This window comes from Ranitomeya imitator, chromosome 3, assembly GCF_032444005.1.
Source record: "Ranitomeya imitator isolate aRanImi1 chromosome 3, aRanImi1.pri, whole genome shotgun sequence".
In the NCBI taxonomy this organism is placed as follows: Eukaryota; Metazoa; Chordata; class Amphibia; order Anura; family Dendrobatidae; genus Ranitomeya; species Ranitomeya imitator.
In genome coordinates this window covers 416,089,719-416,233,897 of record NC_091284.1, presented here as the reverse complement: position 1 = coordinate 416,233,897, position 144,179 = coordinate 416,089,719, and the positions used below count along the sequence as shown (strand labels likewise).

The 144,179-nt window shown below is 45.1% G+C and overlaps 1 protein-coding gene across 1 annotated transcript; it reads right to left on the bottom strand.

The window, feature by feature from the left end:
* Positions 1 to 30,045: 30,045 nt before the first annotated feature.
* On the bottom strand, positions 30,046 to 133,890 carry HPCAL4 (hippocalcin like 4). Its single transcript, XM_069757172.1, has 4 exons — positions 133,587 to 133,890; positions 37,122 to 37,290; positions 36,743 to 36,958; positions 30,046 to 32,589 (listed from the first exon to the last, which is right to left on the bottom strand). The coding sequence occupies exons 2-4, from the start codon at positions 37,281 to 37,283 to the stop codon at positions 32,392 to 32,394; spliced, it is 576 nt and encodes a 191-aa protein (XP_069613273.1). The 5' UTR covers positions 37,284 to 37,290; positions 133,587 to 133,890; the 3' UTR covers positions 30,046 to 32,391.
* Between the last annotated feature and the right edge of the window lie 10,289 nt (positions 133,891 to 144,179).

Here is a 144,179-nt window from a genome sequence, read left to right as displayed (position 1 = left end):
ACAGGGCAGTGTGATGTGTATGGGAGAGGGTGGTATGATAATGTAGACAGGAGGCAGAGATTTCATCGAGGCACCTCATGTCTCAAAGCCTGGAAAAAATAATTAACATAAAAGATTAAAGCTCAATTTCTCAACAACTACACCACAGTATACAGCATACAGATAAGACTATTTTAACCATTCTACTACCTGTATGCCCATAGTAACAGCTTAACAGCATTCCAGGGGTGACAGATTCCCTTTAAGCTACAATTAACTGTATGTGCCAGTTGTCCTGTGGCGTGTGGAGCTTTGCAGGGTTATCTGTAGCTTCATTGCATCAGCTGAAGTCAGGAGAGCACCAATCACCTGAGCAGATCCTGACACTTTAGAGGTGATCAGTGCTCTACTGATTTCTGCTGCTGAAATGGAGCTACAGATAATACTGCACAGCACATACTCAGTAGGACAAGAGGCAGGGAGATAAGCACATCAAAATGGAGCTCCCACTAGGACTGTGGGGTACTCGGGCCGGGTCCAGTGGTACGGTTCTTAAAGGGGTGGTAGTAATATTCTTGATGCCACCTGTGGTACTCGGCCAGGGATGGCCGACGCTACTTAAAGGCGTCCACTGGGGCTGATGGTTATGCAGCTTAGATGGTTTCGCTCCCCACTAGGGTTGAGCGAAACGGGTCGTTCATTTTCAAAAGTCGCCGACTTTTGGCAAAGTCGGGTTTCATGAAACCCGATCCGACCCCTGTGCGGGGTCGGCCATGCGGTACGCGACTTTCGCGCCAAAGTCGCGTTTCAATGACGCGAAAAGCGCCATTTCTCAGCCAATGAAGGTAAACGCAGAGTGTGGGCAGCGTGATGACATAGGTCCTGGTCCCCACCATCTTAGAGAAGGGCATTGCAGTGATTGGCTTGCTGTCTGCGGTGTCACAGGGGCTATAAAGGGGCGTTCCCGCCGACCGCCATGTTACTGCTGCTGATCTGAGCTTAGGGAGAGGTTGCTGCCGCTTCGTCAGAAGCAGGGATAGCGTTAGGCAGGGTCCATTAACCACCAAACCGCTTGTGCTGTAGCGATTTCCACTGCCCAACACCACCTTCGGTGTGCAGGGACGGTGGAAGCTACATTTTTTTTTTCCCCCTCAGCGCTGTAGCTCATTGGGCTGCCCTAGAAGGCTCCCTGATAGCTGCATTGCTGTGTGTACGCCGCTGTGCAAACCAACTGCTTTTTTCAAAGCACAAATCCTCTTGTTCCTTCCTTTCTGCACAGCTATCTTTTTGGTTTGTACACACTTTTTATTTAATTTGTGCATCAGTCCACTCCTTATTGCTGCCTGCCATACCTGGCTGAGATTACTGCAGGGAGATAGTAATTGAAGGACACGCCCTGTTTTTTTTTTTTTTTTTTGTGGGAGATTAAGATTGACATTTCTGCTAGAGTGCCATCCCTGTCTGTGTCATCTCGCACTCAGTGGGCCATAGAAAGCCTATTTATTTTTTTGCTTGATTTGGGTTATAAAATCTACCTGAAAAAATCACTACATCAATCAGTGGGAGAAAAATATTGGCCTCAGGGCTTGTGTGCCACTCTTGACTCCTGTGTGCATCATCACTCACTCAGTGGGCCATAGAAAGCCTATTTATTTTTTTGCTTGATTTTGGTTCTAAAATCTACCTGAAAAAAATCACTACATCAATCAGTGGGAGAAAAATATTGGCCTCAGGGCTTGTGTGCCACTCCTGACTCCTGTGTGCATCATCACTCACTCAGTGGGCCATAGAAAGCCCATTTTTTTTTTTTTTTGCTTTATTTGGGTTCTAAATTCTACCTGAAAAAATCAATAAATCAATCAGTGGGAGATTAATATTGGCCTTTGGGCTTGTGTGCCAGTCCTAAGCGTGCCATCTCTCTCTCTCAGATAGTGGGCCATAGAAAGCCTATTTATTTTTTTTTTTTTTTATTGGGTTTATAAATTTTCCCTGGAAAAAAAAAAAAAAGTGGGAGATTAATATTGGCCTCTGGGCTTGTGTGCCAGTCCTGAGCGTGCCATCTTTCTCACAAATAGTGGGCCATAGAAAGCCTATTTATTTTTTTTTTTTTGGTTTTATAAATTCTCCCTTAAAAAAAAAAAGGGAGATTAATATTGGCCTTTGGGCTTGTGTGCCAGTCCTAAGCGTGCCATCTCTCTCTGTCTCTCAGATAGTGGGCCATAGAAAGCCTATTTATTATTTTTTTTATTGGGTTTATAAATTTTCCCTGGAACAAAAAAAAAAAAGTGGGAGATAAATATTGGCCTCTGGGCTTGTGTGCCACTCCTGACTCCTGTGTGCGTCATCTCTCACTCAGTGGGCCATAGAAAGCCTTTTTTTGTTTTATTTGTTTTCTAAATTCTCCCTGAAAAAATCATTTTATTTTCTTTGGTTTCTAAATTCTTCCTGAAAAAATCATTTTATTCTATTTTTTTTTTTCCTAAAGTCTCCCTGAAAAAAAAAAAAAAAAAAAATCAGTGGGAGATTAATATTGCCCTTTCTGCTTGTGTGCCAGTCTTGACTCCTGGGTGTGCCATCTCTCTCTCTCTCTCCAATTGTGGGCCATAGAAAGCCTATTATTTTTTTTAGCTTGATTTGGGTTCCAAAATCTACCTGAAAAAATCACTACATCAATCAGTGGGAGATAAATATTGGCCTCTGGGCTTGTGTGCCACTCCTGACTCCTGTGTGCGTCATCTCTCACTCAGTGGGCCATAGAAAGCCTTTTTTTGTTTTATTTGTTTTCTAAATTCTCCCTGAAAAAATCATTTTATTTTATTTGGTTTCTAAATTCTTCCTGAAAAAATCATTTTATTCTATTTTTTTTTTCCTAAAGTCTCCCTGAAAAAAAACAAAACAAATCAGTGGGAGATTAATATTGCCCTTTCTGCTTGTGTGCCAGTCTTGACTCCTGGGTGTGCCATCTCTCTCTCTCTCTCCAATTGTGGGCCATAGAAAGCCTATTATTTTTTTTAGCTTGATTTGGGTTCCAAAATCTACCTGAAAAAATCACTACATCAATCAGTGGGAGATAAATATTGGCCTCTGGGCTTGTGTGCCACTCCTGACTCCTGTGTGCGTCATCTCTCACTCAGTGGGCCATAGAAAGCCTTTTTTTGTTTTATTTGTTTTCTAAATTCTCCCTGAAAAAATCATTTTATTTTATTTGGTTTCTAAATTCTTCCTGAAAAAATCATTTTATTCTATTTTTTTTTTTCCTAAAGTCTCCCTGAAAAAAAACAAAAAACAACAAATTAGTGGGAGATTAACCCCTTTACCCCCAAGGGTGGTTTGCACGTCAATGACCAGGCCAATTTTTACAATTCTGACCACTGTCCCTTTATGAGGTTATAACTCCGAAACGCTTCAACGGATCCTGGTGATTCTGACATTGTTTTCTCGTGACATATTGTACTTCATGATAGTGGTAAAATTTCTTTGATAGTACCTGCGTTTATTTGTGAAAAAAATGGAAATTTGGCGAAAATTTTGAAAATTTCGCAATTTTCAAACTTTGAATTTTTATGCAATTAAATCACAGAGATATGTCACACAAAATACTTAATAAGTAACATTTCCCACATGTCTCCTTTACATCAGCATAATTTTGGAACCAATTTTTTTTTTTGTTAGGGAGTTATAAGGGTTAAAAGTTGACCAGCAATTTCTCATTTTTACAACACCATTTTTTTTTAGGGACCACGTCTCATTTGAAGTCATTTTGAGGGGTCTATATGATAGAAAATGCCCAAGTGTGACACTATTCTAAAAACTGCACCCCTCAAGGTGCTCAAAACCACATTCAAGAAGTTTATTAACCCTTCAGGTGTTTAATAGGAATTTTTGGAATGTTTAAATAAAAATGAACATTTAACTTTTTTTACACAAAAAATTTACTTCAGCTCCAATTTGTTTTATTTTACCAAGGGTAACAGGAGAAATTGGACCCAAAAAGTTGTTGTCCAATTTGTCCTGAGTACGCTGATACCCCATATGTGGCAGTACACCACTGTTTGGGCGCATGGGAGAGCTCGGAAGGGAAGGAGCGCTATTTGACTTTTCAATGCAAAATTGACAGGAATTGAGATGGGACGCCATGTTGCGTTTGGAGAGCCACTGATGTGCCTAAACATTGAAACCCCCCACAAGTGACACCATTTTGGAAAGTAGACCCCCTAAGGAACTTATCTGGATGTGTGGTGAGCACTTTGACCCACCAAGTGCTTCACAGAAGTTTATAATGCAGAACCGTAAAAATAAAAAATCATATTTTTTCACAAAAATTATATTTTTGCCCCCAATTTTTTATTTTTCCAAGGGTAAGAGAAGAAATTGGACCTCAAAAGTTGTTGTCCAATTTGTCCTGAGTACGCTGATACCCCATATGTGGCAGTAAACCACTGTTTGGGCGCATGGGAGAGCTCGGAAGGGAAGGAGCGCAGTTTGACTTTTCAATGCAAAATTGACAGAAATTGAGATGGGACGCCATGTTGCGTTTGGAGAGCCACTGATGTGCCTAAACATTGAAACCCCCCACAAGTGACACCATTTTGGAAAGTAGACCCCCTAAGGAACTTATCTAGAGGTGTGGTGAGCACTTTGACCCACCAAGTGCTTCACAGAAGTTTATAATGCAGAACCGTAAAAATAAAAAATCATATTTTTTCACAAAAATTATATTTTTGCCCCCAATTTTTTATTTTTCCAAGGGTAAGAGAAGAAATTGGACCTCAAAAGTTGTTGTCCAATTTGTCCCGAGTACGTTGATACCCCATATGTGGCAGTAAACCACTGTTTGGGCGCATGGGAGAGCTCGGAAGGGAAGGAGCGCTGTTTGACTTTTCAATGCAAAATTGACAGGAATTGAGATGGGACGCCATGTTGCGTTTGGAGAGCCACTGATGTGCCTAAACATTGAAACCCCCCACAAGTGACACCATTTTGGAAAGTAGACCCCCTAAGGAACTTATCTGGATGTGTGGTGAGCACTTTGACCCACCAAGGGCTTCACGGACGTTTATAATGCAGAGCCATAAAAATAAAACAAAATTTTTTTCCCACAAAAATTATTTTTTAGCCCCCAGTTTTGTATTTTCCCTAGGGTAACAGGAGAAATTGGACCCCAAAAGTTGTTGTCCAATTTGTCCTGAGTACGCTGATACCCCATATGTGGGGGGAACCACCGTTTGGGCGCATGGGAGGGCTCGGAAGGGAAGGAGCGCCATTTGGAATGCAGACTTAGATGGAATGGTCTGCAGGCGTCACATTGCGTTTGCAGAGCCCCTAATGTACCTAAACAGTAGAAACCCCCCACAAGTGACACCATTTTGGAAAGTAGACCCCCTAAGGAACTCATCTTGATGTGTTGTGAGAGCTTTGAACCCCCAAGTATTTCACTACAGTTTATAACGCAGAGCCATGCAAATAAAAAATTTTTTTTTCCACAAAAATTATATTTTAGCCCCCAGTTTTGTATTTTTCCAAGGTTAGCAGGAGAAATTGGACCCTAAATGTTGTTGTCCAATTTGTCCTGAGTACGCTGATACCCGATATGTGGGGGGGAACCACCGTTTGGGCGCATGGGAGGGCTCGGAAGGGAAGGAGCATCATTTGGAATGCAGACTTAGATGGATTGGTCTGCAGGCGTCACATTGCGTTTGCAGAGCCCTTAATGTACCTAAACAGTAGAAACCCCCCACAAGTGACCCCATATTGGAAACTAGACCCCTCAATGAACTTATCTAGATGTGTTGTGAGAACTTTGAACCCCCAAGTGTTTCACTACAGTTTATAACGCAGAGCCGTGAAAATAAAAAATCTTTTTGTTTTCCCACAAAAATTATTTTTTAGCCCCCAGTTTTGTATTTTCCCAAGGGTAACAGGAGAAATTGGTCCACAAAAGTTGTTGTCCAATTTGTCCTGAGTACGCTGATACCCCATATGTTGGGGTAAACCCCTGTTTGGGCACACAGGAGAGCTCGGAAGGGAAGGAGCACTGTTTTACTTTTTCAACGCAGAATTGGCTGGAATTGAGATCGGACGCCATGTCGTGTTTGGAGAGCCCCTGATGTGCCGAAACAGTGGAAACCCCCCAATTATAACTGAAACCCTAATCTAAACACACCCCTAACCCTAATTCCAACGGTAACCCTAACAACACCTCTAACCCTGACACACCCCTAACCCTAATCCCAACCCTATTCCCAAATGTAAATGTAATCTAAACCCTAACCCTAACTGTAGCCCCAACCCTAACCCTAACCCTAGCCCTAACCCTAGCCCTAACCCTAGCCCTAACCCTAACCCTAGCCCTAACCCTAGCCCTAACCCTAGCCCTAACCCTAGCCCTAACCCTAACCCTAGCCCTAACCCTAGCCCTAGCCCTAACCCTAGCCCTAACCCTAACCCTAGCCCTAACCCTAGCCCTAACCCTAGCCCTAACCCTAGCCCTAACCCTAGCCCTAATGGGAAAATGGAAATAAATACATTTTTTTTTATTTTTCCCTAACTAAGGGGGTGATGAAGGGGGGTTTGATTTACTTTTATAGCGAGTTTTTTAGCGGATTTTTATGATTGGCAGCCGTCACACACTGAAAGACCCTTTTTATTGCAAAAAATATTTTTTGCAATACCACATTTTGAGAGCTATAATTTTTCCATATTTTGGTCCACAGAGTCATGTGAGGTCTTGTTTTTTGCGGGACGAGTTGACGTTTTTATTGAAAACATTTTTGGGCACGTGACATTTTTTGATCGCTTTTTATTCCGATTTTTGTGAGGAAGAATGACCAAAAGCCAGCTATTCATGAATTTCTATTGGGGGAGGCGTTTATACCGTTCCGAGTTTGGTAAAATTGATAAATCAGTTTTATTCTTCGGGTCAGTACGATTACAGCGATACCTCATTTATATCATTTTTTTATGGTTTGGCGCTTTTATACGATAAAAACAATTTTACAGAAAAAATAATTATTTTTGCATCGCTTTATTCTCAGGACTATAACTTTTTTTTTTTTTGCTGATGATGCTGTATGGCGGCTCTTTTTTTGCGGGACAATATGATGCTTTCAGCGGTACCATGGTTATTTATATCTGTCCTTTTGATCGCGTGTTATTCCACTTTTTGTACGGCGGTATGATAATAAAGCGTTGTTTTTTGCCTCGTTTTTTTTTTTTTTTCTTACGGTGTTTACTGAAGGGGTTAACTAGTGGGACAGTTTTATAGGTCGGGTCGTTACGGACGCGGCGATACTAAATATGTGTACTTTTATTGGTTTTTTTTTTTTATTTAGATGAAGAAATGTATTTATGGGAATAATATTTTTTTTTTTTTTCATTATTTTGGAATATTTTTTTGAATTTTTTTTACACATTTGGAAAAATTTTTTTTAACTTTTTTACTTTGTCCCAGGGGGGGACATCACAGATCAGTGATCTGACAGTTTGCACAGCACTCTGTCAGATCACTGATCTGACATGCAGCGCTGCAGGCTTCACAGTGCCTGCTCTGAGCAGGCTCTGTGAAGCCACCTCCCTCCCTGCAGGACCCGGATCCGCGGCCATCTTGGATCCGGGGCTGGAGGGAGCAGGGAGGGAGGTGAGACCCTCGCAGCAATGCGATCACATCGCGTTGCTCCGGGGGTCTCAGGGAAGCCCGCAGGGAGCCCCCTCCCTGCGCGGTGCTTCCCTGCACCGCCGGCACATCGCGATCATCTTTGATCGCGGTGTGCCAGGGGTTAATGTGCCGGGGGCGGTCCGTGACCGCTCCTGGCACATAGTGCCGGATGTCAGCTGCGATAAGCAGCTGACACCCGGCCGCGATCGGCCGCGCTCCCCCCGTGAGCGCGGCCGATCGGCTATGACGTACTATCCCGTCCAGGGTCAGATAAGCCCAGGGCACCTCGACGGGATAGTACGTCTAAGGTCACAGAGGGGTTAATATTGCCCTTTCTGCTTGTGTGCCAGTCTTGACTCCTGGGTGTGCCATCTCTCTCTCCAATTGTGGGCCATAGAAAGCCTATAATTTTTTTTAGCTTGATTTGGGTTCCAAAATCTACCTGAAAAAATCACTACATCAAACAGTGGGAGATAAATATTGGCCTCTGGGCTTGTGTGCCACTCCTGACTCCTGTGTGCGTCATCTCTCACTCAGTGGGCCATAGAAAGCCTTTTTTTGTTTTATTTGTTTTCTAAATTCTCCCTGAAAAAATCATTTTATTTTATTTGGTTTCTAAATTCTTCCTGAAAAAATCATTTTATTCTATTATTTTTTTTCCTAAAGTCTCCCTTAAAAAAAAAAAAAAATCAAATCAGTGGGAGATTAATATTTACATTTGTGCTTCAGTGACAGTCCTGCGTGTGTGGCATCTCTCTCATTTGTTGCCACCAACAACAGAGTGTGTAACATTGTGCCTGATTTTCGTTGTGGTCTCACTCACCTGTAAAGGGGTAGCTAAATCATACTGAAGTTATAGCTCACCGTGTAATTTGTGTGACAGCAACAAATACCGTTAGTTTGCTTACGTTTTTAAAACAATGAGGAAGTATGGTGGAAGAGGTCGTGGCCGGGGGCGTTCATTGTCAGCTGGTAATGAGGGTAGTGGTAGTGGTGGAGCATCAGCTGGTCGTGGGAAAAAAAATATTGCACCTAAGTCTGGAGCTGTGGAGCCAGGTTCGTCGTCTGGCTACACAAGGCCTCGAACGCTCCCTTTTCTGGGAGTAGGAAAACCGCTTTTAAAGCCGGAGCAGCAAGAGCAAGTTTTGGCTTATCTTGCTGACTCAGCCTCTAGCTCTTTTGCCTCCTCTCGTGAAACTGGTAAATGTCAAAGCAGCGCGTCGTTAGTGGATGTTCACGGTCAGGGACAAGTCGCTTCCTTGTCCTCTTCAGCAAAAACAACAACAGAGAAGAATGCAGCAGGCGACACAACGGGTTACTCCATGGAGCTCTTTACACATACCGTCCCTGGCTTAGAAAGTGAAGCAGTTAACAGTCCATGCCCATTACAAGTTGAATCTGACATGGAGTGCACTGATGCACAGCCACAGCCAGACTACTATGCTGGTCCTTTGACTCAGACCACAACATTGCCCTCGCAGGGTGCTGATCAAGAATCAGACCCTGATGAGACTATGTTGCCCCATCACGAACGCTATACCACCGACCGACACGGTGACACAGACGAAGTTGCACACGAGCTACAAGAAGAGGTAATAGATGACCCAGTTCTTGACCCCGATTGGCAGCCATTGGGGGAACAGGGTGCAGGCGGCAGCAGTTCTGAAGCGGAGGAGGAGGGGTCGCAGCAGGCATCAACATCGCAACAGGTTCCATCTGCCGGGCCCGTATCTTGCCCAAAACGCGTGGCAAAGCCAAAACCTGTTGGAGGACAGCGTGGCCATCCGGTTAAAGCTCAGTCTGCAATGCCTGAAAAGGTATCCGATGCTAGAAAGAGTGCAGTCTGGCATTTTTTTAAACAACATCCAATTGATCAGCGCAAAGTCATCTGTCAAAAATGTTCAACTACCTTAAGCAGAGGACAGAATCTGAAAAGTCTCAATACAAGTTGCATGCATAGACATTTAACCACCATGCATTTGCAAGCCTGGACTAACTACCAAACGTCCCTTAAGGTTGTAGCACCCTCGGCCAATGAAGCTAGTCAGCAACGCAACATCCCTTCCGGCAGTGTAGGGCCACCATTTTCCGCACCACCTGCAGTATCTGTGCAGGTTTCTTTGCCAGGCCAAAGCAGTCAGGGTCAGGGAATCACCAGTTACGTAGTAGGAAACACTGCATCTAGGGCACCGGTGGCAACAATACCATCTCCCACCGTCTCTCAGTCTGCCATGTCCACCGGCACCCCCGCTAGTTCCACGATCTCCAGCTCTCCAGTCCAGCTCACCCTACATGAGACTATGGTTAGAAAAAGGAAGTACTTAGCCTCGCATCCGCGTACACAGGGTTTGAACGCACACATAGCTAGACTAATCTCGTTAGAGATGATGCCCTACCGGTTAGTTGAAAGCGAAGCTTTCAAAGCCCTGATGGACTACGCTGTACCACGCTACGAGCTACCCAGTCGACACTTTTTTTCCAGAAAAGCCATCCCAGCCCTCCACCAGCATGTTAAAGAGCGCATCGTCCATGCACTCAGGCAATCTGTGAGCACAAAGGTGCACCTGACAACAGATGCATGGACCAGTAGGCATGGCCAGGGACGTTACGTGTCCATCACGGCACACTGGGTAAATGTGGTGGATGCAGGGTCCACAGGGGACAGCAAGTTTGGGACAGTTCTGCCTAGCCCACGGTCTAGGAAACAATTGGCTGTAGCCGTTCGCACCCCCTCCTCCTCCTCTTCGTCCTCCTGCAGAAGCGAGAGCTCGTCCACAGACCGCAGTCGCACATCCACTCCATCCGCAGCTGCCACTGTTGCACACCAGGTCTCCCATTATGGGGCAGCTACTGGCAAACGTCAGCAGGCTGTATTGGCTATGAAGTGTTTGGGCGACAACAGACACACCGCGGAAGTTCTGTCCGAGTTCTTGCAGAAAGAAACGCAGTCGTGGCTGGGCACTGTAGATCTTGAGGCAGGCAAGGTAGTGAGTGATAACGGAAGGAATTTCATGGCTGCCATCTCCCTTTCCCAACTGAAACACATTCCTTGCCTGGCTCACACCTTAAACCTGGTGGTGCAGTGCTTCCTGAAAAGTTATCCGGGGTTATCCGACCTGCTCCTCAAAGTGCGTGGACTTTGTTCACATATCCGCCGTTCGCCCGTACACTCCAGCCGTATGCAGACCTATCAGCGTTCTTTGAACCTTCCCCAGCATCGCCTAATCATAGACGTTGCAACAAGGTGGAACTCAACACTGCACATGCTTCAGAGACTGTGTGAACAGAGGCGGGCTGTTATGTTTTTGTGGGAGGATACACATACACGGGCAGGCAGTAGGATGGCAGACATGGAGTTGTCAGGTGTGCAGTGGTCGAAGATTCAAGACATGTGTCAAGTCCTTCAGTGTTTTGAGGAATGCACACGGCTGGTTAGTGCAGACAACGCCATAATAAGCATGAGCATCCCCCTAATGCGTCTGCTGATGCAAAGTTTGACGCACATAAAGGATCAGGCGTCTGCAGCTGAGGAAGAGGATAGCCTTGATGACAGTCAGCCATTGTCTGGCCAGGGCAGTGTACAGGACGAGGTAGCGGGCGAAGAGGAGGAGGAGGACGAGGAGGATGATGGGGATGATTATATTTTTAATGAGGAAGCTTTTCCGGGGCCACTGGAAATTGGTGGCGCGGCAAGGCCGGGTTCTGGTTTTTTGAGGGACACAAGTGACGTGGATTTGCCTGAAACTGCCCCTCAACCAAGCACAACCGCAGATTTGAGAACTGGAACTTTGGCCCACATGGCGGATTATGCCTTACGTATCCTCAAAAGGGACACACGCATAACTAAAATGATGAATGATGACGATTACTGGTTGGCCTGCCTCCTTGATCCTCGCTATAAAGGCAAATTGCAAAATATAATGCCACATGAGAACTTGGAACTAATATTAGCAACCAAACAATCAACTCTTGTTGACCGTTTGCTTCTGGCATTCCCTGCACACAGCGCCCGTGATCGTTCTCACACGAGCTGCAGGGGCCAGCAGACCAGAGGAGTTAGAGGGGCAGAAATCAGAAGTGGTGTTGGCCAGAGGGGTTTTCTGACCAGGTTGTGGAGTGATTTTGCTATGACCGCAGACAGGACAGGTACTGCAGCATCAATTCAAAGTGACAGGAGACAACATTTGTCCAGTATGGTTACAAACTATTTTTCATCCCTTATCGATGTTCTCCCTCAACCGTCATTCCCATTTGATTACTGGGCATCAAAATTAGACACCTGGCCAGAATTGGCAGAATATGCATTGCAGGAGCTTGCTTGCCCGGCAGCTAGTGTCCTATCAGAAAGAGTATTCAGTGCTGCAGGTTCAATACTAACAGAAAAAAGGACTCGTCTGGCTACCCAAAATGTAGATGATCTAACCTTCATTAAAATGAACCACAACTGGATTTCGAAATCTTTTGCCCCACCTTGCCCGGCTGACACCTAGCTTTCCTATGAAAAGGTCTTGCCTGTGGACTATTCTGAATGCCTTTTCCAATCTCGTTATTTTCTGCACCTGATTGTCCAGCATACGACATGTTTACACCTCACTAAATGGCCAAACTCCCCACACGGGGCCGTGGTATCGACACTTGGCGACAGCACCCGTGAGAGTGCTGTTTGTCTGAAGAGGTGGGTGTGCCCGCTTTTGGTCGACGGCACTGCCACTGGGTCCCTCCTAGTACAATAAAGTGTCTCTGGCGGTGGTGGTGCGCACCCAACGTCAGACACACCGTTGTAATATGAGGGGCCCTGGGCCTGTACCGCCGGCCACAAGACAGTTTCCCCCCACCCCAGCTCAAACAGTGCTCTACCACTTGCAAAATTATCTCACAGCTCCACCAATGTTTAGTCTATGCGCTGACATCCTTCAATGCCTGCCACTGACAATACCATTGTATTGACATTTTTGTTATGTTAGGCCTTCGATGCCTGTCTGTGGTCACTCCTTCCACTAGGCCTCCACTGACCACACCACTGCTGCCCGTGTACCCCTGGAACCAATTTAAAATTGCCTACAGCCATGTGTTATTATTTTAGGCCTTCGATGCCTGTCTGCGGTCACTCCTTCCACTAGGCCTCCACTGACCACACCACTGCTGCCCGTGTACCCCTGGAACCAATTTAAAATTGCCTACAGCCATGTGTTATTATTTTAGGCCTTCGATGCCTGTCTGCGGTGACTCCTTCCACTAGGCCTCCACTGACCACACCACTGCTGCCCGTGTACCCCTGGAACCAATTTAAAATTGCCTACAGCCATGTGTTATTATTTTAGGCCTTCGATGCCTGTCTGCGGTCACTCCTTCCACTAGGCCTCCACTGACCACACCACTGCTGCCCGTGTACCCCTGGAACCAATTTAAAATTGCCTACAGCCATGTGTTATTATTTTAGGCCTTCGATGCCTGTCTGCGGTGACTCCTTCCACTAGGCCTCCACTGACCACACCACTGCTGCCCGTGTACCCCTGGAACCAATTTAAAATTGCCTACAGCCATGTGTTATTATTTTAGGCCTTCGATGCCTGTCTGCGGTCACTCCTTCCACTAGGCCTCCACTGACCACACCACTGCTGCCCGTGTACCCCTGGAACCAATTTAAAATTGCCTACAGCCATGTGTTATTATTTTAGGCCTTCGATGCCTGTCTGCGGTCACTCCTTCCACTAGGCCTCCACTGACCACACCACTGCTGCCCGTGTACCCCTGGAACCAATTTAAAATTGCCTACAGCCATGTGTTATTATTTTAGGCCTTCGATGCCTGTCTGCGGTCACTCCTTCCACTAGGCCTCCACTGACCACACCACTGCTGCCCGTGTACCCCTGGAACCAATTTAAAATTGCCTACAGCCATGTGTTATTATTTTAGGCCTTCGATGCCTGTCTGCGGTCACTCCTTCCACTAGGCCTCCACTGACCACACCACTGCTGCCCGTGTACCCCTGGAACCAATTTAAAATTGCCTACAGCCATGTGTTATTATTTTAGGCCTTCGATGCCTGTCTGCGGTGACTCCTTCCACTAGGCCTCCACTGACCACACCACTGCTGCCCGTGTACCCCTGGAACCAATTTAAAATTGCCTACAGCCATGTGTTATTATTTTAGGCCTTCGATGCCTGTCTGCGGTCACTCCTTCCACTAGGCCTCCACTGACCACACCACTGCTGCCCGTGTACCCCTGGAACCAATTTAAAATTGCCTACAGCCATGTGTTATTATTTTAGGCCTTCGATGCCTGTCTGCGGTGACTCCTTCCACTAGGCCTCCACTGACCACACCACTGCTGCCCGTGTACCCCTGGAACCAATTTAAAATTGCCTACAGCCATGTGTTATTATTTTAGGCCTTCGATGCCTGTCTGCGGTCACTCCTTCCACTAGGCCTCCACTGACCACACCACTGCTGCCCGTGTACCCCTGGAACCAATTTAAAATTGCCTACAGCCATGTGTTATTATTTTAGGCCTTCGATGCCTGTCTGCGGTGACTCCTTCCACTAGGCCTCCACTGACCACACCACTGCTGCCCGTGTACCCCTGGAACCAATTTAAAATTGCCTACAGCCATGTGTTATTATTTTAGGCCTTCGATGCCTGTCTGCGGTCACTCCTTCCACTAGGCCTCCACTGACCACACCACTGCTGCCCGTGTACCCCTGGAACCAATTTAAAATTGCCTACAGCCATGTGTTATTATTTTAGGCCTTCGATGCCTGTCTGCGGTGACTCCTTCCACTAGGCCTCCACTGACCACACCACTGCTGCCCGTGTACCCCTGGAACCAATTTAAAATTGCCTACAGCCATGTGTTATTATTTTAGGCCTTCGATGCCTGTCTGCGGTCACTCCTTCCACTAGGCCTCCACTGACCACACCACTGCTGCCCGTGTACCCCTGGAACCAATTTAAAATTGCCTACAGCCATGTGTTATTATTTTAGGCCTTCGATGCCTGTCTGCGGTCACTCCTTCCACTAGGCCTCCACTGACCACACCACTGCTGCCCGTGTACCCCTGGAACCAATTTAAAATTGCCTACAGCCATGTGTTATTATTTTAGGCCTTCGATGCCTGTCTGCGGTCACTCCTTCCACTAGGCCTCCACTGACCACACCACTGCTGCCCGTGTACCCCTGGAACCAATTTAAAATTGCCTACAGCCATGTGTTATTATTTTAGGCCTTCGATGCCTGTCTGCGGTCACTCCTTCCACTAGGCCTCCACTGACCACACCACTGCTGCCCGTGTACCCCTGGAACCAATTTAAAATTGCCTACAGCCATGTGTTATTATTTTAGGCCTTCGATGCCTGTCTGCGGTGACTCCTTCCACTAGGCCTCCACTGACCACACCACTGCTGCCCGTGTACCCCTGGAACCAATTTAAAATTGCCTACAGCCATGTGTTATTATTTTAGGCCTTCGATGCCTGTCTGCGGTCACTCCTTCCACTAGGCCTCCACTGACCACACCACTGCTGCCCGTGTACCCCTGGAACCAATTTAAAATTGCCTACAGCCATGTGTTATTATTTTAGGCCTTCGATGCCTGTCTGCGGTGACTCCTTCCACTAGGCCTCCACTGACCACACCACTGCTGCCCGTGTACCCCTGGAACCAATTTAAAATTGCCTACAGCCATGTGTTATTATTTTAGGCCTTCGATGCCTGTCTGCGGTCACTCCTTCCACTAGGCCTCCACTGACCACACCACTGCTGCCCGTGTACCCCTGGAACCAATTTAAAATTGCCTACAGCCATGTGTTATTATTTTAGGCCTTCGATGCATGTCTGCGGTGACTCCTTCCACTAGGCCTCCACTGACCACACCACTGCTGCCCGTGTACCCCTGGAACCAATTTAAAATTGCCTACAGCCATGTGTTATTATTTTAGGCCTTCGATGCCTGTCTGCGGTCACTCCTTCCACTAGGCCTCCACTGACCACACCACTGCTGCCCATGTACCCCTGGAACCAATTTAAAATTGCCTACAGCCATGTGTTATTATTTTAGGCCTTCGATGCCTGTCTGCGGTCACTCCTTCCACTAGGCCTCCACTGACCACACCACTGCTGCCCGTGTACCCCTGGAACCAATTTAAAATTGCCTACAGCCATGTGTTATTATTTTAGGCCTTCGATGCCTGTCTGCGGTGACTCCTTCCACTAGGCCTCCACTGACCACACCACTGCTGCCCGTGTACCCCTGGAACCAATTTAAAATTGCCTACAGCCATGTGTTATTATTTTAGGCCTTCGATGCCTGTCTGCGGTCACTCCTTCCACTAGGCCTCCACTGACCACACCACTGCTGCCCGTGTACCCCTGGAACCAATTTAAAATTGCCTACAGCCATGTGTTATTATTTTAGGCCTTCGATGCCTGTCTGCGGTGACTCCTTCCACTAGGCCTCCACTGACCACACCACTGCTGCCCGTGTACCCCTGGAACCAATTTAAAATTGCCTACAGCCATGTGTTATTATTTTAGGCCTTCGATGCCTGTCTGCGGTCACTCCTTCCACTAGGCCTCCACTGACCACACCACTGCTGCCCGTGTACCCCTGGAACCAATTTAAAATTGCCTACAGCCATGTGTTATTATTTTAGGCCTTCGATGCCTGTCTGCGGTCACTCCTTCCACTAGGCCTCCACTGACCGCACCACTGCTGCCCGTGTACCCCTGGAACCAATTTAAAATTGCCTACAGCCATGTGTTATTATTTTAGGCCTTCGATGCCTGTCTGCGGTGACTCCTTCCACTAGGCCTCCACTGACCACACCACTGCTGCCCGTGTACCCCTGGAACCAATTTAAAATTGCCTACAGCCATGTGTTATTATTTTAGGCCTTCGATGCCTGTCTGCGGTCACTCCTTCCACTAGGCCTCCACTGACCACACCACTGCTGCCCGTGTACCCCTGGAACCAATTTAAAATTGCCTACAGCCATGTGTTATTATTTTAGGCCTTCGATGCCTGTCTGCGGTCACTCCTTCCACTAGGCCTCCACTGACCACACCACTGCTGCCCGTGTACCCCTGGAACCAATTTAAAATTGCCTACAGCCATGTGTTATTATTTTAGGCCTTCGATGCCTGTCTGCGGTCACTCCTTCCACTAGGCCTCCACTGACCACACCACTGCTGCCCGTGTACCCCTGGAACCAATTTAAAATTGCCTACAGCCATGTGTTATTATTTTAGGCCTTCGATGCCTGTCTGCGGTGACTCCTTCCACTAGGCCTCCACTGACCACACCACTGCTGCCCGTGTACCCCTGGAACCAATTTAAAATTGCCTACAGCCATGTGTTATTATTTTAGGCCTTCGATGCCTGTCTGCGGTCACTCCTTCCACTAGGCCTCCACTGACCACACCACTGCTGCCCGTGTACCCCTGGAACCAATTTAAAATTGCCTACAGCCATGTGTTATTATTTTAGGCCTTCGATGCCTGTCTGCGGTCACTCCTTCCACTAGGCCTCCACTGACCACACCACTGCTGCCCGTGTACCCCTGGAACCAATTTAAAATTGCCTACAGCCATGTGTTATTATTTTAGGCCTTCGATGCCTGTCTGCGGTGACTCCTTCCACTAGGCCTCCACTGACCACACCACTGCTGCCCGTGTACCCCTGGAACCATTTTAAAATTGCCTACAGCCATGTGTTATTATTTTCGGCCTTCGATGCCTGTCTGCGGTCACTCCTTCCACTAGGCCTCCACTGACCACACCACTGCTGCCCGTGTACCCCTGGAACCAATTTAAAATTGCCTACAGCCATGTGTTATTATTTTAGGCCTTCGATGCCTGTCTGCGGTCACTCCTTCCACTAGGCCTCCACTGACCACACCACTGCTGCCCGTGTACCCCTGGAACCAATTTAAAATTGCCTACAGCCATGTGTTATTATTTTAGGCCTTCGATGCCTGTCTGCGGTCACTCCTTCCACTAGGCCTCCACTGACCACACCACTGCTGCCCGTGTACCCCTGGAACCAATTTAAAATTGCCTACAGCCATGTGTTATTATTTTAGGCCTTCGATGCCTGTCTGCGGTGACTCCTTCCACTAGGCCTCCACTGACCACACCACTGCTGCCCGTGTACCCCTGGAACCAATTTAAAATTGCCTACAGCCATGTGTTATTATTTTAGGCCTTCGATGCCTGTCTGCGGTCACTCCTTCCACTAGGCCTCCACTGACCGCACCACTGCTGCCCGTGTACCCCTGGAACCAATTTAAAATTGCCTACAGCCATGTGTTATTATTTTAGGCCTTCGATGCCTGTCTGCGGTGACTCCTTCCACTAGGCCTCCACTGACCACACCACTGCTGCCCGTGTACCCCTGGAACCAATTTAAAATTGCCTACAGCCATGTGTTATTATTTTAGGCCTTCGATGCCTGTCTGCGGTCACTCCTTCCACTAGGCCTCCACTGACCACACCACTGCTGCCCGTGTACCCCTGGAACCAATTTAAAATTGCCTACAGCCATGTGTTATTATTTTAGGCCTTCGATGCCTGTCTGCGGTCACTCCTTCCACTAGGCCTCCACTGACCACACCACTGCTGCCCGTGTACCCCTGGAACCAATTTAAAATTGCCTACAGCCATGTGTTATTATTTTAGGCCTTCGATGCCTGTCTGCGGTCACTCCTTCCACTAGGCCTCCACTGACCACACCACTGCTGCCCGTGTACCCCTGGAACCAATTTAAAATTGCCTACAGCCATGTGTTATTATTTTAGGCCTTCGATGCCTGTCTGCGGTGACTCCTTCCACTAGGCCTCCACTGACCACACCACTGCTGCCCGTGTACCCCTGGAACCAATTTAAAATTGCCTACAGCCATGTGTTATTATTTTAGGCCTTCGATGCCTGTCTGCGGTCACTCCTTCCACTAGGCCTCCACTGACCACACCACTGCTGCCCGTGTACCCCTGGAACCAATTTAAAATTGCCTACAGCCATGTGTTATTATTTTAGGCCTTCGATGCCTGTCTGCGGTCACTCCTTCCACTAGGCCTCCACTGACCACACCACTGCTGCCCGTGTACCCCTGGAACCAATTTAAAATTGCCTACAGCTATGTGTTATTATTTTAGGCCTTCGATGCCTGTCTGCGGTGACTCCTTCCACTAGGCCTCCACTGACCACACCACTGCTGCCCGTGTACCCCTGGAACCAATTTAAAATTGCCTACAGCCATGTGTTATTATTTTAGGCCTTCGATGCCTGTCTGCGGTCACTCCTTCCACTAGGCCTCCACTGACCACACCACTGCTGCCCGTGTACCCCTGGAACCAATTTAAAATTGCCTACAGCCATGTGTTATTATTTTAGGCCTTCGATGCCTGTCTGCGGTCACTCCTTCCACTAGGCCTCCACTGACCACACCACTGCTGCCCGTGTACCCCTGGAACCAATTTAAAATTGCCTACAGCCATGTGTTATTATTTTAGGCCTTCGATGCCTGTCTGCGGTCACTCCTTCCACTAGGCCTCCACTGACCACACCACTGCTGCCCGTGTACCCCTGGAACCAACATCAGAAAATATAAAAATAAGTATTTTGCTTATAAAAAAGAAAATACTGGAGAGATATCAAATGCAGACATTTTAACATTAAAAACAAACACATACAACAAAAATCTGGTACAGTACTAAAAATGGCCACCAGCTACAATAACTTTCTCCTGCAAGTAGTTAACTGAAAGGTTTTTTTCAATTTTAAACACAGATATGGCATCCACCGAGTGTTGTCCTGTCGCGTCTTCTTTATATTATTGCCAAGAAGATGCAAAACAATGAAAATAATAAAATCATTATTTACCAAAAAAATAGAGTAAGTCAAAACCACATTGCAAATAAACATTCATTACAAATAAAGAAGCAGGGCGCGTCCGAGGGTGAGTATATACCTAATAAGAATATAATCACCCTCGGACGCGCCCTGCTTCTTTCCGACAGCCTTCCTTCCTAAGAATCAGCCCTTCCGTGGTGTAGAGAGAGGGTTTGTTACACTCCAAGGTGTTCCCCAGGTTGCCTTTCCTGAGCTTCGATCTTCCGGCTCTCGTTTAGTAGTTGTTGGAAACTACGCTGCATTGGGCCTACAAATTGGGTATGGGGTGTAGAGAGATGGTGTGTTCCACTCCAAGGTGTTCCCCAGGTTGCCTTTCCTGAGCTTCGATCTTCCGGCTCTCGTTTAGTAGTTGTTGGAAACTACGCTGCATTAGGCCTACAAATTGGGTATGGGGTGTAGAGAGATGGTGTGTTCCACTGTAGAGAGATGGTGTGTTCCACTCCAAGGTGTTCCCCAGGTTTCCTCGCCAATGCTTCGATCATCATGCTCTCGTTTAGTAGTTGTTGGAAACTACGCTGCATTAGGCCTACAAATTGGGTATGGGGTGTAGAGAGATGGTGTGTTCCACTCCAAGGTGTTCCCCAGGTTTCCTCTCCATTGCTTCGATCTTCATGCTCTCGTTTAGTAGTTGTTGGAAACTACGCTGCATTAGGCCTACAAATTGGGTATGGGGTGTAGAGAGATGGTGTGTTACACTCCAAGGTGTTCCCCAGGTTTCCTCTCCATTGCTTCGATCTTCCGGCTCTCGTTTAGTAGTTGTTAGAAACTACGCTGCATTAGGCCTACAAATTGGGTATGGGGTGTAGAGAGATGGTGTGTTACACTCCAAGGTGTTCCCCAGGTTTCCTCTCCATTGTTTCGATCTTCCGGCTCTCGTTTAGTAGTTGTTGGAAACTACGCTGCATTAGGCCTACAAATTGGGTATGGGGTGTAGAGAGATGGTGTGTTCCACTCCAAGGTGTTCCCCAGGTTGCCTTTCCCGAGCTTCGATCTTCCGGCTCTCGTTTAGTAGTTGTTGGAAACTACGCTGCATTAGGCCTACAAATTGGGTATGGGGTGTAGAGAGATGGTGTGTTACACTCCAAGGTGTTCCCCAGGTTTCCTCTCCATTGCTTCGATCTTCCGGCTCTCGTTTAGTAGTTGTTGGAAACTACGCTGCATTGGGCCTACAAATTGGGTATGGGGTGTAGAGAGATGGTGTGTTCCACTCCAAGGTGTTCTCCAGGTTGCCTTTCCTGAGCTTCGATCTTCCGGCTCTCGTTTAGTAGTTGTTGGAAACTACGCTGCATTAGGCCTACAAATTGGGTATGGGGTGTAGAGAGATGGTGTGTTCCACTGTAGAGAGATGGTGTGTTCCACTCCAAGGTGTTCCCCAGGTTTCCTCGCCAATGCTTCGATCATCATGCTCTCGTTTAGTAGTTGTTGGAAACTACGCTGCATTAGGCCTACAAATTGGGTATGGGGTGTAGAGAGATGGTGTGTTCCACTCCAAGGTGTTCTCCAGGTTGCCTTTCCTGAACTTCTATCTTCAGGCTCTCATTAAATTGTGGTTAAACGGAACAACTGCATTTGGCGTACTAGTTGGTTTGGGGCCTACTATCGGTGTCTGCCGCTCCTTGCTGTTCTCCTGGTTTCCTGTCCTGAAATTCCGTTTTCAGGCGCTCGTTAAGTAGTTGTTAATGTTAGACTGCATTTGGCCTACTAGTTTGGTTGGGGCCTACTATCGGTGTCTGCCACTCCTTGCTGTTCTCCTCCACTGAACAAAGCTGTGCCGCCTGTTTACTACTGTTGCCAATTTTGAACTGCATTTCGACTACTTACTGATTTGGGCCTACTCTCTGTGTCAGCCTCTCATTCCAGTTGTCCTCCACTGCAATGCCCCCTGATTAGTCCTGTGTTACCAATTTTGAACTGCATTTAGCCCACTTTATTCTTTGGGCCTATATCTGTGTTTCCTCCTCATCCTGCCCATTGCCCAGCCAGTGATAGATGAGTCTGCTGGTACATTGACCCATAACGCAACATTCCCCGTGCATGCTACACAACAACATTGTGACCCTGCTGAAAGTCAGGTTGCTCTTCCCGCATACCATACCACCTTACACGGGGACAAACAGGAAGGTGCAGATGAAAGTGCAGGTTCCTTCATCAGGTGGGGGGAGGAATACTAGTTGGCGACGTCACTGGCACAGGGCCTCTCATGGTACGCAAAAGTGTTGCTGCCGGTGGGAGGCGCCCCCGCTGTGCAAACACACCGCTGTACTTTGAGGGGCCCTGTGCCAGTGCCAATGCCAACGAGTGGGCCCCCCCTGCTTGCTCAGGTTCACAGCACTTGCAAAGTTGAAATACTTACCTCTCCCTGCTCCACTGCCGTGACGTGGTCCAGATTTCCTGGGCCCACTAATTACTTGAACCAGCCCTACCCACCACAACTTTAGCCAAATGACCCCCAATTTCAAATGCCTTCCAATTATTATAAGGTAAATTACGCTTGACAAGCTTCATTAAGAAGAATGGATGGTTTTGACATTAAAATGGGCACTCTAGGTGTTTTCCTGGCCCCCACTCACTGCCGACTATGCTGCCCCATTGACTTGCATTGGGTTTCGTGTTTCGGTCGATCCCGACTTTACGTCATAATCGGCCGATTTCACTCGACCCGACTTTTGAGATAGTCGGGTTTCGCGAAACCCGGCTCGACTCTAAAAAGGTCAAGGTCGCTCAACTCTACTCCCCACAGGTGGAGCCGAGGCCCCAGGGCTACCAGGACAGTCTATGAGGGGTTGTAGATGTTGGGGTGCAGGAAATAATTGGAGGACACAGGATTTGCAGTCTCTTTACCTTTTACTGGTGAAATTGCAGTCCAGGGCACAGGTTACAAGTGATCTTTGAAATCCGGGCAGCCTGGAAGTGGTTCAGAATCCCCCTTGTCAGGTGGGGTTGGAAGCCTTCCTTTCTGCGCTGATTTCTAGGTTCTTGGTGCATTAGCTTTCCTCAAGTCCCTCCCTCAATCTGTCTTTTTGGTGGAACAATGCCCGCATGGCTCGCAGCTCGAGCCTTTTTACAGGTGTCCCTTTCTCATGGTGACTCCGGGCTCTAATCTGCTGCTGTGCCTTTGGGTGTCAGTTGTGGCTAGAAGACCTGCAATCTCCTGCCCTCCGGCTTCTGCTGTGGGGCATACAGTTCCCACACAACCTCGGACCCCAGTGTCCGGCTTCTTGCGCTCAAACCTGGAGTGAGCCCAATCGCAGCTCTGCTCCAGTTTCTCCTGTCCTCACATGCTTCCTCTTCCTCAGACTAGCTCTGACTGATTAACTCCTCCTCCAGACCGGAACTTATAGGGAAGCTACCCTGAAACTGGGTGTAGAGTTCCCCCTTCTGGCCTGGAGTCAGGAAAGTGTTGTATGCTAGTGTTACCTGCTAAGGGAATTCCTTCTCGCTTCCAGGCATGGCATCACGCTCCCTGAGAGGCAGGCAATACCACTATTACAACCGGATTCCTGGGGTGTCACATTAACCCCTTCTCTTCTGCATGCTCATGCATTTGTTCTGCTCTTTCCTGTGTTATATGTAGCTCCATTGCAGCGGTGGAGTTTGGGAGCACACTGAGGACTTACGCTTAACATCATCTGTCTACTCCCCTGCTGCCCCCAGTAACAGTGCATGCATCACAGCACACCTGGAGTTCCAGCAGACGGCCCTCTGTGGATAGGGAATGTAGGCAAGTGCCTTGTCTGCCTACCCCTAATGCTGGCACTGGCACCCAATAGTCACGCACATGCCATTGGAGTTGGTTGCATTGGATCATGTGAAACTACAGCCTAGTGCAGCAGGAGGCTTCTACGCCCTTACTTTCATCTACCACTAGCAAAATTTGCTTTGGCAGTGCTAGTCAAAGACCTTACAGCGAATATGACAGCCAAAATCTTCTGAAAGACTTTTTTCAACATTATGGATATCTGGAATATATATATATATATATATATACAGTGGAGGGAAAAGTATTAAGTCAGCCACCAATTGTGCAAGTTCTCCAACTTAAAAAGATTAGACAGGCCTGTAACTGACATCATAGGTAGACCAGAACTTGCATAATTGGTGGCTGACTAAATACTTTTTTTCCCTCACTGTAGAGATATATATATATATATATAGTTGGAGCGCCCCCAGACACAGGACCGCGGGGTACTCGATCCGGGGTTGTCACGGTGGCTAGACCCGGTCCGTGATCCTGCTAAGGGGCGTCCAATGAAAGGTGATGGTGCGTGGTGCAAGGTGCGAGGAATAACGAGGACACAGGGTTGTAGTCTCTTTACCTTTTTACTGAAGGCTTCGGGGTCCGCAGTCCAGAGCACTGCTAACGGGGCTGGCTGAGACCGGCCGGTCCGAGGGCACATCCAGAGTTCCCTTTGCAGGTGGGAATCAGTGTCTACCTTCTAGCGCCTGTGTGTTGTAGTCCTTCCCTGCTGAGCACCACGGGATAGTCCTCACAACTGTCGTATCTGTTCCTTCTCTCTCTCCGTCCCCCAGATTATATGGCTAGGACGCACCTTTATGACAGGTAGGCCTGGAGTTATTCTGGGACCCTAGAGCCGCCCCTCTCCCACGATTGCCTCCTATGTCTTCTTAGGTGATGTAAGGTAGACAGCCAACCTGTAATTAACTGTCCTGCCGCTGTTTGAAGTAATGCGTGGAGTCTGTTACTTCCTCAGTGCTCCGGCCACCGGCTACGCGCCACAGAAGGATGTTGCCAATCTCGGGGCACGACTCCTTCTGGTTCTATCTCCTTCGTACTATGATCCCACTTTTCACTTCTCCACAATATCCTTCTCTTCATGTCCTTCTTTGAGATACCGCCGCAAGGTAGTGCAGGCGCGGTTCCGTAACAATCTGTCCTTTCTGCTAGGTACCTGCCAGATTCCCAGTTCTGACAGGTCCTCCATGGAGCTCTCCGAGGCTGCGTTCTGACCTAACTTCCTATCCAACCCCCAGTTTTACCAGTGTGAGGAGTAGTGCCTTTTGCTCCCCCTGGTGGCCGGAGTGTGAAGTGTAGTGTGTGGCTGTGATATCTGGTCAAGTGAACTCCTTTAGTGCAATCAGACATAACATCGCTCCCCTCAGTGGCAAAGTGACATTACTGCAACAACCAGGACTCTGGGGCGCCGCATATATATATATATATATATATATATATATATATATATATATATATATATATATATATATATACAGTGGGGCAAAAAAGTATTTAGTCAGTCAGCAATAGTGCAAGTTCCACCACTTAAAAAGATGAGAGGCGTCTGTAATTTACATCATAGGTAGACCTTAACTATGGGAGACAAACTGAGAAAAAAAAATCCAGAAAATCACATTGTCTGTTTTTTTAACAATTTATTTGCATATTATGGTGGAAAATAAGTATTTGGTCAGAAACAAAATTTCATCTCAATACTTTGTAATATATCCTTTGTTGGCAATGACAGAGGTCAAACGTTTTCTGTAAGTCTTCACAAGGTTGCCACACACTGTTGTTGGTATGTTGGCCCATTCCTCTATGCAGATCTCCTCTAGAGCAGTGATGTTTTTGGCTTTTCGCTTGGCAACACGGACTTTCAACTCCCTCCAAAGGTTTTCTATAGGGTTGAGATCTGGAGACTGGCTAGGCCACTCCAGGACCTTGAAATGCTTTTTTACGAAGCCACTCCTTCGTTGCCCTGGCGGTGTGCTTTGGATCATTGTCATGTTGAAAGACCCAGCCACGTTTCATCTTCAATGCCCTTACTGATGGAAGGAGGTTTGCACTCAAAATCTCACGATACATGGCCCCATTCATACTTTCATGTACCCGGATCAGTCGTCCTGGCCCCTTTGCAGAGAAACAGCCCCAAAGCATGATGTTTCCACCACCATGCTTTACAGTAGGTATGGTGTTTGATGGATGCAACTCAGTATTCTTTTTCCTCCAAACACGACAAGTTGTGTTTCTACCAAACAGTTCCAGTTTGGTTTCATCAGACCATAGGACATTCTCCCAAAACTCCTCTGGATCATCCAAATGCTCTCTAGCAAACTTCAGACGGGCCCGAACATGTACTGGCTTAAGCAGTGGGACACGTCTGGCACTACAGTTCATTCACTAGGTCCCCCCGCGTGGTTCTGGGATTTTTGCTCACCGTTCTTGTGATCATTCTGACCCCACGGGGTGGGATTTTGCGTGGAGCCCCAGATCGAGGGAGATTATCAGTGGTCTTGTATGTCTTCCATTTTCTAATTATTGCTCCCACTGTTGATTTCTTCACTCCAAGCTAGTTGGCTATTGCAGATTCAGTCTTTCCAGCCTGGTGCAGGGCTACAATTTTGTTTCTGGTGTCCTTTGACAGCTCTTTGGTCTTCACCATAGTGGAGTTTGGAGTCAGACTGTTTGAGGGTGTGTACAGGTGTCTTTTTATACTGATAACAAGTTTAAACAGGTGCCATTACTACAGGTAATGAGTGGAGGAAAGAGGAGACTCTTAAAGAAGTTACAGGTCTGTGAGAGCCAGAAATCTTGATTGTTTGTTTCTGACCAAATACTTATTTTTCACCATAATATGCAAATAAATTGTTAAAAAAACAGACAATGTGATTTTCTGGATTTTTTTTCTCAGTTTGTCTCCCATAGTTGAGGTCTACCTATGATGTAAATTACAGACACCTCTCATCTTTTTAAGTGGTGGAACTTGCACTATTGCTGACTGACTAAATACTTTTTTGCCCCACTGTATATATATATATATATATACATATATACACTGTTCAAAAAAATAAAGGGAACACTTAAACAACAGAATATAACTCCAGGTAAATCAAACTTCTGTGAAATCAAACTGTGCACTTAGGAAGCAACACTGTTTGACAATCAATTTCACATGCTGTTGTGCAAATGGTATAGACAACAGATGGAAATTATTGGCAATTATCAAGACGCACTCAATAAAGGAGTGGTTCTGCAGGTGGGGGCCACAGACCACATCTCTGTACCAATGCTTTCTAGCTGATGTTTTGGTCACTTTTGAATGTTGATTGTGCTTTCACACTCCTGGTAGCATGAGACGGACTCTACAACCCATACATGTGACTCAGGTAGTGCAGCTCATCCAGGATGGCACACCAATGTGAGCTGTGGCAAGAAGGTTTCTGCCTGTAGGACCTCCCTACAATGCCTGGGCATGCTCCTGATGAGGCGGTGGATGGTCTCCTGAGGGATCTCCTCCCAGGTCTGAGGATCTCGGTACCTAATGGCAGTCAGGCTACCTCTGGCGAGCACATGGAGGTATGGGGCTATGTGGCCCTCTAAAGAAATGCCAACCCACATCATTACTTACCCACTGCCAAGCCGTCATGCTGCATGATGTTGCAGGCAGCAGGATGCCAGTGTCGAATTGGCCAATCCTGGTGTTCTGTGGCAAATGCCAAGCGTCCTGCATGGTGTTGAGCTGTGAACACCACCCCATCTGTGGACGCCGGCCACTCAGACCATCCTCTTGGAATCGGTTTCTAACCATTTGTGCAGACACATGCACATTTGTGGCCTGCTGGAGGTCATTTTGCAGGGCTCTTGCAGTGCTCCTCCTGTTCCTCCTTGCACAAAGGCTGAGGCTGTGGTCCTGCTGCTGGGTTGTTGCCCTCCTATGGCCCCCTCCACATCTCCTGGTGTACTGGCCTGTCTCCTGGTAGTGCCTCCAGCCTCTGGACACTACGCTGACAGACACAGCAAGACTTCTTACCACAGCTCGCATTGATGAGCCATCCTGGATGAGCTGCACTACCTGAGCCACTTGTGTGGGTTGTAGAGTCCGTCTCATGCTACGAGTGTGAAAGCACAACCAATATTCAAAAGTGACCAAAACATCAGCCAGAAAGCATTGGTATTGAGATGTGGTCTGTAGTTCCCACCTGCAGAACCACTCCTTTATTGAGTGTGTCTTGATAATTGCCAATAATTTCCATCTGTTGTCCATTCCATTTGCACAACAGCATGTGAAATTGATTGTCAAACAGTGTTGCTTCCTAAGTGGACTGTTTGATTTCACAGAAGCTTGATTTACTTGGAGTTATATTCTGTTGTTTAAGTGTTCCTTTTATTTTTTTGAGCAGTGTACATATGAATCTGAATTGTTCCAATAACTATGTACCCTCTATGGCTGTAAGAAAGTGCAAACATCTGCATATCATCCACAGTGTAATGGCCTGTTTGAGCAGATCAACCAGACTCTCTTTGACATGTTACGTGTAATGAATGCTCAGCAAAGAACTGACTGGCCAAATCAAATGCCAGAATTGGTCTATCTCTACAATAACAATGTCCATTGTTCCACCAGGTATATCATTATTACCTGATGTTTGGTTGACAAGGAAGACTACCAGCAGATGTTGCCTTGGAAGTGCGAGTTCTAGAGACAGTCAATCCTCTATCACACGCTGATTGGGTCACAGAGCATCAGCAATGACAAAAAGAAGCTAATGTCATTGTGGAAAAGAGAATAGAAGTTGTTCGTTGGAGACAAAAAGAGAAGCACAACTTGAATGCCAAAGTAAAACCCCTGACAGTCGTAAATTGAGTCTGGCTTAAAAAGAATTATCACACCAGCAAGATGCATGAGAAGAGGGAGACTTGCCCATACATTGTTTGAGCTATACCTCTGCCTGGTCTAGAAGTCTACAAAATCTCTAAATAGAATGATGATGATAAGCCAACCAAGGTGGTACACCTTAGCCAGCTGAAGCTTTGCCTGACAGATGATGTCCGAGATCCCTCCAGAGATAACATTGGCAACCATCCACAAGATGACTTCAGAGTTGATCCCAGGAAGAATCCTATGGAGAGTGCCGTTTGACGAGATACCCCCTGATGAAAGGTCAGAGACAGCTCCAGAATGTAAAGGTAATATGTTTCCTGTTGGATGGCCGCTTGGTCCCTGTTTGCAGTCGTCCATCCCACAACCTGTTTATCCATAATATGAACTTGTTGATTCTCAGTCACCCCTCACTTAAGGTATTGACTCTAAATCCCTTGAGAATAAGCCTCCATCAGGTATCCCACGAGAGTGACTAAGGGACATGTGTCAGCAAGATACCTTTAATTACGGAGTTAATCCTTTACTCTATTTACTTTGATTTGGCCTATTAAAAGAGAAAATAGCCCACTACAAGATACTGTGAAACAGCAGCCCTAATGTTCTTCATTTTCTGCAACATTTAAGGGATGTGTCTTCAAAGACATTTGAATGATGTTCTATTTTTTCCAAGTTACAGCATTTATACAGAGACTCGTGGACTCCCGATATTCCACTGCTTGCATTATTGTGTTTTTTTCTTCCTGGTTGTCCTAAACACAGTAAAAGCTCCAGATGCATGGGAACATGCATGTTTTTAAAGTGGGTGAATATGTAATGCCCCAACAGTTGTGGTGTATGTGCCTTTAAGATGTAGCAGGACCTGGCAGCTACCTCATAATGTTTGCACTATGTTTACATTTCCTTTTGCAGATAATGTGCATGAGGATTCAGTACATAGAAGTGGTGTATATCTGCACAAAGTGATGTTCTTACTATGTTCTATTAGGAGGTTGTAAAGATTTAACAAAAAAGCTCTGCTTTCCATATATGGCCACAAGGTCAAATGGTTAGACCATATGACCGGGTCCTGGACTTAGCAGTGAAAGGGACTCTGTCACCTGAATTTGGAGGGAACAATTTCCACTACCTGCCACATATCGCGTCGCGTATGGCACCGCCGCCCCCGGGTCCCAGGTGCATCCGTTTCCGGCACTCATTGTCGGCGTGCGGGGAGGAAATCCTCTGTGACGTCATATCCGCACACCCAACAGTAGATGCACCTGGGACCCGGGGGCGGCGGTGCCATACGCGACGCTGTATTGGCGGTTGTGGCAGGTAGTGGGCCTTATAAACCGGGGGGGGGGGGGGGGGTTTGGAGACATGACACGCACCATTTTTCTTCCCCTTGACAAAGCAAGAACGCGAAATGCGCATCGGGGCTTTTCTGAGATTGAGGGTAGGCGGACCATATGGGTATGTGTTGGTAGCTATGTTAACTCTTTAGGCACTTGCACTTTGCACTTTAGAAAAGATGGTTGATTTGTTATGCATGCCACTATGAGGTTGTTATATATATCAACTTTATCCCATAGCCTGGGTTACTCTTTACCTCAATTTCAAGCTTTGTGCATCTTACTCGGGTATAAATAATCCTTCCTCTTACTTTTTACTGTTTTTTGTTACACTTTTTAGCATTATTGTACCTTAATAAAATGTGTTATCTTTTTATTACTGTCTCCTGAGTGGTGTGTTATGATACTTTGTGTCTGTTGGGTTGGTATATATAGATACTGTATATATATCAGCTATTTGATATATATTTATACTGTGTATGTCTTCTGTCCGGAAGTGTGGCACTGTGAGCAATACTTTCAATTTCTTATTTTAATCAAAATGAAAAATAATGTTTTCATCATTTTAATATATTTTATTTTCAATTAGAAAAATATACCAAGTCAACTTGTACTGTTCAGACTATACACTCACACACAGATCAAGCAAGGGTTTAGGAATCTTCTGCTGGGACAGTCATGGGGACAGTTAAAGGACCGACAGGCCCAAAAGTGCTGACATACAATTTTTCGGCATAATTGCACCATGTTAACCATAGCAACACAAGTAGGGCTGATTTTTTTTTTGCTTCTCATTTTATTTGGCACATAAGCGAATTCATGTTTGTTGAATATTGTTGCCATAGAAGTCTTGTTACAAACAAATTTCTGAGCCTGTCTCTCAAATCACCTAGCAATGTGGTAATAATGCTTCAAATACTGTATGTATCTGCCATGCACTTGGCGGTTTGAGATCTCTATGAAAAAAAGAACAGTTCATCAATCACCTATGTGGTATTTGCCACAAATTCACATTTAACAACACTCAGACACTCTAAGCACTTTACACATAAAAAAATAATGGTAATAAATAGCATGTTTGTATTCTAACTATGTAACATGCAAATTATTCATATGTAAGCAAAATAAAAGCGCATGCCATGCTTCCATAGCCAATCTATTGTGATTTATATGACATAAATGACATTCAGTTCACCGGACATATTTGTAAACGTTGTTGTTTTTACCTCCTATGTTCCCACCCATGTCTAAGGCCATGTTTCCATGTAGCGGAAATGCTGCATTTTTTAACAGTTTCCACAAATGTATGCCGCCTGCTCTGTTTATTGTATTTTTTTTTTTTGTTTTAGACGTGTTTTCCTTTTTTTTATGTAGGCATTTAAGGCGTGGGTTTGTCAAAATATTTTTTACGTGCTTTTAATGCAGAAACACTATGATTATGCACTTAAAAACGCAATTGCGATTTTACGTGCGTTTTAGACTCCTCATAAGTGCATAGGGAAAAAAACCACACCAAAGAAACAGCTACGCTGGGTCTTTAAATGCACAATGGGTATGAGTTATGAAATCACAACCGCTTTGCTTAAACAGTTAAACATAGTGGATTTACTGCACAAAACATGCATTTGAAAAATTGCAGCGGTGCGTGGGAAAATGGCCTAAGTGTGATTTATTTCAAGTATATATTCACTAACTCCAATTGCCTAAATAGCAATATCTCCAGTGTGTATGCACACACATCATGTATAAGAAAATTCCACTGTATCAAATAGTTTGCTACTTCCTTATACACTTTCATGAGCTGATGCTCATGCTCATGATGATTTCATGCTCATGCTACAAGCCGGAGAAATACGGAGTTAGAAGTACTCCCTGCAGGGAATTTGTTCTTCCTACGACTTTTAAGCTTCAGCCCACAATTGCTCCTGCAGCCCCATTTATAGTCTGTTGGACTCCCTGTGACAGCACTCAGCTACATCTGTCACTCTCATAGATTTTGGAGTGATGGTCCCAATGTGCACTGCTGCTTGATTCATTAGCACATGGGTGTTCATATCATTGATGAAGCCTGTGCATCCGCAAAGGGCCCAAAAGGTAAAGAGGGCCCATTTCCACCTCTAAGGCATGTTGAGTTTTGCATTATGATGACCTATTTGGCAACAAAGGGCCCATATATTGTTCTTGCACAGGGGCCCTCTCCTGTTTGTGTCCACCAGTACGTTAACACATAGGCTCTGAAGACCCTTGATCTCATGATTATGTGGGTCCCAGCTATTGGACCCCTAGTGATCAACAATGTAGTGATGCTACATTGATATTGTGGGACATCCCCTCTAAGCAATTCCCCTATTTATTCAGGTAGGGTGGCCAAATATAAGCCCACACTGTAGGCTGGCCGATGGAAAGCATTGCAATTTTTGATAGCAAAATAAATTCTCCTTTCCCAGTGCTTAGCATCAAGCAACTGACAAAATATATAATGTACACTGCTTATATATCAAGCGCCAAAAAAATGTCATGAATTCATCATAGAAACATTTTTACTGTGAAGACCTAGACTGTTCCTGTTGCCTTATGAATTGACAGAGACAGATGGATTTATATGTGTAGTATTAAGCTAATAATATCTAAACTTTAAGCCATAAAAGATTATGAGAGAGCTGAAATCCTTTACACAATGAAATTGTGTACCGATGTGTGTATCTTCCTGTGCGTGTATGTTACTGGTCAGCATTGTCAGTCTCATATCATCACTTGTCGAGAAGTTGATTCACCACCTCCCTCTTTCATGAGAGCAGGACTGTTACTGAATAGGAAGAAAGTCCCAGGAGGATGTGGGATGGGAAAGGTAGTGAGGTGCATGCAGGGTGCTCAACAGAGCGGTGAAGGTGGAGAAGAGGCTATTTTTGCATGTCACATTGCAAAAGAAGCACTATGGAGGGGTCACTCTTTGCTGCCTCTTTAAACTCTTCCAGGGTGATTTGATCATCTCTGTCTTTGTCCATCTTTGTGAAGATTTTGTCAACTCTCTGTTGTGGAGTTAGGCCATCCTGATTCATGCGCATCATAATTACAGTGCCCACCATTTTGTAAATGGCCTAAGGGTTAAATGGGGAGAGAGAAAAGATAACAATTAATAGCCTTTATTAGATGAACTTTCAATAAGAGGTGGATATATTTAAAGGAGTTGCCCTATAAAAAATGTACTACCTATCTATTGAAGAGATGAGTGAGAAATGTTTGTTCACTAGAGGTCAAACAACTAAGACCCCTCCTTGTAAATAGAGAGGTAGTGCCTCTTCCTAATCACTGCTCCATTCACTTTATTGGGTGTAGGGGAGTAGTAGTGTTCATGGTAGTGAGAGGGATCATGCATGCAAAATAATTCTTCACTCCCCTAGGGAACTTTGGAAGCCTCTTTTTTGTAAGTGGTGAGAATTCTGGTAGTAAGGCCAACAATCATACGTTTATGATTAATTATCATGTAGAACAGTGATGTATGTTTCTTATGGGACAACCTCTTTAACCCCTTCATGAGCTTGGGATTTTCCGTCTTTCAGTGTTCGTTTTTCGCTCCCCTCCTTCCCAGAGCCATACGTTTTTTTTATTTTTCCATAAATGTGGCCATGTGAGGGCTTATTTTTGGCAAAATGAGTTGTACTTTTGAACGACATCATTGGTTTTACCATGTCGTGTACTAGAAAAACGGGAAAAAAAATTCCAAGTGCTGTGAAATTGCAAAAAAAAGTGCAATCCCACACTTGTTTTTTGTTTGGCTTTTTTACTAGGTTCACCACATGCTAAAACTGACCTGCCATTATGATTCTCCAGGTCATTACGAGTCATTAAAAATATGTCTAGGTTCTCTTTTATCTAAGTGGTGAAAAAAAATTCCAAACTTTGCTAAAAAAAAACCAAAACATTGCACCATTTTCCGATACCCGTAGCGTCTCAATTTTTTGTGATCTTGGGTCAGTTGAGGGCTTATTTTTTGTGTTCCGAGCTGTCATTTTTAATGATACCACTTTTGTGCAGATACGTTCTTTTGATCGCCCGTTATTGCATTTTTATGCAATGTCGCGGTGACCAAAAAAACGTAATTCTGGCGTTTCGAAGTTTTTTTTTCGCTATGCCATTTAGCGATCAGGTTAATCCTTTTTTTTATTGATAGATCGGGCGATTCTGAACGCGGTGATACTAAATATGTGTAGGTTTGATTTTTTTTATTGTTTTATTTTGAATGGGGCAAAAGGGGGTGATTTAAACTTTTATATTTTTTTCACATTTTTTTAACATTTTTTTTACTTTTACCATGCTTCAATAGCCTCCCATGGAGGCTGAATTCCTGCATTGCTATGAGCACTGACCACAGGGTGGCGCTCATATCAATCCGGTCCTTGAGACCTCTATGGTTATTATGCAGATGCATGGCTGACCCCTGATCATGTGACAGCGTTTGACAGCGGCATTTAACTAGTTAATAGCGGCGGGTGAATCGCGATTCCACCCGTCGCTATTGCGGGCACATGTCAGCTGTTCAAAACAGCTGACATGTCCCGACTTTGATGCGGGCTCACTGCCGGAGCCCACATCAAAGCAGGGGTTCTGACCTCGGACGTACTATCCAGTCCAAGGTCAGAAAGGGGTTAATATATTTAATTCTGTAACAATGCCCTGCCAGAAATGCTCCTTCGGGATTGCCCATAATAGAAGATCTATTCTGCTTCTCTCAGCTATTCTTTTACAGAAGTCGTAGTGTCAGATTCATCTCTTAAAACAGGTGCAGAATGAAAATGGTACCAAACCTATGTGAGGTTGAATTTACACATAACCCATGCTGAACACAGATGTGAACAGAGGCTAAACTAAATAACCAGGATAGTAAATGTTTCCTATAAAACTATTCCCATCCAACCATAATATTGATGTGTGTTTAACAGTAATTGTTCCGCTAATTAATTAGTTGGGTATACTTTTAATTGTAGACACAATCAATAAAGTGGTAGGCAAAGCAAGGTTTCTAAACTGGGTACAGCAATAGATGATGTGTAGTCATCAGATATGTTCTCTAGACTCGAGAAGCTCCAATTGTCTAAACTGTATATTAAACTTCAATTAGCATTCCACAACCATTGATTTTCTTTGTCTCAGATTACTGCGATCAGATATCTAATGTGACACAAATTATTGCGATACCAGGCCTCCTGATGAGCCTAAACAGGCGAAACGCATTGAGGCGCTAATGTTAGTTGGCGAATGGTGAACAACTGATGGTTGAGCAACAGATGAGTATTGATGGTTTCCATATATAACCTTACTTTCCATGTTAATGTGAATCCTTATCGGGGTTATGGTTTCATGGACGAGATACCCCTTGTTGGTTGTTGTGTCTGAATGAGGGACGGGGGGATCCGCGTATTGGAAACATTTAAAAGACACAAATCAAATGTTTAGGGAAATCTAGGTGGACAATTTCATACTGTACATTTAGGTGGAGGTTGGTTATGTAATACTAACCACATCTTTTGGAGGAGTATGGCCCACCGTCAACAGTGATTACCTACCTTAACACCGTGTATCGCCATATCTGTTCATATGCTGTTTTTATATAATTTGGGGGCCTAGTTTATCCTTAGCATAGCATTTTCTATGTCTAGTGGTAGGGGTTCCTCTAGTCCGTGGGTAGAGGCACTCACTAGTGGCTGCAGGGTGTATCAGGGCCTGTAGGGTTAGCCATCGAGGAGCGGGGGCGCCATAACGTTCCCCCCTAGGGCGTCTACCTCTGCAGCCAGATAGGGGCAGTTTCAGGTGCCTCAGCTAGGGATTTCTAGAACCCCCCAATAGGACATTGGTATTTAAGCTTTGAGCATGTTTTTTCTTTTGGTTTGTGTTGGTCACAATAGGTGGTATAGTTTGCCCTGGTTTGAATAATAAAAGTGTTTTTAGTCATAGGGTAGGTATATGATTTTGGTTTTTGTACCCTGAGTTTATATTTTTTTGAGTTTATTATTTCTCAGATTACTGCAGTTAAACATTTTATACACTCCTCAACATGGAAATTCCAACACCAAGAAGGTAAAGTCATGGAATTATTAAAATCAAGGGATTGATGAACATGTTAAAGATATGGAAATGATGACGAATTTGAAAAAAAAATTCAAAATATCTAAATTTAATTCAATATTAGGTATGAGCATCACCCGCAGAAATACGCACACTTACACGTCTTGGCCTGTTGTCAGTGAGGTTATTAATAATTGTCTGAGGAATGTTCTGCCTGCAGCTCATTACAATTGCCAATCATTGACGTCCAGAGATGCTTGATGAGAGACAAGTCTGGAGATGCTGCAGGTCATGGTGGCACGTTTAGCCCATGCAGCCTGCTCACAGTAGCACGAGCAACATGTGGCCTGGTTAGGTAGTGATGAAAAACAACTCTTAGGACACTTCTGTGAAATGGCCATACCACTGGCTCCATGACCAAATCAATGTAACACAAAACTGTTAGGGTACCTGGAAGGAAGATTATTATATATTAAGCCACTCTACACGATAATCCTGTAAGTAGGATCAGTGGGACTTTCATTTAATGACATTGCCTATGTAGTCTCTACATGGAGGCTGGAATGGAGCAATAGAGGCTGAAATGTAAGTCTCTTATGTTCAGTGATGGATTCTTCTTTTTCCATTGATTGAGATTGGTCAGGAGATCACATAGTGGCAGTAATCACCCTAACATTTCTCGACTATTATGTTGACTGTAATTATGAATGAGAAAATAATTTGTGCAGCTATATGCACTACAGAGATTGGAATAACATTTAGATCCCTGTGCTTTAAGACTCCAGAAAGGTTTTTCTGACATATATGAAAGCATCAGTTTAAGAAAACGCACTTAAGGCATTTAAAGTCTTATTTAAAGATTTTAAATTTAGGCCCAAAATTCATTTGCATAAAATATTTTGATTATTGCTGTAACTTGATGAACATTTAACTTGCACAATTTTCAGTTATGCAGTATAATCGTATATATTTATCATTATCGGTCTTGACACTAAAGAGTCTCTTTTTATTTCTACCTTAACAAGATGTGGTGCCATTTCCTATTAAAATCCCTATGATTTCATAATGGCATGTTTTTCTTAGATTTGCTTTAGATAAGATGAAAAATGTATTAAATATCTGTTCATGCATTTACTTTTCCCTTCCCGTATCATTACTCAATACAATCCAGCATTTAATGTTTCATACCTCAATAATCTCAAGCATTTCCAGTCTAGTAATCTTCCCGTCTCCATCTAAATCATACATTTCAAATGCCCAGTTTAGCTTTTGTTCAAAACTCCCACGTGATGTGACACTTAAGGCGCAAATGAATTCCCGGAAATCAATAGTACCATCTCCATTCTTGTCAAAAGTACGAAAGGCATGTTGAGCAAATTTGGAAGCATCACCATATGGGAAAAACTGTAAATATAAGAAGATACTTGGTAAAGGATATACAGTATACTAGTATATATTTTATTTGGTTTCATTTACTTGCTTTCATATAGAATTTTGTGTTGCAGAGAAATCTAAGGTCATGGATATACTTCTATATGCTATAACATGAGTAGCAGGTAATAATTACCTTAATATAGAGCTGCTGGAATTCTTGCAGGTTAAGGATGCCGGATGGACAATCCTTCAGAAATCCTTTATACCAATGCTTTAATTCTTGCTCTGAGAATTCTGTGCTTTGCACTAAATCTTGTAGCATCTCTGGAGCCAGCTTGCTATTTGGTTTTCCCATTTTGGCACTATAAAGGTTTAAAAACAAAAATAATGAGATCATTGAAACAACTTTTTTCTATTTTTATTGTTCAGTATTTGTTCAATTTAACAAATAGAACAACAAATTTTACCACAATTATCAGCAGTGCCTACTTTAAAAGAATACATTCTAGGAAGTGTGGCTAGAGCTGTTTTTATGGCAAATCACCTAGCAGTTTCCAGTATATCATTCAGAATTGTATGGAACTTATTGAAAAAATAGAGACAACATCTCAGTAATACTATATTGATATCAAAATATATGTTTAATTGAAAAAACAGCATTTACAAGACAAAAATATATCATACATATGTAAAAGCATTAGAGAAACTATTGGAATAATGCTTATTATTTTATATATTACAATGACTACTATTTGCTATTGATTAACAGTGCATGAGTTGCTGTCTCCAGCAGTAGTGTTATATTGTCAGAAAAGTACTGTTAAAGAAAAGGAACCAGGAAGTTGCTGCTCACTGTGTGTAGCTGAAACACAGTTTTACTTTCACTTTGCAAGCTGACAAACAAGATGCTAAGATCCTAAGCTATAAGAAATACCAGTTGTAAGCTGTGTTATCTTTGTTCCTGAATGACACGGCTGGACAGTACAGAGACTAATTTGTTACCAACAGGTTATCGCCTCAGAAACCTACAGACCCAAAGAACAGCCCAGAGGAGAGAGAACTACAATCTACTAAGAAGACGAATAAGCAAAGATGGCCACCTGCAACAAGTTCACAGTGCCAAATCTGACTAACAGAACTACCAATCCTGAAAATTCAAGATAAAGATGCTACTGATAAGAGAAGATATGTGGAAATAAACAGGAGTCTAGACCTGGCCCACTTCCAAAAGACTGTGCAGAGAAGGATCAAAAAGCACAAAGCCCTCAGTATAGATGATGATCCGATTGTGCATGTATGTAAATGTGAAACTGCAAAAGAAATGTGGGAACAGCTGTAGAAAGTGCATGAACGGATAAATGTCAGCAATAAGATCTACTTAGTGAGAAAGCTGTATCAGTCTAAGCTAAGTAAGGGCCAAGATATGCAGGAGATTACATAAGAAATACTCTAGAAATTGTGGAAAGCCTATGTGGAATTAGGTAAGCTCTAAAGGAGCACTACTGCACTGCTGCACTACTACTAAGCGGCCTACCAGAAAGCTATGACATACTTGTAACTGCACTAGATGTGGACCCAGATTATGAGCTTATATTTCAGTATATCAGAGGAAAGCTTGTAGATGAGTATAACCATAAGACAGAAAGCAAATGTTTTTGCACCTCTGATCAAAATTGCTGTTACTGTAAACAGTTAAGCAAGTTAACCCCTTCATGACCCAGCCTATTTTGACCTTAAAGACCTTGCCGTTTTTTGCAATTCTGACCAGTGTCCCTTTATGAGGTAATAACTCAGGAACGCTTCAACGGATCCTAGCGGTTCTGAGATTGTTTTTTCGTGACATATTGGGCTTCATGTTAGTGGTAAATTTAGGTCAATAAATTCTGCGTTTATTTGTGATAAAAACGGAAATTTGGCGAAAATTTTGAAAATTTCGCAATTTTCACATTTTGAATTTTTATTCTGTTAAACCAGAGAGTTATGTGACACAAAATAGTTAATAAATAACATTTCCCACATGTATACTTTACATCAGCACAATTTTGGAAACAAAATTTTTTTTTGCTAGGAAGTTATAAGGGTTAAAATTTGACCAGCGATTTCTCATTTTTACAACGAAATTTACAAAACCATTTTTTTAGGGACCACCTCACATTTGAAGTCAGTTTGAGGGGTCTATATGGCTGAAAATACCCAAAAGTGACACCATTCTAAAAACTGCACACCTCAAGGAACTCAAAACCACATTCAAGAAGTTTATTAACCCTTCAGGTGCTTCACAGCAGCAGAAGCAACATGGAAGGAAAAAATGAACATTTAACTTTTTAGTCACAAAAATTATCTTTTAGCAACAATTTTTTTATTTTCCCAATGGTAAAAGGAGAAACTGAACCACGAAAGTTGTTGTCCAATTTGTCCTGAGTACGCTGATACCTCATATGTGGGGGTAAACCACTGTTTGGGCGCACGGCAGGGCTTGGAAGGGAAGGAGCGCCATTTGACTTTTTGAATGAAAAATTGGCTCCACTCTTTAGTGGACACCATGTCACGTTTGGAGAGCCCCCGTGTGCCTAAAAATTGGAGCTCCCCCACAAGTGACCCCATTTTGGAAACTAGAACTTATCTAGATGCATAGTGAGCACTTTGAACCCCCAGGTGCTTCACAAATTGATCCGTAAAAATGAAAAAGTACTTTTTTTCACAAAAAAATTCTTTTAGCCTCAATTTTTTCATTTTCACATGGGCAACAGGATAAAATGGATACTAAAATTTGTTGGGCAATTTCTCCTGAGTACACCAATACCTCACATGTGGCGGTAAACCACTGTTTGGGCACATGGTAAGGCTCGGAAGGGAAGGAGCGCCATTTGACTTTTTGAATGAAAAATTATCTCCATCGTTAGCGGACACCATGTCGCGTTTGGAGAGCTCCTGTGTGCCTAAACATTGGCGCTCCCCCACAAGTGACCCCATTTTGGAAACTAGAGCCCCCAAGGAACTTATCTAGATGCCTAGTGAGCACTTTAAACCCTCAGGTGCTTCACAAATTGATCTGTAAAAATGAAAAAGTACTTTTTTTTCACAAAAAAATTCTTTTCGCCTCAATTTCATTTTCACATGAGCAATAGGATAAAATGGATCATAAAATTTGTTGGGCAATTTCTCCCGAGTACGCCGATACCTCATATGTGGGGGTAAACCACTGTTTGGGCACTCGGCAGGGCTCGGAAGGGAAGGCGCGCCATTTGACTTTTTGAATGGAAAATTAGCTCCAATTGTTAGCGGACACCATGTCGCGTTTGGAGAGCCCCTGTGTGGCCAAACATTGGAGCTCTCCCACAAGTGGCCCCATTTTGGAAACTAGACCCCCCAAGGAACTTATCTAGATGCATATTGAGCACTTTAAACCCCCAGGTGCTTCACAGAAGTTTATAACGCAGAGCCATGAAAATAAAAAATAATTTTTCTTTCCTCAAAAATGATTTTTTAGCCTGGAATTTCCTATTTTGCCAAGGGTAATAGGAGAAATTGGACCCCAAATGTTGTTGTCCAGTTTGTCCTGAGTACGCTGATACCCCATATGTGGGGGTAAACCACTGTTTGGGCGCACGGCAGGGCTCGGAAGGGAAGGCACGCCATTTGGCTTTTTAAATGGAAAATTAGCTCCAATCATTAGCGGACACCATGTCACGTTTGGAGAGCCCCTGTGTGCCTAAACATTGGAGATCCCCCAGAAATGACCCCATTTTGGAAACTAGACCCCCAAAGGAACTAATCTAGATGTGTGGTGAGGACTTTGAACCCCCAAGTGCTTCACAGAAGTTTATAACGCAGAGCCATGAAAATAAAAATAAAAAATTATTTTCTCAAAAAACATCTTTTAGCCTGCAATTTTTTATTTTCCCAAGGGTAACAGGAGAAATTTGACCCCAAAAGTTGTTGTCCAGTTTCTCCTGAGTACGCTGATACCCCATATGTGGGGGTAAACCACTGTTTGGGCACATGCCGGGGCTCGGAAGTGAAGTAGTGACGTTTTGAAATGCAGACTTTGATGGAATGCTCCGTGGGCGTCACGTTGCGTTTGCAGAGCCCCTGATGTGGCTTAACAGTAGAAACCCCCCACAAGTGACCCCATTTTAGAAACTAGACCCCGAAAGGAACTTATCTAGATGTGTGTTGAGCACTTTGAACCCCCAAGTGCTTCAAAGAAGTTTATAATGCAGAGCCGTGAAAATAATAAATACGTTTTCTTTCCTCAAAAATAATTATTTAGCCCAGAATTTTTTAATTTTCCCAAGGATTACAGGAGAAATTTGACCCCAATATTTGTTGTCCAGTTTCTCCTGAGTACGCTGATACTCCATATGTGGGGGTAAACTACTGTTTGGGCACATGCCGGGGCTCGGAAGGGAAGTAGTGACTTTTGAAATGCAGACTTTGATGGAATGGTCTGCGGGCGTCACGTTGCGTTTGCAGAGCCCCTGGTGTGCCTAAACAGTAGAAACCCCCCACAAGTGACCCCATTTTAGAAACTAGACCCCCCAAGGAACTTATCTAGATATGTGGTGAGCACTTTGAACCCCCAAGTGCTTCACAGACGTTTACAACGCAGAGCCGTGAAAATAAAAAATCATTTTTCTTTCCTCAAAAATGATGTTTTAGCAAGCATTTTTTTATTTTCACAAGGGTAACAGGAGAAATTGGACCCCAGTAATTGTTGCGCAGTTTATCCTGAGTATGCTGGTACCCCATATGTGGGGGTAAACCACTGTTTGGGCACACGTCGGGGCTCGGAATTGAGGGAGCACCATTTGACTTTTTGAATACGAGATTGGCTGGAATCAATGGTGGCGCCATGTTGCGTTTGGAGACCCCTGATGTGCCTAAACAGTGGTAACCCCTCAATTCTACCTCCAACACTAACCCCAACACACCCCTAACTCTAATCCCAACTGTAGCCATAACCCTAATCACACCCCTAACCACAACCCTAATTCCAACCCTAACCCTAAGGCTATGTGCCCACGTTGCGGATTCGTGTGAGATTTTTCAGCATCATTTTTGAAAAATCCGCGGGTAAAAGGCACTGCGTTTTACCTGCGGATTTTCCGCGGATTTCCAGTGTTTTTTGTGCGGATTTCACCTGCGGATTCCTATTGAGGAACAGGTGTAAAACGCTGCGGAATCTGCACAAAGAATTGACATGCTGCGGAAAATACAACGCAGCGTTTCCGCGCGGTATTTTCCGCACCATGGGCACAGCGGATTTGGTTTTCCATAGGTTTACATGGTACTGTAAACCTGATGGAACACTGCTGCGAATCTGCAGCGGCCAACCCGCACCGTGTGCACATAGCCTAATTCTAAAGGTATGTGCACACGCTGCGGAAAACGCTGCGGATCCGCAGCAGTTTCCCATGAGTTTACAGTTCAATGTAAACCTATGGGAAACAAAAATCCCTGTACACATGCTGTGGAAAAACTGCACGGAAACGCAGCGGTTTACATTCCGCAGCATGTCACTTCTTTGTGCGGATTCCGCAGCGGTTTTACAACTGCTCAAATAGAAAATCGCAGTTGTAAAACCACAGTGAAATGCGCAGAAAAAACGCGGTAAATCCGCCATAAATCCGCAGCGGTTTAGCACTGCGGATTTATCAAATCCGCAGTGGAAAAATCCGCAGAGGGCCAGAATACGTGTGCACATACCGAAACCCTAACCCTAGCCCTAGCCCTAACCCTACCCCTAACCCTAGCCCTAACCCTAACCCTACCCCTAACCCTACCCCTAACCCTATTCTAACATTAGTGGGAAAAAAAAATCTTTATTTTTTTATTGTCCCTACCTATGGGGGTGACAAAGGGGGGGGGGGGTCATTTATTATTTTTTTTTATTTTGATCACTGAGATATAATCTATCTCAGTGATCAAAATGCACTTTGGAACGAATCTGCCGGCCGGCAGATTCGGCGGGCGCACTGCGCATGCGCCCGCCATTTTGGAAGATGGCGGCGCCCAGGGAGAAGACGGACGGACCCCGGCAAGATCGGTAAGTATGATGGGGTGGGGGGGAGCACGGGGGGGGGGGGGATCGGAGCATGGGGGGGTGGATCGGAGCGCGGGAGGGGTGGAACGGAGCACGGGGGGGTGGATCGGAGTGCAGGGGGGGTGATTGGATCACGGGGAGGGTGATTGGAGCATGGGGGGGAGTGGACAAGAGCACGGGGGGAGCGGAGCACAGGACGGAGGGGAGCCGGAGCAGTGTACCGGACAGATCGGAGGGCTGGGGGGGCAATCGGTGGGGTGGGGTGGGGGCACATTAGTGTTTCCAGCCATGGCCGCTGATATTGCAGCATCGGCCATGGCTGGATTGTAATATTTCACCAGTTATAATAGGTGAAATATTACAAATCGCTCTGATTGGCAGTTTCACTTTCAACAGCCAATCAGAGCGATCGTAGCCACGGGGGGGGGGGGGGGATGAAGCCACCCCCCCTGGGCTAAACTACCACTCCCCCTGTCCCTGCAGATCGGGTGAAATGGGAGTTAACCCTTTCACCCGATCTGCAGGTACGCGATCTTTCCATGACGCCACATAGGCGTCATGGGTCGGATTGGCACCAACTTTCATGACGCCTACGTGGCGTCAAAGGTCGGGAAGGGGTTAAAGATGAAATGATCTCCAGAAGACATAAAGTTAAAGATGACACATTTCCTTTGTACTTTAGGCAAAAAAAATATATAAATGTAGTCATTTTTTACATTTTAAAAATTACAAAAAGGAAAATGTCAGATGCAAATGTTTGGGCACCCTTGGAAATTTGTGTGCTCAGATTACTTTGACCAAGGTTTCAGACTTTAATTAGCCTGTTAGGGTTATGGCTTGTTCACTATTGTGACGCCCAGGAGACCGGGATACCCAGCACCGGACCAATGGGGTCTGTCTCTTGAGGGAGATGTCACGGGTGGCTTGACCCGGTGCTGTGGCCTCAGGCAATGCACAGTGTAAGGGGTATCGTGAGGGGACAGGCACTTACTTGATCAGCAGCAGGTTCTCCCAGCGGCGATGATCCCGATCCTGGATAGATGGCTATTGTCCAAATGAAAGACTGAGGCACTGAAACGTTTAACCAGTTTACTTTAACATAAAAGGATTTACAACCAGTCCTGTCACCGGAGTCTGTATGGGAACTCTGAGTTACTTTGACCCTGCCGGGGTCTTCGCCTCTTATTGTGCGCAATTTCTGTGTGGCCCTGTTGCTGTATGTGAACTGGCTGCCGGCCCAATCTGTCCCCTCCGGGTCCTGGTTCGACGGGCAACCCGAGTCCTTTTATCGGCTTACCCCCTCCGGGAGTACCGCTGAACTCTGTGTCTGTTGCTGCGTCCGGCCCTAGTGAAGATGATATCTGTTGTGAATTCTGTGGCTGAGTTCACTTCTGTGGTCACAAGTGGTATTGCAGTCTCTGGGCTTCCTCCCTCAGGTGTTTTGGTGAGCTCGTTGGCTGCCTTGCTATTTAACTCCACCTGAGTCTGTCTTCCTTGCTCCTTGTCAATGTTCCAGTGTTGGATCTGAGCTACTGCATCTTTCCTTGGGCCTGCTGCTCTGCTAGATAAGTGCTTCTAGTTTGTTTTCTGTTTTTTCTGTCCAGCTTGTTATTTTCTTTTGCTGGAAGCTCTGAGAAGCAAAGGGGTGCACCGCCGTGCTGTTAGTTCGGCACGGTGGGTCTTTTTGCCCCTTTGCGTGGTTTTCGTTTTAGGGTTTTTTGTAGACTGCATAGTTCTCTTTGCTATCCTCGCTCTGTCTAGAATATCGGGCCTCACTTTGCTGAATCTATTTCATTCCTACGTTTGTCTTTTCATCTTGCTAACAGTCATTATATGTGGGGGGCTGCCTATTCCTTTGGGGTATTTCTCTGAGGTAAGTCAGGCTTGTATTTCTATCTTCAGGCTAGTCAGCTCCTCAGGCAGTGCCGAGTTGCATAGGTAGTGGATAGGCGCAATCCACTGCTGCTTCCAGTTGTGTGAGGATAGTTCAGGTACTGCAGTCTACAGAGATTCCACGTCTCAGAGCTCGTCCTATTGTTTTGGGTTATTGCCAGATCTCTGTATGTGCGCTGATTACTGCACGCTGTGTTGCCTGATTGCCAGCCATAACAGTACAAGGAGCCTTTCAATGATTTCCAATAGAGGGAAAAAAGAAATCCTGACATCATTTTTTTTTCTTAGCTCTGTCTTCAGTCTTTTTTTTCCCCTAGACATTAGAGTGCTTCAGGACACAGCTGTGGACATGGATATTCAGGCTCTGTGCTCCTCAATGGATAATCTCGTTGTAAATGTACAAAAGATTCAAGATACTATTGATCAGAAATCGATGCTAGAACCAAGAATTCCGATTCCTGATTTGTTTTTTGGTGACAGAACTAAGTTCCTGAGCTTCAGAAATAATTGTAAGCTATTTTTGGCCTTGAAACCTCATTCTTCTGGTAATCCTATTCAACAGGTTTTGATTATTATTTCTTTTTTGCGCGGCGACCCACAGGACTGGGCGTTTTCTCTTGCACCAGGAGATTCTGCATTGAGTAATGTTGATGCATTTTTCCTGGCGCTGGGATTGCTTTACGATGAGCCTAATTCAGTGGATCAAGCTGAGAAAAATCTGCTGGCTTTATGCCAGGGTCAGGATGATGTAGAAGTATATTGTCAGAAATTTAGAAAATGGTCAGTACTCACTCTGTGGAATGAATCTGCACTAGCGGCTTTGTTCAGAAAGGGTCTCTCTGAAGCTCTTAAGGATGTAATGGTGGGATTTCCTATGCCTGCTGGTTTGAATGAGTCTATGTCCTTGGCCATTCAGATCGGTCGTCGCTTGCGCGAGCGTAAATCTGTGCACCATCTGGCGGTATTGTCTGAGAGTAAACCTGAGCCTATGCAGTGCGACAGGACTATGACTAAAGTAGAACGGCACGAACACAGACGTCTGAACAGACTGTGTTTCTATTGTGGTGATTCTACTCATGCTATTTCTAATTGTCCTAAACGCACTAGGCGGTTCGATAGCTCTGCCGTTATTGGTACTGTACAGTCCAAATTCCTTTTGTCCATTACCTTAATGTGCTCTTTGTCATCATATTCTGTCATGGCGTTTGTGGATTCAGGCGCTGCCCTGAATCTGATGGATTTGGATTATGCTAAACGTTGTGGATTTTTCTTGGAGCCTTTGCGGTGTCCTATTCCGTTGAGAGGAATTGATGCTACACCTCTGGCCAAGAATAAGCCTCAGTACTGGGCCCAGCTGACCATGTGCATGGCTCCTGCACATCAGGAAGTTATTCGCTTTTTGGTACTGCATAATTTGCATGATGTGGTCGTGTTGGGGTTGCCATGGCTACAAACCCATAATCCAGTATTGGATTGGAACTCTATGTCGGTAACCAGCTGGGGTTGTCAGGGAGTACATGGTGATGTTCCATTTTTGTCTATTTCGTCATCCATTCCTTCTGACATCCCAGAGTTCTTGTCGGACTTTCAGGATGTATTTGAAGAGTCCAAGTCTGATGCCCTTCCTCCGCATAGGAATTGTGATTGTGCTATCGATTTGATTCCTGGTAGTAAATTCCCTAAGGGTCGTTTATTTAATTTGTCCGTACCTGAACACACCGCTATGCGCAGTTATGTGAAGGAGTCCCTGGAGAAGGGACATATTCGCCCATCGTCGTCACCATTGGGAGCAGGGTTCTTTTTTGTAGCCAAGAAGGATGGTTCGCTAAGACCGTGTATTGATTACCGCCTTCTTAATAAGATCACTGTTAAGTTTCAGTATCCCTTGCCATTGATTTCTGACTTGTTTGCTCGGATTAAGGGGGCTAGTTGGTTTACTAAGATTGATCTTCGTGGTGCGTATAATCTGGTGAGAATCAGGCAGGGAGATGAATGGAAAACGGCATTTAATACGCCCGAGGGTCATTTTGAGTATCTGGTGATGCCGTTCGGACTTGCCAATGCTCCATCTGTTTTTCAGTCTTTTATGCATGACATTTTCCGTGAGTATCTGGATAAATTCTTGATTGTTTACTTGGATGACATTTTGATCTTCTCAGATGATTGGGAGTCTCATGTGAAGCAAGTCAGAATGGTTTTCCAGGTACTGCGTGCTAATTCCTTGTTCGTGAAGGGATCAAAGTGTCTCTTCGGTGTGCAGAAAGTTTCATTTTTGGGGTTCATCTTTTCCCCTTCTACTATCGAGATGGATCCGGTTAAGGTTCAGGCCATCCAGGATTGGACTCAGCCGACATCTCTAAAAAGTTTGCAGAAATTCCTGGGCTTTGCTAATTTTTATCGTCGCTTCATCTGTAATTTTTCTAGCATTGCCAGACCATTGACCGATTTGACCAAGAAGGGTGCTGATTTGGTTAATTGGTCTTCTGCTGCCGTGGAAGCTTTTCAGGAGTTGAAGCGTCGTTTTTGCTGTGCCCCTGTGTTGTGTCAACCTGATGTTTCTCTTCCGTTCCAGGTCGAGGTTGATGCTTCTGAGATTGGTGCAGGGGCGGTTTTGTCACAGAGAGGTTCTGGTTGCTCAGTGTTCAAACCATGTGCTTTCTTTTCCAGGAAATTTTCTGCTGCTGAGCGTAATTATGATGTGGGCAACCGAGAGTTGCTGGCCATGAAGTGGGCATTCGAGGAGTGGCGTCATTGGCTTGAGGGTGCTAAGCATCGCGTGGTGGTTTTGACTGATCATAAGAACCTTACTTATCTTGAGTCTGCCAAGCGCTTGAATCCTAGACAGGCCCGTTGGTCGTTGTTTTTTGCTCGTTTTGATTTTGTGATTTCATACCTTCCGGGCTCTAAAAATGTGAAGGCGGATGCTCTGTCTAGGAGTTTTGTGCCCGACTCTCCGGGGTTATCTGAGCCGGCGAGTATCCTCAAGGAAGGAGTCATTGTGTCTGCCATCTCCCCTGATTTGCGGAGAGTGTTGCAGAAATTTCAGGCTAATAAACCTGATCGTTGTCCGGCCGAGAAACTGTTCGTCCCTGATAGGTGGACTAGTAAAGTTATCTCTGAACTTCATTGTTCGGTGCTGGCCGGTCATCCAGGAATCTTTGGTACCAGGGAGTTGGTTGCTAGATCCTTCTGGTGGCCATCTCTGTCACGGGATGTGCGTGCTTTTGTGCAGTCCTGTGGAATTTGTGCTAGGGCTAAGCCCTGCTGTTCACGTGCCAGTGGGTTGCTTTTGCCCTTGCCGGTCCCGAAGAGGCCTTGGACACATATTTCGATGGATTTCATTTCTGACCTTCCCGTTTCTCAAAAGATGTCTGTCATTTGGGTGGTTTGTGATCGCTTTTCTAAAATGGTCCATCTGGTGCCCTTGGTTAAATTGCCTTCCTCCTCTGATTTGGTGCCTTTGTTCTTCCAGCATGTGGTTCGTTTACATGGCATTCCTGAGAATATTGTTTCTGACAGAGGTTCCCAGTTTGTCTCGAGGTTCTGGCGAGCCTTTTGTGGTAGGATGGGCATTGACCTATCTTTTTCCTCGGCCTTCCATCCTCAGACTAATGGCCAGACCGAACGAACCAATCAGACCTTGGAAACATATCTGAGATGTTTTGTTTCCGCTGACCAGGATGATTGGGTGTCATTTTTGCCGTTGGCTGAGTTCGCCCTTAATAATCGGGCCAGCTCGGCTACCTTGGTCTCTCCATTTTTCTGCAATTCTGGGTTCCATCCTCGTTTCTCTTCAGGACAGGTTGAGTCTTCGGACTGTCCTGGTGTGGATAATGTGGTGGACAGGTTGCAGCAGATCTGGACTCAGGTAGTGGACAATTTGACCTTGTCCCAGGAGAAGGCTCAGCTTTTCGCTAATCGCAGACGCCGTGTGGGACCCCGACTTCGTGTTGGGGATCTGGTTTGGTTATCTTCTCGTCATATACCTATGAAGGTTTCCTCTCCTAAATTTAAACCTCGTTTTATTGGTCCGTATAGGATTTCTGAGATTCTCAATCCGGTGTCATTTCGTCTGACCCTCCCAGACTCCTTTTCCATACATAATGTATTCCATAGGTCGTTGTTGAGGAGATACGTGGCACCTATGGTTCCATCTGTGGAGCCTCCTGCCCCTGTTTTGGTGGAGGGGGAATTGGAGTATATTGTGGAGAAGATTTTGGATTCTCGTGTCTCTAGACGGAAACTCCAGTATCTGGTCAAATGGAAGGGTTATGCTCAGGAAGATAATTCCTGGGTTTTTGCCTCTGATGTCCATGCCCCAGATCTTGTTCGTGCCTTTCATGTGGCTCATCCTGGTCGGCCTGGGGGTTCTGGTGAGGGTTCGGTGACCCCTCCTCAAGGGGGGGGTACTGTTGTGAATTCTGTGGCTGAGTTCACTTCTGTGGTCACAAGTGGTATTGCAGTCTCTGGGCTTCCTCCCTCAGGTGTTTTGGTGAGCTCGTTGGCTGCCTTGCTATTTAACTCCACCTGAGTCTGTCTTCCTTGCTCCTTGTCAATGTTCCAGTGTTGGATCTGAGCTACTGCATCTTTCCTTGGGCCTGCTGCTCTGCTAGATAAGTGCTTCTAGTTTGTTTTCTGTTTTTTCTGTCCAGCTTGTTATTTTCTTTTGCTGGAAGCTCTGAGAAGCAAAGGGGTGCACCGCCGTGCTGTTAGTTCGGCACGGTGGGTCTTTTTGCCCCTTTGCGTGGTTTTCGTTTTAGGGTTTTTTGTAGACTGCATAGTTCTCTTTGCTATCCTCGCTCTGTCTAGAATATCGGGCCTCACTTTGCTGAATCTATTTCATTCCTACGTTTGTCTTTTCATCTTGCTAACAGTCATTATATGTGGGGGGCTGCCTATTCCTTTGGGGTATTTCTCTGAGGTAAGTCAGGCTTGTATTTCTATCTTCAGGCTAGTCAGCTCCTCAGGCAGTGCCGAGTTGCATAGGTAGTGGATAGGCGCAATCCACTGCTGCTTCCAGTTGTGTGAGGATAGTTCAGGTACTGCAGTCTACAGAGATTCCACGTCTCAGAGCTCGTCCTATTGTTTTGGGTTATTGCCAGATCTCTGTATGTGCGCTGATTACTGCACGCTGTGTTGCCTGATTGCCAGCCATAACAGATATCACCTCACGTTTTTCCGGTTGCTGTATTATATATAATGAATACAGCCACGGATCCGGTATCCGTCTTTGCGCCTGTTCTGGGTAGTGATTAATGCTACCCGGTTCTCACAATGTCCTTTTTCTCTATCCCTCTTCTCCTCAGGCCGGTGATTTTGGCCTGGAAACTGTCACAGGGCTGTTAGAGATTCAACTGTATGACCTCTCACTATCAGCTCCTTAGCCCAACTGCCAGTTCTTCTCTCAGACCAGAATGGATCAAGGGGAGTCTCTGGAGCTCCCCCTTCTGGCCGGAAGTGGTAGTGCAGTTTTGCTATCTTAATATTTGTATTTAGTGTCAGTAACTATTTTTGTGGCAAATACCCCTAGGGGTGCCACATTATCATCGTTAGGAAAGGCCAGATGATGAACATTTTCCAGCTTTATAAAATCCATCCTCCTCTAATTTTGTGCCAAAAAGCAGCAGCCATGGGTTCTTCTAAGCAGCTGCCTAGCACTCTGAAAATGAAAATGATGGAGGCCGTCAAAGCCGGAGAAGGCTACAAGAAGATAGCAAAGTGTTTTCAATTTACCCTTTCCACAGTTCGAAATGTAATTAAGAAATGTCAGTTAACAGGAACAGTGGAGGTCAAGATAAGGTCTGGAAGACAAAGCAAAATTTCAGTAACAGCGGCTTGTAGGATTTCTAGAGAGGCAAATCAGAACCCACAAACTCACTGGAGTTTGCTGAGCAGTTTGTGAAACCCAACGTGGGTCAAAACAAAGCACAGTGGCCATAAACGAAGGAAACAAAGCCTTGAACTCTATCCAAGACAAATAAGTGACGCTGATTAGATACAGAAGAAAGGGCAGAGCAAAGAAATGTAATGCCCATGTGCTGTTGCTCTTTGCCCTTTCCTGCGCATGCTCATTACAGTACTTTGCTCTGTAAAGTTTGAGCACTCCTGATCAAAATAACTGTTATTGTGAACAGTTTAGCAAGTTGAAGATGAAATGATCTCTAAAAAGCCTAAAGTTATAGATGACACATTTCCATTGTATTTTAGGCAAAAAAAATATATTGTGATGAATACCAGTAAGTGAAAATTGCCACTATGTGCATAGATTAGATCCTGATGTCATATAAGACTTGCAACGCACTAACAAACCCAGACCTTTTATGCACATATAATATACTGTAGCTTCTTCAGGATTCTCTATTGTAGTCATTTGGGTAAAAATGCCACAAAAATCCAAATCCAGTAAGTAGTCATAAAGTTTAATTCTCCTGTGACATCTGATCTTTATGGAAACACGATTTAATTGGAGTCTAAACTAAAGAGCACATAACGTTACCCTCACGGCTTGTCTGATTGCTGTTGATGTGAGCATGAATCGAGATACCCTCTGAGATATATTTTGAGGTTTCAAAGTAAATGTAGGTAAAAAGTGGATTTACATGATCACCAGCTATTACAGTTTTCTTTCAATTATCTGTCTCTATAGCTAAAAATGGAAGTATGACCTCTTAATTTTTTTTCCTGCAGGCTGCCCATGTATATATACATACACCTGCAAATATGCATATAAAATGGCTGTCAGTGTTCTCTGACAATCAATATGTAGAAAAATTGGTTGCTGTGGATACTATACTATATACTCCCGAATTATGTTATATATGTGACATTGTGGAAATATGTTGCATTGTGCCTAATATTATTATTAAACCGTAAACGAGAGAAGACGCAAATGCATTATAAAATTAATTTCTGATAATTTTACATCCTCGGTTGCTAATCTCTCATGGAAAAGAGCTTTGCACTAGTATTATATTGTTAGATATCTTGATCCTTTTTGATCCCTAGGAAATCCTAATCCTTTACTAACTACTTCTTCATTCCGTAGAGAATACACTATATTTCTATGGTACATATCAAACAAACCCAATTTATAACATTGACTGAAATGTTTAAAAATAATATAGGGAATGGGCTATGACAAAATTAACTACTTTTTAAATTTCTTTGTTATTTTCCATATTATTGTCTGTTTAGCAAAAAAAATATGGAAACATTAAAATCAAGCAGTTTTCACTATGAGAAATGAGCCTCAAAATACACAGACAGTTAGGGATTATTATTATTATATTTTATTATTATAGCGCCATTTATTCCATGGCGCTTTACATGTGAGGAGGGGTATACATAGTAAAACGAGTACAATAATCTTTAACAATACAAGTCACAACTGGTACAGGAGGAGAGAGGACCCTGCCCGCGAGGGCTCACAATCTACAAGGGATGGGTGAGGATACAGTAGGTGAGGGTAGAGCTGGCCGTGCAGCGGTTTGGTCAATCGGTGGTTACTGCAGGTTAGGGATGGGCAGACCCATGGAAGTTTGGGTCCGTCGGGTTCGGCCACACTTTATAAAAATGTATCGGTTCGGGTACCTGAACAGTACCTGAAATTGACCACTGAGCTTGAGGTCAGCTAACATAACAAAGTTGACATCAACTCCAAAATAATACCCCGCTTTCCAATGTACCAGGACAATAGCCCCTGATGAAGCCGCTAGCAGCTAGCGGCGATACGTGCTGGGGAACTTTCCTATGCCTGTGTTATTTTCAATAGGATCCATAGTTTTGATATCCCTCTCAAAACGTCTTGGTCATACTGGTATTGTAGATCAATTTGAGGAATATATCTGAATGAATTGTACATAGTTCTGCACCATATCATAAATCTGCAAGTGTTTTACATGATTACATCTGCCTATTGTATCTCTACATGGAATGTTCACATAGCAACCATTTTTAGACAAGTTCAGTTATATATAGACTTGTTGAAGATCGGCTCAATGCAAACCTTGCTGTGTATGTCCAATGCATATTAAATATGAGGTTATGGCAATACTGTTTACAATATGTTTAACCCCTTACCGGCATCGGACGTACTATACCGTCCGATGCCGGCTCCCCTGCTTTGATGCAGGGCTCCGCGGTGAGCCCGCACCAAAGCCGGGACATGTCAGCTGTTTTGAACAGCTGACATGTGCCCGTAATAGGCGCGGGCAGAATCGCGATCTGCCCGCACCTATTAACTAGTTAAATGCCGCTGTCAAACGCAGACAGCGGCATTTAACTACCGCTTCCGGCCGGGCGGTAGGAAATGACGTCATCGCCGACCCCGTCACATGATCGGGGGTCGGCGATGCTTGTGAATGGTAACCATAGAGGTCCTTGAGACCTCTATGGTTACTGATTGCCCGTCGCTGTGAGCGCCACCCTGTGGTCGGCGCTCACAGCACACGTGCAATTCTGCTACATAGCAGCGATCAGCAGATCGCTGCTATGTAGCAGAGCCGATCGGCTTGTGCCTGCTTCTAGCCTCTCATGGAGGCTATTGAAGCATGGCAAAAGTTAAAAAAAAAAGTTTAAAAAAATGTGAAAAAAATAAAAAAAACATAAAAGTTTAAATCACCCCCCTTTCGCCCCAATCAAAATAAATCAATAAAAAAAATATCAAATCTACGCATATTTGGTATCGCCGCGCTCAGAATCGCCCAATCTATCAATTAAAAAAAAGTATTAACCTGATCGCTAAACAGCGTAGCGGGAAAAAAACTCGAAACACCAGAATTACGTTTTTTTGGTCGCCGCGACATTGCATTAAAATGCAATAACGGGCGATCAAAAGAACGTATCTGCACCGAAATGCTATCATTAAAAACGTCATCTCGGCACGCAAAAAATAAGCCCTCAACCGACCCCAGATGATGAAAAATGGAGACGCTACGAGTATCGGAAAATGGCGCAATTTTTTTTTTTTTTTTTTTAGCAAAGTTTGGAATTTTTTTTCACCACTTAGATAAAAAATAACCTAGTCATGTTTGGTGTCTATGAACTCGTAATGACCTGGAGAATCATAATGGCAGGTCAGTTTTAGCATTTAGTGAACCTAGCAAAAAAGCCAAACAAAAAACTAATGTGGGATTGCACTTTTTTTGCAATTTCACCGCACTTGGAATTTTTTTCCTGTTTTCTAGTACACGACATGCTAAAACCAATGATGTCGTTCAAAAGTACAACTCGTCCCGCAAAAAATAAGCCCTCACATGGCCAAATTGACGGAAAAATAAAAAAGTTATGGCTCTGGGAAGGAGGGGAGCGAAAAACGAACACGGAAAAACGAAAAATCCCCCGGTCATGAAGGGGTTAATATACATGAGGTTATGGTTGCACAATGCACTTCAGTTTGTGTATCCAATGCACATTATGGTAATATACTAAATTGATTAGCCATGTATTAATACTTTTTTTTATCTGGATCCATGAGATAGGATCACCTGGCCTATATCTAGACCAGATTGACTGTGTACATATGGCCATCTTCTGAGCTTTTCAAATGTTTTTAAAGATTCTTTGTGGCTTCTCTTTCTGGCTACCGTATTTGGTATTGATGATAGATACATAATAAAAATAGTTTGAGGCAATCACTATGGTCTACCTATATCTTTTTTTCTCCTTCTGATACTTAAATTGATATGTAGCAGTTAATCCCTTTTTGTTCACTAGGTGGTGCCCTCCTAAACACGATATATACACATTTTGGAAAACAATGACAGATAAAATCTTTAAAGGGAACCTGTCACCCCCTAAAATCGAAGGTGAGCTAAGCCGACCAGCATCAGGGGCTTATCTACAACATTCTGGAATGCTGTAGATAAGCCCCCGATGTATCCTAAAAGATAAGAAAAAGAGGTTAAGGCCCCTTCACATTAAGCGACGCTGCAGCGATACCAACAACGATCCGGATCGCTGCAGCGTCGCTGTTTGGTCGCTGGAGAGCTGTCACACAGACAGCTCTCCAGCGACCAACGATGCCGGTAACCAGGGTAAACATCAGGTAACTAAGCGCAGGGCCGCGCTTAGTAACCCGATGCTTACCCTGGTTACCATCCTAAAAGTAAAAAAAAACAAACACTAGATACTTACCTACCGCTGTCTGTCCTCCAGCGCTGCGCTCTGCTTCTCTGCTCTCCTCCTGTACTGGCTGGGAGCCGGAAAGCAGAGCGGTGACGTCACCGCTCTGCTTTCCGGCTCACAGCCAGTACAGGAGGAGTGCAGAGCACAGCGCTGGAGGACAGACAGCGTTAGGTAAGAATCTAGTGTTTGTTTTAGCATGGTAACCAGGGTAAACATCGGGTTACTAAGCGCGGCCCTGCGCTTAGTTACCCGATGTTTACCCTGGTTACCAGTGAAGACATCGCTGGATCGGTGTCACACACGCCGATCCAGCGATGTCTCCAGGGAGTCCAGCGATGAAATAAAGTTCTGGACTTTATTCAGCGACCAACGATCTCCCAGCAGGGGCCTGATCGTTGGTCGCTGTCACACATAACGATTTCATTAACGATATCGTTGCTACGTCACAAATAGCAACGATATCGTTAACAATATCGTTATGTGTGAAGGTACCTTTAGATTATACTCACCCAGGGGCAGTCCCGGTCCAATCCGATGGGTGTCGTGGTCCGGTACGGTGCCTCCTATCTTCATCAGATGACAAGGGCAGAGCAAAGTACTGCAGTGCGCAGGCGCCGGGCCTCTATGACCTTTCCCGGCACCTGCGCACTGCTGTACTTTGCTCTGCCCTCAACAGGGCAGACAAAGTACGCCTGTGCCAGAGCCGCAGCGTAAAGACAAGAAGAGCATGTCATCGTAAGAAGATGGGAGGCCCCGGACCGGACCACGACGCCCATCGGATCGGACCGCCCGCCTGGATGAGTATAATCTAACCTTTTTTTCCCATCTTTCAGGATACATCGGGGGCTTATCTACAGCATTCCAGAATGCTGTAGATATGCCCCTGATGCTGGTGGGCTTAGCTCACCTTCGATTTTGGGGGTGACAGGTTTCCTATAAATACCTTAGCACAATAGATATGGAGGATACCCTATCCAGAATAAGTGATTTCAACTCTTCCTCCCTCCCTTGCACAATGACCTCTACCCAAGTCACAGAATACGATTAGAAAACACTTCCACAGTCAATAAACATATTTGGCCTGTAGTAGAGCTGGGAACATTTATTACAGAGGAATTTAATTCTACTCGAATTTTACAAAAATCAACACTCTGGAGATTATAGATTTTTTGTAATTTGCTCTGCTAGAATCCAGCAAAATGGCGGCCTGCTGCGGCTGTCATCTTACCAAGCAGTAGCAGGCTGGCAAAAGTTTTAAAAAAACATACTCTCATCACCGCTTGCCTATTAACCCATCCTTCCTGCTCTCTGCCCACTGTCCAAGCCTCTGTCGCATCGCTGGCTCGTTGTTCACTCTAGGACGGGGCCTCAGGCTGCAAGCAGGCCCTGGAGCATGTGGCGTGAACTCTGGGGCCTACTCGCAGCCGGAAGTCTTGACATAGAGTGAACATAGGTTATTGAAGGCCCAGGTTTTCCGAGCAGGTGACAAGTGAGCAGATCTGAGGTAGCTTCTTCTGACATAGCAAGTGGGGAACAGGTTCGCTCACCATTAGCATACTGTCCCAGGTTACAAAAATTAGGCCTCAGTAATTTGTCCTGGGCAGAGTAGCCATTGATCTGAAATAAAGAGATGACCTGAAGTAAAAAAGCTGACCCAATACCTGCCCATACTCAGGGAACGATGCAAAAAGCAATAGTGTAGATGAGCCACACCGTACAACGCCCTCAGGATAAACAGATAAGATCAGCTATGGAGGGTAACCATTACTAAAACGTAACCTTTAATACTACATATACCTAAAATCATTGGAACCCAACAACAAACACATACAAAATACACAAAAGTACTCAAAATAACCAGTGCTCAAAAGTTAAAAAATTGGAACGGTCTCACCAATCAAGATGGACACATGGATATAGTAGATGTTTTCAGCCTGTCAGGCTTTGAGGAATAATGGTCCATGGGGATAGCAACGGAATGGGGTATATGGGTGCTGTCTACCCTGTAGTCCCTCTGTAACTCCTGTCCTGACAAGGACAGGCCCCAAGTGGACCCTGCTATGGACAACCACCAAATGAATCAGTGTGGATAAACAGAGTTCCTCTTCTCCCTACGCGTTTCATCACCGATGCAGGAGACTCATCAGGGGAGTTCAAACAGATATATGTACCAATAGGCACAGAAAGTCCAAGCAACAAAAGTCCGTATCTCAGTGTGGGTCCCGCAGTGGCTGAGTACCCATAAAGATGATGTGACTGTCTGTGTTTGCAGTCTAAAATGTATCCTCACTCGTACCCAAAGAGGTGTCCTTATATACCGGATATGGGTTACCACCCCCTAAATAACTGCTGTGACATCAGAAAGGTTGCTAAATCACTATATCAAGTTGCCCAGCATGGCGATATAATACCATGCTGTATACTTACAGTGCCGGTGTGTCGTGCCATGTGTGCAGCGTGCACACCGGAAGTACGGCCGCCATGTTGTGTACGTCATATCCGCACATGCGCTGGTAGAGTGCGCTCCAAATGGTGGAACGCACACCATCCAGAAGCATTGTTGCCATGTTGTGGGCGTAGCCCATCACTTATCATAGCGACGCTATGACAACAAGACCTAAGACGCCATGACATTATACAGCCAGCCCGTAATGCCCAGCATGGCGATGTGATACCAAACTGTATACTTACAATCCTGGCATGTCACACATGTGTGTAGCGCATACCGGAAGTACGGCCGCCATGTTGTGTAGGTCATATCCGCATGCATCCTGTATGAGTGCGCTCCAAGCAGTGGAACGCACATAGTCCAGAGGCATCATCGCCATATTGTGGGCGTAGCCCATCGCTTGTCATAGCGGCACCATGGCAACAAGACGTGAATCATCATGGCCCTATACATCTAACCCGTAACGCAACACAAATGCCAAGGTGCTTCAGATAATGTATAAGCGCTTCATGTGGGAAAGGTATATCATGACTAGGTACAGTGTTATGAACATAACTTACTATCCATACTCAGGAGGGCACCACATCTTCCGCTGAAAGGTAATATATTCAGTGGGAAGGAAGATGCCTTGCAAAAATGGTAATCATATATTCCACATCTTAAGTTACTGGAAAAGGGGGGGGAGGGAGATACTATGCCCTCTTCGTAATAAAGCAGGTATCATAAATAAAGGGCGAGAAGGAGAAGGGGGAGAGGGAGGGAAAAGACAAGGGATGACTAATTGGGCCGGAATAGCAAGGAGGACAAAATCAGAGAAAACAACTATAATTCAGTTGATCGTTTAATCCTCTGGGGTCACATGTGTCAAGTAGAAATATCCACTTGGCCTTTCTCTGGAGGAGCATTCTATCCAAATCACCACCCCTCAGTGGTTTTGGAACTTTATCGATTCCCATGAAGGAGAGCCCCTTGGTATTGTCCCCATGTGTACCATTCACGTGTTTCGCAATGGGGATGTCCCTATGATTACGTATATCACCAAGGTGCTCCCCCACGCGTCTCCTGAATTCTCGAATCGTTTTTCCAATGTAGGTCTGACCACATATGCACAGAGCCCTGTAAATCACGCCAGTGGTTTTGCAGTTAATTAATTCTTTCATTTTATACAGTTGTTGGGTATTCTCATTAACGAATTCCTTGCCAGGTCTTAAAAATTCGCATGCCACACAGGTTCCACATCTATAGCACCATGCTGGTCTAACAGGCAACCATGTCTCCTTTTTCGGGGGGCTAAAGTGGCTATGCACAAGCCTGTCCCCCAGAGTCCTACACCTACGATATGTGATGCTAGGTGCACCACCCACACAACTCTTAAGGTCCTCATCCATGCCCAAGATCTGTGATATACGTAATCATAGGGACACCCCCATTGCGAAACACGTGAATAGTACACATGGGGGCAATACCAAGGGGCTCTCCTTCATGGGAATCGATAAAGTTCCAAAACCACCGATGGGTGGTGATTTGGATAGAATGCTCCTCCAGAGAGAGGCCAAGTGGATATTTCTACTTGACACATGTGACCCCAGAGGAATAAACGATCAACGGAATTATAGTTGTTTTCTCTGACTTTGTCCTCCTTGCTATTCCGGCCCAATTAGTCATCCCTTGTCTTTTCCCTCCCTCTACCCCTTCTCCTTCTCGCCCTTTCTCTCTCCCCCCATCTGTTTGTTATTATATGTCATGTGCTATGACTGATACATAGTCTGCCATTGATATACTATAGTCCGTTTCTGGGCTCTAGCGATTTAAGCAGTCAAAGAAAGCAGAATTGCCAATATGTCCACAGTGACCCATAGGGATGTGGCCACTGCTCTCTCCTTCTATTTGGTGACACTCTGTATTTTGACTATGTAGTGTTGTGTATCCCTTGTGGAGGTCACTGGACTACGAACAGGGGTGTAACATCACCATCTTTGGAATCTAATTTTAATTATATCTATACTGTTTCCTCACATATTTATGATACCTGCTTTATTACGAAGAGGGCATAGTATCTCCCCCCCCCCCTTTTCCCGTAACTTTAAGATGTGGAATATATGATTACCATTTTTGCAAGGCATCTTCCTTCTCACTGAATATATTACCTTTCAGCGGATGATGTGGTGCCCTCCTGAGTATGGATAGTAAGTTATGTTCATAACACTGTACCTAGTCATGATATACCTTCAGGGCTGCCACTAGGAATTTCAGGGCCCCATACTGGCAAAATTTTCAGGGCCCCCTTAAGACTCCACCCAGGCTCCACCCCAGCCCCGCCTCCACCCCTTGAACTGTCCACAGCCCCACCGCTGTCTCTTGGCAAAACTCCACTTCTCACAAATCACACATTAACAGTTCCCATCACCAGATCAAACACATAGCCAGCAGCTTTTGTTTTGGCCAAAAGGTTTTTTTAATCTGAGATGACAACAAGGTGGACTCTTTTGGCCGGGCCCTACTCTACTCTGACCTATTAAACATTTGTTAAAATATGCAATACAATTTAGGTATATTTTTATTTATTTTTCAATTTTTCAAATGACCAATAATACCACATACAAGGGACAAATACCACAACAACATGACCAGACACCATATTATCACCACATAGTGACCTATAATACTATCTACATCAGGGGTGTCAAACTGCATTCCTCGAGGGCTGCAAACAGGTCATGTTTTCAGGATTTCCTTGTACTGCACAGGTGATAATTTAATCACCAACTCATTATTTGTGTAGGTGATTAAATTATCACCTGTGCAGTACAAGGAAATCCTGAAAATATGACCTGTTTGCAGCCCTCGAGGAATGCAGTTTGACACCCCTGATCTACAAGGAACAAATACCGCCACACCATGTGCAGACCACATATTACCACCACAGTGACTGAACAATATCACATACAAGGGACAAATACCACCGCAGCATGTCCAGCCAACATATTACCATCACATGGTGACCAACTACATACAAGGAACAAATACCAACACAACATGAACAGACCACATATTACCTCCACACAGTGACCGAATAATAGCACATACAAGGAACAAATACCGCTACACCATGGCCGGACAACATATTACCACCACATTGTAACTGAATAGTACAATACTGATCATTAATTTAAAAAAAATACTATCACCATAAGTGCCATTATACACAGGAGATCTGTACTTAGTATGCAGTGTGTGTACAGGTAATACAGTGGTCACCGATGCCATTATACACAGGAGCTCTTTATATAGTGTCAGTGTACAGGTAATACAGGGATCACCAGTGACATTATACACAGGAGCTCTGTATATAGGGTACAGTGTACATGTAATACAGCGATCACTAGTGACATTATACACAGGAGCTCTGTATATAGTGTATAGTGTACAGATAATATAGTGATCACCAGTGACATTATACACAGGAGCTCCGTATTCAGTATACAGTGTATGGTGTCAGTCTACAGGTAACATACTGACTCATCAGTGACGTCTCTAGCTAAAGTCCTTCATCTTTGTGCTTTTAATCCAGCGCAGACCGCTATCACTTCTTTCTGCCAGGACTCGTCTCTGCATAAAATAGCACAGTTATCTAGAGCAGGGGTCCCCAACTCCAGTCCTCAAGGCCCACCAACATGTCATGTTTTCAGGATTTCCTTAGTCTTGCCCAGGTAATAATTGCATCACCTGTGCAATGCAAAGGAAATCCTGAAAACATGACCTGTTGGTGGGCCTTGAGGACTGGAGTTGGGGGCCCCTGATCTAGAGCACCGCTTCCAGAGCACATTCCCCATTTTTTCCCTTTCTTCTACACTACACATCTGACTACAGACGTTCACCCACCATTAATATATAATTGGTTATTATGCAACCCACCATTCCAAATATAAATTATAATCCGCCACTGTGCCCCCACTATCTGTATATAGCCACTTTCCCCATTTAATATATAAATTAATTAGCACCTGTATTCTTTCTTCCAATTTATTACCAGTCACTTTATCCTCAACGACCCCCACTATTTACCTCCCGCTCTAACCCTTACCCCAATTCATTATAGTTACATGCCCCTTCTGCCTCAATTCATTGCCATGTCTTCTCTCTCTCCCACCCTCTATTCATTATCAATTGCTCTTCCCCACCCTCAAAATTCATTATTTGCTCTCCCCACCTTCAATACACCATTTGCTCTTCCCACCCCCACCTTCAATTCAATTGCTTTACACGTCCCTCACACTCACTTCATGTGCAGTCCCCATCACCCCCACTTCATCATTTAGTCCCCTATCATCATTTAGTCCCCTATCCCGCCGTAACTTCATCTGCAGTCCCCCTTACTTCATTTGCAGCCCCCTATCATTTCATCATGTACAGAACCCCCTCAAACACACTTCATCATCTGCAGTCCCTATCACTCCCACATCATTTCCTGTCCCCATCACCCACACATCATCATTTGCAGTCCCCATCACCCCCACATCATCATTTGCAGTCCCCATTACCCCCACATCATTTGCAGTCCCCATCACCCCACATCATCATTTGCAGTCCCCATCACCCCCACATCATTTGCAGTCCCCATCACCCCCACATCATCATTTGCAGTCCCCCACATCATTTGCAGTCCCCCATCACCCCCACATCATTTGCAGTCCCCATCACCCCCACATCATCATTTGCAGTCCCCCCACATCATTTGCAGTCCCCATCACCCCCACATCATCATTTGCAGTCCCCATCACCCCCACATCATTTGCAGTCCCCATCACCCCCACATCATTTGCAGTCCCCATCACCCCCACATCATTTGCAGTCCCCATCACCCCCGCATCATCATTTGCAGTCCTCCCACATCATTTGCAGTCCCCCCACATCATTTGCAGTCCCCATCACCCCCACATCATTTGCAGTCCCCATCACCCCCACATCATCATTTGCAGTCCACATCACCCCCACATCATCATTTGCAGTCCCCTATCCCCCCTTCACTGCATCTGCAGTCCCCCATACTTCATTTGCAGCCCCCTATCATTTCATCGTGTGCAGAACCCCCTCAAACACACTTCATCATCTGCAGTCCCCATCACCCCCACATCATCATTTGCAGTCCCCATCACCCCCACATCATCATTTGCAGTCCCCATCACCCCCACATCATTTGCAGTCCCCATCACCCCCACATCATCATTTGCAGTCCCCATCACTCCCACATCATTTGCAGTCCCCATCACCCCCACATCATTTGCAGTCCTCATCACCCCCACATCATCATTTGCAGTCCCCCACATCATTTGCAGTCCCCATCACCCCTACATCATCATTTGCAGTCCCCATCACCCCCACATCATTTGCAGTCCCCATCACCCCCACATCATTTGCAGTCCCCATCACCCCCACATCACCATTTGCAGTCCTCCCACATCATTTGCAGTCCCCCTACATCATTTGCAGTCCCCATCACCCCCACATCATTTGCAGTCCCCATCACCCCCACATCATTATTTGCAGTCGACATCACCCCCACATCATCATTTGCAGTCCCCTATCCCCCTTTCACTTCATCTGCAGTCCCGCTTACTTCATTTACAGCCCCCTATCATTTCATCATGTGCAGAACCCCCTCAAACACACTTCATCATCTGCAGTCCCTATCACTCCCACATCATTTCCTGTCCCCCTCACCCCCACATCATCATTTGCAGTCCCCATCACCCCCACATCATTTGCAGTCCCCATCACCCCACATCATCATTTGCAGTCCCCCACATCATTTGCAGTCCCCATCACCCCCACATCATTTGCAGTCCCCATCACCCCCACATCATCATTTGCAGTCTCCCCACATAATTTGCAGTCCCCATCACCCCATCATCATTTGCAGTCCCCATCACCCCCACATCATTTGCAGTCCCCATCACCCCCACATCATTTGCAGTCCCCATCACCCCCACATCATTTGCAGTCCCCATTACCCCCACATCATTTGCAGTCCCCATCACCCCCACATCATTTGCAGTCCCCATCACCCCCACATCATCATTTGCAGTCCCCCACATCATTTGCAGTCCCCATCACCCCCACATCATCATTTGCAGTCCCCATCACCACCACATCATTTGCAGTCCCCATCACCCCCACATCATCATTTGCAGTCCCCCCCACATCATTTGCAGTCCCCATCACCCCCACATCATCATTTGCAGTCCCCATCACCACCACATCATTTGCAGTCCCCATCACCCCCACATCATCATTTGCAGTCCCCATCACCACCACATCATTTGCAGTCCCCATCACCCCCACATCATCATTTGCAGTCCCCCCCACATCATTTGCAGTCCCCATCACCCCCACATCATCATTTGCAGTCCCCATCACCACCACATCATTTGCAGTCCCCATCACCCCCACATCATCATTTGCAGTCCCCATCACCCCCACATCATTTGCAGTCCCCATCACCCCCACATCATTTGCAGTCCCCATCACCCCCACATCATCATTTGCAGTCCCCCACATCATTTGCAGTCTCCATCACCACCACATCATTTGCAGTCCCCATCACCCCCACATCATTTGCAGTCCCCATCACCCCCACATCATCATTTGCAGTCCCCCACATCATTTGCAGTCCCCATCACCACCACATCATTTGCAGTCCCCATCACCCCCACATCATTTGCAGTCCCCATCACCACCACATCATTTGCAGTCCCCCACATCATTTGCAGTCCCCATCACCACCACATCATTTGCAGTCCCCATCACCCCCACATCATCATTTGCAGTCCCCATCACCACCACATCATTTGCAATCCCCATCACCCCCACATCATTTGCAGTCCCCATCACCCCCACATCATCATTTGCAGTCCCCCACATCATTTGCAGTCCCCATCACCACCACATCATTTGCAGTCCCCATCACCCCCACATCATTTGCAGTCCCCATCACCCCCACATCACCATTTGCAGTCCTCCCACATCATTTGCAGTCCCCCTACATCATTTGCAGTCCCCATCACCCCCACATCATTTGCAGTCCCCATCACCCCCACATCATCATTTGCAGTCGACATCACCCCCACATCATCATTTGCAGTCCCCCACATCATTTGCAGTCCCCATCACCACCACATCATTTGCAGTCCCCATCACCCCCACATCATCATTTGCAGTCCCCCCCACATCATTTGCAGTCCCCATCACCCCCACATCATCATTTGCAGTCCCCATCATCCCCACATCATTTGCAGTCCCCATCACCACCACATCATTTGCAGTCCCCATCACCACCACATCATTTGCAGTCCCCATCACCCCCACATCATTTGCAGTCCCCATCACCCCCACATCACCATTTGCAGTCCTCCCACATCATTTGCAGTCCCCCTACATCATTTGCAGTCCCCATCACCCCCACATCATTTGCAGTCCCCATCACCCCCACATCATCATTTGCAGTCGACATCACCCCCACATCATCATTTGCAGTCCCCTATCCCCCTTTCACTTCATCTGCAGTCCCGCTTACTTCATTTGCAGCCCCCTATCATTTCATCATGTGCAGAACCCCCTCAAACACACTTTATCATCTGCAGTCCCTATCACTCCCACATCATTTCCTGTCCCCCTCACCCCCACATCATTTGCAGTCCCCATCACCCCCAGATCATCATTTGCAGTCTCCCCACATAATTTGCAGTCCCCATCACCCCATCATCATTTGCAGTCCCCATCACCCCCACATCATTTGCAGTCCCCATCACCCCCACATCATTTGCAGTCCCCATCACCCCCACATCATTTGCAGTCCCCATTACCCCCACATCATTTGCAGTCCCCATCACCCCCACATCATCATTTGCAGTCCCCCCACATCATTTGCAGTCCCCCCACATCATTTGCAGTCCCCCCACATCATTTGCAGTCCCCATCACCCCCACATCATTTACAGTCCCCATCACCCCCACATCATCATTTACAGTCCCCATCACCCCCACATCATCATTTGCAGTCCCCATCACCCCCACATCATCATTTGCAGTCCCCTATCCCCCCTTCACTTCATCTGCAGTCCCCCTTAATTCATCATTTGCAGCCCCCTATCATTTCATGTGCAGTACCCCCTCAAATACACTTCATCATTTGCAGCCCCCTATTATTTCATCATGTGCAGTACTCCCTAAAACACACCCCATCATCTGCAGTCTCACTCCCCCCTCACCTCACCTCACCTCACCTATTTAAAAATACAAAAATGTTTTTTATACTTACCTCAGTCGTTTCCCGGGCTGGCTAGTGTTGTCAGCAGTGAAGCAGCAGCTAGAATGTATGGGCTGCTGAGAGGACCTGACAGGAGCCCCTACATTCTAGCACATTCACTACTGAGACGGCTAGAATGTATGGGCTGTAGTCAGGACCTGCAGGGAGCCCATACAGTCTAGCTACAGCCGAGCAGGTCAGGAGCTGCGCAGCCGACTAGGTGAGACAGCCGTGCACAGCTCCAAGAAGGCTCCCGGGCCCCAGCGCTGATGTGTGCGCTGCAGTGCACAGTATTTTAGTGCACGATGGGGTCCAATCAGTAGAAGCACAACAGTGGGGCCCCGGATCTGTGGGCCCCTCTGTGTACTGCTGCTGACCGGGCCCCATACAGCAGTAACGGCTGTAATGCCCTGATGGCGGCCCTGTATACCTTTCCCACATGAAGCGCTTATACATTTTCTGAATCGCCTCGGCATTTGTGGTGCGTTACAAGTTAGATGTATAGGGCCATGATGATTCACGTCTTGTTGCCATAGTGCCGCTATGACAAGCGATGGGCTATGCCCACAATATGGCGATGATGCCTCTGAACTATGTGCGTTCCACTGCTTGTAGCGCACTCATACAGGATGCATGCGGACATGACGTACACAACATGGCGGCCGTACTTCCGGTATGCGCTACACACATGTGTGACATGCCAGGATTGTAAGTATACAGTTTGGTATCACATCGCCATGCTGGGCGTTACGGGCTGGCTGTATAATGTCATGGCGTCTTAGGTTTTGTTGTCATAGTGTCGCTATGATAAGTGATGGGCTACGCCCACAATATGGCAACGATGCTTCTGGATGGTGTGCGTTCCACCATTTGGAGCACACTCATCCAGTGCATGTGCGGATATGACGTACACAACATGGCGGCTGTACTTCCGGTGTGCACGCTGCACACATGGTGCGAAACGCTGGGACTGTAAGTATACAGCATGGTATTACATCGCCATGCTGAGCAACCTTTCTGACGTCACAGTGGTTATTTAGGGGGTGGTAACCCATATCCGGTATATAAGGACACCTCTTTGGGTACGAGTGAGGATACATTTTAGACTGCAAACACAGACAGTCACATCGTCTTTATGGGTACTCAGCCACTGCGGGACCCACACTGAGATACGGACTTTTGTTGCTTGGACTTTCTGTGCCTATTGGTACATATATCTGTTTGAACTCCCCTGATGAGTCTCCTGCATCGGTGATGAAACGCGTAGGGAGAAGAGGAACTCTGTTTATCCACACTGATTCATTTGGTGGTTGTCCATAGCAGGGTCCACTTGGGGCCTGTCCTTGTCAGGACAGGAGTTACAGAGGGACTACAGGGTAGACAGCACCCATATACCCCATCCCGTTGCTATCCCCCTAGACCATTATTCCTCAAAGCCTGACAGGCTGAAAACATCTACTATGTCCATGTGTCTGTCTTGATTGATGAGACCGTTCCAATTTTTTAACTTTTGAGCACTGGTTATTTTGAGCACTTTTGTGTATTTTGTATGTGTTTGTTGTTGGGTTCCAATGATTTTAGGTATATGTAGTATTAAAGGTTTCGTTTTAGTAATGTTACCCTCCATAGCTGATTAGGCCCACCTAGCGCAACCCCTGTAATTGTGTCCACTGCTCGCTGACATCAGACAGCGACTCTTCCGGCGTCTCCCGCGCCAGGAGGTTACTCACACGTGAAACCAGTGACTGCTGCGTGTGTGCGGCCTAGCCTTGTACTGGTGACTGAGCCAGGACTACCAACTCCTTCACCGACTGTATTGCAGAGCAGAGCCACAATTCGGTGATACCATATAAAGAACTGAGACCAGTACAAGGAAGCTGTGGGTACGGCAACCCACCTAGTGTACCAAATACTCTCTATCTGCATCGAGGAAATGGACCTCCGTCTATCCAGGTCCACCCAGAGACATCTGTTGTCGGTGCCATCGTTGGAAACCAAGACGCTGCAATCAAGAAGCCGACAGACTGATAAATTGTACTCTTTTTTCCCCCTTTTTGAACATTTTCCAAACACCGGTTTACCCTGTTCTCCCCTCCAGTTCCCATATCATTATATACTTTGCCTCCCATACCCATTTTCTCCCTGCGTGGAGTTCTCATCTGTTAATTAATTTGTTAACTCTTGATCTGCCTCCTGTCCGTGATGACATCCCGATCTCTGCAAGTCTTCACCACTAAGTCAAGACACACAGTTAATGTACAGACAGGGCCGGCGTTAGCGGCAGGCAGACCAGGCAGCTGCTTAGGGCCCCTGCTCCTCCAGGAGCCCCCAGCCAGTTGCCTGCCACCAGTGCCAACTGCCCCCCCCCCACCACCTCATTGAACTATACTGGCGCAATAGACGCCAGTACAGTTCAAAGCAATGATTGAGGAGAGAGCGTCAGCTGACACTCCCTCTCCCATCATTTCCCTCTGCCTCTGACACTGCAGGTGTGTGATGACATCACTTCATCACGTACCTGCTGTGTGCCAGGCAGACTGCAGCCGTTGAGACCGGAGTCGAGCCTAGAGCAGCGCAAGGCAAGAGGAGAGGTGAGGATTTTTTTTTTTTAATATATCAATGAGTGATTACTGGACTGTGCGGCCATTCTCGGGGGAGGGGGGCTGTATTAGATTCTATGGGGAGGGCTGTATTAGATTCTATGGGGGAGGGCTGTATTAGATTCTATGGGGAGGGCTGTATTGGAATCTGTGGGGGAGGGCTGTATTAGATTCTATGGGGGAGGGCTGTATTAGATTCTATGGGGAGGGCTGTATTAGATTCTATGAGGGAGGGCTGTATTAGAGTCTATGGGGGCTATATTAGATTCTATGGGGGCTGTATTATATTCTATGGGGGAGGGCTGTATTAGATTCTATTGGGGAGGGCTGTATTAGATTCTGTGTGGGAGGGCTGTATTAGAATCTATGGGGGAGGGCTGTATTAGATTCTATGGGGAGGGCTGTATTAGATTCTATGGGAGGGCTGTATTAAATTCTATGGGGGAGGGCTGTATTAGATTATTTGGGGAGGGCTGCATTAGATTCTGTGGCGATTTCAAAGGGAAAAAAACTCCAAGTAAATGTGGCGCTAAGCACCTACGGATTTTCTGAATGCATCCACTTCAAGTGAAAAATGTTAAAGGGACACTGTCACCTGAATTTGGAGGGAACAATCTTCAGCCAAAAAAACCAATACAATAAGCACTATAAAATGATGTTACAACCTCCAAGTTCTCTTATTTATGAGGGCTCCTAGAAGGGATTAGCAGGGCGGGACCGGGGATCAGGTTCTCCTATCCTGATAAATAGCTACATGGTAGCCTCTAAAGAGACACATTTTTCTTATATATATGTATATATATATATATATATATATATATATATATATATATATATATATATATATATATATATATATAAAAGAGCAGTTTAGTACTTCTATTCTATCCAAAATGAGCTTTTAAATACATGGTATTACACTGTTACGAACAAACAAAACATTAAAAATATAGGTATATACACAATCATAAATATGATTCACTCCAATACCTCATCAATTCCACTACTATCAATTCATCCCATAAAATACATAAAAAAAAAAAAATTGTGAAAAAAAATATATATTAAAAAAAAATATATATATATATATATAAAAAAAAAAAAAGGAAAACATTTTTTTGTTGTATTGACCTATGCGCAAACGACTGAGCTATTTATGACAAACCCTTACACATTCTCTACTACATCATTAAGTCCATTTGGATAAAGGCTTTGTAACCTATATATCCAATATGACTCCTTGCGGTTTAATAATTTGTTCCTGTTATTAGCCCCTTTTGGTATATGCTCCAACGGTGTGACCGTAATGCAGAAGCATTTATTGTGCTTCAGCAGGAGATGACGGGACAGACTATGTTTAATCTGCCCGTTCTTTGCATTATAGCGGTGATTATTCATCCGGGCACTCAATTCCTGGGAAGTTCGTCCCACGTATTGGAGCCCGCAGGAGAACCTGATCCCCGGTCCCGCCCTGCTAATCCCTTCTAGGAACCCTCATAAATAAGAGAACTTGGAGGTTGTAACATCATTTTATAGTGCTTATTGTATTGTTTTTTTTTTTTTTTTTTTTGCTACCTGATGAAGGCTGCACTGTAAAAATAGCAGCCGAAACGCGTTGTACTGTTTTTTAAAAATATTTTACAAATATATTTTATTTTTTTATTTTGAGAAAATAAATGAATTTTTATTAACATTTTTCACTTGAAGTGGATGCATTCAAAAAATCCGTAGGTGCTTAGCGCCACATTTACTTGGAGTTTTTTTTCTCTTTGAAATCGCCACCTATGTGGATCTGAAGAAGGATCAACACATAGTTCTCCAAAGTGAGCTGCACACCTTATTGGATTATACAACATACGAAGAAGAGTTGCCTAAAGAGTTGATTCCTTGAGAATCTCAACGTGCATTTCTTACCGATAGAAGGTGAGCATAACTACAAATAAAAGAAATGTTTTTAACTTGTTGGTAAAAACGTATTACGCTCAGAGGAAGCGCCGCACTTGTCTCTTTTTTTTTTTCCCCCTCCTTCCCTAAACCAGGGTATTTTTAAAGTTCTTTAGATTCTGTGGGGGAGGGCTGTATTAGATTCTATGGGGGAGGGCTGTATTAGAGTCTATGAGGGAGGGCTGTATTAAGTTCTATGGGGGAGGGCTGTATTAGATTCTATGGGGGAAGGCTGTATTAGATTATATGGGGAGGGCTGTATTATATTCTATGGGGAGGGCTGTATTAAGTTCTATGGGGGAGGGCTGTATTAGATTCTTTGGGGAGGGCTGCATTAGATTCTATGGGGGAGGGCTGTATTAGATTCTATGGGGGAGGGCTGTATTAGATTCTATGGGGGAGGGCTGTATTAGATTCTATGGGGAGGGCAGTATTATATTCTATGGCGGAGGGCTGTATTATATTCTATGGGGGAGGGCTGTATTATATTCTATGGGGTGGGCTGTATTATATTCTGTGAGGGAGGATTGCATCATACTCTTTTATGGGGCTACATTAAATTCTATGGGGAGGTGGGCTGTATTATATTCTATGGGGGCTACATAATATTCTATGTATTAAATTTATTCTATGTATTGAATTTATTATATTCTATGAGGGGTGATTGCATTATACTCTATGAGGGGGCTACATTATATTCTATGGAGGGCTGCATTGTATTCCATGGGGGGCTGCATTATACTATATGAGTGGGCTGCATTATATTCTATGGGGGTTACATTATATTGTATGGCGGGGCTGCATTATACTCAGGGGGCTACATTATATTCTGTGGGGTGGCTGCATTATACTCTGTGGGGTGGCAACATTATACTATATGTGGGCTGCATTATACTGTATTGAGGATTATGGAGAATACGTTATACTATATGAAGAACTATGGGGTGCATTATACTATGGGAAGTGAATTGTACTACATGGATGACTATGGCTGTGCATTATACTATACGGAGCAGTAAAGTAAAGAACTTCATCAGAGCAATGTTTGCTTAGCACTTATTAGTCTCACATCTTCTGAGCTGCCCTGAGAGAATACCCAGCCAGGGCTGGTTTTACATTAGCCCGAAATTACAGCCTACTCACCAACCTAGTCACCTAGTCATCACAGGCTGATCATTTGTTGCATCTTGAAATATGTATGGAGATGTTTCTACAGTTTTTAATCCTTGTACTATTGGAGTTAGAAAGGGCAAAACTTTTGTTCCTTTTTTTAGTTTTAAAGTTGCTTCAATATAAGTTTGTTGAACTCTGTCCAAGCACTCTGCCCACTTTTTGCCTCTAGGTTTACAACATGATGTGGATGGTGCAAGTAGCCACTTCCTGCGGCAGCCAATTTTTATTTTTTGCACTTTTCTTTTGTTTTCTTCTGCCTATCTTCCTAGAGCCATAAATTTAACTTTTTTTGTTGCCACAGCCATATGAGGGCCTTTTTTGCGGGCTGAGTTGTAATTTTAAATTACACTATTAATTTAACTAAACAATGTACAGGAAAAAATATCCAAATCACAGAAAAAAATGCAATTTCTTTATTGTTTTATGGTTTTTGATTTTACGGCAATCATTGTATGGTAAAAAAGACCTGGAAACTTGATTCTTCAGGGAAGTACGATTATGGTGAAACTAAATTTGATTAGTTACATTTTTTATTTTAGTGGTGAAAAATGAACCTGAAATTTGTGGGGGAAAAATGACTGTGATTCACCTTATTCTGAGACCCAGATTTTTTTTTATATGGCCCCTATTCATCAACAATCTTTATGAGAGAGTGAGTGTTGTTGCCAGACACTCTTAAATTATTAAATCAATAACTCTAGGCACTATAATAAGCTACACAAATATGTATTGTCAGACACAGCCATTATATAGTACACAGCAGGCGCACATTTATAACATTATCTCAGCACAGGAACATTTTATTTAACACATCCAATTGCGGAATTTATTATTATTCCAAGATCTTGATTAAAATTTAGTTTTAGGTGGGACAACACCTTTAATGAATCAGGCACATCATAAAGTGTGATGCACATCCATGTGCCTTGCCACAAATCTTACTCCAGTCAGAGACTGTAATAAGATTTCTGGCACAAGACATGCCACACCTTGTAATGAATTTGATGAGCTGTGGCATCATGAACCTCATTCTGTCATGTCCCATCCCATCAATTCCCCTTTTAGCAGAGCTGGGGATACTGGCATGAAAACCCCAAAATTCTCAAGTTGCACAAAACTTGTGTGATTTCTCAAAGTGTTTGATGTCAGATTTCTGCTGAAAACACTTTTGTGAGTCAGAGCCTATGTCCCCAATTTTAAATACAATGGGCCTGATTTATTATTGCATGTGCACATTTTTATCTAGTTTTTCTGGATTTAGCCTGTTTGTGATTTGCATGAAATTTTTATTTTTAATTTGCTTCTTTTTAACCCCTTTACTTCCAAGGGTGGTTTGCATGTTAATGACCCCGTCAATTTGTACAATTCTAACCACTGTCCCTTTATGAAGTTATAACTCTGGAACGCTTCATCGGATCCCAGTTATTCTGACACTGTTTTCTCATGACATACTGTACTTCATGATAGTGGTAAAATTTCTTTGAAATGACTTGTGTTTATTTGTGAAAAAATGGTAATTTTGTGAAAATTTTGAAAATTACACAATTTTCCAACTTTGAATTTTCATTTCCTTAAATCACACAGATATGTCACACAAAATACCTAATAAATAACATTTACCACATGTCTACTTTACATCAGCACAATTTTGGAACCAACATTTTTTTGTTAGGGAGTTATAAGGGTTAAAAGTTGACCAGCGATTTATCATTTTTACAACACCATTTTTTTAGGGACCACATCACATTTGAAGTCACTTAGAGGGGTCTATATGATAGAAAATACCCACAAGTGACACCATTCTAAAAACTGCACCCCTCAAGGTGCTCAAAAACCACATTCAAGAAGTTTATTAACCCTTCTAGTGCTTCACAGGAATTTTTGGAATGTTTAAAAATAAATTAACATTTAACTTTTTTTTCACAAACAAATTACTTCAGATCCAATTTTTTTTAATTTTCCCAAGGGTAACAGGAGAAATTGGACCTCAAAAGTTATTGAGCAATTTGTCCTAAGTACGCTGATATTCTATATGTGGGGGGGAACAACTGCTTGGGCGCATGGCAGAGCTCAGAAGGGAAGGAGCGCCGGTTGACTTTTTCAACGCAAAATTAGCAGGAATTGAGATCAGACGCCATGTCGCGTTTGGAGAGCCCCTGATGTGCCTAAACAGTGGAAACCCCCAAGTGACACCATTTTAGAAACTAGACCCCCCCTAAGGAACTTATCTAGATGTGTGGTGAGACCTTTGAACCCCCCTAGGCTTCACAGAAGTTTATAACGTTGAGCCGTAAAATTTAAAAATCATAATTTTTCCACAAAAATGATCTTTTCACTCCCACTTTTTATTTTCCCAAGGGTAACAGGACCTCAAAAGTTATTGTGAAATTTGTCCCGAGAACGCTGACACCCCACTTGTGAGGGTAAACCACTGTTTGGGCACATGGCAGAGCTCGGAAGAGAAGGAGCACCATTTGATTTTTTCCAAAATTGGCTGGAATTGAGATCGGACGCCATGTCGCATTTGGAGAGCCCCTGATGTGCCTAAATCGTGGAAACCCCCCACAAGTGACCCCGTTTTGGAAAATAGACCCCCAAGGAACTTATCTAGATGTGTGGTGAGAACTTTGAACCCCCAGGTGTTTCACTAAAATTTATAGTGCTCGGGCTTGAAAATAAAAAAATCATATTTTTTCCACAAACATGATCTTTAAGTCCCCAATTTTTTTATTTTTCCAAGGGTAACAGGAGAAATTGGACCCCAAAAGTTGTTGTGCAATTTGTCCTGAGTACGCTGATACCCCACATGTGGGGGTAAACCACGATTTGGGCGCATGGCAAAGATCGGAATGGAGGAGCACTGTTTGATGCAGAATTGGCTGAAATTGAGATCAGATGCCATGTTGCGTTTGGAGAGCCCCTGATGTGCCTAAACAGTGGAAACTCCCCCAATTCTAACTCCAACCCTAACCCCAACACACCCCTAACCCTAATCCCAACCCTAACCATAACCCTAACCACAAACCAAACCCTAACACACCCCTAACCCTAATCCCTAACCCTAATCACAACGCTAACCCTAATCCAAACTGTAACCGTAATCCTAACTTTAGCCCCATCCCTAACCCTGACTTTAGCCCCAACCATAACCCTAACTTTAGCCCCAAACCTAAACTTAACTTTATCCCCAACCCTAGCCCTAACTTTACCCCAAGCCTAACCCTAAATTTAGCCCTAATCCTAACCCTAATGGGAAAATAGAAATAAATAAATTTTTTAAATTGTATTATTTTTCCCTAACTAAGGGGGTTATAAAGGCGGGTTTGATTGACTATTTATAGTGGGTTTTTAAAGCGGGTTTTTATGTTTGGCAGCTGCAGGACCGGCGTCAGCACCCGTCGTACCCGGACAAGTGCCGGGGCCCTGACGAGACAGAGGGGGCCCATAACGGTAAGACACTGCTGCCGACACTAATGCGCATCATGCGCTCCTGGGGGGCCCCTGTTATGACCTGGTGGTTAGGAGCACCCGGAACGACCTGATGGTTAAACTCACACAGGACAAGCTCTGGGAAGTGGTAGCTCTGCTGACCGCAACCCCTAATCCTATCACACAACTAGAAATAGCCGTGGAGCGTACCTAACTCGACCTAGACGCCTCTTCACAGCCTAAGAGCTAACTTGCCCTAAAGATAGAAAATAAAGCCTACCTTGCCTCAGAGAAATTCCCCAAAGAAAAAGGCAGCCCCCGACATATATTGACTGTGAGTTAAGATGAAAGTCACAAACACAGAAATGAAACAGGTTTCAGCAAAGGGAGGCCAGACTTACTAAACAGACTGAGGATAGGAAAGGTATCTTTGCGGTCAGCACAAAAAACTACAAAAAGACCACGCAGAGTGTGCAAAAAGACCTCCGCACCGTGAGTCGGTGCGGAGGTGACACTCTGCATCCCAGAGCTTCCAGCTAGCAAAGCAAAATCATGATAGCCAGCTGGACAAGGAAACCATGAACAAATAATTAACTAACTGGGACTTAGCTTCTGCTGGAGTAGACAGGTCACCAGAAAGATCCAAGAGCGAACTGAACCAGTACAAGAACATTGACAGCTGGCATGGAGTAACGATCTGAGTGGAGTTAAATAGGACAGCCAGCCAAAGAATAAACTACGTCACCTGTGGAAGGAACCTCAGAAGCAGCAGCTCCACTCACAGCCACCAGATGGAGTCCATGGACAGAACTCGCCGAAGTACCATTCATGACCACAGGAGGGAGTTCAATAACAGAATTCACAACTGTACCCCCCCCTTGAGGAGGGGTCACCGAACCCTCACCAGAGCCCCCAGGCCGATCAGGACGAGCCAAATGAAAGGCACGAACTAGATCGGCAGCATGAACATCAGAGGCAAAAACCCAGGAATTATCTTCCTGACCATAACCCTTCCACTTGACCAGGTACTGGAGTTTCCGTCTCGAAATACGAGAATCCAAAATCTTCACCACATACTCCAACTCCCCCTCGACCAACACCGGGGCAGTAGGATCAACGGAGGGAACCATAGGCGCCACGTATCTCCGCAATAACGACCTATGGAACACATTATGGATGGCAAAAGAACCTGGAAGGGCCAAACGAAATGACACAGGATTGAGAACTTCAGAAATCTTATACGGACCAATGAAACGAGGCTTAAACTTAGGAGAGGAAACCTTCATAGGAACATGACGAGATGACAACCAAACCAAATCCCCAACACGAAGTCGGGGACCAACACAGCGCCGGCGGTTAGCGAAACGTTGAGCCTTCTCCTGGGACAATGTCAAATTGTCCACCACATGAGTCCAAATCTGCTGCACCTGTCCACCACCGTATCCACACCAGGACAGTCCGAAGGCTCAACCTGCCCTGAAGAGAAACGAGGATGGAAACCAGAATTACAGAAAAAAGGCGAAACCAAAGTAGCCGAGCTGGCCCGATTATTAAGGGCGAACTCAGCCAAAGGCAAGAAGGACACCCAATTATCCTGATCAAAAGAAACAAAGCATCTCAGATATGTTTCCAAAGTCTGATTAGTTCGTTCGGTTTGGCCATTTGTCTGAGGATGGAAAGCCGAAGAAAAAGACAAATCAATGCCCATCTTAGCACAAAAGGACCGCCAAAACCTCGAAACAAACTGGGAACCTCTGTCCGAGACAATGTTCTCCGGAATGCCATGCAAACGAACCACATGCTGGAAAAACAATGGCACCAAATCAGAGGAGGAAGGCAATTTAGACAAGGGCACCAAATGGACCATCTTAGAGAAGCGATCACAAACCACCCAAATGACCGACATCCTTTGAGAGACAGGGAGATCTGAAATAAAATCCATGGAAATATGCGTCCAGGGCCTCTTCGGGACCGGCAAGGGCAAAAGCAACCCACTGGCACGAGAACAGCAGGGCTTAGCCCGAGCACAAGTCCCACAGGACTGCACAAAAGAACGCACATCCCGTGACAAAGAAGGCCACCAAAAGGATCTAGCCACCAAATCTCTGGTACCAAAAATTCCAGGATGACCCGCCAACACCAAATAATGAACTTCAGAGATAACTCTACTAGTCCATCTATCAGGGACAAACAGTTTCTCCGCTGGACAACGGTCAGGTCTATCAGCCTGAAACTTCTGCAGCACGCGCCGCAAATCAGGGGAGATGGCAGACAAAATTACTCCCTCTTTGAGAATACCCGCCGGCTCAGGAACACCCGGAGAGTCAGGCACAAAAATCCTTGACAGGGCATAAGCCTTCACATTCTTAGAGCCCGGAAGGTACGAAACCACAAAATCAAAACGGGAGAAAAACAGCGACCATCGAGCCTGTCTAGGATTCAACCGTTTGGCAGACTCGAGATAAGTCAAATTCTTGTGATCCATCAAGACCACCACGCGATGCTTGGCTCCTTCAAGCCAATGTCGCCACTCCTCGAATGCCCACTTCATGGCCAACAACTCTCGATTGCCAACATCATAATTGCGCTCAGCAGGCGAGAATTTTCTAGAAAAGAAGGCACATGGTTTCATCACCGAGCCATCAGAACTTCTTTGCGACAAAACAGCCCCTGCTCCAATCTCAGAAGCATCAACCTCGACCTGAAACGGGAGCGAAACAACTGGCTGGCACAACACAGGGGCAGAAGAAAAACGACGCTTCAACTCCTGAAAAGCCTCTACAGCCGCAGAGGACCAATTGACCACATCAGCACCTTTCTTGGTCAAATCAGTCAACGGTTTAGCAACACTAGAAAAATTAGCGATGAAGCGACGGTAAAAATTAGCAAAGCCCAGGAACTTCTGCAGGCTCTTCACAGATGTCGGCTGAGTCCAATCATAAATGGCCTGAACTTTAACAGGGTCCATCTCGATAGTAGAAGGGGAAAAAATGAAACCCAAAAATGAAACCTTCTGAACCCCGAAGAGACATTTCGACCCCTTCACAAACAAGGAATTCGCACGAAGGACCTGGAACACCATTCTGACCTGCTTCACATGAGACTCCCAATCATCCGAAAAGACCAAAATATCATCCAAATATACAATCATGAATCTATCCAGGTACTTTCGGAAGATGTCATGCATAAAGGACTGAAACACAGATGGAGCATTAGAAAGCCCGAATGGCATAACCAGGTACTCAAAATGGCCCTTGGGCGTATTAAATGCTGTTTTCCATTCATCGCCCTGTTTAATTCGCACAAGATTATACGCCCCTCGAAGATCTATCTTGGTGAACCAACTAGCCCCCTTAATCCGAGCAAACAAATCAGACAGCAGCGGCAAAGGGTACTGAAATTTGACTGTGATCTTATTAAGAAGGCGGTAATCAATACAAGGTCTTAAAGAGCCATCCTTCTTGGCCACAAAAAAGAACCCTGCTCCCAACGGTGATGACGACGGGCGAATATGAGCTTTCTCCAAGGATTCCTTTATATAACTCCGCATAGCGGCGTGCTCTGGCACAGATAAATTAAACAGTCGGCCCTTAGGAAACTTACTACCAGGAATCAAATTAATAGCACAATCGCAATCCCTATGAGGAGGTAAGGCACCGGATTTGGGCTCTTCAAATACATCCCGGTAATCTGACAAAAACTCAGGGACTTCAGAAGGAGTGGAAGGCGAAATTGACAGCAATGGAACATCACCATGTACCCCCTGACAACCCCAGCTGGACACAGACATAGATTTCCAATCCAATACTGGATTATGGACCTGTAGCCATGGCAACCCCAAAACGACCACATCATGCAGATTATGCAACACCAAAAAGCGAATATCCTCCTGATGTGCAGGAGCCATGCACATGGTCAATTGAGTCCAGTACTGAGGCTTATTCTTGGCCAAAGGCGTAGCATCAATTCCTCTCAATGGAATAGGATACTGCAAGGGCTCCAAGAAAAAACCACAGCGCCTGGCAAACTCCAAGTCCATCAAATTCTGGGCAGCGCCTGAATCCACAAATGCCATAACAGAATAGGACGACAGAGAGCAAATCAGAGTAACGGACAAAAGAAATTTAGACTGTACCGTACCAATGGTGGCAGACCTAGCGAACCGCTTAGTGCGCTTAGGACAATCGGAGATAGCATGAGTGGAATCACCACAGTAAAAACACAGCCCATTCTTACATCTGTGTTCTTGCCGTTCAGCTCTGGTCAAAGTCCTATCACATTGCATAGGCTCAGGCCTATGCTCAGAGAATACCGCCAAATGGTGCACAGCTTTGCGCTCACGCAAGCGCCGATCGATCTGAATGGCCAAGGACATAGACTCATTCAGGCCAGCAGGCGTGGGAAATCCCACCATGACATCCTTAAGGGCTTCAGAAAGACCCTTTCTGAAAATTGCCGCCAGGGCACACTCATTCCACTGAGTAAGCACAGACCACTTTCTAAACTTCTGACAATACACCTCCGCTTCATCCTGACCCTGACACAAAGCCAGCAAGATTTTATCTGCCTGATCCACTGAATTTGGTTCATCATAAAGCAATCCAAGCGCCAGAAAAAACGCATCTACATCACGCAATGCAGGATCTCCTGGCGCAAGGGAAAATGCCCAGTCTTGAGGGTCACCACGCAACAAAGAAATAATGATTTTTACTTGTTGAACGGGGTCACCAGAGGAGCGGGGTTTCAAAGCTAGAAACAGTTTACAATTATTTTTGAAATTCAGGAACTTAGATCTATCCCCAGAAAACAAATCAGGAATTGGAATTCTAGGCTCTAACATCGGATTCTGAACCACAAAATCTTGAATGTTTTGTACCCTTGCAGTGAGATGATCCACACAAGAGGACAGACCTTGAATGTCCATATCTACACCTGTGTCCTGAACCACCCAGAGGTTAAGGGGAAAAGAAAGACAAAACACACTGCAGAGAAAAAAAAATGGTCTCAGAACTTCTCTTATCCCTCTATTGAGATGCATTTATACTTTGGGCCAGCTGTACTGTTATGACCTGGTGGTTAGGAGCACCCGGAACGACCTGATGGTTAAACTCACACAGGACAAGCTCTGGGAAGTGGGAGCTCTGCTGACCGCAACCCATAATCCTATCACACAACTAGAAATAGCCGTGGAGCGTACCTAACTCGACCTAGACGCCTCTTCACAGCCTAAGAGCTAACTAGCCCTAAAGATAGAAAATAAAGCCTACCTTGCCTCAGAGAAATTCCCCAAAGAAAAAGGCAGCCCCCGACATATATTGACTGTGAGTTAAGATGAAAGTCACAAACACAGAAATGAAACAGGTTTCAGCAAAGGGAGGCCAGACTTACTAAACAGACTGAGGATAGGAAAGGTATCTTTGCGATCAGCACAAAAACTACAAAAAGACCACGCAGAGTGTGCAAAAAGACCTCCGCACCGACTCACGGTGCAGAGGTGCCACTCTGCATCCCAGAGCTTCCAGCTAGCAAAGCAAAATCATGATAGCCAGCTGGACAAGGAAACCATGAACAAATAATTAACTAACAGGGACTTAGCTTCTGCTAGAGTAGACAGGTCACCAGAAAGATCCAAGAGCGAACTGAACCAGTACAAGAACATTGACAGCTGGCATGGAGTAACGATCTGAGTGGAGTTAAATAGGGCAGCCAGCCAAAGAATAAACTACGTCACCTGTGGAAGGAACCTCAGAAGCAGCAGCTCCACTTACAGCCACCAGAGGGAGTCCATGGACAGAACTCGCCGAAGTACCATTCATGACCACAGGAGGGAGTTCGATAACAGAATTCACAACAGGCCCCGAAGCCGGACTTCATCCCTCCCTGCAGGGCTGCACTGGCGTATGGTGCCCGCCCAGTGAGCAGAGAGGGGCCCCGAGCGGCCCCTCATTTCTGCTCTCCTGGTACAGCCGGGGTGCTGGAACACCGGGTATCAGCGCGGCTGCGCACACTCATTCTCTGCTCCTTCCTCTCTGCATAGTGAGGACGAGCAGAGCGCTGGCATTGCGCGCAGCCGTGCAGAGAGTTGCTGGCTGCAGTGTAGCAGGGGCACACAGTCACACACGCTGTGACACTACTCACCGCACCTGCAGTCAGCAGCAAAAACATCGGATCCCTCCCCTCCAGCAGCGTCACAGCGCTCTCACACACTGTGAAGAGCCATGGAGGGGCGGGGCTAAATGTCGGGGGTGGAGCCACAGACAAGCAGGGAGAAGAAGGCAGAAAGGAAATATAAAAATCAGAGCGGGAGAGAGAAAAGATGTAAGAAGAGAGACAGAAAACACAACAGAGAGGCAAGACACAGGTGAGAAGTTTATATATATAATTGCCTAAGGGTTTTTCCGTCTGTCTGTCTTTCTGTCTGTCTGTCCTGGAAATCCCACGTCTCTGATTGATCGAGGCCGCCAGGCCTCGACCAATCAGCGACGGGCACAGCGACGATGATGTCATAAAGGACGTAGAAATCCCACGTTTCTGATTCAGCGACGGGCACAGTATCGACGTAGATGTCATAATGGTTGCCATGGTGACGATGATGTCATAAAGGTTGCCTCGACCAATCAGCGACGGGCACAGTCTGCCGCGAATTCTGGAATCATCATTCTCCATATACTACGGGGACATGCATATTCTAGAATACCCGATGCGTTAGAATCGGGCCACAATCTAGTATATATATATATATATATATATACTATATCATTGTCTAAGGGTCACACTTCCGTCTTTCTGTCTGTCCTTTTGTCTTTCTGTCACGGATATTCATTGGTCGCTGCCTCTGTCGTCGCTGATTGGTCTCGGCAGCTGCCTGTCATGGCTGCCGTGACCAATCAGCGACGGGCACAGTCCGATTAGTCCCTCCCCTGCAGTCAGTGCCCGGCGACCGCACCATACTCCCCACAATCAGTGCCCGCTCCATAATCCACTCCAGTCACCGCTCACACAGGGTTAATGGCAGCGGTAACGGGCCGCGGTGTAACGCACTCTGTTACTGCTGCTATTAACCCTGTGTGTCCCCAACTATTTACTATTGATGCTGCCTATGTAAAAAAATGTAATGTTAAAAATAATAAAATACAAAAAACCTGATATTCTCACCATCCGTCGCCTTTCCTGTTCCTCGCAACGCTCCGGTGACCGCTCCATGCAAGTGTCAGGTTCCGGTGCCAAGGATGGTATGCAAGAAGGACCTGCCATGACGTCACGGTCATGTGACCGCAACGTCATCACAGGTCCTGCGCTCATACCAGCCCTGGGACTGGAAGCTGCCGCGTTCGGTACAGGGCCAGAACTTCAACGGAGGGTGAGTATATGTTTATTTTTTATTTTAAGTCTGTATACTACGTGACTCTGTGCTGTATACTCCATCACTGGGCAATATACTACGTGGCTGTGCAATATACTATGTATACTATGTGGCTGGGCAATATACTACGTGGCTGGGCAATATACTACGTGGCTGTGCAATATACAACGTTGCTGGGCCATATACTATGTGACTGGGCAATATACTAAGTGGCTGGGCAATATACTACGTGGCTGTGCAATATACTACGTGGCTGGCCAATATACTATGTGGCTGGGCAATATGCTATGTGGGCTGTGCAATATACTACATGGCTGTGTTATATACTACGTGGCTGTGTTATATGCTATGTGGGCTGTGCAATATACTACGTGGCTGTGTTATATACTACGTGGCTGTGTTATATACTACATGGCTGTGTTATACGCTACATGGGCTGTATTATATACTGCGTCGGCTGTGTTATACACTACGTGGCTGTGCTATATGCTACGTGGGCTGTGTTATATGCTATGTGGGCTGTGTTAAATGCTATGTGGCTATGCTATATTTCTCTGCTGTTCCTGTGCATCATGAATCGTGCTATGTGTTAAAGGGGGGGCCCACTGAGACTCTTTCGCCCGGGGCCCTCTAAAACCTGGAGCCGGCCCTGGGCAGCTGTCACACACAGCAAAAAAATAGTTTTTGCATCACAACCACATTTTGAGAGCTATAATTTTTCCATATTTTGACGAGGTGAGGTTTTTATTGGGCACATTACATTTTTTGATTGCTTTTTATTCCGATTTTTGTGAGACCGAATGAACAAAAACCAGCAACTCATGAAATTCTTTTTTTTTGGGGGGCGTTTATACCGTTTCACGTGTGGTAAAATTGATAAAGCAGTTTTATTCTTTGGGTCAGTACGATGACAGCGATACCTCATTTATGTCTTTTTTTATGTTTTGGTGCTTTTATACAATAAAACCTATTTTATATAGAAACTAATTATTTTTGCATCGTTTTATTCTGAGAGCTATAACTTTTTTTATTTTTCCAGTGATGGAGCTATATGCTGGCTTGTTTTTTTGCGGTACAAGATGACGTTTTCAGCGGTTCCACGTTCATTTATAGCCGTCTTTTTGATCACGTGTTATTCCACTTTTGGTTCGGCGGCATCATAATAAAGCATTGTTTTTTTGCCTTGTTTTTTTTTTTGTTAGTGGTGTTCACTAAAGGGGTTAACTAGTGGGACAATTTTATAGGTCGGGTTGTTACGGATGCGGTGATACTAAATATATGTACTTTTATTGTTTAGATTTGTTTGTAATTCAAATATTTATTTATTGTTGGAATAAATATTTATTTTTTATTATTTTTTATTTATTTATTTATTTACAATTCTTAAAAAAAATTTTTTTAATTCATTCTTACTTTTACACTGTGTCCCACTATGGGACACTCATTTTGTGCAAGCTGATCACTTCTATAGCAAGCAGATCTGCATGCTATAGAAGTTGTCAGCGCTGCAGCTTCTGTGCACTGACCTTAGAGACTTCCTGACATACACTGCGCATGACAGGAAGTCTCTCAGCTCTGGAGACCCGGATGTCGTCATGACAACATCGGGTCCCCATGGCAGCAATCGGGACCCCGCGGGGTCGGCGGGGTCTCCAATTCAAATACAGAGGGGCTGTCAGCCCCTCTGCTGGCTCCGGAACGCTGCGATCATGTTTGATAGCAGTGTTTCGGGGGTTAAAGTGCCGGGAGTGGTTCGTGACAGCTCCTGGCACTTAGTGGTTTTTGTTTTCCAGATTTGTGGTCAATCGATCAATTGCGACTTTTTAAAAAGTCGCAAAGGTTTTGTGCAAATCACTACAATCCTGGAGTGATTTTACGTACGCCAGCAATTTTTTTTCACAAGTTTGTAGCAATTTATTGGGACATGCAAAATTCATGAACCATGTGCATTATTTTGAAAAATTTGGCCCCCCAAAAAGCACAAAACAAAAAAAGAAGAGATACTTTAAAAATTCCAAACAATGTATTGGCCCAATGCTTATATGTATCCATTATGGTTGCTCACATTGATGTAAGTCCAGATACAATGGCATGTAAAACTTTGGACTCCCCTTGTCAAAATTGGTGTTATGAACAGTTAGGCAAGTTGAAGATGAAATGATCTCTAAAAGTTTTAAAGTTAAAAATTACACATTTGCTTTGTATTTTAGGGAAAATAAAAAAAAATTGGTAAATTCAAAAAAGTTCATTTTTTTCTCATTAATGTACACTCTGCACCCCATCTGGACTAAAAAAAAACAGAAATGTAGAAATTTTTGCAAATTCAATAAAAAAGAAAAACTGAAATATCACATGGTCATAAATATTCAGACACTTTGCTCAGACACTCATATTTAAGTCACATGCTGTCCATTTCCTTGTGATTCTCCTTGACATGGTTCTACTCCTTCATTGGAGTCCAGCTGTGTTTAATTAAACTGATAGGACTTGATTTGGAAAGGCACACACCTGTCTATATATGACCTCACAGCTCACAGTGCATGTCAGACCAAATGAGAATCATGAGGTCAAAGGAACTTGCCAAGGAGCTCAGAGACAGAATTGTGAATTGTGGCAAGGCACAGATCTAGCCAAGGTTACAACAGAATTTCTGCAGTACTCAGGGTTCCTAAGAGCACAGTGGCCTCCATAATCCTTAAATGGAAGAAGTTTGGGACCACCAGAAGTCTTCCTAGACCTGGCCGTCCAGCCAAGCTGAGCAATCATGGGAGAAGAGCCTTGTTGAGAGAGGTAAAGAAGAACCCCAAGTTCACTGTGGCTGAGCTCCAGAGATGCAGTAGGGCGATGGGAGAAAGTTCCACAAAGTCAACTATCACTGCAGCCCTCCACCAGTTGGGCCTTTATGGCAAAGCGGCTCAACGGAAGCCTCTCCACAGTGCAAGACATATGAAAGCCCACATAGAGTTTGCTAAAAAAAAAAAACACATGAAGGACTCCCAGACTATGAGAAATACGATTTTCTGGTCTGATGAGATGAAGATATACCTTTTTGGTGATAATTCTAAGCGGTATGTGTGGAGAAAACCAGGCAGTGCTCATCACCTGCCTATTATAATCCCAACAGTGAAACATGGTGGTGGCAGTATCATGCTATGGGGGTGCTTTTCAGCTGCAGGGACAGGACGACTGGTTATCATTGAAGGAAACATGAATGCAGCCAAGTACAGAGATATCCTGGATGAAAACCTCTTCCAGAGTGCTCTAGACGTCAAACTTGGCCGAAGGTTCACCGTACAACAAGACAATGACCCTAAGCATGCAGCTAAAATAACAAAGGTGTGGCTTCAGAACAACTCTGTGACCATTCTTGACTGACCCAGCCAGAGCCCTGACTTAAACCCAATAGAGTATCTCTGGAGAGATCTGAAAACGGCTGTCCATCAACATTCACCATCCAATCTGAGGGAACTGGAGAGGATCTGCAAGGAAGAATGGCTTAGGATTCCCAAATCTAGGTGTGAAAAACTTGTATCCGTCTCAAGAAGACTCATGGCTGTACTAGCGCAAAATGATGCTTCTACTCAATACCGAGCAAAGGGTCTGAATACTTATGACCATGTGATATTTCAGTTTTTCTTTTTAAATAAATTTGCAAAAATTACTACATTTCTGTTTTTTTTCAGTCAAGATGGGGTGCAGAGCGTACATTAATGAGAAAAAAAAGAACTTTTTTGAATTTACCAAATGGCTACAATGAACCAAAGAGTGAAAAATTTAAAGGGGTCTGAATACTTTCTGTATCCATTGTATATATATTGTAGCATAGCGCCTACTACGTGTCTTGGGGGACACTCGCTTGGCACGGGATTAACGCACTCAGGCACAGATTTCTTATAAAACAGAGTCTTTTAGGTTTATTTCACACGACATAAAGCACATCCTCAGGAACTTGGCAACAGCTTGAACACCATCTGGACATATTCAACTTCACCACAGTTCGTCTCTGACCCCAGTCAGCATAAGACCCGGACCTCGTCTGTTACCTGCTGGCGACCTTCACAGGTTCCTGGACACCTCTTGGCCTCAGAGGTGCTCCATACACAATGTCTCTCTCTTCTAACCCCGGTTAGCATAACACGGATCCCTTTCCGTTACCTGTTGGTGCCGCACAGGTTTCTCAGATACCTCTCCTCCACAGAGGTATCCTTCAGACGTTTCTCACTCTGACCCCGGTCAGTACAACACGGATCTCCATCCGTTCCACACACTGGCATGTGCTAGGTCCAGAGCCCTGCCATGTGCTCTTCAGGAATCCTATTCTCCAGGATTTCCAACACAGGCTTCCAGGACCTTCCGGCATAGACCATTCAGGTCAACACTCCAAGACCATGTGACCAGACCTCAGTCACATTATATAGTACTAATCACTCCCACAGGTGGGAGTGTGGATGTGTGGCTAGTTTGTCCCGCCCATTTCACACAGCTAGCCTAGTAAGTCTCCCTTACAACTACACCATACATATGCACACTCTTGAGGGACTACAGGTCCCATAACAACAATATTGCAACAGACTTACCACGCAGACTCCCTCTGCGACACATATCGGCCATTCACAACACTGCTGGACTTTGTCTCATCAGAATTATGTCTCCAAGTGCATCTTGCAGGGCCCACACAGCACCCCCTGGCTGTACCATTGGTCACTACGCCACAATATATAGAATTATATAAAAGAAGGAAATTTAGAGCAGCACAAAGAAAGAGTCCAGGATCAGAGTCCCCCAGGCAAATACCAAACCTCAATTATAAAAATCCAGAAAAATTGGAGGCAGCCCACCGTTTGTAGTGAAAAGGAGCTATTTAATCAGCCCAGAAGGCGACGTTTCAGTCCCAACAGCTTGAGAAAGGTTCCTGTTGGGACCGAAACTTCGCCTTCTGGGCTGATTAAATAGCTCCTTTTCACTACAAACGGTGTGCTGCCTCCAATTTTTCTGAATTTTTAGAATTATATAAAGTGATAAATGATGATTTCTCAGCAACAACAGCTGATATGAGACATACACGTAGGAATGTTTTTAGCAATCTACAGTGGCATAACTACCACGGTCGCAGCGGTCGCCACTGCGACCGGGCCCGGCAGGTCAGAGGCACCCGACACCATGTTGCAGTATCTAGGGGGAGGGGGCAGCCGGGGTATGTGAGAGTTAGGAACTTGGAAGCAGCTCCAGTCAGCAAGGTGAGACAGAGTCTCCTGCTCTTCAGCCCCGGGACAGAAGGCGAGAGCGGGGGAGGTGCGGGACATGACAGCGCTGTGCAATCAGGAGAAGCTGAGGAGCTGCAGGTTTATATCAGCCTCCCCTTTACCAGAGAGGAGAGTGTGTGTGTGTGTATGAGCTGGTTTGTGTTTGTGTGTTATATCTGTAGTGTGTGTGTGATATCTGTAGTATGTGTGTGATATCTGTAGTGTATGTGTGTGTGTGATATCTGTAGTGTGTGTGTGATATCTGTAGTGTGTGTGTGATATCTGTAGTGTATGTGTGTGTTATATCTGTAGTGTGTGTTTGTGTGTGTGATATCTGTAGTGTGTGTGATATCTGTAGTGTGTGTGTGACATCTGTAGTGTGTGTGTGTGTGTGTGTGATATCTGTAATGTTTGTGAGGCAGGGGCGTAACTACCACAGTTGTAGCGGTCCCTGCTGCAACTGGGTCTGGCAAGTCAGGGGCCCGACAGGTCAGAGGCACCCGACTCCCCCCGTCGCAGCCGCTGCAGTGAACTATACCAGCGTTTATGATGCCGGTACAGTTCAAAGCAATGATGGAGGAGAGAGCGTCAGCTGATGCTCCCTCTCCCATCATTCCCCTCTGCCTCTGACACTGCGGGTGCGTGATGACATCACTTCATCGCGCACCAGCTGTGTGCGGGGCCCAGGAAGTGCAGCATCTGCACAGGTGATGGTGGCCGCCATATTGGCAAAGTCTGTGGCGGCTGCTGGGACCAGGAACAGGCGGCTCCGGAGCTAGTGGGGGCACGTGGACCAAGCCACCCAGGAGGGGGATGCCGCAGCGGCTCAGCCATGTGGAGGATCCGGGGATGAACATGGAGGTGTACGGGACTGGCGGAAGTGAGGTGTGTCTGCTGCCCGCGTGTCGCCGTCTCGGCCCCCAGCGTCCCTGGCCCCCTGTGACACCAGCCCTGTTTCCTCCCTGCTCTCCCATGCCCCATGTCCTAGTAGGTCCCCAGGTTCAGGTCATTATGCTCCTCTGGGCCCCCCTGTACAAACCTTGTTCCTCCTCCCCTGGTCCCCCAATGCTCCCCATCTCCCATGCCCTGAGTCCTCCTGCACCCCCCATGCATTCCCTGCCCCTTGTCCCCATGTGACTCGTCTGCCCTGCTCTCAAGTCTCCCCTTTTCCCTTTCTTACCATGTGTTCCTCATCTACCCTGTCCTCGTAATCCCTGTGCCCCTTTCTTCCCTCCTCCCAAGTCTCCTCCGTCTTCCTCTGTCCCCTTGCAGCCCTTGCGTCCCTATCTACTCTGCCCTCGGAGTCCCCTTGTGTCCTCTTGTGCCTGTCTCCCTTGCACCCTAGTCCCCGTGTGTCCCATTGTGCCCTTCTCCCCTTCCTCCTAGTCCCTATGAGTCCCCTTGTGCTTGTATCCCTTGTACCCGTGTGTAGCCTTGTGTCAATGTCCCTTGCCCACTAGTCCATGTGTGTCCCCTTGCACCTGTCTCCCTTGTCCCCTTATGCTTGTGTCCCTTGTCCCCGTGTGCCAGTCTCCCTTGTCCATTAGTCCCTGTGTGTCCCCTTGTCAGTCTCCCTGGCCAACTAGTCCCCGTGTGCCCCTTGTGTCAGTCTGTCTTGTCCACTAGTCCCCGTGTGTCCCCTTGTCAGTCTCCCTGGCCAACTAGTCCCTGTGTATCCCCTTGTGCCAGTCTCCCTTGTCCCCTTGTCAGTCTCCCTTGCCCACTAGTCCCCTTGTAACCTTCTCCCCTGCCTCCTAGCCCCCATGTGTCCCCTTGTGCCTGTCTTCCTTGCTCCCTAGCCCCCTATGTTACCCTTGTGCCGGTCTCCCCTAGCCCCCTTGTGTCCTTCTCCCCTGCCCCTTAGTCACCATTTGCTCGTGTCTTTCTCACTGCCCCTGTATGGAGGGGCTGCATTACACTATGAGGGGGGCTGCATTATATTCTATGGGGGTTACATTGTATTGTATGGCAGGGCTGCAGTATACTCTGTGGGGTGGCTGCATTATACTATATGTGGGCTGCATTATACTGAATCGAGGACTATGGGGAATATATTATACTATATGAAGAACTAGGGTGCATCATACTATGGGAAGTGAATTGTACGACATGGATGACGATGGCGGTGCATTATACTATATGGAGCACTATGAGGAGTGTATTATACTATATGGAGGACTGAGCAGTGTATTTTAATATATGGAGGACTATGTGGAGTGTATAATACAAAATGGAGGGCTGAGGAGTGTATTATACTATATGGAGGACTATGAGGGGTGTATTATACTATATGGAGGACTGAGCAGTGTATTATACTATATGGAGCACTACAAAGAGTATATTATGCTATATGAAGCACTATAAGGAGTGTATTTTAATATACGGAGGAGTGTATTATACTATATGGAGGACTGAGGTGTGTACAATACTATATGGGGGACTATGGGGAGTGTATTATACTATAAGGAGGACTATGGGGGTGCATTATACTTCTTATATGGATCCCCATGACTTCTATGTTAGCCGCTGATGAGTATAATGGTTTATTTTCTTTTATACATTACATAACAATGGCAGTACGGGGGACAAATATATGCCAGGATGGGGCACTGGATAGTTATACAACTGAGGTCACACTATACAACTTTGCAATAAAGCTATAGTGTGCAAAATTAATATGGAAAATTTGAATTTGGGTGGAAAATATTTTGGCATGGTGGGGGGCCCCATTTGAAAGTTCACACCGGGGCCCATAACTTTGTAATTACGCCACTGGCAATCTATAACCTGTATGCCTATATTAATAGTTTAAATAGGTCAAATGTGATTTCCTTTTTAAATATATTGCTCTTCCACAAATAATAAGTTGTAATAAAAAATCTAAGATAAGCTTCAGCAAAAAATACATTTTGCTCCATATTTTACTTGAGCTATATTCCTGGAATAAACTGAAGTTGAAACAGCTGCATCTAGAACAAAATCTTCTTTAATATTTTCCAAAGGAGTGCTTGGTAAAATAGATTCTAAAAATAAATTCCCTATGTAAATCTCTAAAATACAGTACATGATTCAAACGGAACCCCACAGTGGAAGATTCCCTATAATGCGTCCCTGGCCCCCTGTGACACCAGCCCTGTTTCCTCCCTGCTCTCCCATGCCCCATGTCCTAGTAGGTCCCCAGGTTCAGGTCATTATGCTCCTCTGGGCCCCCCTGTACAAACCTTGTTCCTCCTCCCCTGGTCCCCCAATGCTCCCCATCTCCCATGCCCTGAGTCCTCCTGCACCCCCCATGCATTCCCTGCCCCTTGTCCCCATGTGACTCGTCTGCCCTGCTCTCAAGTCTCCCCTTTTCCCTTTCTTACCATGTGTTCCTCATCTACCCTGTCCTCGTAATCCCTGTGCCCCTTTCTTCCCTCCTCCCAAGTCTCCTCCGTCTTCCTCTGTCCCCTTGCAGCCCTTGCGTCCCTATCTACTCTGCCCTCGGAGTCCCCTTGTGTCCTCTTGTGCCTGTCTCCCTTGCACCCTAGTCCCCGTGTGTCCCATTGTGCCCTTCTCCCCTTCCTCCTAGTCCCTATGAGTCCCCTTGTGCTTGTATCCCTTGTACCCGTGTGTAGCCTTGTGTCAATGTCCCTTGCCCACTAGTCCATGTGTGTCCCCTTGCACCTGTCTCCCTTGTCCCCTTATGCTTGTGTCCCTTGTCCCCGTGTGCCAGTCTCCCTTGTCCATTAGTCCCTGTGTGTCCCCTTGTCAGTCTCCCTGGCCAACTAGTCCCCGTGTGCCCCTTGTGTCAGTCTGTCTTGTCCACTAGTCCCCGTGTGTCCCCTTGTCAGTCTCCCTGGCCAACTAGTCCCTGTGTATCCCCTTGTGCCAGTCTCCCTTGTCCCCTTGTCAGTCTCCCTTGCCCACTAGTCCCCTTGTAACCTTCTCCCCTGCCTCCTAGCCCCCATGTGTCCCCTTGTGCCTGTCTTCCTTGCTCCCTAGCCCCCTATGTTACCCTTGTGCCGGTCTCCCCTAGCCCCCTTGTGTCCTTCTCCCCTGCCCCTTAGTCACCATTTGCTCGTGTCTTTCTCACTGCCCCTGTATGGAGGGGCTGCATTACACTATGAGGGGGGCTGCATTATATTCTATGGGGGTTACATTGTATTGTATGGCAGGGCTGCAGTATACTCTGTGGGGTGGCTGCATTATACTATATGTGGGCTGCATTATACTGAATCGAGGACTATGGGGAATATATTATACTATATGAAGAACTAGGGTGCATCATACTATGGGAAGTGAATTGTACGACATGGATGACGATGGCGGTGCATTATACTATATGGAGCACTATGAGGAGTGTATTATACTATATGGAGGACTGAGCAGTGTATTTTAATATATGGAGGACTATGTGGAGTGTATAATACAAAATGGAGGGCTGAGGAGTGTATTATACTATATGGAGGACTATGAGGGGTGTATTATACTATATGGAGGACTGAGCAGTGTATTATACTATATGGAGCACTACAAAGAGTATATTATGCTATATGAAGCACTATAAGGAGTGTATTTTAATATACGGAGGAGTGTATTATACTATATGGAGGACTGAGGTGTGTACAATACTATATGGGGGACTATGGGGAGTGTATTATACTATAAGGAGGACTATGGGGGTGCATTATACTTCTTATATGGATCCCCATGACTTCTATGTTAGCCGCTGATGAGTATAATGGTTTATTTTCTTTTATACATTACATAACAATGGCAGTACGGGGGACAAATATATGCCAGGATGGGGCACTGGATAGTTATACAACTGAGGTCACACTATACAACTTTGCAATAAAGCTATAGTGTGCAAAATTAATATGGAAAATTTGAATTTGGGTGGAAAATATTTTGGCATGGTGGGGGGCCCCATTTGAAAGTTCACACCGGGGCCCATAACTTTGTAATTACGCCACTGGCAATCTATAACCTGTATGCCTATATTAATAGTTTAAATAGGTCAAATGTGATTTCCTTTTTAAATATATTGCTCTTCCACAAATAATAAGTTGTAATAAAAAATCTAAGATAAGCTTCAGCAAAAAATACATTTTGCTCCATATTTTACTTGAGCTATATTCCTGGAATAAACTGAAGTTGAAACAGCTGCATCTAGAACAAAATCTTCTTTAATATTTTCCAAAGGAGTGCTTGGTAAAATAGATTCTAAAAATAAATTCCCTATGTAAATCTCTAAAATACAGTACATGATTCAAACGGAACCCCACAGTGGAAGATTCCCTATAATGAGGCAGATGGAGTCTCTGTGAACGTTGTCTGACTTGTGATCTGGCAGTGTCCATCTTCTTAGGCGTGCATAAAAGTGCCGTCTGCTACAGTTTTGTGCACTTCTGAAAAGGCCACTGTTGAATAGAGGCCAGACGGAGCCCAGAGTAACTCTAGCTGCCTCATCATAGTGAATGGATCCCTTGGGGGTTTCATCTGAATCATGTCACTAGTAGATTTAGATGTAAATCCCGATATAAGCGCTTAACGTAGAGCGTAGGATAAATGTGATCTTAAATGTTATGTAAGCTTCAACTCAATCCACAAGAAAAGCCCCAACTCAGGTATGTCAACTGTCAATGGAAATATACGGGACTTCCACATTACTTATAGCACAAAGGCTCTGGAAAAGCTAAATGGCTCCTCGCCCGCCAAGAGAAATTCACCAAATGCTGTGCTCCCAAATCCAAATGCCCCCTACCTTCTGTTCCCCAGTGTGCCTAAACCACATTTAGCATTCACATGTTTGGCATTTCTGTAGCTATGAGAGCCTACCTAACTTACGGGTGTATGTCTCCAGAGGCATTGGCTGGGCATAATGTACTGGTCACTACAATGTACTGATCATTACAAGGTACTGGATACTACAACATATTGGGGACTACCACATACTGGGAACTTCAATGGGAGTTTGCAGTTTTCGTTCAACAACATCCACTGCTGCTTGTTTCTGGAAAACACACATGGAGTCAAAATCATCACTACACCTATAGATAAATTACCAAAGGGGTATAATTTCAAAAATGGGGTCACTTGAGGGGGGATTATGGTCTTCTAGCACTTAGGAGCTATATATATGGAGTCCGCAAACTATTATAGGAAAATCTGTGCTCCAGGAGGCAAATAGCGCTCCGTCCCTACCGAGTCTTGCCGTATGGCTAAACAGTACTGTATAGCAACATAAGGGGTATTTCCACGTTCAGCAGAAATTGTCAGACAAACCATGCCAGCAAAATATGAACTCCAATATGGCGCTTCTTCCCTTCTGAGCTTTGCACTGTGCCTCAAAAGCAGTTTTTTTTATCACATATTAGGTAACCGTGTACTCCTGCGAAATTGCATAACAAATTTTGAGGTTCATTTTCTCCTGCTCTCCTTGTGAAAATGAAAAAAAAATTGGGGCTAAAACAACATTTTTTGAGGGAAAAATAATATTTTTTACACAGATAGATGTAAAATTCTGTGAAGCACCTTGGGGTTCAAGGTGTTTACCACAGATATAGATACAAGATTTCTTGTGGGGTCTAGTCTCCAATATAGGGTCACTTGTGGGGAGGTTCCACTTTTTAGGCCATCTCGAGCTATCTAAATGCGACATGACATCCGAAGACCATTCCATAAAAGTCTTGTGTTCCAAAATGTCACTCCTTCCTTTCTGAGCCCTGATGTGCACCCAAATGGTAGTTTTCCCCCACATATGTGGTATCTGCCTACTCAGGAGAAATTGCACAAAACAAATTTTGGGTTAAAATTTCGCCTGTTACCATTGTGAAAAAAAATTGGGGCTAAAATAACATTTTTGTGGGAAAAATGTAGTTTATTATTTTCACATCTCAACGTTATAAACTTCTGTGAAGCACCTGGGGGTTCAAGGTGCACACCACACATCTAAATACATTTTACTTGTGGGGGGTTTCCACTGTTTAGGCACATAAGGGGCTCTCTAAACGGGACATGGCATCCACTAATTATTCCAGCAAATTTTGGGTTAAAAAAATCAAGTGGCACTGTTTCCTTTCTGAGCCCTGCTGTGTAGTTTTCCCTCACATATGGGCTATTGGCGTGCTCAGGAGAAATTGCACAACAATTTTGGTGGTCAATTTTTTCCTGTTACCCTTGTGAAAATAAAAAAACACTTTGTGGAAAAAATATGATTTTTTATTTTCACAGCTCAATGTTATACATTTTTGTGAAGCACTTGGAAGTTCAAGGTGTTCACCACACATCTAGATATATTCCTTGAGGGGTCTAGCTTTCAAAATGGGATCACTTGCAGAAGGTTTCCACTGTGTAAGCACATCAGGGGCTCTCCAAACACGACGTGGCATTTACTGCTTCCCTTCTGAGCCCTGCTGCGCGCCCAAACACAACTTTTAGCCAACATATTGGGTTTCAGCATGCTCAGGAGATATTGCACAACAAATTTTTGGGTCAATTTTCTCCTGTAACCCTTGTCAAAGTAAAGAAATTTTGGTTTACAGCAAAATTCTTGTAAAAAATGTAAATGTTCTTTTTTTTCTTCCACATTGCAAAAATCCCTGTGAAGCAGCTGAAGGGTTAATAATTCTTGAATGTTGTTTTGAGCTCTTTGAGGGGTACAGTTTTTAGAATTGTGTCCATTTGGGGTATTTTCTGACATATAGACCCCTCAAAGTCACTTCAAATGCGATGTGGTCCCTAAAAAAATAGTTTTGTAAATTTTGTTAGAAACCCTTTTTACCCTTTTAACCCTTCTAACAAAAAAAATATACTTTAAAGGGCCACTGTCACCCCCTCCAGTCATTATAAACTAAAAGAGCCACCTTGTGCAGCAGTAATGCTGCATTCTAACAAGGTGGCTCTTTTAGTTTTTGGTTCATGTATTCCCAAAATAAGGCATTTTCAAACTTCTCCAAAATACCTGTCTTTACCAGGGAGGCAGGTCCTCACCCCCCTGCTTGAACCGCCACTCTGCCGTCACTCAAATATTCAGGGGCTCTGGGCGCCGCCCCCACTGCGCTATTTTCGCTTGAAATCCGGCGCCTGCGCTTTGTACTACTGTATGGGGCAGGCGCAAAGAGCTCTGGCCGTGCAGGGACAAATCTGTCACTCTAGGACAGTGATGTCAAACTCAAATACCCAAAAGTGGGCGAAAGTTAAAAACTTAGACAAAGTCGAGGGCCAACCTTGATATCTATTAAAAAAAAGTCTACAATTGAGGACGCTTTTTCCTTATCAAATATAACAATGAAAATTTCATATGGAAACTTAAAGGTATTGTCAAACAAACAAAGTGCCATATTTTTCAGACTCAAAGACGAACCGGACCATAAGATGCACCTAGGTTTTAGAGGAGCAAAATAGGCAAAAAAAATGTGAAGCACAAAATGTTGTAAAATAGTTGATAACTTGTCTGCTGACATTGTTATCGAGGAGATGTGCTGCTGGAGGGCCACAGGTTGTGCAACACTCTTGTATGGGGACAGCAGTTTTGCACAACCTGTGTGGATCTGCAGCTGTTGCCAAACTACAGTTCCCATCATCCCAACCTGTTCAAGCATGATGGGAGTTGTAGTTTTGCAACAGCTGCAGGGCCTCTTTGGTAGGTGGCCTTGCCGTGAAAATTAAAAAAGGAGGATTATACAAATCATGATGACCGAATTGAGCCTTTTGCGGTAGTGCAACCCTTGCCATGGGCGGTGCTTGCACACATTTCTGTCCCGGCATTCTACAGCAAAATGGCACCATGGATGCTCATATTAACCTCCGGCGGTCTCCAGCAAAATGGTGGCTGTGGATGTGACGATTGGCATTTCGGCTCAATAACGAACCGAGATGTCGATATGCGCATGAGCTGCCAGCGGTGCCTTTTTGCTGGAGACTGCCGCCGGCTTCCTGCAGCGGTGACCCTGCTTCTGCTGGGGGCAATGCATGTCCTGATTAACCTTTGGCGCTCTTCAGCAAAATGGCGACTGTGGATGTGTAACTTGGGATTTCTTCTCAATGACAAGCCGAGATCTCGATCTGGGCATGAGCCGCCAGCGGAGCCATTTTGCTTTTGCCCGCCAATGGCTTCTTGCAGCAGCTACCCTGCACCTGCCTCCTGTGACCCCACTCCACTGCCGTTGTCCCCCCAGTGAGCCAGGTAAGCTACATTTGGACTTTAAGACACCCCCCATTTCCCTCCCAAACTTGGGGGGAAAAAGTGCATCCTATAGTCCGAAAACTGTAGTAAATTAATGAATAGTATCCTCGTCAGAAAAAAAGACTGAGGGCACTCACCAATCTTCAAAGGTCACTTCTTTATTGATCACAACTCCAGATAAAATTCATGGCCGGGGGAAAGGGAGCCGAAGCTCGCGTGAGCAGGGGAGGACTGCTCGGCTCCCTCTCCCCCGGCCATGAATTTTATCTGGAGTTGTGATCAATAAAGAAGTGACCTTTGAAGATTGGTGAGTGCCCTCAGTCTTTTTTTCTGATGAGGATACATGGATAGAAGTCTTTTTATTCCTGAAGGAGCACTCGAAATTCTGGGTCAGTGGCATGTGGATTAGTTTCGTCTGGTGGCAGACCCTGTGTGTGATGGTCTCGTGGTATCACTGGATGTGGGATTGTGCCGCTCGCATTTTGTTTCTGTTGCGGTAGTAAATTAATGAATAGATCTTAAAATAAAATAAGCACATAATTACAAATGGGGCATACTGGAATAGTATAATATGCTATGTAAGAGCAGTAAAAAGCATAAGGCCCAATGGACTAATTTAAATATGTAATAACAAAGGATAAAAACACCTTGAATAATACAGATAAGATTTGATGCTAACAAATGTGCCCACCAAACACAGTAAGATACTGCCACAGTAAATTCCTCCTCAGTACCCTCCACAAGCAGGGTATGATGACCCTACTGTATCCCCCTCAACTTCCTCGGTAAAGTATGGTGACCCCTTCACAGTATGATTCCCCAATTGTCATTCTCACATAATCCTCTATACAGTATAATGAGCCTCACATAGGCATCCATACAGTATATGCCCTCCATTGCCTTCCATACAATATAATGGCCCGACATTGCCTTCCATACAGTATAATGGCTCCATATAGTCCACTATACAGCATAATGGGCCCTGTGTAACACTCAGTCCAGGTTTACCTTGGAGGGGTATGACTAAGGGTCTACCAATTCTTCACCAGGCCTCTGATGGTGAGGCTAGGCTGTGCTGCCGGTAGACACCAGGCAGTACTTCGGGGCAGTCCCCGGGACTGCAGCAGCTGAGTGGATTGTTAGAGACTTGAGTACGAGGTACAGGAGAGTAAGACAGAATCGTTGTCAGATGGTCTGTGGTCGGGGCAGTCAGCACGGGTTCACTACTCAAAGACAGAGTCAGGAATGGAGATGTCAAACAAAGCAGGTAAACAGGCTGGGTCAATAACAAGAGACAGAATACAAAGTTACACATGGACCAGATACTAGCAGGCTAGGAACCAACGTTTGGGAGAGGAATGGAGTTTGGAGTCACCTGATATATCTCCTGCTAGCAGGGGATAGGCTGTGGAAGCAAATCTCTGGAGAACAGAGAGGATACAAATTCCAGCAGAGTTCGGCCTCGCCCCATATGACTCACAACTAGCACAGGACAACTCAGAGCAATAGTCAGGTACTGGTGAAGCAGAGTGAAACACATGGTGAGTAGAATGGCACTTAGAAAGCATGAAAGTGGCCATGTAACACCCTGTAATGCCTTCAATACATTATAATGGCCCCACATAGTCCTCAATACAGAATAAAGGGCCCCACATAGTCTTCCGTATAGTATAAAGGGCCCTGCATTGTCTTCCATACAGCATAATGGCCCCACATAGTCCTCCATACAGAATAAAGGGCCCCACAAAGTCCTCCATACAGTATAATGGGCCCTGTATTGCTTTCATACAGCATAATAGCCCCACATAGTCCTCCATACAGAATAATGGGCCTTGCATTGGCCTACATACAAAATAATGGCACCGCTATTCATGGATCAAACAGCATGTCTGAAAAAAACATATACATATTTATCATCACTGTAATAATATTCACCCGGAAATCATTTTGCCAAGTCACAATTCACTAACATTAAAGAGCGCTCCAGCATCAGCACAATGCGATCTTTGGTCATGCAGCCATCCCAATATTATGTGCATCCCTGCAGTATAAAGCATGCAATGCAATTTATGTGCAGCATTTTACTATGAGAGAGTCACTGCAATAAACAGCATTTATCCCTTACATAATTATAAGGCAGGGAAGACAAATCTAGATTAAAAATGACTTCAGTCTGAGGAGGTTAAGTGATTATTTCGGTTCTCCTGAAGTCGGTTTTACACAATTATTTGATTTCCCATGTTGGAGGGGTATTTCTACACAGTTTGATACTGCCCAATCAGTGCTGACGGTCAGTGTCAGGGGGGCAGCATAATGCACAGTTGTAAGTAAAGATCTTCATGTTGCTTTATGAGGAGAGCTGATAGGCCCTTTATAACTATTGGGTTATTTTGTGGTATGCTTTGGCCATTATATATCTCACTGTGAAGCATTGTCCTATTCATTTTGCAATATTTTACTAAATCTGAGAAAAAGTATTGCCCTATACACTTTACAATTCATTCTGCTTCATTTATTCCCAATCAAAAGTCAGTTTACACAAGTGACTCAGTTCTACTGATAGCCATACATGCCCATGCCACCACACACCCTCCATGCTTGACAAATGATGGGGTAAGCTTCTCATGAGGCTTTCCTGTTCTTCTTCATTGTGTTCTCTTCTTAGCAATCTGGTACACATTAAGCTTGCAATCATCTGTCCATAGAATATTGTTCCAGGACTGTGCTGCTCTTTCACATGTTTTTCTAGCTAAGATTAATTTGGCCTTTTTGTTCTTGAACATTATTAGTGGTTTGAATTTTGAGAAAAAATACCTTGATTTACATTCATGAAAGTGTCTCTTGATTATACACTTTAATATACTTCCTTAATATCGATTTCTTTACCAAGAGATTTCTGTGATAATCCAAATTAAAGGAAATCTGTCAGCAGATTTTGCTATATAATTTGACAGCACCACGATGTAGGGACAGATTGAGACCCTGACCCCTGGGATGTATCCCTTAGCTTATTGTCTTCTGTCCTCAGCACTGATGCTGATCTCGTCAGTGCGTTCCTTCTTCATAAGAATGTTCTAAAATTGTTGGACACTGAGGTCAAAAGAGTTTTCTGAGGCATTGAAAAAAAGTATATTATTGAAGCAGAAACCAGATCGGGAAACTCCGTTTTTAGGGAGTTTTTGGAGGAGTTTATTGTTTCCTGAAAGGTTTTGGAAACGTTTTTTTCCTGAAGACTTTTTTGCAGCCTTTTTATTTGACAGTACTTTGTTTGGAGCGGATTCCATCCGGATCTACTACAATGAAGGAACATGCACTTTTTTTTATTCACCTGGCTTTGTTTAAAACCTGTTAAAAAATGCTCCAAAAGCTCCTCATATAAACAGCAAAGTGGATTTCCCATAGAAATAGGAAGCTTCTTCTCAGGATTTATTAAGTAGTTTTTGTGGTAGACTGTAGAGCACATTACCCTTAAAAAAAAACTCCTCAAAAAACTATGTAAACATGGATTTAGTTTCTCTCATACTAAGTAAGGCCGGGTTCACACTGCGTTACAGCAGCCTGTTCAACACATACGTTAAACGGGCTGCTGTAAGGCTAGGTTCACATAGCGTTATGGCGGTACGTTTAACAGACTACGTTACACCGTGGCATAACGCGGTGAACGTAGTCTGTTAAAGCCGCCATTGCTTGTAATGGTGAACGCATCGCTAGCGCACGCCCACATTGTGCGCTAGAGATGTGTCGTCATTTCAGTGATGGACCGCGAACGCTGCTTGATCGGGCATCTGCGCTAGCGGGATCGGCAAACGCGATCCCTTTTGGCACATTGCGTTAGCGCAGTCCGTAGCGCTAAGCGGACTGCCCTAACCCAATGTGAACTTTGGCACATCGCTAGCGCAGCGAGAACATCTGCTAACTCTATCTGCGCTAGCAGTGACGGACCTGGAAACGCTGCAGCCCGCGTCTCAGGGTCCGTCACTCAATGATGGCACATGGCTAGCGATGCGTCCGACATTGCATTCAATGGCGGCGCTAGCGGACTACGTTACACTGCGTTATGCCGCGGTGTAACGTAGTCCGTCTAACGGACGCCAGGAACGCAATGTGAACCCAGCCTAATAGAAAAAGCGGCACTCACCATTCCATAAAAATAAACAGTCCTTTATTCCAATTCACTGGGACATATGGGCAGTGAGCAGGGGGTGTAGAGAGATTGATGGACGATTGACGCTTCACATTGGTTTGACGCTTCTATGGGTCCAGGCTTCTACAGGTCCCAGTGAATTTAAAAAAAAGGAACTGTTTATTTTAACTCTTTAACCCTCGGAGGTATTTTCATTTTTGCATTCTCGTTATTCGCTCCCCTCCTTCCCAGAGCCATAACTTTTTTATTTTTCTGTCAATATGGCCATGTGAGGGCTTATTTTTTGCGGGACAAGTTGTACTTTTGAGCGACACCATTGGTTTTACCATGTCATGTACTAGAAAAAGGGAAACAAATTCCAAGTGCGTTGAAATTGCAAAAAACTACCAATCCCACACTTGTTTTTTGTTTTACTTTTTTACTAGGTTCACTAAATGCTAAAACTGACCTGACATTATGATTCTCCAGGTCAGTGCGAGTTCATAGACACCAAAAAATGTCTAGGTTCTTTTTTATCTAAGTGGTGAAAAAAAATCCAAACTTTGTTAAAAAAAAATTTGCTCCATTTTCTGAGACCAGCAGCATCTCCGTTTTTCGTGATCTCGGGTTGGTTGAGGGCTTATTTTTTGCGTGCTGAGCTGACATTTTTCATGATACTATTTTGGTGCAGATACAATCTTTTGATTGCCTGTGATTGCATTTTAATGCAATGTCATGGTGACCAAAAACGTAATTATGGCGTTTTTACTTTTTTTCTTGCTACGCCGTTTAGTGATCAGGTTCGTCCTTTTTTATTGATATATCGGGGGATTCTGAGTGCGGCGATACCAAATATGTGTATGTTTGATTTTTTTAATTGTTTTATTTTGAATTGGGAGAAGGGGGGTGATTTGAACTTTTATATTTTTTTTTATATTTTTAAAAACATATTTTTTTTACTTTTGGCATGCTTCAATAGTGTCCATGAGAGACTAGAAACTGCCATAACGCGATCGGCTCAGCTACATATAGGGGATGATCAGATTGCCTATACAGTGGGGAAAATAAGTATTTAGTCAGGCACCAACTGTGCAAGTTCTCCCACTTAAAAAGATGAGAGAGACCTGTAATTGACATCATAGGTAGACCACAACTATGAGAGTCAAAATGAGAAAACAAATCCAGAAAATCACCTTGTTTGATTTGGCAAGATGTATTTTGCACATTATGGTGGAAAATAAATATTTGGTCATTAACAAAAGTTCATCTCAATATTTTGTTATACATCCTTTGTTGGCAATGACAGAGGTCAAACAATTTCTGTAAGTAATAATAATAATAATCTTTATTTTTATATAGCGCTAATATATTCCGCAGTGCTTTACACACATTATCACAAGGTTGGCACACACTGTTGTTGGTATGTTGGCCCATTCCTCCATGCAGATCTCCTCTAGAGCAGTGATGTTTTGGACCTGTCGCTGGGCAACATGGACTTTCAACTCCCTCGAAAAGTTTTCTATGGAGTTGAGATCTGGAGATTGTCTAGGCCACTCTAGGACCTTCATATGCTTCTTACGAAGTCACTCCTTCGTTGCCCTGGCGGTGTACTTGGATTCATTATAATGCTGAAAGACCCATCCACGTTTCATCTTCAATGCCCTTGCTGATGGAAGGAGGTTTGCACTCAAAATCTCACAATACATGGCCCCATTCATTCTTTCATGTACACAGATCAGTTGTCCTGGTCCCTTTGCAGAGATACAGCCCCAAAGCATGATGTTGCCACCCCCATGCTTCACAGTAGGTATGGTGCTATTTGGATCCAACTCAGCATTCTGTCTCCTCCTGTGAAGAGTTGAACTAAGAAAAATTAAATAGGCTTCATTTTGTGGTTTTCAACTCTATCTTGCTGTTTTGAGATAAATTTTTGTTACTAGGTAAAGTTCACAGCTGTTATGAGACCTTGATTGTTTCATCCTGGACAGGACATGAGACTGAAGGTGTATTGTTCTACGAGACTTTGACGTACAGACTGTTCCTACATTCTTATAGGTTAAGAACTGTGAGCGTGTTCTTATGCTGGTTGGTTGAAGTAAACCTTCTATGATTATGAAAAGTGGCACACAAAAAACGGGGGCCAGAGATCAGCTTGATCCCCCCAAACAGAGACACGTCTCCGTCTGGTCATTTTCAGTTGCCGGCAATGCTCTGTAGATCAATTTGAAAATCACTGAGTCAACCGTGAAGGGTCACTTCAGATCCTCCCTCAACACCTCCAACACGACGAGCTTTGTTTCTACCAAACAGTTCTACTTTGGTTTCATCAGACCATTTGACATTCTCCCAATACTCTTCTGGATAATCCAAATGCTCTCTAGCAAATTTCAGACGGGCCCGGACATGTAATGGCTTAAGCAAGGGGACACGTCTGGCACTATAGGATAAGTCCCTGGCATTGTAGTTTGTTACTGATGGTAGCCTTTGTTACCATGGTCCCAGCTCTATGCAGATCATACACTAGGTCCCCCCGTGTGGTTCTGGGATTTTTGCTCACCGTTCTTGTGATAATTTTGACCCCACAGGGTGAGAACTTGCATGGTGCCTCAGATCGAGGGAGATTATCAGTGGTCTTGTATGTATTCCATTTTCTTATTATTGCTCCCACAGTTGATTTCATCACACCAAGCTGCTTGCCTATTGCAGATTCAGTTTTCCCAGCCTGGTGCAGGGCTACAATTTTACTTCTGGTGTCCTTCGACAGCTCTTTGGTCTTCACCATAGTGGAGTTTGGAGTGTGACTGTTTGAGGTTGTGGACAGGTGTCTTTTATACTGATAACAAGCTCAAACAGGTGCCATTACTACAGGTAATGAGTGGAGGACAGAGGAGCCTCTTAAAGAAGAAGTTACAGGTCTGTGAAAGCCAGAAATCTTGCATGTTTTTAGGTGACCAAATACTTATTCTACCATAATTTGCTAAATAAGTCTTGCCAAATCAAACAAGGTGATTTTCTGGATTTGTTTTCTCATTTTGACTCTCATAGTTGTGGTCTACCTATGATGTTAATTACATGCCTCTCATCTTTTAAAGTGGGAGAACTTGCACAGTTGGTGGCTGACTAAATACTTTTTTCCCCACTGTATGTAGCTGAATTACTCACTTGCTATGAGCGCCGACCACCGGGCGGTGCTCACAGTAAGCTGGCAGTGACAACCATAGAGGTCTCCAGGAGACCTCTGGCTGTCATGCCAACCCACCGGTGACCTGCGTTCACTGTTGTGAATTCTGTGGCAGAGCTCCCTCCTGTGGTCACAAGTGGTACTTCGGCTGATTCTCTCTATGAGCTTCCGTTGGTGGAGGAGAGTGGTACTGCGGCTTCTGAGTTTCCTTCCTCAGGTGATGTGGTGAAGTCGTTAGGTGCTGCTCTATTTAACTCCACCTAGTGCTTTGATCCTGGCCTCCAGTCAATGTTCTAGTATTGGACTTGCTTCCTCCTGGATCGTTCCTGTGGCCTGCTGCTCTGCATAGCTAAGTTCCGCTTTTGTTATTTTTGTTTGCTGTTTTTTTCTGTCCAGCTTGCTTATTTGGTTTTTCTTGCTTGCTGGAAGCTCTGGAACGCAGAGGGTGTACCTCCGTGCCGTTAGTCGGTACGGAGGGTCTTTTTGCCCCCTTTGCGTGGTTGTTTGTAGGGTTTTGTGTTGACCGCAAAGTTACCTTTCCTATCCTCGCTCTGTTCAGAAAGTCGGGCCTCACTTTGCTAAATCTATTTCATCTCTACGTTTGTCTTTTCATCTTAACTCACAGTCATTATATGTGGGGGCTGCCTTTTCCTTTGGGGTATTTCTCTGAGGCAAGGTAGGCTTATTTTCTATCTTCAGGCTAGCTAGTTTCTCAGGCTGTGCCGAGTTGCATAGGGAGCGTTAGGCGCAATCCACGGCTGCCTCTAGTGTTGTTGGAGAGGATTAGGGATTGCGGTCAGCAGAGTTCCCACGTCTCAGAGCTCGTTCTATGTTTTTGGGTTATTGTCAGGTCACTGTATGTGCTCTGACTTCTATGTCCATTGTGGTACTGAATTACCTAATCATAACAGTACTGGAGGCCCAAAGTACTAATGATTCTCAATAGAGGGAAAAAAGAAGTTCTGAGACCATTTTTTTTTCTCTGCACTGTGTTTTGCCTTTTTTTTCCCCTAGACATTTGGGTAGTTCAGGACACAGGTGTAGCGATGGACATTAAAGGTCTGTCTTCATGTGTGGATCAGCTCACGGCAAGAGTACAAAATATTCAAGACTTTGTGGTTCAGAATTCTATGTTAGAACCAAGAATTCCTATTCCTGATTTGTTTTTTGGAGATAGAACTAAATTTCTGAGTTTCAAAAATAATTGTAAACTATTTCTGGCTTTGAAACCTCGCTCCTCTGGTGACCCAGTTCAACAAGTTAGGATCATTATTTCTTTTTTACGTGGCGACCCTCAGGACTGGGCATTTTCTCTTGCGCCAGGAGATCCTGCATTAAGTAATATTGATGCGTTTTTCCTGGCGCTCGGATTGCTGTACGATGAACCTAATTCAGTGGATCAGGCAGAGAAAAATTTGCTGGCTCTGTGTCAGGGTCAGGATGAGATTGAGGTATATTGTCAGAAATTTAGAAAGTGGTCCGTACTCACTCAATGGAATGAAGGTGCGCTCGCAGCTATTTTCAGAAAGGGTCTCTCTGAAGCCCTTAAGGATGTCATGGTGGGATTTCCTATGCCTGCTGGTCTGAATGAATCTATGTCTTTGGCCATTCAGATCGGTCGACGCTTACGTGAGCGTAAATCTGTGCACCATTTGGCGGTATTATCTGAGCATAAACCTGAGCCTATACAGTGCGATAGGACTTTGACCAGAGTTGAACGGCAAGAACACAGACGTCAGAATGGGCTGTGTTTCTACTGTGGTGATTCCACTCCTGCTATCTCTGATTGTCCTAAGCGCACTAAGCGGTTCGCTAGGTCTGCCACCATTGGTACGGTACAGTCAAAATTTCTTTTGTCCGTTACCTTGATCTGCTCTTTGTCATCTTATTCTGTCATGGCATTTGTGGATTCAGGCGCTGCCCTGAATTTGATGGACTTGGAGTATGCTAGGCGTTGTGGGTTTTTCTTGGAACCCTTGCAGTGTCCTATTCCATTGAGAGGAATTGATGCTACGCCTTTGGCCAAGAATAAACCTCAGTACTGGACCCAGCTGACCATGTGCATGGCTCCTGCACATCAGGAGGTTATTCGCTTTCTGGTGTTGCATAATCTGCATGATGTGGTCGTGTTGGGGTTGCCATTTCTACAAGTCCATAATCCAGTATTAGATTGGAAATCCATGTCTGTGTCCAGCTGGGGTTGTCAGGGGGTACATGGTGATGTCCCATTTCTGTCTATTTCGTCATCCACCCCTTCTGAGGTCCCAGAGTTCTTGTCTGATTACCGGGATGTATTTGATGAGCCCAAGTCTGATACCCTACCTCCGCATAGGGATTGTGATTGTGCTATCGATTTGATTCCTGGTAGTAAATTCCCAAAAGGTCGACTGTTTAATTTATCTGTGCCTGAGCACGCCGCTATGCGGAGTTACGTGAAGGAGTCCTTGGAGAAGGGGCATATTCGCCCGTCATCGTCGCCATTAGGAGCGGGGTTCTTTTTTGTGGCCAAGAAGGATGGTTCGCTGAGACCTTGTATAGATTACCGCCTTCTAAATAAGATCACGGTTAAATTTCAGTACCCCTTGCCGCTGTCATCTGATTTGTTTGCTCGGATTAAGGGGGCTAGTTGGTTCACCAAGATAGATCTTCGTGGTGCGTATAATCTTGTGCGTATTAAGCGAGGCGATGAATGGAAAACTGCATTTAATACGCCCGAGGGCCATTTTGAGTACCTAGTAATGCCATTCGGACTTGCCAATGCTCCATCAGTGTTTCAGTCCTTTATGCATGACATCTTCCGAGAGTACCTGGATAAATTCCTGATTGTATACTTGGATGATATTTTGATCTTCTCGGATGATTGGGAGTCTCATGTGAAGCAGGTCAGAACGGTGTTTCAGGTCCTGCGTGCTAATTCTTTGTTTGTGAAGGGATCAAAGTGTCTCTTTGGTGTTCAGAAGGTTTCATTTTTGGGGTTCATCTTTTCCCCTTCTACTATCGAGATGGACCCTGTTAAGGTCCAAGCCATCCATGATTGGACTCAGCCGACATCTCTGAAAAGTCTGCAAAAGTTCCTGGGCTTTGCTAATTTTTATCGTCGCTTCATCTGCAATTTTTCTAGTATTGCTAAACCATTGACCGATTTGACCAAGAAGGGTGCTGATGTGGTCAATTGGTCTTCTGCTGCTGTGGAAGCTTTTCAAGAGTTGAAGCGTCGTTTTTCTTCTGCCCCTGTGTTGTGTCAACCAGATGTTTCGCTTCCATTCCAGGTCGAGGTTGATGCTTCTGAGATTGGAGCAGGGGCTGTTTTGTCGCAGAGAAGTTCTGATTGCTCGGTGATGAAACCATGCGCCTTCTTTTCCAGGAAGTTTTCGCCTGCTGAGCGAAATTATGATGTTGGCAATCGAGAGTTGCTGGCCATGAAGTGGGCATTCGAGGAGTGGCGTCATTGGCTTGAAGGAGCTAAGCATCGCGTGGTGGTCTTGACTAATCATAAGAACTTGACTTATCTCGAGTCTGCCAAGCGGTTGAATCCTATACAGGCTCGTTGGTCGCTGTTTTTTGCCCGTTTTGACTTTGTGGTTTCGTACCTTCCGGGCTCTAAGAATGTGAAGGCGGATGCCCTGTCTAGGAGTTTTGTGCCCGACTCTCCGGGTTTATCTGAGCCGGCGGGTATTCTCAAAGAGGGAGTAATTGTGTCTGCCATCTCCCCTGATTTGCGGCGGGTGCTGCAAAAATTTCAGGCTAATAAACCTGATCGTTGCCCAGCGGAGAAACTGTTTGTCCCTGATAGGTGGACGAATAAAGTTATCTCTGAGGTTCATTGTTCGGTGTTGGCTGGTCATCCTGGAATCTTTGGTACCAGAGAGTTAGTGGCTAGATCCTTTTGGTGGCCATCTTTGTTTCGCGGGATGTGCGTTCTTTTGTGCAGTCCTGTGGGATTTGTGCTCGGGCTAAGCCCTGCTGTTCTCGTGCCAGTGGGTTGCTTTTGCCCTTGCCGGTCCCGAAGAGGCCTTGGACACATATCTCTATGGATTTTATTTCAGATCTTCCCGTCTCTCAAAAAATGTCAGTCATTTGGGTGGTTTGTGATCGCTTCTCTAAGATGGTCCATTTGGTACCCTTGTCTAAATTACCTTCCTCCTCTGATTTGGTGCCATTGTTCTTCCAGCATGTGGTTCGTTTACATGGCATTCCAGAGAATATCGTTTCTGACAGAGGTTCCCAGTTTGTTTCGAGGTTTTGGCGAGCCTTTTGTGCAAGGATGGGCATTGACTTGTCTTTTTCCTCGGCTTTCCATCCTCAGACTAATGGCCAGACCGAACGAACCAATCAGACCTTGGAAACATATCTGAGATGCTTTGTTTCTGCTGATCAGGATGACTGGGTGTCCTTTTTGCCTTTGGCTGAGTTCGCCCTTAATAATCGGGCCAGCTCGGCTACCTTGGTTTCGCCGTTTTTCTGCAACTCTGGGTTCCATCCTCGTTTCTCTTCAGGGCAGGTTGAGTCTTCGGACTGTCCTGGTGTGGATACTGTGGTGGACAGGTTGCAGCAGATTTGGACTCATGTAGTGGACAATTTGACCTTGTCCCAAGAGAAGGCTCAACGTTTCGCTAATCGCAGACGCTGTGTGGGTCCCCGACTTCGTGTTGGGGATTTGGTTTGGTTGTCTTCTCGTCATATTCCTATGAAGGTTTCCTCTCCTAAGTTTAAACCTCGTTTCATTGGTCCGTATAGGATTTCTGAGGTTCTTAATCCTGTGTCTTTTCGTTTGACCCTTCCAGATTCTTTTTCCATCCATAACGTATTCCATAGGTCATTGTTGTGGAGATACGTGGCACCTATGGTTCCATCTGTTGATCCTCCTGCCCCGGTTTTGGTGGAGGGGGAGTTGGAGTATATTGTGGAGAAGATTTTGGATTCTCGTGTTTCAAGACGGAAACTCCAGTATCTGGTTAAGTGGAAGGGTTATGCTCAGGAAGATAATTCCTGGGTCTTTGCCTCTGATGTCCATGCTCCCGATCTTGTTCGTGCCTTTCATATGGCTCATCCTGGTCGTCCTGGGGGCTCTGTTGACGGTTCGGTGACCCCTCCTCAAGGGGGGGGTACTGTTGTGAATTCTGTGGCAGAGCTCCCTTCTGTGGTCACAAGTGGTACTTCGGCTGATTCTCTCTATGAGCTTCCGTTGGTGGAGGAGAGTGGTACTGCGGCTTCTGAGTTTTCTTCCTCAGGTGATGTGGTGAAGTCGTTAGGTGCTGCTCTATTTAACTCCACCTAGTGCTTTGATCCTGGCCTCCAGTCAATGTTCTAGTATTGGACTTGCTTCCTCCTGGATCGTTCCTGTGGCCTGCTGCTCTGCATAGCTAAGTTCCGCTTTTGTTATTTTTGTTTGCTGTTTTTTTCTGTCCAGCTTGCTTATTTGGTTTTTCTTGCTTGCTGGAAGCTCTGGGACGCAGAGGGTGTACCTCCGTGCCGTTATTCGGTACGGAGGGTCTTTTTGCCCCCTTTGCGTGGTTGTTTGTAGGGTTTTGTGTTGACCGCAAAGTTACCTTTCCTGTCCTCGCTCTGTTCAGAAAGTCGGGCCTCACTTTGCTAAATCTATTTCATCTCTACGTTTGTCTTTTCATCTTAACTCACAGTCATTATATGTGGGGGCTGCCTTTTCCTTTGGGGTATTTCTCTGAGGCAAGGTAGGCTTATTTTCTATCTTCAGGCTAGCTAGTTTCTCAGGCTGTGCCGAGTTGCATAGGGAGCGTTAGGTGCAATCCACGGCTGCCTCTAGTGTTGTTGGAGAGGATTAGGGATTGCGGTCAGCAGAGTTCCCACGTCTCAGAGCTCGTTCTATGTTTTTGGGTTATTGTCAGGTCACTGTATGTGCTCTGACTTCTATGTCCATTGTGGTACTGAATTACCTAATCATAACAGTACTGGAGGCCCAAAGTACTAATGATTCTCAATAGAGGGAAAAAAGAAGTTCTGAGACCATTTTTTTTTCTCTGCACTGTGTTTTGCCTTTTTTTTCCCCTAGACATTTGGGTAGTTCAGGACACAGGTGTAGCGATGGACATTAAAGGTCTGTCTTCATGTGTGGATCAGCTCACGGCAAGAGTACAAAATATTCAAGACTTTGTGGTTCAGAATTCTATGTTAGAACCAAGAATTCCTATTCCTGATTTGTTTTTTGGAGATAGAACTAAATTTCTGAGTTTCAAAAATAATTGTAAACTATTTCTGGCTTTGAAACCTCGCTCCTCTGGTGACCCAGTTCAACAAGTTAGGATCATTATTTCTTTTTTACGTGGCGACCCTCAGGACTGGGCATTTTCTCTTGCGCCAGGAGATCCTGCATTAAGTAATATTGATGCGTTTTTCCTGGCGCTCGGATTGCTGTACGATGAACCTAATTCAGTGGATCAGGCAGAGAAAAATTTGCTGGCTCTGTGTCAGGGTCAGGATGAGATTGAGGTATATTGTCAGAAATTTAGAAAGTGGTCCGTACTCACTCAATGGAATGAAGGTGCGCTCGCAGCTATTTTCAGAAAGGGTCTCTCTGAAGCCCTTAAGGATGTCATGGTGGGATTTCCTATGCCTGCTGGTCTGAATGAATCTATGTCTTTGGCCATTCAGATCGGTCGACGCTTACGTGAGCGTAAATCTGTGCACCATTTGGCGGTATTATCTGAGCATAAACCTGAGCCTATACAGTGCGATAGGACTTTGACCAGAGTTGAACGGCAAGAACACAGACGTCAGAATGGGCTGTGTTTCTACTGTGGTGATTCCACTCCTGCTATATCTGATTGTCCTAAGCGCACTAAGCGGTTCGCTAGGTCTGCCACCATTGGTACGGTACAGTCAAAATTTATTTTGTCCGTTACCTTGATCTGCTCTTTGTCATCTTATTCTGTCATGGCATTTGTGGATTCAGGCGCTGCCCTGAATTTGATGGACTTGGAGTATGCTAGGCGTTGTGGGTTTTTCTTGGAACCCTTGCAGTGTCCTATTCCATTGAGAGGAATTGATGCTACGCCTTTGGCCAAGAATAAACCTCAGTACTGGACCCAGCTGACCATGTGCATGGCTCCTGCACATCAGGAGGTTATTCGCTTTCTGGTGTTGCATAATCTGCATGATGTGGTCGTGTTGGGGTTGCCATTTCTACAAGTCCATAATCCAGTATTAGATTGGAAATCCATGTCTGTGTCCAGCTGGGGTTGTCAGGGGGTACATGGTGATGTCCCATTTCTGTCTATTTCGTCTTCCACCCCTTCTGAGGTCCCAGAGTTCTTGTCTGATTACCGGGATGTATTTGATGAGCCCAAGTCTGATACCCTACCTCCGCATAGGGATTGTGATTGTGCTATCGATTTGATTCCTGGTAGTAAATTCCCAAAAGGTCGACTGTTTAATTTATCTGTGCCTGAGCACGCCGCTATGCGGAGTTACGTGAAGGAGTCCTTGGAGAAGGGGCATATTCGCCCGTCATCGTCGCCATTAGGAGCGGGGTTCTTTTTTGTGGCCAAGAAGGATGGTTCGCTGAGACCTTGTATAGATTACCGCCTTCTAAATAAGATCACGGTTAAATTTCAGTACCCCTTGCCGCTGTCATCTGATTTGTTTGCTCGGATTAAGGGGGCTAGTTGGTTCACCAAGATAGATCTTCGTGGTGCGTATAATCTTGTGCGTATTAAGCGAGGCGATGAATGGAAAACTGCATTTAATACGCCCGAGGGCCATTTTGAGTACCTAGTAATGCCATTCGGACTTGCCAATGCTCCATCAGTGTTTCAGTCCTTTATGCATGACATCTTCCGAGAGTACCTGGATAAATTCCTGATTGTATACTTGGATGATATTTTGATCTTTTCGGATGATTGGGAGTCTCATGTGAAGCAGGTCAGAACGGTGTTTCAGGTCCTGCGTGCTAATTCTTTGTTTGTGAAGGGATCAAAGTGTCTCTTTGGTGTTCAGAAGGTTTCATTTTTGGGGTTCATCTTTTCCCCTTCTACTATCGAGATGGACCCTGTTAAGGTCCAAGCCATCCATGATTGGACTCAGCCGACATCTCTGAAAAGTCTGCAAAAGTTCCTGGGCTTTGCTAATTTTTATCGTCGCTTCATCTGCAATTTTTCTAGTATTGCTAAACCATTGACCGATTTGACCAAGAAGGGTGCTGATGTGGTCAATTGGTCTTCTGCTGCTGTGGAAGCTTTTCAAGAGTTGAAGCGTCGTTTTTCTTCTGCCCCTGTGTTGTGTCAACCAGATGTTTCGCTTCCATTCCAGGTCGAGGTTGATGCTTCTGAGATTGGAGCAGGGGCTGTTTTGTCGCAGAGAAGTTCTGATTGCTCGGTGATGAAACCATGCGCCTTCTTTTCCAGGAAGTTTTCGCCTGCTGAGCGAAATTATGATGTTGGCAATCGAGAGTTGCTGGCCATGAAGTGGGCATTCGAGGAGTGGCGTCATTGGCTTGAAGGAGCTAAGCATCGCGTGGTGGTCTTGACTAATCATAAGAACTTGACTTATCTCGAGTCTGCCAAGCGGTTGAATCCTATACAGGCTCGTTGGTCGCTGTTTTTTGCCCGTTTTGACTTTGTGGTTTCGTACCTTCCGGGCTCTAAGAATGTGAAGGCGGATGCCCTGTCTAGGAGTTTTGTGCCCGACTCTCCGGGTTTATCTGAGCCGGCGGGTATTCTCAAAGAGGGAGTAATTGTGTCTGCCATCTCCCCTGATTTGCGGCGGGTGCTGCAAAAATTTCAGGCTAATAAACCTGATCGTTGCCCAGCGGAGAAACTGTTTGTCCCTGATAGGTGGACGAATAAAGTTATCTCTGAGGTTCATTGTTCGGTGTTGGCTGGTCATCCTGGAATCTTTGGTACCAGAGAGTTAGTGGCTAGATCCTTTTGGTGGCCATCTTTGTCGCGGGATGTGCGTTCTTTTGTGCAGTCCTGTGGGATTTGTGCTCGGGCTAAGCCCTGCTGTTCTCGTGCCAGTGGGTTGCTTTTGCCCTTGCCGGTCCCGAAGAGGCCTTGGACACATATCTCTATGGATTTTATTTCAGATCTTCCCGTCTCTCAAAAAATGTCAGTCATTTGGGTGGTTTGTGATCGCTTCTCTAAGATGGTCCATTTGGTACCCTTGTCTAAATTACCTTCCTCCTCTGATTTGGTGCCATTGTTCTTCCAGCATGTGGTTCGTTTACATGGCATTCCAGAGAATATCGTTTCTGACAGAGGTTCCCAGTTTGTTTCGAGGTTTTGGCGAGCCTTTTGTGCAAGGATGGGCATTGACTTGTCTTTTTCCTCGGCTTTCCATCCTCAGACTAATGGCCAGACCGAACGAACCAATCAGACCTTGGAAACATATCTGAGATGCTTTGTTTCTGCTGATCAGGATGACTGGGTGTCCTTTTTGCCTTTGGCTGAGTCCGCCCTTAATAATCGGGCCAGCTCGGCTACCTTGGTTTCGCCGTTTTTCTGCAACTCTGGGTTCCATCCTCGTTTCTCTTCAGGGCAGGTTGAGTCTTCGGACTGTCCTGGTGTGGATACTGTGGTGGACAGGTTGCAGCAGATTTGGACTCATGTAGTGGACAATTTGACCTGGTCCCAGGAGAAGGCTCAACGTTTCGCTAATCGCAGACGCTGTGTGGGTCCCCGACTTCGTGTTGGGGATTTGGTTTGGTTGTCTTCTCGTCATATTCCTATGAAGGTTTCCTCTCCTAAGTTTAAACCTCGTTTCATTGGTCCGTATAGGATTTCTGAGGTTCTTAATCCTGTGTCTTTTCGTTTGACCCTTCCAGATTCTTTTTCCATCCATAACGTATTCCATAGGTCATTGTTGTGGAGATACGTGGCACCTATGGTTCCATCTGTTGATCCTCCTGCCCCGGTTTTGGTGGAGGGGGAGTTGGAGTATATTGTGGAGAAGATTTTGGATTCTCGTGTTTCAAGACGGAAACTCCAGTATCTGGTTAAGTGGAAGGGTTATGCTCAGGAAGATAATTCTTGGGTCTTTGCCTCTGATGTCCATGCTCCCGATCTTGTTCGTGCCTTTCATATGGCTCATCCTGGTCGTCCTGGGGGCTCTGTTGACGGTTCGGTGACCCCTCCTCAAGGGGGGGGGTACTGTTGTGAATTCTGTGGCAGAGCTCCCTTCTGTGGTCACAAGTGGTACTTCGGCTGATTCTCTCTATGAGCTTCCGTTGGTGGAGGAGAGTGGTACTGCGGCTTCTGAGTTTTCTTCCTCAGGTGATGTGGTGAAGTCGTTAGGTGCTGCTCTATTTAACTCCACCTAGTGCTTTGATCCTGGCCTCCAGTCAATGTTCTAGTATTGGACTTGCTTCCTCCTGGATCGTTCCTGTGGCCTGCTGCTCTGCATAGCTAAGTTCCGCTTTTGTTATTTTTGTTTGCAGTTTTTTTCTGTCCAGCTTGCTTATTTGGTTTTTCTTGCTTGCTGGAAGCTCTGGGACGCAGAGGGTGTACCTCCGTGCCGTTAGTCGGTATGGAGGGTCTTTTTGCCTCCTTTGCCTGGTTGTTTGTAGGGTTTTGTGTTGACCGCAAAGTTACCTTTCCTATCCTCGCTCTGTTCAGAAAGTCGGGCCTCACTTTGCTAAATCTATTTCATCTCTACGTTTGTCTTTTCATCTTAACTCACAGTCATTATATGTGGGGGCTGCCTTTTCCTTTGGGGTATTTCTCTGAGGCAAGGTAGGCTTATTTTCTATCTTCAGGCTAGCTAGTTTCTCAGGCTGTGCCGAGTTGCATAGGGAGCGTTAGGCGCAATCCACGGCTGCCTCTAGTGTTGTTGGAGAGGATTAGGGATTGCGGTCAGCAGAGTTCCCACGTCTCAGAGCTCGTTCTATGTTTTTGGGTTATTGTCAGGTCACTGTATGTGCTCTGACTTCTATGTCCATTGTGGTACTGAATTACCTAATCATAACAGATCACATGATGGGGTCACCGGTGGGCAAATTTCCGGCGCAATTGCCGGAAGTGGTTGTTAAATGCCGCTGTCAGCTTTGACAGTGACATTTAATGGGTTAATAGCCGTGGGTGGATCGCGATTTCACCCGCGGCTGTTCCGGGCACATGTCAGCTATTACTGAGTTGCTTGCTGCAGTTTTGATTAAAAACTATTTCATGTGAAGAGGGTTCAACTTACATTTCACCTGCCAAGATCTGTGGTCTACGGCCAAACCTAATTAACCATGTATTTTATAAACAATGCATGCAGGGTCCTAGATTTGCTAACAGCCATACAGTCTTTGTGTCCTATCAATTTGGAATGGTACTTTCCATGGGTATTGTTGTTCAGACGACAGGAAATAGACAATCAGGGTTCTATTTCTTCACGTGATCTCCTCTCCATCCTTGTGACTTAGTGGCAACAAATGACCCTGCTGAATGAAGAATCTGTATTGGAGTATTGTGTCTGATGTCACACCGGTAGAAACAGGAATAGATACTGCATCACCAAAAAAATGAGCCATTACTAATGTAAATTAAGTTCTATTAAATCTAAAGCTGGCTCAGGGATTTCATCTGAATCACGTCACTCAGAGATTTAGATGGAAACGCCAAAGTAAGTGCTCAGATATTTGTGTTTCCAAACATTATATAAAATATTCCCAATAAAGGTTTCAACTCAATCCACAAAAAAGCAAGCCCTCACTCAGGTCTGTCATCTGTTAACGAAAATATAGGGGGCTTCCACGTTACTGGTAGTACAAATGCTCTGGAAAAGCGAAATGGCTACATAACTCTCCAAAAGAAATTCAGCAAATTCTGTGCTCCCAAATCCAAGTGACCCCCTCCCTTCTGAGTCCCACAGTGTACCTAAACCACATATAGCATCCACATGTTTGGTATTTCTGAAGCGATGAGAGCCCACCTAACTTACAGGTACATGCCCCCAGAAGCATGGGCGTACTTGTCACTACAACGGGAGTTGGCAATTTTCACTCGACAACATTCATTGCTGCTTGTTTCTGTAAAATACCCATGGAGGCAAAATCAGCACTACACCTGTAGATAAATTCCCAAAGGGGTATAAATGGGGTCACTTGAGGGGAGATTCTGCTCTTTTAGCAATTGGGGGCTCTGTATGTGGAGTCTGCAAACTCTTCTAGGAAAATCTGCGCTCCAGGAGCCAAATAGCGCTCCATTCCTCCTGAGTCTCTCCGTGTGGCTAAGAATTACTGTACAGCCACATATGGGGTATTGCCATATTCAGTAGAAATTGTGGGTCACATTTTGGTGCCATCTTTGCACACTTCTTGTGTGAAAATGTAAAATCTGGGGCTAAAACTAAATTTTGATGCTAAAAATGTAGTTATTTTTTCTTCACTGCTCAATGATATAAAATTCTGTGATACACCCGTGGTGTTAATAAGATCACTGCACCCCTAAATGAATTCATTGAGAGGTTTAGTTTGTAAAATTGGGTCACTTATGGGGGGTTCTGCTGTTTTGGCACCTCATGGGCTCTCCCAGTGGGTCATTGCACCTACAAACCATAACTGTAAAATAAGGCACTCATTGCCTTCTGAGCTTGGCACTGTGCCTGAAAAATATTTCCTGATTACATGTAGGGTATCAGCGCACTCAGGAAAAATTGAGGCTAAAACAAGATTTTTGTGAGGAATTGTGATTTTATTATTTTTACGGCTCAGCATTATACAATTCTGTGAAGCACCTGGGGGTTCAAGGTGCTCACCACGCATCTAAATACATTCCTTGAGGGGTTTAGTTTCCAAAATGGGGCTCTCCAAATGGGACATTATGTCCACTAATGATTCCAGGAAATTTTACATTCAAAAAGTCAAATGACACTCCTTCCCTTCTGAGCCCTGCCTTGCGCCCAAACAGTAGTTTTCTCCCTCATACTGGGTGTTGGCATACTCAGGAGAAATTGAACAACAAATTGTATCGTGCAATTTCTCCTGTTACTGTTATGAAAATGCAATATTTTGGGCTACAAACATTTTTGTGGGATTTTTTATATTTTTACGGCTCAACATTCTAAACTTCTGTGAAGCACCTGGGGGTCTAAGGTGCTTACCACACATTTAAATACATTCCTTGAGGGCTTTACTTTCCAAAATGGTGTCACTTGTGGGGGATTTTCACTGTTTAGGCACATCAGAGGCTCTCCAAACGCGACATGGCATCTGCCAATTGTTCCATCAAATTTTGCATTCAAAAAGTCAATTGGTGATTCTTCCATTCCGAACCCCAGCTTGCTCCCAAACAGTGGTTTTCTCCCTCATATGGGGTATAGGAATGCTCAGGAGAAATTAGACAACCAATTTAGGTGTCCAGTTTTTCCTGTTACCCTTGTCAAAATAAAAAAAATTGAATCTGAAGTCAATTTTTCATGAAAAAAAAAAGTTAAATGTTAATTTATTAACATAGCGGGCCCAACTTTTATCAGGGTTTCAGTCTCCTCACATGCCAGTTCCTGTCTCTGCTCCTCCTCCTCATCCTCAGCTGAACTAGCCTCCCCATCACTCCCCAGCTGGGAGCTCTGCAGCACTGCCCACACGCTGGAATTCAACCTTTCATATGTTGACAAGGCTTATTGAGCAGCAGATGGCAGTGTCTGAATTCCAGCTTCTCAATGCCTGTCAGAGTAATAATAATAATAATTTTATTTATATAGCGCCAACTTATTCCGCAGCGCATTTCAATTATAGAGGCGATTTGTGCAGATAATAGACACTACAGCATAACAATAATCACAGTTCAAAACAGATACCAAGAGGAGTGAGGGCTCTGCTCGCAAGCTTACAAATTATGAGGAAAAAGGGGAGACACGAGAGGTGGATGGTAACTATTGCTTTCGTTGTTCGGACCAGCCATAGTGTAAGGATTGGGTGCTCATGTAAAGTTGCATGAACCAGTTAACAGCCTAAATATGTAACAGTACAGACACAGAGGGCTAATTAACTGCATAAAGTGTATGAGAACATGATGCGAGGAACCTGATTATGGTTTAAGTTTTTTGAATGGTCCACCCAGGGATAGTTAGGTTAATGCGTTGAGGTGGTAGGCCAGTCTGAACAAATGCAATTTTAGGGCACGCTTAAAACTGTGAGGATTGGGGATTAATCGTATTAACCTGGGTAATGCATTCCAAAGAATTGGCGCATCACGTGAAAAGTCTTGGAGACGGGAGTGGGAGGTTCTGATTATTGAGGATGTTAACCTCAGGTCATTAGCAGAATGGAGAGCACCGGTAGGGTGGTAGACTGAGACCAGGGAGGAGATGTAGGGTGGTGCTGAGCCATGGAGCGCTTTGTGGATGAGGGTAATAGTTTTGTACTGGATTCTGGAGTGGATGTGTTACCAGTGTAATGACTGGCACAAAGTAGAGGCATCGGTATAACGATTGGTGAGGAATATGATCCTGGCTGTAGCATTCAGGACAGATTGGAGAGGGAATAGTTTGGTTAGAGGGAGGCCGATTAGTAGAGAGTTACAATAGTCCAGACGAGAATGAATAAGTGAAACAGTAAGCGTTTTTGCAGAGTCGAAAGTAAGAAAAGGGCGAATTCTAGAAATGTTTTTGAGATGCAGATAAGAAGAGCGAGCCAGTGTTCGGATGTGGGGGGTGAATGAAAGCTCGGAATCAAGTGTGACCCCAAGGCAGTGGGCATGTTGCTTGGGAGTAATGGTGGAACCACACACTGAGATGGCAATGTCAGGTAAAGGTAGGTTAGTAGAGGGAGAGAACACAAGGAGTTCAGTTTTTGACAGGTTCAGTTTCAGATAGAGGGAGGACATGATGTTAGAGACAGTGGTAAGACAATCACTGGTGTTTTCTAAAAAAGAAGGCGTGACATCGGGAAAAGTGTATAATTGGGTTTCATCAGCATAGAGATGGTACTGGAAACCAAATCTATTGTTTTTCCAAAAGGGGCAGTATACAAAGAGAAGAGCAGGGGGCCTAGGACTGATCATTGAGGAACCTCAACAGTAAGGGGAAGGTGAGAGGAAGAGGAACCAGAGAAAGATACAGTGAAAGAGCAGTCAGAGAGATAGGACGAGAACCAGGAGAGAACAGTGTCCTTGAGGCCAATGGAGTGTAGTAAAGTGAGGAGGAGCTGATGATCCACAGTATCAAATGCTGCGGAGAGATCCAAGAGAATTAGCATGGAGTAGTGACCATTAGATTTAGCTGTTAGTAGATCATTAGAGACTTTACTGAGGGCAGTTTCAGTAGAATGTAAAGAGTGGAAAGCCAGATTGAAGAGGATCGAGAAGAGAGTTATCTGAGAGATAGCGGAGAAGACGGGAGTAGCCAGGCATTCGAGGAGTTTAGAGATGAAGGGAAGATTAGAATAACACTCAGCCCTCACACATAACAACTCCTGAGTGGGTGTGGATCACTTACATATGTGAGGTTCTTCAAAACTTTGAGAACTGTACCAAGATGGAGAGCACTGATGACGTTATTATCAGCGTAACCACACCGCTGCTCTGTCTATCAAAACGTTCGCTGTAGAATCTCAAAGAGGAAGCTTTGAATGCCAAGCAGGTGGCTATGGAGCAAGATTTCACATTGGCTGATACCACACAGCCCAGCCTCAGACAATATTGTCAGACCACATTGGGTGATGACAAGGAACAGGAGGAGGAGGATGCGGAGGAACAGAAGTTTTTGGTCTGCGCTAGAGAGGGGATTCCCAATCCCAGCTTCATGCCTGTACAGCATGGATGGCCTGAAGAGGAGGAGGAGGTGAGGCGTTGTGAGGAGGAGAGGATGGTTAGTGCTCATCCTGGTGGGGACACTGAACGTTTGACTCTTTGTAGTCTGCCACACGTGGCACAGTTCTTGTCCAAGACCCATTGCGTGAAAGACATTTTGTCCACCATGAAATACTGGCTGTGCACCTTTCTTGACCCGTGGTACAGACCCCTTGGGTAATTTTTCGAAACCTGTGTACATTGTGCAATGGTAAAACTTGTACTCCCTATCTCTAGCAATTATAATAACTGCAAATTTTATTGTAAGATTCCCATCACGGTCTCTTTCAGTGTGTATGATACAGACCATTGGGTAATTTTTGGAAACCTTTCTACATTGTGCAATGGTGAAACTTGTACTTCCTATCTCTAGCAATTATAATAACTACAAAATGTATTGTGAGATTCCCGTCACGGTTAGTGATGAGCGAATATACTCATTAGTCGAGATTTCCCGAGCATGCTCGGGTGTCCTCCGAGTATTTTTTAGTGCTCGGAGATTTAGTTTTCATCGCCTCAGCTGAATGATTTACAGCTATTAGCCAGGATAAGTACATGTGGGGGTTGTCTGGTTGCTAGGGAATCCCCACATGTAATCAAGCAGGCTAGTAGCTGTAAATCATCCAGCTGCGGCAAAGAAAACAAAATCTCTGAGCACTAAAAAATACTCGGAGGACATCCGAGCGTGCTCGGGAAATCTCGTGTAACGAGTATATTCGCTCATCACTAGTCACGGTCTCTTTCAGCATATATGATACAGACCCCTTAGGTAATTTTTTTAAACTTTTGTACATTGTTCAATGGTCAAACTTGTACTAGTCCCTATCTCTAGCAATTATAATAACTGCTAATTTATTGTGAGGTTCCCATCACTGTCTCTTTCAGCGTGTAAAATACAGACTCCTTGGATAATTTTTGGAAGCCTTTGTACATTGTGCAACGGTGAAACTTGTATTCCCTATCTCTAACAATTATAATAACTACAAAATTTATTGTGAGGTTCCCATCACGGTCTCTTTCAGTGTATATGATACAGACCCCTTGGGTAATTTTTAGAAACCTTTGTACATTGTGCAACGGTCAAAAGTCTACTCTCAATCTCTATATATTCTATTATTATAACACTTTTTTTATTGTGTTGCTCTTCTCACGGTCTCTTTCAGTGTGTATGCAGGAGCCTGATGTTGATTTTTGGGTCTGCACTTGGACATTGTGGAACATCAATGCATTAATATGCTCCACACACTTCTTCAGATTTCAGCCTTACCTAAAATAATAATATGAGTAATGAAACATGCTCTATATATATGCTGCTAGTTCTAAACTCTTACCTACAGATCCCTTTATAAAGGGAAATTCAACATAATACCTCTTTTAGCATACACCATATACGGGTGACATACGCAGCACCCCAGTAGGTAGGCGGAACGCCTGCGTACAAAATCTGTGTTAGATGGTGAAACCACTGGCCCTTCCTCTGTGTTATGTCCTTCCCAATCTGCTGTCCAGGAAGCAGTTGCACATACAGTTAGAATATTCAGCAACCACGTTCACTTTTTGTTCCCAGCGCAGTGTTCAGTTTTCCGTTGTTAGCAAATATGTTTCTTCTCAAATTGTTGGTTAGATAGCACATACATATTCATTATCACTTTATATTGTCCGATGCTGGCCAAAGGCCAGTCCTGGCTTTTTCAGGCTCATAAATGAGACTTGTGGCTCTTTATTAAACCGTTGCTTCCCTTAAATTTTCTAAATTTTGGATAAAAAAAAGATGGCGAGGTATTGGCCAGTTTCTGTACCTTTAAATCAGATCTTAAGGTACCGTCACACTCAGAAACTTTGCAATGAGAACGACAACGATCCGTGACGTTGCAGCATCCTGGATAGCGATCTCCGTTGTATTTGACACGCAACAGCGATCTGGATCCTGCTGTGCCATCGCTGGTCGGAGCTAGAAGTCCAGAACTTTAATTTCGTCATCAGGTCGGCGTGTATCGTCATGTTTGACATCAAAAGCAATGATGTCAGCAACGTTTTACGTGGAGATAACAACCAGCGAGAACGATAAGTGAGTCGCCGTTACCTCACTGGATCGCTCCTGCATCGTTCTGGAGTTGCTGTGTTTGACGTCTCTACAGCGACCTAAACAGCGACGCTCCAGCGATCGGCTCGTTGTCTATAATCGCTGCAGCGTCGCTGAGTGTGACGGTACCTTAAGAGACTGGGATAATATGCTCCACAGACCTATTCAGGCCGCAGCCTTACACATATTGGAGCATGGTCATTGCCACACTACGGCCTTTACCTGAGCTGTGTAGCACTGCCTAATACCTGAGTACTACACTCCACAAACCTCGTCACTCTCTGGGACATATCCTGTAAAGATCTCATTGTTGCTCCAAACCATGCAAAAGATACATTCTGCCTGGTTGGGTAGATTCCATAAGAAGTGAGTAGGCTTGTACTGATTGGTCAATGCCACTCCTGTCTCTTTCCCTTGAGGAGGCTGTTTCAAAATAAAATGAGAATTGTACATGTTTCTGACATGGGTTTCAGACCTGACAGACTGAGCATATTCACTTTATAGCGGCTTCACCCGCTATGACAGTGGCTCCATTGGAATCCGGTGGCCAAAATGAATTGTGGGGTTCACAAAACTCAGGTTTCACAGCACCTGCTGGCCCTCTGAAAATGTGAAGAGAGGGCCGCATAATGACATGGCGGTGGACATGGGCGAAGCCCAAAATTCAAATGTGCATGTTTTAGCTGGCATTGTAAAGTGCTGGTGAATATGTATTCCACTATCTAGCTAACAATTTTGAATGAGGGAGGGACCTCCCAAATGTAGGAGTGAGGGCTCTCACAAATGTAAAAGGAAAAACTAAAGCCAAAATGCTAAGTGTGAATATGTGCTAAAGGGGAGGTATAATTTTTTTTAATAATTTTTTTTTATTTTGCACTATATACAAGTAATTATGAAGGAAAAAATGTTTCTTAGCATTTTCCCCTGTAAAAAAAAACAATTTAGAAATCCATAAAACCAGCACAATAGTCTGACAACATTATTCCCACAGAGAGTGGGGAAAAAAGTATTTAGTCAGCCACCAATTGTGCAGGTTCTCCCACTTAAAAAGATGACAAAGGCCTGTAATTAACATCTTAGGTAGACCACAACTATGAGAGTCAAAATGAGAAAAACAAATCCAGAAAATCACCTTGTCTGATTTGGCAAGATTTATTTTGCAAATTATGGTAGAAAATAAGTACTTGGTCACCTAAAAACATGCAAGATATCTGGCTCTCACAGACCTGTAACTTCTTCTTTAAGAGGCTCCTCTGTCCTCTACTCATTACCTCTAGTAATGGCACCTGTTTGAACTTGTTATCATTATAAAAGACACCTGTCCACAACCTCAAACAGTCACACTCCAAACTCCACTATGGTGAAGACCAAAGAGCTGTCGAACGACACAAACAAAATTGTAGACCTGCACCAGGCTGGGAAGACTGAAGACTGATAGGCAAGCAGCTTGGTGTCATGAAATCAACTGTGGGAGCAATAATAAGAAAATGGAAGACATACAAGACCACTGATAATCTCCCTCGATCTGGGGCTCCACACAAGATCTCACCCCGTGAGGTCAAAATGATCACAAGAACGGTGAGCAAAAGTCCAAGAACCACACGGGGGACCTAGGGAATGACCTGCATAAAGCTGGGACCACCGTAATAAAGGCTATCATCTGTATCATACTACGCCGCCAGGGACTCAGATCCTGCAGTGCCAGATGTGTCCCCCTGCTTAAGCCAGTACATGTCCGAGCCTGTCTGAAGTTTGCTAGAGAGCATTTAAATTATCCAGAAGAGTATTGGGACAATATCATATGGTCTGATGAAACCAAAGTAGAACTGTTTGGTAGAAACAAAACTCGCCGTGTTTGGAGGAGACAAAATGCTGAGTTGCATCCAAAGAACATCATACCTACTGTGCAGCATGGGGGTGGCAACATCACGCTTTGGGGCTGTATCTCTGCAAAGGGAGAAGGACGACTGATCTGTGTACATGAAAGAATAAATGGGGCCATATATCGTGAGATTTTGAGTGCAAACCTCCATCCATCAGCAAGGGCATTGAAGATGAAACGTGGATGGGTCTTTCAGCATGATAATGATCCCAAGCACACTGCCAGGGCAACAAAGGAGTGGCTTCATAAGAAGCATTTGAAGGTCCTGGAGTGGCCTAGCCAGTCTCCAGATCTCAGCCCCATAGAAAACCTTTGGAGGAAGTTGAAAGTCTGTGTTGCCCAGCGACAGGCCCAAAACATCACTGCTCTAGAAGAGATCTACATGGAGGAATGGGCCAACATACCACCAACAGTATGTGCCAATCTTGTGAAGACTTACAGAAAACGTTTGACCTCTGTCATTGCCAACAAAGGATATATATCAAAGTATTGAGATGAACTTTTGTTAATGACCAAATACTTATTTTCCACCATAATTTGAAAAATAAATCTTGCCAAATCAGAAGGTGATTTTCTGGATTTGTTTTCTCATTTTGACTCTCATGGTTGTGGTCTACCTATGATGTCAATTACAGGCCTCTCATCTTTTTAAGTGGGAGAACTTGCACCATTGGTCGCTGACTACTGTATTTTTCGCTTTGTAAGACGCACTTTTTTCCCCTCATTTTTTTGGGGAAAATGGAGGTGCATCTTACAATGCAGATATACCTTATCTGTGCTGATGCTGCGGGTGTCCGATGCTTGCGGCCGCCGCGCTCTGTCCCCCAGTGCTGCCGGGTGCCGTCATGCTCTGCCCCCGATGCTGCCGGGTGCTGTCACCACGTTCTGTCCCCGATGCTGCTGGGTGCCACCACGCTCTGTCCCGGGTGTTGCCGCTGCGCTCTGTCCCCTGATGCTTGCCGCCGCCGCGTTCTGTCCCATGCTGCGTGGGGGGCTCTGCCGTTCCATTCATGCTTTCCTGTGGTGGATTCCTTCTGGGAAAATGGCCACCGGGAGGCAGCAAATGCACAGGTGGAGATCTTTCACTGAAATCTCGAAAGATGCACCAGGGGACAGAGCATGGCGGCAGCTCCAGGGACAGAGGGTGGCGGCACCCGGCAGCATCAGGGGACAGAGCGCGGTGACAGCAACACCCGGCAACACTGGAGACAGAGCGTAGCGGCAGCATCGGACACCAGCAGCGGCACGCTGCGCATCGGAATACCCCCTCTTCCCAGCCTGCATCCTGCAGCAACGTTCCACTCCTGCCTCCTCCAGCAGCGACCCAGGAACACCGCTTCACAACAGCTACCATCCCCGGTAAGCAATAAGACGCTTGGATTATAAGAAGCACCAACATTTTATTTAAAAAAAAATGTTCTACTGTTCTGCTCAAAATTTGTGGTGTGCGTCTTATAATCCGGAGCGTCTTATAAAGTGAAAAATACAGTAAATACTTTTTTCCCCCGCTATACCATATGTGAGTCAGAAAGGCATGCAGGCATCTTCTCCATGCTGTTCCCATTTAGCTTTAGCTCTTTCCCATTAATTTCAGCTTTTTTCCCATGCCCCCAGACCTGTCTGTTGGGTCCAGCAGAAAAATATTCGGCTTTCCCATTGACTTGCAATGTATTCGTTATTCGGTACAAATACATGGATATTAAAAATTACTTGGGCCGATTGTCCCAAGTCCAAATATTTCACTATTCGATCAACACTAGCAGGCTCGGACTGGCCCACAGGAGAACAGGAGAATCCTCCGGTGGGTCCCCATGCAGGAGTGGGCCACCATCCACTTATATGAGCAGTACTTGCCACAATACACTTGATTCACTATGTACAGATAAAGTCAGCATCTAGGAGTTGATGTTACTGGTGGGCCCCTGGCATCCCAGTCCGACACTGATCACTAGTAACTGTAATATTGGAGTATTGCAATAAGGGTACCGTCACACTATACGATTTACCTACGATCACGACCAGCGATATGACCTGGCCGTGATCGTAGGTAAATCGTAGTGTGGTCGCTGGGGAGCTGTCACACAGACAGCTCTCCAGCGACCACCAATGCCGAGGTCCCTGGGTAACCAGGGTAAACATCGGGTAACTAAGCGCAGGACCGCGCTTAGTTACCCGATGTTTACCCTGGTTACAAGCGTTAAACTAAAAAAAAACAAACAGCACATACTTACATTCTGGTGTCCGTCAGGTCCCTTGCAGTCTGCTTCCCGCATTGTGACTGCCGGCCGTAAAGTGAAAGTGAAAGCACAGCCGCTGTGCTCTGCTTTCACTTTACGGCCGGCAGTCACAGTGCGGGAAGCAGAGACGGCAAGGGACCTGACGGACACCAGATGTAAGTATGTGCTGTTTGTTTTTTTTTAGTTTAACGCTTGTAACCAGGGTAAACATCGGGTAACTAAGCGTGGTCCTGCGCTTAGTTACCCGATGTTTACCCTGGTTACAAGCGAACGCATCGCTGGATCGCATCGCTAGATCGCTAGATCGGTGTCACACACACCGATCTAGCGATGACAGCGGGAGATCCAGCGATGAAAGAAAGTTCTAAACGATCTGCTACGACGTACGATTCTCAGCAGGATCCCTGATCGCTGCTGCGTGTCAGACACAGCGATATCGTAACGATATCGCTGGAACGTCACGAATCGTACCGTCGTAGCGATCGAAATGTTATAGTGTGACGGTACCCTAAGTGTGCAAAAGAATTCAACATTTCTTAAAACACACACACTTTCTGAGATTTAAGTTTCTAGAATGTTGAGATCTTTTTGTTGTCTTAAAAAAATACCTTTACAAAAATAATTCAAGAACATATATCACATATGACCTGTGGCTTATTGCTTATTTCTCAGACACACAAATCTTGTTTTCAATATTTTTCTCCAGTAGGAAAATTAAGACTAAGGGAATTTAAACTGCATCCTTGTTTGTAGTATGTCAAGAATGAAAAAAATGAAAAAATGAAGGTGTTATTACAGTGTTGTACTGCAGTATTTCAAGGATAAATCAATTCACATTCATACTGACTGCAGGTCCGGCACCCCGCTATCACTTGAATCTGTATATTCTTATTCATAGGCTGAGACTACTATCATTTTCTATGTTCTTCAGCGCTGCAGTAGTACACCCCACTCTGATTTAGGACTTTCTACCCCTACCAATAAGCTGTTTGCCCTGACCTCCTATCATTAGGCTGTAAAACTCTAAAATGGCCACTGTTTTTTCTTCCCTCATCTTATATATAGTGCCTGTGTTAGTCCCCTCTAATTGACTGCGAAAGACCATGTGTTGTGATAGCTGCAATGATTACTGGAGAAGCCAGTGCCTGACTTCATGTGAGCCTACTCTCTGGCTGAGGCTGGAGTCACACTTAACATATAAAAAATTGGTCTGATTTTGACGGCTGAGAATCGCACGAGTGTTCTCCGTATGGTCATCCTTGTGTAATCCGAATGCAATGCAATGATGCGATTTCCTCACATCTAGTACCCGTATGACATCCGTATGCAATGCAATTTTAACATGAGCTTTTACATACAGCAGTTCTCTCTATGTAAAAGCTCATGTTAAAATCGATGCGGGTCCCCCTATCTACTATAAAATTGTCTAAGGGTCACTTCCATCTCTCTGTCTGTCTGTCCTTCTGTCTGTCACGGATATTCATTGGTCGCGGCCTCTGTCTGTCATGGAATCCAAGTCGCTGATTGGTCTCGCCAGCTGCCTGTCATGGCTGCTGTGACCAATCAGCGACGGCCACAGTCCGATTAGTCCCTCCCTACTCTCCTGCAGTCAGTGCCCACTCCATACTCCCCGCAGTCACCGCTCACACAGGGTTAATGCCAGCGGTAACGGAACGCGTTATGCCGCGGGTAACTCACTTCGTTACCGCCGCTATTAACCCTGTGTGACCAAGTTTTTACTATTGATGCTGCCTATGCACTGTTATGACCAGGTGGTCAGGACAATAATGGACCTGGTGGTTAAGAGCACACGGAATGACCTGATAGTTACTGATAATATAGGACGAGCTCTGAGACGTGGGAACTCTGCTGACCGCAATCCCTAATCCTATCACACACACTAGAAATAGCCGTGGATTGCTCCTAACGCTCCCTATGCAACTCGACACAGCCTAAGGAACTAGCTAGCCCTAAAGATAGAAAAATAAAGCCTACCTTGCCTCAGAGAAATTCCCCAAAGGAAAAGGCAGCCCCCCACATATAATGACTGTGAGTAAAGATGAAAATTACAAACACAGAGATGAAATAGATTTAGCAAAGTGAGGCCCGACTTACTGAACAGACTGAGGATAGGAAAGGTAGCTTTGCGGTTAGCACAAAAAACTACAAAGGCGCTCCCTCTGCGTCCCAGAGCTTCCAGCAAGCAAGACAACAATCAAAATAGCAAGCTGGACAGAAAAATAGCAAACCAGAGAAAAACAAGCAGGAACTTAGCTTCTGCTGGGAAGACAGGTCACAAGAACGATCCAGGAGTGAACTAGACCAATACTGGAACATTGACAGGTGGCATGGAGCAATGATCTAGGTGGAGTTAAATAGAGCAGCCAGCTAACGAATTAACCTCGTCACCTGTGGAAGGAACCTCAGAAGCCGCAGCCCCACTCACACCCACCAGAGGAAGCCCATGGACAGAACCAGCCGAAGTACCATTCATGACCACAGGAGGGAGCTTGACAACAGAATTCACAACAGAACACAGATGCAGGATTGCAGCCCTCTGAGACAGGAAACACACAACCTGGCAGCTCAGTAGCAAGTGCTAACTGAGGGGAATAGTTTGCACAGGCATCCTCCAATGGGTGAGGATGCCTTAAGTATCAGAGGGCTCAAGGCTGTTGGCCAGGAACACCCAAGGGAGGTGCACACAGTCTCAATAAGAATCCAGAGTGGCTGGCGCCGCCCCCCTATGCACACAGCCAGGAAGTGTACACAGAGCAAGCCGCCATGAAGCACATGGCATGGAACCGGCCAACTACAAGGGGACTGCACAGAACTACAAGGGGCTCTCGGATCGGAAGGTGAGTATATGTTTATTTTTTATTTTTTAACCTGTGACATACGTGGCTGGGCAACATACTACGTAGCTGGGCAATATACTACGTGGCTCTGTGCTGTATACTACGTCACTGTGCAATATACTACGTGGCTCTGTGCTGTATACTATGTCACTGGGCAATATACTACATGGCTGGGCAATATGCTCTATGCTGTATACTACGTGGCTGGGCAATATACTACGTGGCTGGGCAATATACTACGTGACTAGGCAATATACTAAGTGGGCTGTGCAATATACTTCGTGACTGGGCAATATACTACGTGGGCTGTGCAATATACTAAGTGGCTGGGCAATAGAGTACGTGACTGGGCAATATACTACGTGACTGGGCAATATACTACGTGGGCTGTGCAATATACTACGTGGCTGGGCAATATACTACATCACTGGGCAATATACTACGTAGCTGGGCAATATACTACGTGGCTCTGTGCTGTATACTACGTCGCTGGGCAATATACTACGTCGCTGGGCAATATACTACATGGCTGGGCAATATACTACGTGGACATGCATATTCTAGAATACCCGATGCGTTAGAATCGGGCCACCATCTAGTAATTAATAACCGGAAAAGGCTATGCAGACAGCTGCGGGCTGATATTCATAGCCTAGGAAGAGGCCATGAATATTCAGCCCCCCCGCTTCCCTCCCCCGGCTACAAGCACCAGCTCTCAGCTTACTCAGAAACGGCGCAACTCTAAGATGTAGTTTGCAGCTGGGGCAGTCACATATTGCCACCATCCCAGTTGCAATCTGTATTTTCCCCAGATATGGATTACTGCGTGGGACACAACGCCAGACAGGTATGGGTATTTTGTTGCTTTATTATTTTATGTTTATTACAGGAGAATGAGGGCATTGCATGGATTAACTGAATAATAAAGATGGGAAGTTGTATTTAATGTTTATTTCATTAAAATAATTTATTCTGGCTGTGTCTTTATTTAAACCTGTAATAACTATAGGATTAGTAATGAATAGGTGTCTTATTGACACCTCTCCGTTACAAAGCCGGATTGATGTCACCTTACAATACAAAGGTGACATCAACCCCACAACTATTACCCCACTTGCCACCAGTACAGGGCAAGTGGGAAGAGAGAGGCTAAGTGCCGGAATTGGCGCATCTTAGAGATGTGCCATTTCTGGGGTGGCTGGGGGCAGATATTTTTAGCCGGGGGGCAATAACCATGGTCCCTTCCTAGGCTATTAATATCTGCCCCCAGTCGCTGGCTTTCCCTTTTCTGGTTTGAAATATTGGGTGGGAGCCCATGCCAGTTTTTCTCCCCAAAATAATCTTTTATTAATTACATACATGTCCCCTAATTTGCACACACACTGTACTATTCTACATCTATTTACTGTATGTAAACCATGTCTTCTATCCTGTCGGCTCCTGCATTGATTTTACAGAAGCCGACAAATGAATTACCGGCTAATCTTCTATCTTTCTCTCTACAAAATAAAAAGACATATACATATGTGTGTCACTGACATATATATATATACATGCATATATATATATATATATATATATATATATACAGTATATATACCTATTCTATGTGTATATATGTATTCTATCTATTCTATTCTAACATGTCAATGTGATTTTTACAGTAGCTGCATATGAATTGCCGGCTTTTCAAAGGACAGCAGTGCGTAAAAATCGGACAGCACTCGCAAGGTGCGAGTGCTGTGCGATTTTTTTCTCGCACCCATTGACTTGCATTGGCGAGTCTCAGCCAATATACGAGTGAAATCGCAGCATGCTGCGTTTTCTCTCGCACATATAATACGGCAGAGAAAAAAAAACGGTGATGTGAGCTGCCCCATAGATTAATACTGGTCCGAGTGCTATGCGATTTTTTCTCGCATAGCTCTTGTCCGTATTCCTCGCTAGTGTGACTCCGGCCTGAGGCAAACTTCAGTTAAGTGTGAAGTGTCTCCAGGATTTTTTTGGGGGGGACCATCCATGTGTATGGAATTGCAAATTGCTCAAATTCCTAGGACCTGTGAATTTCATGAAAGTCAAATCAAATTCAATTAGCAGCCAATCGATTTAATCATGTGTCTACTTATTAGTCAATTGTTCTATTAGTTTTTAGCTTCCAAGAATAGAAACACTATGAAAAACATTATTACAATTCCTAAATATTTGAAATCCATTGTATTGATATATAATGCTACATTAGGAAAATACTGTCATTGTCCAAATACTTGTGAACCCAAAAGTCTATGTGAATATCTGTGTGAATAAGCAGGCAGTTTAAAAAATGATTTGCCTTGTTTGAAAAATATATCATATGGATGCCCTATCTAGATTTCTATTCTATTTCAGGCAGAGTTTATTGAAAAGAATGGCTCTGATTGAAAAAATGTAAAACGATTTTTAAATCTTGGACAGTACCTGTAAATGGATTGTCTGGGGTGTAACATTTAACAAATTACTCAGAAAGGAGTAAAAATAACAAAACAAACATCAATACTTACTTTAAACCCTTCCACCTCTCCCATCCTAACACTGCCCAATTTCCCTACTAGTCTCTACATCGTCACCGTACTGGCTGCTGTGGTGAACTGCTGCAGCCAATGATTGGCTGAAGCGGTCATATGATTCAATAATTCAATAATAGTGGTATAAACCAGGATGTAACAAATGTTCTCAGTGACAGCAACATGCAGAAAATAAGATATTATTGACGCATATGGCTATGCGCCCACTGACAGTTTTAATCCTGTTATTTTGCACCTCCATAGGAGCACAGCTATTGTAAAAATGACAGTGCTGGACCAAAAACTGATTACGAAAATGGGGAAAACAGAACTAATTAGGAAAATTGATCCTTTCCAAAACGAACACAAACTGAATTAGAAAAGAACTATTGACTATCATGGGGTCCAAGTAGTTTTGCCTGTGTTTTTTAACAGACCATAACGCGCAGCTTGTAGGACTTTTTGTCCTTGTCAAAAAATGGCCACAAAATAGAATCCATCCAGACCCTATTATAGTCTTCTGCTCCAGTTTGGAACTGTCGTCAAAATGGACCCATTCCCCTAACACGTTTTGTTCTGAGTTTTGTAACTCAAAACATTTGTCTGAACAGAGCCCTACAGCTTCATGTATTTGCTTAAGAGGCTATGGCCTGTTAGAATACATGATTCACAACTATATAAGGCCTCTGTGACATCATGAAGTTGTTTGAGGCCTAGTCACTAGGTCTCACGTCACTACAAGATATGCGTTATGACATCATATGGGCCTTCAAAATGCCAAATGCCAGCATTCCAGTGATGGACTAGGTACCAACGAGGAACTCGGACCAGGGTCATGCAAATCTTTTTCCTCTTTTCTACTCAGTTTAATGTTCTTATAACATTCTTGGAAAGAACATATGATTATTTTTTTAAAGCTACCTAATAACTAATTGCCCAAAGCAACCAATCAAGACTCAGGTTTACGTTCTTAAACTGCTGTATAAAGATGAAAGCTGGGCTCTGATTACTTGCTATGGGCAACAAAGTTTTGATAAATGAAGTTGAACATACTGGAATGTTGCATAAGTTTTCATTCTACAAATATGTTTTTTCACGTAGGCATTGGCAACTCTTTTAAAAGGGTTATCTTGCTCGTACACCAAATTTACAGTCAGCGGAGATGTGTGACAAATAACCTCTGAAAATGTATCGCAGTTTGCTTTGGGAGGTCTGCACTGAGACAGGAGGCTATGACGTCCTGATCTTCGGTCACCGGACAGCGGAGGCCTCTAATTGGCCATTAGTGGCATATCCAGTGATACGCCATTTCAGCTGCTGCACCCAATCACAGGCCTTAACAGTCACATGACCAAAGAACAGAATGTCATTCCTCCCTGTCACAGCCTGCCCTGAATCAACCGGGGTGAGAGCAGGAGGGTATGCCTGATTTTATTATTTGGCAACAGTACATTTGTGTAGAAGTGAGACCACCCCATATGTAACATTTTTAGAATGTTTCTGGACGGTGCCATTATTACTCCTGTATTCTGAGCATGCATATGTTAGATACATGCTCCCATTGTGTGATTGCCACTGCTCAAATAAACTAGCTCCTTATGGTCCAATCCGTCTTCTACTTAGTCTCCATCACCCCCATCTTCTGTCCTGTGTAAGTGTGAGCTGGTGCTGAGGTGGTTTCCATGGTAACTGCTGCCTGGTACACACAGAGCTCCCAGAGTGCATTCTGAGGGTGTTTATATGCCTCACTTTCCCCGCAAAGCATTGTCACCCCCACCCCCCCCCTGTGAAATTCACAGAAAACCCACACGGTTATGTCAAGGGAGGATCTAGCCTTATGTTTGTTTATGTATGTGGAGCAAATAATATCACTATTTGTTTCGAAGATGTCTATGCATCAATGGAGACAAATGCATCTTCTTAATCATTCCGATCAATATGCGTAGTATTGTGCTGAAATTAGCCTGTTGGTATTTTTCACACCGGTTGAATAGATGCTCCATTGTTTGATGGGGGGGGGGGGACAATTACGTTTTCTGATTCTGGAAATTCTCATTCCTGTAGAATTATTGAGATGATGTGTCTATTGTAAAGGAAGCGGTTAACCAGTCACACGCCGGATGTATAAAATAATCTGCATTGTGACGGATGAAGGCTGGTGGATAAAAACCATTGCTAAGAGTTCTTGTGCCCAGGTAGCAACCATATGGCACAGTGCACACCCTCTCTTATACAACACTCACATGCAAAGCGTTCAGTAGAAATGGACTCACCTTACAAATTGCTAACCTTCTGTCTTGAATTTCTCCCACACTCCTGCTCTCGTTGTTGGTTCTTGTGTCTGAGATCTCTCTAATGGTCACGATGAGCTGCTTTTGGGGGGCAACAAAACAGAACCTGGATCACGATGTTTCTCAGTCACTCATTTGCATAGTCCCACCTCTTGCACAGATTAGCTTCAGTCATTGGTGGGTCTATCAATCATTCAGGTGTGATGGCTTTGTGGCTCAGTATTACACTTGCAGGGGCAGGTTTGGCTATTGGTAGCTTAGGGGCTTGCAAATGACTGTTTAGTTCAGTAAGGGTATTAGGAGGCTGCACACATTGACTTGTTTCCATGGAAACAGAATCTGTAAGAAAAATGTGCAGCGCTCCAATGGAATGATGCAATTGATATTCACATGGGTACATGTACGGAGATACATGATTTACACATACACCCAGATATAGCAGCTCAGCACACCCCAGTGTAAGCTCCATGTATCTAGTGGTGAGAAGTAATGTCAATGTATACAGTAACAAAAGCATTTCTCTTTTTTTTATGAAACAGACCTCTATGGGGAAGAAGCTTAGCTTCCATATGATGTTATGACGTAAGTCGTAAAGATGGAGCATTGCTGTGTATGAAAATGCAAATATATGGATCTCAAAATACTTCTTGGGTGTAAGGTTCTGGTTATACTAGGATCATGGCTTCCATTTTTATAAGAACCATGACAGATGCGTAGCAGAACAACATGAATCCCAATGGCTTATCATGAGCCTGTCGGATATTACCTGTCAGCTGGATAGAATAGCACAGCATGAATCCACTATTAGAGCTGTAAAAGAACAATGGAAATCTGAAGGAGAATGGAAATGTGCACGTAGATTTAATGTACTCTTTGTGCGTATTGCCCCTGCATAGGTCATTTTCCATTTCATTAACTGGATCTGCTTTTAAAAATCAATTTTTTGGAGAAAAAAACCATACCTGTCAATCACGCAAGGCTTCTAGGATACAGTTGGCAGGCTTTTACACTGACGAATAAGATGCTGCCATTGAGAATTTGCTTTCTGCGAAAGCTCCCAATTTCCAAATCATTACCTGAATTGCTGCTTGATTCTAGTCACTTTTCACCGTACAGCTTGATGATGCATTTGCTTATTCTTGACTTCAATGTATTACCAAATTTGACCTCCCTATTGATAACTGAGGCCTCATTCAAGATTACATATTTCACATACTGTGTTTTTCACAGATAGGACACATACCCATTATATACTGTACATACCCATGATCATTGTCCCCATTGGGGCTCACATTCTAGATTCCCTATCAGCAAGTCTTTGGAGTGTGTGAAAAAACAAACGCAAGCATGGGAAGAACATACAAACGTCTTACAGATATACTCAGGACCTAAACGCTGCAAAGCAACAGTGCTAACCACTGAGCCACCGTACTACCCTGTTTACAAGGTATACTTCATAAGGCTATTCAGTTGTCTCTGCTCTTTTTTGTGGACCAAGTGTCCACAGAAAAGAAAACAATCGATGGAAGTATCTCAAAAACAGACAGTACTAGGGTTCAACTTAGGTGCCATCAATATGCTGTCTGTTTTTCATAAATCCATTGACTTGAATAGGTAAGTTTGATCGCTGAGGGTTTCTTCACAGGAACGTATTTTCAATCTAAGTGTCCATGTAGAAAGCAGACCACGCATGGACGGCACACTTACCAATACTAACCAATACAGTTAGGGCCAGAAATATTTGGACAGTGACACAATTTTCGCGAGTTGGGCTCTGCATGCCACCACATTGGATTTGAAATGAAACCTCTACAACAGAATTCAAGTGCAGATTGTAACGTTTAATTTGAAGGGTTGAACAAAAATATCTGATAGAAAATGAGGAATTGTACACATTTCTTTACAAACACTCCACATTTTAGGAGGTCAAAAGTAATTGGACAAATAAACATAACCCAAACAAAATATTTTTATTTTCAATATTTTGTTGCAAATCCTTTGGAGGCAATCACTGCCTTAAGTCTGGAACCCATGGACATCACCAAACACTGGGTTTCCTCCTTCTTAATGCTTTGCCAGGCCTTTACAGCCGCAGCCTTCAGGTCTTGCTTGTTTGTGGGTCTTTCCGTCTTAAGTCTGGATTTGAGCAAGTGAAATGCATGCTCAATTGGGTTTAGATCTGGAGATTGACTTGGCCATTGCAGAATGTGCCACTTTTTGGCACTCATGAACTCCTGGGTAGCTTTGGCTGTATGCTTGGGGTCATTGTCCATCTGTACTATGAAGCGCCGTCCAATCAACTTTGCAGCATTTGGCTGAATCTGGGCTGAAAGTATATCCCGGTACACTTCAGAATTCATCCGGCTACTCTTGTCTGCTCTTATGTAATCAATAAACACAAGTGACCCAGTGCCATTGAAAGCCATGCATGCCCATGCCATCACGTTGCCTCCACCATGTTTTACAGAGGATGTGGTGTGCCTTGGATCATGTGCCGTTCCCTTTCTTCTCCAAACTTTTTTCTTCCCATCATTCTGGTACAGGTTGATCTTTGTCTCATCTGTCCATAGAATACTTTTCCAGAACTGAGCTGGCTTCTTGAGGTGTTTTTCTGCAAATTTAACTCTGGCCTGTCTATTTTTGGTATTGATGAATGGTTTGCATCTAGATGTGAACCCTTTGTATTTACTGTCATGGAGTCTTCTCTTTACTGTTGACTTAGAGACAGATACACCTACTTCACTGAGAGTGTTCTGGACTTCAGTTGATGTTGTGAACGGGTTCTTCTTCACCAAATTAAGTATGCGGCGATCATCCACCACTGTTGTCATCCGTGGACGCCCAGGCCTTTTTGAGTTCCCAAGCTCACCAGTCAATTCCTTTTTTCTCAGAATGTACCCAACTGTTGATTTTGCTACTCCAAGCATGTCTGCTATCTCTCTGATGGATTTTTTCTTTTTTTCAGCCTCAGGATGTTCTGCTTCACCTCAATTGAGAGTTCCTTTGACCGCATGTTGTCTGCTCACAGCAACAGCTTCCAAATGCAAAACCACACACCTGGAATCCACCCCTGACCTTTTAACTACTTCATTGATTACAGGTTAACGAGGGAGACGCCTTCAGAGTTAATTGCAGCCCTTAGAGTCCATTGTCCAATTACTTTTGGTCCCTTGAAAAAGAGGACGCTATGCATTACAGAGCTATGATTCCTAAACCCTTTCTCCGATTTGGATGTGGAAACTATCATATTGCAGCTGGGAGTGTGCACTTTCAGCCCATATTATATATATAATTGTATTTCTGAACATGTTTTTGTAAACAGCTAAAATAACAAAACTTGTGTCACTGTCCAAATATTTCTGGCCCTAACTGTATGTTAGTTCACATGAACACTTTTCCACATGAACTAACGGTCTTTGTTAAAGAACTCTCAGCATGTGCGGCGCCCCAGGGTCCTAATCGTCGCAGTGGTATTGCTTTCCTCTCAGGGAGAGTGATTCTACGTTTGGAGGCAAAGAAGGATAACTGCAACCAGGTATCACAAACATGCAACACATTTCACACTCCAGGCCACCAGGAGGAGCTCTTGTTCCTATTTATTAGGTCACTACCCACATTGGTAAAACTGGTGACCTGTAGGGAAAGTTAGTCAGTTGCTGGCTGAGCTTCGCTCAGTTAGTTGGTCCCTGGCAGGGGTGGGATCCTGTCAGAGAGCAAAGGAGAAGGACACAGCTGTGCATGCCCTCAGAGCTGCAGCTCTTAGGCTGCCGTCACACTAGCAGTATTTGGTCAGTATTTTACATCAGTATTTATAGGCCAAAACCAGGAGTGGGTGATAAATACAAAAGTGGTGCATGTGTTTCTATTATACATTTCCTCTATTTGTTCCACTCCTGGTTTTGGCTTACAAATACTGATGTAAAATACTGAGCAAATACTGCTAGTGTGACGGCAGCCTTAGAAAGAGACAAGGAAGGCAGAATTGTATTGCAGAGAGCGTGCAAAAGAAGTCGTAGCAAAGGAGTGGATATCAGAAGGGGACCAGCTCTACACAGGCTGCCTCCTTCTGAGGCGCAGAAGCCTGGTAGCCAGAATACCGAGGGAGTAACGACTTTTATGCCTTGCTCCAGAGACCGGCAGGACAGCTAATTTCACATTACCAGTCCGACCTACACCGAGGAGGCACGGTGGCACCCCTTAGAGGCTGGGGCATGATAGAGTCCCTATAAACCGCCTCAAGCCACCAGTCATACGGGTTTGTCCTATCCTATCTGGGGGAAAGAGAGAGAGAGACATAACATCTACAACAGTTGTGAGGACCTTATGAGAAGCTTAGCAGTAAAGGACTACAACACTGCAGCGCTAGAGGAAGGCTACTGATTTCCACCTGGATAAGGGGACTCAGGATTTGCCTTCAGACCGGCCGGACTCTGCCTGCCCTGTGATCTGGTGCTCTGGACTGTGGATGCTGAAGTCTTCAGTAAAGGTAAAGAGACTGCAACCTTGTGTCCTCGTTCTTCTCTGCGCCTCTCACCTTACCACCATCTACACATCGGGAAGCCCTGGGGACATACTTCACCTGTGGGAAGGTATACCATCTAGCTGCCATAACATCACCCCAGCAGACCCCTTAAAGCAGCGTCGGTCACCCTGACCGAATACCACAGGTGGCACCATAAACACAAACTTTATCCTTTTAAAGACCTTTCCCTTTTACACGGATGTCCCAGGGCCACAGACCGGGTCAGCCACCGTGACATCCCCCTGTGAACTGAAGGACCCGGTACCGAGTACCCCCACGGCCCCATGGGGCGCTCCAAACTTTGGCATCACGAACAGGATCTACTAAAGCCTGAAAATCGGGTCATGTGCGCCTAGAGACTGTGCCAGAATTGTGCTTAAACTGATATATTGAAGGACTGTGTATTGCAAAAGACCGCCAAAATTCCCGCCAAAACCGCCACCATTACAGCTCCACGAAGAGCGCAGGAGAAGAAGAAGGGCGTGCCATCGTGGGCGTGAACTAACTAATAGCACGAAAGATAATGGCCGCCCAGTCCAAATACTTCTGTACCTTGAGGACGTGTGCGTCAGCAGCCGAGATCCGCCTCCTGATCCTAAATGGCGGGAGGAGACAAGGAAAAAGAAACCGCCCCCGCAGGAGAGAGCGGGAAAGAGACAAGGAAGGAGCAAGCCACGAGGAGGACGCCATGGCCAGCCGCCCAGAACCAGAGCGTGGGGTGGAAGCGGAGGACTCCCCCAGCCACCTGGGAAGACACCGCGGCCAGGCATCACCCGTGGACCCTGTCTTCCTGCAAGCTGGAGCTCATAGACCAGCTCCTCCAGATGCAGCTGGGCATCAAGGCCACTTGTCAGGTGGCGCCCGCGGAAGGCCCACCAGCACCACTACCAGCACCGCTTTCAGCACCGCTTCCAGCACCGCTTCCAGCACCGCTACCAGCACCGCCCGGCACCGGAGACACTGCTGCAGCAGGTAAGGACGCCGACCCTGCCCCGGTGACCGAGGAACTGTTGGTAGGCCCCGTAGCAGCGCCACCTCCCTGCGGGTCCAGTCGGCTCCAACATCTTGAGCCCTGGGACCAGGCCTCGGGGATGGAGCAGTTCTTAAAGGCCCCAATCCAACCTGCCAGTCTACCTGGAGAGGTGTATGCAGAAAGGATCATTTATCGATGGGACAACCCAGGACCTGATCTCATGGGGTTCCCCGGGACCGCTGAGCAGAAAGGAGAGACTGTGGAGTTCCTGACCTGGGACAAGTATCAAGGACAGCTCGCCTGTAAATGGGAGGAAAAGGAGAAGAAACACCAGGCCCAGCGCAGAGCCTTTGATAAGAGAGATCTGCAGGCCAAGGCCCAGGCCCACAAGGACAGTTCTGTTAACCAGACTCTGCGTAAGTAGGGCATAGTGGTCACAATTAAGTTGCAAGGAGGCTGGGGCTTCATCAAGGAACAGGGACTCTACACGGAGATCTTTGTCAACAGGAGGGATGTGGAGTCTCACTTGTGGGAAGGACACCCGGATAGGGATCTGTATCCAGGAGATTGCGTCACCCTCACCAGGCACTTTGGCGCCAAAGGGCGGTCCGCTCTTAATGTTCACAAACACAAAGACCCAGTCACTAAGCCACCTAGCACTAAGATGCAACCGTACCACCTTGTGCAGTCACAACGCCCCCTTGTGTTAAAGCAGCTGCCACTACCCTTACCAAGACAACAGTGTGCACAATCACCACTACAGAGACTGCAGTAGCCACAGGACCAACTGTCACGTGCACCAAAGCTGCTATTGTGGAACAGAACTCAGTGGGCACTCAGACCCCCGTCTGGAGTGAGGGAGCCCCATATTTAGCACCTGGTATCCGCCAGTACCCTAAAGGGCTACCTCCACCAGTGCTACCTCCAGAACTGCAATAAGGAGGCAAAACTTGAACCATGACTGTACATAGTTTATTTCCATCATTTTTGCTGCTAAAGTTTATTGTACCCGGCCAGGGTTATTCCTTAAAGGGGTCCTCAGTTTTAAGAGGATCCTAAGTTTGCACATGTTTGCACAAGTTATCTTATGGATTAAAGAACTGTGAATCATGAACTGTGCATGATCAAAAACTGTCCATTGTAAATAGTTTGCACCTACTTAAAGGTGCTTCCTGCTGGTATTACAAAGGAAGCTTTTACAGAAACTGTTTCTAATCTTGTTGTGAGAACTGCTTTGTTTTGCAGAGACCTGAAGAAAAACCTGTAGGTGTGGCAGAATTCCAGATTGGGATTCACGCCCTGTATCCCATCCAAAGCCAACATTGGGGGTTGATAACGGGTCCCTCGCCTCGTTCCTGTTGTTACAGTATTAATATTTTGCACTACCTCAGAAAAGAGACTTGAGTTTCTTCTTAAAGGAATGTGAATTATTGCACTTTGCCAGATTAGACTTAAATATAGAATTGTGTTTTACATAGCTGATAGTATGTAGCTGATATTATAGAGCACTTTTGAATAAATTGAAGGAAAAGACAGTATGCCCGTGGGGGTTGATAGACTGTTCTGCGCTTGAATAAAGGAAAATGCTCGATTTGCACTTGAAGTTCTAAGACAGTATACCCGTGAGGGTCATGGTATTTTATAGTTAGTTAACTGTTGCACTGTTCCGTATTGTCTAAAAGTGAGCTCACAATGTAAATATATTTTTGTTATGCAACCTTCAAGAGTCCTCACCTCCCATGAAGGGAAGCATCAGTTTATATTAATTTGTTTTATTGCATTTCAAAAATTTGTATGTCTTTTTGCTAACCTGTACTGTTGTTTTCTTTTCCCAGTCTAGGAGTATTGGATTTAACGGGGGGAGTGCGGCACCCCAGGATCCTGTGGTCGCAGTGGTATCGCTTTCCTCTCGTGGAGAGTGATGCTACGTTTGGAGGCAAAGAAGGTATCACAAACATGCAACACATTTCACACTCCAGGCCACCAGGGGAGCTCTTGTTCATATTTATTAGGTCACTCCCCACATTGGTAAAACTGGTGACGCTGTAGGGAAAGTTAGTCAGTTGCTGGCTGAGCTTCACTCAGTTAGTTGGTCCCTGGCAGGGGTGGGATCCTGTCAGAGAGCAAAGGAGAAGGACACAGCTGTGCATGCCCTCAGAGCTGCAGCTCTTAGAAAGAGACGACGAAGGCAGAATTGTATTGCAGCGAGTGTGCAAAAGAAGTCATAGCAAAGGAGTGGATATCAGAAGGGGACCAGCCCTATGCAGGCTGCCTCCTTCTGAGGCGCAGAAGCCCGGTAGCCGAAACACAGAGGGAGTAACGACCTTTATGCCTTGCTCCAGAGACCGGCAGGACAGCTAATTTCGCGTTACCTGTCAACCCTACACCCAGGAGGCACGGTGGCACCCCTTAGAGGCTGGGGCATGATAGAGTCCCTATAAACCGCCTCAAGCCACCAGTCATACGGGTTTGTCCTATCCTATCTGGGGGACAGAGAGAGAGAGACATAACATCTACAACAGTTGTGAGGACCTTATGAGAAGCTTAGCAGTAAGGGACTAAAACACTGCAGCGCTAGGGGAAGGCTACTGATTTCCACCTAGACAAGGGGACTCTGGACTTGCCTCCAAACCGGCTGGACTCTGCTTACCCTGTGATCTGGTGCCCTGGACTGTGGATGCTGAAGTCTTCAGTAAAGGTAAAGAGACTGCAACCTTGTGTCCTCGTTCTTCTCTGTGCCTCTTACCATACCACCAGCTATACACCGGGAAGCCCTGGGGACATACTTCACCTGTGGGAAGGTATACCATCTAGCTGCCATAACATCACCCCAGCGGACCCCTTAAAGCAGCGTCGGTCACCCTGACCGAATACCACAGGTGGTGTCACGAACACAAACGTTATCCCTTTAAAGACCTTTCCCTTTTACACGGACGTCCCAGGGCCACGGACCGGGTCAGCCACCGTGACATCCCCCTGTGAACCGAAGGGCCCGGTACCGAGTACCCCACGGCCCCATGGGGGTGCTCCACATGCACTAGTCCTATCCATTTTTCTGATGAGCTTCTCCTACACATTTCAGTGAACAATAAAAAGCTACAAACATCATCTGTTAAGGCATCCATTTTTAATAGATCCATTGCAAATATTAACATTGGATTTGGCCTTTTTAATATTCTTTCAATTATTGATGTGTAAAGACAGATGCAATCTGGATGTTAAAAACACACATAGATATGACATACGGGTGACGATGTGCATGAATGATTGTATGTTTTTTCTTCATGAAAAATGGACAATTTTTTACACAGTCGTGTGAAATTAGTCTGAGTAGTATCAAAACTGGAAATATCTCCTTAGTTTTGGCCAGCAAAAAAACTTGAACGAGTGAATAACCCCATAGAGTGGATACATTTCACTTCCATGAAAATAATGGATTGATCAAGCACATGAAAAATAGACATCTGAATGAAGCCTAAAAGAAACTGCAGTTAGTGATTTTACATTTTGGTATAATTCTCCAATGTCATTGAGGGGCCATTCAAAATATGTGCCTGCCTTCATAGTCTATGGCAGGGGTCCCCAACCTGTAACTCGGGAGCAACATGTAGCTCACGGGCCCGTGATGTGTGGCTCGTGGCTGCCTGCCAGCTTGGTCCATTAGCATCAAGTGTAAAGAACTATTAAGAGCAGATGTCTAAATGGTGACTTCTGTGTGTAGCCCTGTATGGAAGAGCATATCTGAATGGGGGTGAAATAGGAAACTGTGGAGCTTGGCATCCTGCCTTGGTGTGATCTCAGTGGAAAAGCTTTGGTTATCATTGTACCGGTAATGGAGGTTCAGTGTCACTACTGTGGGGAGTGGGGAAGGAGCTGGTCGTGGCTCGCGACCCTCTATCAGAGCTGAATGTGGCTTGGACCCTCTATCAGAGCTGAATGTGGCTTGCGACCCTCTTTCATAGCTGGATGTGGCTCTCAAGGTCAGAAAGGTTGGGGACCTCTGGTCTATGGGAAAAGACCAATGCATGCATCATGTATTTTAACTGCATGCAATATCTGTGCTCTGAATAAATGACTTATCTTTCTGGTATATCACATCTGAAAGATGCATGCACTATTTTTTATCAAGCAAAATGTATACTATATTTGAGTATTAACCCCTTTCTACCATTGGATGTACTATTCTGTCCATGTGGGGTGGGCCCTACTTCCCAAGGACGGAATAGTACGTCCAGCGCGATCAGCCGCGCTCACGGGGGCCGATCGCGGCCGGGTGTCAGCTGACTATCGCAGCTGACATCCGGCACTATGTGCCAGGAGCGGTCACGGACCACTCCTGGCTAGTGTTGAGCGATACCTTCCGACATCCAGAAGTATCGGTATCGGATTGGATCGGCCGATATCCAAAAAATATCGGATATCGCCGATACCGATACCAATGCAAGTCAATGGGACACAAATATCGGAATGTAAATAAACCCTATCTGTCCTTCTACATCCTGTTCAGGAGGGGGGAAGAGTGTGGGCAGTGCGTGGGCGGACACTCTGCGTGTCTGTGTGTGCGGGCTGGGTCTGTGCCGGCCTGCCGGGGATCTGTACGGGCCTCTCGGGGGTCTGTGCGGGCTGCTGTGGGTCTGTGTGTGCCTGCCGGGGATCTGTACGGGCCTCTCGGGGGTCTGTGCGGGCTGCTGTGGGTCTGTGTGTGCCTGCCGGGGGTCTGTGCGGGCTGCCGGGTGTCTGTGCGGGCTGCCGGGTGTCTGTGCGGGCTGCCGGGTGTCTGTGCGGGCTGCCGGGGGTCTGTGTGGGCCTGCCGGGTGTCTGTGCGGGCCTGCCGGGTGTCTGTGCGGGCCTGCCGGGAGTCTGTGCGGGCCTGCTGGGTGTCTGTGCGGGCTGCCGGGGGTCTGTGCGGGCTGCAGGGGGTCTGTGCGTGCCTGCCGGGGGTCTGTACGGGCCTGCCGGGGGTCTCTGCAGGCTGCTGGGGGTCTGTGCGGGCCTGCCGGGGCTCTGTGCAGGCTGCTGGGGGTCTGTGCGGGTCTGCCGGGGGTCTGTGCGGGCCTGCCGGGGCTCTGTGCGTGTGTGC

Coding starts and splice junctions, on each gene's coding strand:
- HPCAL4 (XM_069757172.1), bottom strand. CDS start 37,283: ATGGGAAAACCAAATAGCAAGCTGGCTCCAGAGATGCTACAAGATTTA. Junction 36,959..37,121: donor TCCAGCAGCTCTATATTAAG/GTAATTATTACC, acceptor TTATATTTACAG/TTTTTCCCATATGGTGATGC. Junction 32,590..36,742: donor AAATGCTTGAGATTATTGAG/GTATGAAACATT, acceptor TTTAACCCTTAG/GCCATTTACAAAATGGTGGG.